Genomic DNA, 131,106 nt, shown 5'->3' with positions numbered 1-131,106 from the left:
ATGATGTATTATTGATAATGTAGGTTTACAGTACTGTTTCAGGGCCTCCAAGAGGAAAGGTAGGCAAGCTTGTAGATGGATCGTTGTTTAAGTGTATTGTTAATGATAAAAGTTGAAAAGTGTTGACATCCCTCTATTTACAGAGTCTCGGTTGTCAACAGTGTTTGAGAGACTTAAGCCTGTTGATGAGTCATGCTGTATTTGGTGTTTTTTATTTATTTACTTCACTAACTTTTCAGGACCATGTGTCAACGTCAGCAATCTGACGAATGATCAGAGAGGAAATAAACACACATCTTCCTCTATATTCGCATTCCCCTTGGGCATCATAGCATGTGCGCCCTTAGCTATTGCCATTTGAAATGCATCTCCTAGTTTTTGGTTGTTCAGTGTGACTAAAACATTCAATGCGCAATCCCCCTCCCTCTCCTCAGACCCACGGTACAATGGGATAATAGCCAAAACAGCATTAGCGAGATCTAACGCACAGGCATAAATAGATGAGTCAGAGTTCCTCCATTTGCGCATTGATGAGATCCTGAGATGAGCCTCTATTTGCATCCATTGGTTAGAGTAGTTGGGGCATATTTACGTGAGTCACACTTTCTTTTGCCCCGTAATGGGACAATTATTGCATTAAATTCTCAAAGCTTCCTGTTTTATGAAGCGTGAAGGTTTCATTTGCTGATTATATCAACTGACGGATAAGAACGGAGCTGTTCATTCACACCTCCTTCAGTCAAGCTCAAAATAATCAATATTACAGTGTGGACAGTGTAATAATGGCACATGACTGCTAGGGGGAGCCATTTATTCACGCTCTGTGCGTCAAAATAATTTATTTTGTGACCCCAGGTCTGACAGTTCTGCCTTTAAACAAGCTATCAGCTATAGAATACTTGTCAGTTAAACCTCTTTAGATTTATACTGTCTTTCAATCCTTCCACTACCATTAGCCTAAAATATTTTTACATTGTCTTCTCAGGCCTTCAGCTGAGTGTGGCTCACAATGCCAGTGGGTAAAGTCTTGTGTTTGTTATCCCTGACAGCGTTTTTTCCATCTGTCATAAGCACTTGTTACCTCAGTGAGTCGGGTTGGTGATGTAATCGCTGATACAGTGACGTTCAAGGGCGAACATCTCCCACCACCACAGGCTGATATGCATCCCATGGGAGCTTGAGTTGCTGATCAACAAGCGCACGTAAAGCGTTCACCCTTTAGCAATGCAACCATCAAATCCAATCCGCCATCGTCTTTTCCCCCTCTCTGTACAGATTCTTTCTTTCCTACTTCCTCCCCCTCCTGTAGCCTTTGGAGCTTGCTCATAATCGACAGTGTAACCTCCAGACACCACTCTCGCGCACTCGATTCTAGGGCCGAGGCCCCGGTGCCACTCACCCCAAAACCCAACCTCCCTCAGCCAGCGCTGGTCTGTGTGGAGATTATGTAAGCCTGCCTCTATAAATAGTGGCACCCGGGATCTTTTGTCTTTACCTGCTCGCTCTTAGCCCAACAGTTTTATTTCTGGAGAGCTTGTGGAAGCAGTGCCATGCAGTGCGCCTGTTACCATAGTTACTTATGTTAGCGAGGAAAGAGAGAGAGAGACGCCACATTCTTATTTTGTTTCCTCATAGCAGCAGCAGTGCAATCTGTTTGAATAGACTCATCCCTTTTCAGTCTGTAGTTGTCCCTCAGAAAAGGTGATGAATTCTTTTATAGGCTTTTATTGAATCACCTTGATGGGGGTCAGTCGTTATGAAGCCTGCCTGTTGAAGAAATACGCCGTGCTAACTGCTCGAATTACACAGTAGGGAGAGAACTGCCATGCGAGTGCATGAGGAGTTTGTTGATTTCTCCAAATGGTTTAGGTTGCAGCTTGGGAGTTGAGGAAAAAGTAATGGGCCTCATCCCCAAAACAAGCAAGAGTGCTAAAACATTGAGCACCCTGCTGCGTAACATGAAGTGAGCCCTGTTGCTGTGGTGCTACGCTAATTTATCCTCATTTATTGTGATTAGATAACTCCAGGTAGCTGGAGGAGAGCCAGATTGGCCTGCTGGTGTGCTTCTGGAGCTGCAGCTCAGAGTAGAGAAGAGGTTGCTGTGAATGTGGGGGAGTCAGTCAGAGCGGGCGGGGAACTGCTGGAACCCTCCGCAGTCACGATCAGGAAGAAAGCCGAAGCTCCGGCCCCTCCCAGCCTGAAAGGCGAGGATGGATGTCCGGGGACAAGGGTGGGCGAGCACAAGGGTGTATTTCTGGAACTGCAAGGGAAACCTGCAGTTCGCTGAGTGGGGTTTTGGTTGTGCAATCGGGCTTCCCTAACCCCACTCCCACACTCCGTAGACGGAGGAGAGCGATAAGTCGCTGGTTGAAAGGAGCCATGCTTTCTGAAAGGGGTTCAAGCGCTAAAGCGTAGTCATGCATGGGATTGCGAGTGAAAAGGGAAAAATAAAGCAAAATGATTTGGCAGAGTGATGCAAGCTTGCATTGAGTCGTGTTTCCGGTCGTGGAATCTCTGATGTTGGCGCTCTCAATCCTTTTTTTCGGTTTCTCATTGTTGCTATGGTTTGAGGAAGATGAGCCTTCATCCGGTGCCGTTGGGGGTTTGTAATATGGGACATATACTGCAGAAATATGATGTGGAGGGCGTATGATTCCTCTGCCTCTTGAAACCCTACCAGACGTTCTTGAAAGTACTCCAAAGCCTCTCTTTTCAATACGTACTTCATGCATGGCAAGCCTATAAGCTATATCTCTTTTCAATTGGTAAATCAGTTATCTTATCATAATATGTTAGATGAATCCTTCTTGTTTCTTTATAGATGCATAAACTTTCTTTTTACAGTGCTGCTTCTTCCCTCAGTTCAATCATTGCCTTGGGAATTTGTCAAATTATGTGTGGATACGATTATACCATTTGTTAATGGTGTTGTTGAGCGTTCTACAGAAATGCTGCTATGAACAGATGGATCACAAGCAGAAAAGAAAATGAGTGAAGACTTAGTAGAGATGCAGCATTCATTTTATTTTCACACGCTTTGCACTGTCTGGAGCTTGGTTTGACCAACCAATATGATCTATAGACATCATATATTTTACAATTTGTTGTTGTTTAAAGCTCTCAAATCAATGACTGAATGGACTCGAGATATCTGTAGATATTGCAGTGCCAGCTCAGATCATCCGATCTGAAAATACCGACACATCGATGGTCTCATTACACTTTTACCTTCATTGCATTTCTTTGGTGTAATAATCTTGGTAAGTGCAGGAATTACATAAATCCATTACTGAGCTCCGTGGCATTTTGCAGAGGCGAGAGGTGAGCGCTACTCGGCAGTTATCACAACAGCGTCTCAGTGTTATGAACTCTTTAAGAGAAGAGCTTTTTAATAGGTTTAGGTCAACTGGGAGAGACCACTGGAGAGGGGGATATTAAGGCCTCGAATAGGGGAAAGTAGCGTGATGCGAACAGTTACCTCCAGAAAATGTCAAACTCGTTGTTAAGTACGATTTTGTATCCTCATAATAAGAGGGATATTTCGTGCACCGCCAAACCCAGTTCCATCATGCATGTGGATGCTTCTTTGTCATCGTGCATGTATTTATGGAAACCTATTGTACTCCTAAATGGGTTACATCTACATGGCCAATCTATTTACTCAGGCCTGTTCCAAAATAAATGAAAAATACTGCAACTGCCGATACTTAATGCACATGCTGATAAATACAAAAAAATAAGCCGTAAAAAAAATTCATAAATAGATTTGGTTGAGCTAAGGATACTTGAGTAGGCTTGTGCTAAATGAGTGCCTCGCTTTTTGCAGCCCACTGCTCAATATATTCTTCCTCATATCTTTTTTTCTTTCATTGGTGCTCCAGTGGCCTGTGCAAAGTAATAGTGTACAAGAGTGGCAATCACAGCTGGATAGGGCAAACTAGAGTTCTCTGCTGATTTTGAAGGCACCTGAACCTTGCATAAAGTTTCCGCCTAACTGCTACAGGACAAGTGGACATCACCGTACCCCTTCTGTGGTTCCTTAACAGGGGTTTTGCACACCATGCCATAAAATACTGCTTGAGCTGGTAGCTGTGTTTTGGAACATGATAGCTGGTCATTAGCGACTTCAAGCTGGTAGACCATCTTGAACCAGCAGTTCAAGCTGTTTTTTGAACATAGTGTCTGGTCAACCAGCTTCCATATTCAATAACACAGCTTCTAGGTTAAACTGGATTTTTGCAACAGGGAATTGTAGTTGTAGAGAGTAAAGCCACCATAGTAGGAGTTCCCTGCATGTCCAACTGTAATCCAGGTAAAAAAATACAATTTGGCTAAGAAGCTTCAAAACATAAATGAGATTTTTTACATTTTATTATTCTAAAATCTAGGCTACATTTTTGTTGAAATGCCTTCTTAGAAAAACTAAATTTTTCATTAATGTTTATTTATTTTGCAATATTGCTTTAATTTCTTGCATGAAGAGGCAAAATTCTAGAGAAATTAGCCTGATTCAACACCTTTGGATATGACAGCAGTACATGGGCTGATGATAAATTAGGATGTCCAAAGTGGAAAAAACAACAATTCCACAATTTTCTAAAACCAAAAAAAAACAACAACAACGTTTTAATAACTTTAATTAAACACTTTCCTTGCAGCTTTTAAATGTACAATTTTAAATATTGCTTTTCTATTTTAATATAGTTTAAATAATAATTTATGTGATGCAAAGCTGAATTTCATCAGCCATTACTCCAGTCTGTAGTTTCACATGATCCTTCAGAAATCATTCTAATATGCTGATTTATTATCAGTGTTGGAAACATGGAAACAGTTGTGCTGCTTATTTGTTTTTATAACCTGTGATACTTTTTTTTTTTTGATGAATAAAACAAAAGTTTAAAAAAGAACAGCATTTATTTAAAATAGAAATATTTTGTAACAATATTAATATACTATATATACATGCTTTTGAATATACCCGTTCAAAAGTTTGGGATTAGTAATTATTTTCTTTCTTTTTTTTTTTTGAAAGAGCAAGGATGTGTTAAATTGATAAAAAAGTGATACAGATTTATATTGATTTATAACTTTTATTCATCAATGAATCCTGAAAAAAATTATCACAGGTTCCAAAAAAATTAAAAAATAATATATATATATATATATATATATATTAAGCAGCACAGCTGTTTCCAACATTGATAAGTATCAAATCAGCATTAGAATGATTTCTGAAGGATCATGTGTCACTGGAGTAATGATGCTGAAAATGTATTCAGAAATAAATTACATTTTAAATGTATTCAATTAAAAATATATATTTTAAATTGTAATAATATTTCATAATATTGCTTTTCCCCCCTGTATTTTTTATCAAATAAATGCAGGCATTGAGACTTCTTTCAGAGACATCTTTCAAAAACATTTTTTTAAATCTTACCAACCCCACGTTTGCTTAGAAGTGTCTAGTCATAACATATTTAGTCAAACCTGTTTTAGGTATTAGAGTTGTTGTTGCTGCCCTTGTTGTTCCAGGTGCCGCTGTAGACCATAAAGTTGAAGTGGAATCTGGTGCTGCAGTTCTCAGTGTTCTTTCAGCACTTGTACCTACTGCAATTGTAGTTTAAGCTTTCAAAACTAACTCCTGTTCATGATGTAGCTGGCAGATTTGCAGATGAAATGGCAGTTCCTGTTACCGGTACTTCTGGAGCATTTGAGCCGTCCATTACAGTTGTTGTGCACTTTTTGTACAGTAGTACCCATGATGCTGCAGTTTCCTCTGGTGTCTATTTTAACGTCATTCCCAATATGTCTTGTGTTTACGACTATGTTGTTTGTTAGCTGTATTGAGGTAGTATGGTTGATGTAGTGATTGTTTCTGGAAATACTACATATATATAATATATATAATATTAGTACTTTGCAAAAGTCTTAGGCACGTCAGTATTTCACTCCAAAAAATGTTTTTAAGCCAGTTATTTTTCCTATCTTTTGCTGTAGTGTCAGTAGGAAATATCAGTTTACATTTTTACAAACATTCCAGGAGAACTGCGGCAACATCTCCAAAATGCTTGAATAAACCTGCCAGCGAAACTACCTGAAAAACTAGCCTATGTGCAAGAATATATAAAAGCTGTGTAATATGCAAAGGGTGGTCACACCAAATATTGATTTGATTACATTAATTGATAGATATCTATTTATGACATTATTTTTGAAAGCATCCTCACTTTACAGCATTTTTACACAAGTGCCTAAAAATGTTCACAGTACTGTAGCTTTGCAGGCAGGTTTCCTCAAGCGTCTTGGAGACGTTGCCTCAGACTAAATCCAGAAGAACTATCTAAATAAAATTCTGTTTCTTCTTGTAATCTCAGAAAGACTCGATGATGGTGAGATCAGATCTCCATGTGGTTCATACCGGCTGTTGTCAGACTCCTTGTGCATACTAGATTATTACATTTAATGGCAAAGTAACTAATATTTTCTACTGACACACTACAGCAAATAATACAGATAACTGCCTTAAAACAATTTTTGTGGGTGAAAATATCAATGTGCCTAAGACTTTTGCAAATTAGTGTATATATATATATATATATATATATATATATATATATATATATATATATATATATATATATATATATGGTGTGGTGTGGTGTGTATTATATGCTATAATTATATATACTACTTTAAATTATATCTTTATTTCTTAATTTTTTAAGATATTGATTATTAGGCCAACTTGCATTTCTTAATTTTTTATAAGACTTTATTTACAATTGTCTACCCTTAAACAGAAGACATTTTTGACTGTTGCCTAAAACATCAGACTTTTCATTCAGAAATTGAAACCATGTTAATCACAGAATAGGTAGGTCTATTTCTAAGTATATTCGTGTGCATTTCTTTTACATTTTGATTAAGGGAAAAATATAGGTAAGGGAAAAAAGAGACCGTTTTCCGTTCGACTGTTATATTAAACCCATAGCAAGAATGTCACCACTATGGCTTCGTACACAGACTGCAGGCCGTGAACTATAATTGTAGAATGGAGTAGCCTGCTATTTCAAGTGGCGCTCTCCATGGTGCTGGACAACAGTGCACTTTTCTTACCGCCAGCTCTGCGCGACGGATGCCAGAGCGTCTCCACAACCTATTGTTTGGGGTAGACTAAATATTCACCTTCGACTCGGGGCCATTTTACTTAATTTTGTACACTATTAGTTTTCGTTTCGGTTCATTTTATTATGATCCAGCAAGTGTAGGCCTTTTCTGTATCAAATTATATAGTCTACAAGCAGATATAGACAATGTATCCAGCTCGAGTTCGGGAAAACAGGAATTTTAGAACTGCGGTGCTGACAGCTTGCTCAAAGGAATGACAAAGCATTAGCAAGTTAATAATGTGATAGGCCAACTATTTTGCTTATAAGAGGGCGGATATGAATGAGTTCTGTCCACTCTTTATGCTACATATTGTATCACCATTCACCGCAAATGCCTTTTTACCTCATAATTCATTTGCATGACAAACTGAATGATACATATACGTTAACAGTCCGCGCTGACGGTAATTTTTCGTAATGCTTGAAAGTTTGTGAAATGTCTAGTAGTAAATTAGTTTTACAAGACGTTATAAAACGAAATCAAAGGAAACGGACTGAAATTCGAAGTCGATTTTTTTTTTGCTTTGTTTGACAGACTGAAAATTACATTTGCATATGCATTCTGTGACTTTATTAAACACCATGCGTTTATTTTCTTCATGAACGCGTGCAGATGTTGGCTATTTAAAAACGCAAACTAATGCATTGGGCTTAATTTTGAATTAGCAAAGAAACATGCATAGCTGAAGCCATGGCTCTCCCTCGTTCCCTTACACTTAACGAAAGACTTGTTGAAGCGTCAGAACCGTAACTCTCCTTTTTTGGGGAAGCCCGTCATATCCTCTGTCCATATATGGTCACGAAGATGACACGCAGCGGGGAATCCTCTCACTGGAGACAATGAATGGGGAGGAGGGCTGATCGGTGAGACGGAGTGTATAAAAGCCGAGCGAAGGGAAGCCGTTGGTGTGAGAATCAACAGATCTACACATCTACAGATAGCTGGAGAGCTATATTACCTTGACGCAGATCTCAAAAAGGGGGAATTCCAAAGTATTTACATTTCTTTTTTGGACGAACGCCTTCACGGACTTAACTATCGGATCCGTGTTTTGCTCTTTCTTGTGTTTGCAATAACCCCTTATCAATAACCTGTTCGGACTGACAGCCATTGGAAAGCCATTTACGGAAAGATGCTTAACAACATGGATTTGAACTCTCAAGATTCTTTCTACTCGCAGTTTGAGAACTGTAACAGTTCTGCGATAGGGATGGAAACTCACGGCTCCAAAGACAGCCAGGATGTTTTCATGGATTCTGGAAGGACAGCACCTGCCCAGTTTGCACACGGTGAGTTTCTGGCAGATTAAAAAAAATTCTAGCTCTGTTAATTATAGACCAGATTTCAGTACTGCTGCATGAAATATACTGTATAGTGCAAGTTAATTCAAGGCACTCACGAAACTGTATAGCTATAAAACTGATTGCACATTTCACTGAAGGCACTGACGCATGCCTGCTTTTTTTCTTTCCATATCAGGTGCGCCTATTACCCCCAAAACGGAGCCCACGAGTACAGATCAGTATAACTCTTGTCAGGGGCCGAAAGAAAGCTACGCAACCTCCTTAGCTTACTCGGGCAGCTTCTATGTGGAAACATCTCAAGGAACACCTTGCAGCACAGAAACACTGCTTAACATGATCACCGAAATCGTTGGCATCTCAACAACCCCTGTGTCGGATGCGCAACAGTGTGCTGACGGTACGATGAACGCAAGCCGTAGCAGTTTTGGCGACGAGGGGGTCCAAACGCAGGCCTCCACGTGCACCACCCCGCCGCTGTATTCCCCAGGACAGACAAGCCACAGTTACCCGGACTCCCAGACCGCCACGCAGGCCCAAGACTCCGCTGCATCGCATTTAAACTTTCGCTCCTCTGCGCAAGACGCAGAGCCGCTGTCCGAGAGCGCGACGTTCCCGGTGGTCATCAAAAATGAATTCGAGAGCAGTTGTTACGAGTGGGGGACCTTCAATAAGTCGTACTTGGATGCTGGCTTCCAGTCAGAGGCATTCTCCATGTCGAATAGTTTTCAAACTGATCAACAGGTGGACGTGAAAGAACTTTTAGACTCTTATTCTCCCATTTGCTCAAACCCCGAGACTGAATTCAAAGTGGAGAGCACTTTAAAACAGGAGCAGTGCTTTGGAGATTCTTGCACACAGGGCTTCAACGCTCCCATGTTTAATTACTCCACCCCAGTTATGGATATCCCACCCACCAGTCTATTAAAACCGTCCATTTATCCAAATATTGAACTCCAGTCCAGTTGCGACACAACCTACTCGACTTCCACAATAGACTCGGTTCTGTATTCATCTTTATTGCCCGAGTCTTTCAGTCAAACTTACACACGGGCTCAGAAACCTAATCGCGTAAGAAAGAGCCCTGCCTCTTCTACCGGGCCGGCCAAGGAGAAACCCTTCACGTGTCCGATGGAAACCTGCGACCGGCGCTTCTCTCGGTCGGATGAGCTCAACAGGCACATCCGCATCCACACGGGACACAAACCTTTCCAGTGCCGCATCTGTTTGCGGAGCTTCAGCAGAAGCGACCATCTCACCACACACACCCGCACTCACACCGGTGAGAAACCCTTTTCTTGTGATGTGTGCGGCAAACGCTTTGCCAGGAGCGACGAAAGGAAACGGCACGGCCGGGTGCATCTTAAACAGAAAGAAAAGATGGAGCTAAAGCCACAAGTAGTTAACGCGTGGCCGTTTACTTTGCCCGAGGCCATTTAAGCGACAATTGTGATAATGAGCGCTCGTTGTGCGCGATGTCAAATCTTACCGTCTTGGAAGATTCAAGCTTACTAAAACAGTTGCTTAGGCTACTACAGAATACAACTCCAAAGCTCAAGTGAACGTCGTGGCAACTGAATCAAGCGACCCGCATGAGTGTAAAGGTCCACTGAGGTGACGGATCCCCTTTTCGTGAAATAGGGGATCGAATTTTAAAACTGGACCTCCCACAATGAACCTTGCGTGCAGCTTGAGGTGTGTGCAGCAAGTGCATAAACCTAAATCAAGTGTTTTTATTTTTATTTATATTACTCCTCGACCATCATATTTCTTAATCGAGGAGCGTGTTTTGCAGAACACGTGAACTGCAGTTCAGCACTTTTACTATGGAACAGCTCCAACCTCGACCTTGCATTGTAATGCTGCAGTAAAACGCACAGCTGGAATGTATTGCACTTAACTCCACTTTCGAACTTAAAATTGTTTTAATTCGTGCTTTTTGGTCTTTTCTATTTTAACGCTGTCACCTGTTTAAGAATTCTTTAAAAAATGCATGTATATGTTTACGTGATATTAATAATCACCGATAGATGCTTCACAGCACAAGTCAGATTTACCTCGTTTTACAACATGGTGGCATTATTGATTCATTCGTGCCAGGGTTTTTACAGCGTATTTTCCCCTTTATATAAATATATAAATATATATATGTTTCATTTTGTTGCTATGCTAGCGAATAGTAATTGTGTTGTACAATTAAAGAATCCAGTTCTAATGTTGTCAAATTTACACAGCGAATGGGAAGAAATAAATACATTTATATGCCAATGATCATTTGTATTTTTCTAACAAGTGCTACTTTTTACATTTTATTTTGAACTGAAAGACTATTTATATCCTTATTTTTGATGTGTCAATTGTGTTATGGAAAGCACAAGCTCCACAATACATGTCTTGAATTTCTTCAGTCCATAATTAAAATAGAATATTTGAATGTATTAAGCCAGTTTTAATACCATTGTCTACCCTAGGTATCTTTAATTCAATAACAGTTTTTTTTAAACCAGATACTTTTGTGTTATTGTGTGACCTTGTGACCCTAATTCATGAATTATGAATTATCCAGTTCACATGGCTCCTATATTTTGTGATGTGAAAAAAAAATTAGAATAGCACAGGTTTCGACACTGCTGTTGAGTGATTAGAAAAGCATACGTTGCTACGGTTTTCAGTAGTTCTTTCACATGATACTAGAACAGTTTCGACATGCCTTTCAGTCTGAAAGCTTTTTGTATTGTACTAGCTGAATTAATTAATAGAGGTAATGGGGGAAAATGTAGAAAATGTGAACTTGCCTTAAGTTATAATAATCATACTGGAGAAATGATTTTGTACATATCAAGAACGTTTATACGCAATACTTTGGATGAACGTTGATGTTTGTTATTTTTATGACAAATATTTATGAATAAAACAATTTCTTGAGGTGTTTAACGAGAAAGCTTTTCACTGAGAATGGTCATTCAAATGATACGGGTATAAGGAACATTTGCTATAAATGTTATTTTGTCTACACTCCTCCCATCTGTCCAGTCCGTCTCATGCAGACATCTACACTGGCTCTGAGATCTTGCAATCTGTCGCCAAAGTGCTAAGCAGCAGCGATAGGGACTCCTCAGCATGTAGGCTGCCCTGTACACATGACGCGTCCCGCTGGCAGTACATCACTGGCTCCCACTCCAATGCGTAAGAGCCTGTGCTGCTTCCCTGACACTCATCTACTGTCAGAGATCAGCATGTGATGGACTGCACAGCGTTTACATTACGCCATAATGTATTTGATCAAACTGTGGCATAGATCTCAATGAAAGTAGCGTTTGATGCCATCACTGTCCTCTTTGGGACTGGGTGTGTCTTGGATGATAAGTGTTTAAGTGCTGCTTTTGTACTGTACTGGGTATAGTTATAGTGCAGCACTTCATCTATGAATGACATTCCCATTTTCAACAAGGAGGAGAAACGATGGAAGCCTATTTTCAAACCAGAAACCACACATACACTTTTAAACATGTAGGTTCCAAAAATAGGGGAGTTTCAATGCCATAGAATAACCATTCAATGAGTATTACAAATCTAAAGAACCCTATTATTCTATAAAGATCCTTTTGTGGAATAGAAACATGCATGCATGTTAATGGTTCTTAATGGTTACCAATAAAGAACCTTGTTCTAAGAGTGTTATATTTTACAAATAGAACCAAGTCTCACTATAGTGTCAATTATCCACATCTGAGAATAGGAGTTAAGCTAAAAATCAAAATGAAACCCTCGTTCCATTAGCTCAACTCATACTCCCTTCACTGAGTAAAAAAAAAAAAAAAAAAAAAACCTATTAAACCTCAAACTTTGCTGAAAGTTTTTCTTTGGGTTGATGTGGCTCCATGTTACTAAAAAAGCAACAGCCTACGTTAGGCAGCCATATGTCTTATACAGATATCAACAGCCACGTAATTGGTGTCTCAGAATAATTCAGAGTCTTCATTGTAATAGAGTGCTGCAGGGATAACGTATTTTTGTAGGCCAAAAACTAGAAATGTGTTAGAATTTCAGCAGTTCCGGTTCCATCGTCGCGAATCAATGGGTTTTTGGTTAAATTCTTGAAATAATGTCTGTGATCAACACGAGCTCAAGGTATTTTCACGTTTTATTCTGTGACATTCCCCTTCGGTTGTTTTTGGTTATACTTTATTTTAAGGTGATGTCAAATGAGCAATGAGTAAAATGAATAGAGTTACGGCTGAGGTATGGTTTGGTGTTAGTTACTTGTAATTATGCATAATTAACTGGTATCACTATTAAGTACATGTAGTAACACGTCACTTTAAAATTAAGTGTTACCATTTTTTTAATTGATTTACTTGGCTTGAAAAAGTCAGTTGCTAAGAAGTGTATAAATGGGACTAAAGAGGTTGTCAGGGACAATAAATGTCATCACACCAAGCAGGAAAACTCATCCACTCAATAGTCCGCTTTCACAGCCAATGCGTGTGTTTTTATAACCACGCGGTAACACTTTCTATGAAGCTTGTATTTATAATGCATTATAATACATGCATAATGCCTTACAAACAACCTTATAATGTGTATCATCTGATAAATCATAATAACAACAGTTACAATACATTATAATACTTACCTATTTGTGGTTATAACTTTTATAAGTACAATGCATTATAACACCAGATAAAGCATACATTTATAATACATCATGGGGGTATTCTTAGTGCATTATAATACATGCATAATGCCTTGTAAATAACCTTATAATGTGTTGCATTATCTCATGAATAACCGTAACAACACCTACTTATTTGTGGTTATAACTATTAAGAGTATAGATGGTAATTTTATCCACTTAAGTTATATATATATATATATTACATATTTCATATATTTTACTTTTCCAAGTCTCATATCTTGATATTGTTTACTTAAGATCTGCATAGTATCATACATCTTATGAGTGGTATTTTACTAAAAGTAAAGTGACAAAAACAAAGTTTTCTTTTAAATATCTAAAAAGCTAAATCAAAGTTGTGAAAAGTACAAATGAACAATACATTCACAATGCAAATCATGTTTTATTCATAAAAACTGTAAAATTATAAGGCTTTACCAAATCTAATAGATAACCGTCTTATTATGGTTCTTACGATTATTCATGAGATAATACAACACATTATAAGGTTGTTTATAAGGCATTGTGCGTGCATTAAAATGCATTAAGAATACCATTGTGATGCATTATAAATGCAGGCTTTATCTGGTGTTATAAAGTTGTTTATAAGGCATTATGAATACCATTATAAATAAAAGCTTCATACGTTTTTAAATAAAGACTGAAAAAGCTTAGTGATGGCGACATTACAGTGACAATTAAGTTTATAGACAATTTATAGACAATTTTATGTGTAGCTTTTTACTTCTGGCGTTTGTATTTAGGCTTCAAAATTCATAAAAGTTGTGATCATTTGTGAAGATTATCATAGTGAACAAAATATAATCGCAAACGTTTGTTGGTCACAGAGCTTATTTTCTATTGGGTTTTTGTCAAGGGAACCAGTCTGATGAAGTACATCATCATATGCATATATGTAGCCTATACCTACATTGCTAGCTGGTTGTAAATTAGAAGTAATGTGGGCCATTACATTGTAGGAGCAAAATTACTTGTTATTTTTTTAGCATGTAGGCTACATTTTCCTTTGTTTAGAGCAAAACAAAATGTCAGTGAAGTGGTCTCATGTACTTAAATTCAGTCCATGAATGGCTTATTAGCCTACATGTATTCTGTTCCAAGTCAATCGAACTCCTCCAGTGCACTGCCAGTGAAATCCTCCATGTCCGTCAAATTAAGTGTTTGTTTTATGACGCGTAAAGGCCCGACTTTTAAAAGCCGGAGGTCTCGTTGAGTGTTACTAGCTATATAGGTCTCAAGTACACCTTATTAATCATAGTTGCACTTCAGACTAAGCTAAAAGACGATGAGGCCGCTAGATTGATCCGTCCCAGTGCAATCATTGCGTGATTTTATATCCACCTTGACGAAGTGTAGCCGGCGTAGCATGGTCCTCGGGTGGGCTTCGTAATCAGGGTGCATAATCATAAGCTACTGATGGCAATCAGCCTTAGCGGATTAATTCGTCGGATGGCTCCCCGGCCCGACGGTCCTGTCTCTGATCCTGAAGAAGGGTGTGGGTGTTTTGGAGAGTGCCAATGATTAAGATGGAGAAGTGGCGAGGTAAAAGAGCTCGTTATGCAAACATTTAAGTGTTTGATTCTCACCATTGTTCCGAAAGCGAATTTCTTCATTAGTATTACTGGTCAGGGTAGACACTAGTGGATGGATTTCGAGAACTTGCCGAGGTGTTTTTATCCCGCACTAAATGGCAAGTTAATCCAAGGGGTCAAGGAGTCTTGTCCGGGCTACCGCTGTTATCCACGGTGAAACATCACTATGGCAACAAGGGTTAAGCGTCACGGTGCGCCAAAACGGAATGGAGAGGTGAACATTTTGAGTGAGATGAATTGCCTGAAAGCAATTCAATCACATGGTAGAACAGTCCAGAGCTGTCCTTGATGGTGCGGTGGAGGCAAAGAGCCTTTAGACCCCAGAACAGTTCATTTAAAACTGTTTGGAGTTAATGCAATGCTGTCCGTATAATAATGTGAGCTTTGAAGCAGGAAAATGGTGCTTGCAAACAAATAAAGCACGTCTTTTTGTCAGTGTGTGAGTTTTGTGTTCGTTTTGATAGTGTGTCGAGCAGAACTTTGTTGATTTTTGATGTTTTGGAAGGCCACAGCTTAGATTCTTTCTTTACATGATAAATGACAACTATTATAAAGACTCCATCTTTTATATAACTGGAATGTGTAACAGTAAAGATAGGAAAATAAATATAAGCCATGCTCGATTAATTGTGCACAACTATGTTTATTTACGTAACACATAGCGTCAAGTAGAAATAACTGTTTTGTGCAGAAGACTGAAAAAATCGATAGATATAGCATAATAGATGTCAACAAAGTAAAAATCTTGTATGTGTAATGTACATGTAAGCCACCATGATTACAGCCAGCAAATACAATACTTAGGAATATAAAAAGTACTTTTGAAATCTGCAATCCACCTGAATTTGAGGTAGGACTTTGCTTTCTTTATCTAGAACGATAGCTTTCCAATATAGTGAACTAAACCAAATTTCAGCCTTAATTTTGGACCTACAGTATCTGATGTGAGGACAAATGGCTTCCATGGATTCAATTCGATTTAGAGTGATCTGTTATCAGAGGTGAATGTGTCCGATACACGGATTTCAGAAATGTGCATATACAAATTACACAGTTAGCTAACTCTAACAATGAGCTCATTTGAAGTATTTATAACAATATATAGAAAACTTAGCATTGGGGTATGTAGATTCAGAGTTTGCGTCATCTGAAGTCCTCGCAGGAGTTGGAGAGTCATCTCCTCACATTGTTACATTAGGGGCTTTCACTATGGGTAGTTATAGGAACTCTCTCATAGGAACTAGCACCAGGATGGTTCCCTAAGAACTAAATGCTCCCCTATAGGGCAATTTTCCTGGTTGCAGGAACTCTAAAGTGATGTAAGCCGACCAACAGCGACGTCATTTAAGTGCGGCATTCACAACAACATCAACAACTCTGCTGCTGAAGGTTGAGAATTACCTGGATTTCAGCGTGGGTCCATCTATGTTTGTGGAGTAAGTATGTCAAATGTGTATTTACACGGCATTATAAAAATGGCGGTTGCCTGTGTTGTGTATGGCATGTGTCAGCCAATAAACGTACACTTGCGTCACTGGTAGTTCCTATATTGTGCTAATTTAGTCCCACCAAAAGGCGTTCCTGAAATTGTTTCCAGTTCCTGAGGGGCGAACAAATAAAAAATCAGTTTTTCCGCCAATAGTTATAGGAACTAGTACATTCCTCCTATAATGACAGACATGTGATCCATATTAATTCTAAATTTAATTTCAAAAGAAGTTCAGATTAAGCATAAATGTGTGAGAGGGAAACCTCTGCAATCAACATTTTAGTCCAAATCCAAATAGGCTGCGTCAATTTACTGACATTTGCTCCAGTTTGTTGTGATCTGCTATGAAACCCAATATTAAGATAATCATCCAGGTTACTCAACACATTAAGCCAAAATGCAAAAATACCCATCCATTCATTGCACAAATTCTGTAGTCAAAAAAAGCCTTGAGTAGAGGCCGTTACCCTGTCCTCAGCGGGACAGTGATTGTGGTGTGGCTGACATTTGTGCCGCGGTAATGAGGCTTGGCCAGCAACGGCTATGTCACTTTAGGCCACCCATGTCAGCGTGTGTCAGAAAGAGAGAAAGAGGTAAAGAAAGAGAAAGAGAGGATGAAATTGGCTAAGATAAAAAGAAAGAAACAGCATGACATGTATTTGGGATATGGAGAGATATTGAGATTGTTAAGCGAGAGAGAGAAAACAATGTGGTCAGTCACAGTCACACCGCTGCCAATGGTTTCACATGCCATGTCAGACGATTGAGTCCCACAGTGAGGCAACAGTTACATCAAATGAAGTTTACCACATCTGGCATACTATCAGAACCAGACTCTAGTGTTGCGCCATTTTAATCATTTCCAAAATATTTGGTATTTTTTAACCTATCATTTCAGCCTCTGTGTTTTGAGTTAATATATTTTTTTGCGTGTTTTTGCTTAATATCGTTTGTAGATTAGATTTCTATATGGCAATATATTCCTGCATGTTTATCCATCTATTTTTTTATACCACCCCCCAACCCCCACCACCCCCACACTATCAGAATGTAATAGTTGAAATCCTGTTCCAAAAGGGCATTAGCAAATGAGTGGGTTGGCTGTGCTTAACTCACACTGTCAGGTCTCAGCAGGAGTAGTCTATACGTACACTTGCTGTACTATACCTCAACACTGCCTGTGAATCATGGTGCCATTATATGTGCATGCACATATATCATTTGTGTCTGAACAGACATGCTTTTTATGTTGACATTTTCACACAGGTATGCTTGAGAATTGACAAGTTAGTGGTAAAAACGTGGTAAGAGCCTAGTGGTAAAACAAAGTGACTTGCACATAAAATACCACAATACAAAGATATAAGAATGTAGGACAGTGTGCTCTTAACAGGTTATTTAATGGTTATGTTATGGTCAGGTAGAACCTTATCAGAGAGTGTTAGTGACAGTAAAGTGCAGTAAATGTATAATGTTACAAAAGATTTCTATTTCAAATAAGAAAATATGAAAAAAATACACAGCTGTTTTCAACACTGAATGATTTCTGAAGGATCATGTGACACTGAAGTAATGATGCTGAAAAATCCTTTATCCATTACATTTCATTTGAAAATATATTAAAATAGAAAACGGTTATTTTAAATGGTGAACATAAAATACATAAAATACAAAATACAAAATATTATCAATCCCAAACTTTTGAACGGTATGTGTGTTCATATGGTTGCAATCTCTAAAACAGTTTGGGCAATCTAAAAAAAATAACTGATAGTTTTAGTTTTACTACTGTGTTAGTCATTGGTGTGTTTGACTTGAAAAAAAAATGTGTTGATAGTCTGTTTATCTGGCAATGTCTACTGTGTAAAACAAGAAGCTATAATACCATTCACTGACAAGTCACATTATAAAAATGACACCTGTCTGCTGTTCAGTCCACAGCTTTGCTCTTAATAGTGTCAATTTGCTTTTCTTTGTTCAGTTTGATTTAGTTGACTTTCCTTTACTTGATTTCTAATTATTGTGAAAATATATTCAGAAAAAAGGACCTGTTTTCAACGAACCTCATTCCTTCATTCATAAGCCAAATTAACTCTTCTAATTGCTTTTGCATAGTAACTCTACACGCAAATCATCAATAGCCATATACATGCCAAACTACATGTGAAAAAGTAATACACGACTATTTTGTATCTTTCGCTTGTTTGGTATGCAGTGGAGTGCACAGGAGTTTGCCATAATACTCACACATATGCAGAATTGATTACCTTTTCAGTTATTGAACTGAACCGAATCAACACTGAACTGACTTGAGCTGTAATGACACTATTGGCTTGTTACAGAATAATTTGAATGTGTTACTACTATTGTGAAGCTGCTTTAAATCAGTTTGTATTGCATAAAGCACTGTAGAGTTACTTGACTTGTATGCATGTTCAGTATTTTTACAAAATAAACAGAAAGAGAAATGCAAGGGTGAAAAATGCATTTAATTCTCAAAACATTGAGAAACATCTCTAAGTGATCAAATTAGATATATTTACACTTTAACCGTCTGGGGTCGGCATGACCAATTTGCTTTTTGTCTTATTTTCTTCAGAAATGCAAGGGGGTCAATATTTTGATTTCTAAGTGAACAAATGAAGGGTTTTCACTCATGATCATTGGGTGTAGGTATTTGGCAAATGAGTGTGGCATTTGGATGGCAGTGTTTTCCAAATGAAACACAAGAGCTGTTCGTTTTGAATGTCTAATCAAATGCATAAAATGACAACTGGTCAAAATAACAAAAAGATACCACGGTTTCAGACCTTGAATAATGCAAAACAATAAAATAACGTTTATATTAATTTTGAAACGATATGCTAATGTTTTAACATAGGAAGAGCTCAGAAATCAACATTTGGTGGAATAACCCTGATTTCCAATCGGCTTTCATGTGTCTTGACATGCTCTCTTTCAGTCGGTTGCATTGCTCTTGGGTGACTTTATGCCACTCCTGGCACAAAAATTAAAGCGGCTTGGCTTTGTGTGACAGCTTGTGACCTTGTGTCCTTCCTCTTGATCACATTCCAAACGTTTTCAATGGGGTCTTGTCTTCCATCCACACCTTTATTGGCCTGGCTGTGTAGCATGGAGCATTGTCCTGTTGAAGTTTTCTTCCAGGATAACCTTGTACGTGGCATGAGTCATGCATCCTTCACAAAGGTTCTCTGATGAGTCCAGCACACCTGGTCCAGACCTGGAGAGATCCTCGAACCCACTATGAAATCTGGTGAAGGATTGATGATGATCTGGGGATGATGAGGCTGGAATACGGCAGATCCGTCTTTGTGAAGGTAATCTGTAAATAAGTGTGGCATTTAAATGGCAGTGTTTTCCAAATGAAACACAAGAGCTGTTAGTTTTGAATGATGTGTCTAATGCAGAGAAGTGTGTTTAGTGTTTTGCAAACTGAATGTAAAGCCGATAGTGCAGATAATTTAGAGTGCATGGTTTCACTGAGTCGGCCTCAAGTACCACTTTTAGTGTGTAAGCAATTAAAAAAACCTGTAAAATCTTTCAAAAGTAATATTATCTGTGTTACACATTATATGGGAGATTTTTAAGCATTATAACCTCATTAACTGTCTCTGGTGCACACTGAGGACCTAGAATATTAAATTCTTTGTTTAATCTGTTTCATTTTCGGCTTGTTTTCAAGCTGTGTTGTTTGTTATTGGTCTTTAGGGAATATATACAGGGCATTGTGAAACAAACTAAGATTTTTTTTTTCTTCTGTTTGAGCAGAAACTGTAAAAGCCTTGTCATCTCCCCACCCCCTCTCCTTCACATTGTGGTACACTCCCTCCCACTGTGGCTTTTTACTGAAAATGGATTGTCACTGAGAGTGAAATGGGACCATGAAATGTGGGAGGTGGTCTGTCTTTTTGGGGACCTTGCTGTGAAAACACAGTAGCTCTTTAAGGACTTTACTTGATCATTATAGGCAAGACCATGGAGGAAGATGAAACTGACCTCCACTAGTATCCTACAGTGCTTGAGCACTTAGAAAAACCCTTCAATTATACCCTTAATTACCAGGCCATTAGACATTGTGTAATTATTTGACTTCATCAAAAGCATGTTGATTACTGAGATGAGGGTTGGATGTTTGGTGTATGTGCAAATTAAATAGGACATTACCTTTTTAAAGCAGAGCATGAAACAATAGTTGCTCTGCTTTTTTTCATTTTAAAAACCTAGTTTTCTTATCCTCGCGAGGCCACGTAAGGTGAGATGCCTGTGAACCACTGGGAAGACACATGTAGTCTTTTCTCTACAGTAATTATCAGCATTTACTACTGAGAGGAAGTGTGTCCGATAGAGATTTAGCTTTTTCATTCTCTGTATAAAATTACATTAGGATATATATATACCCAGCTAAGACAATGTCACTCCCTGGACACAACACAATCTTCACCTAGGTAAATGTGATATGTTCTCACAGTAAGGATACTCATGGTATTTTTTCACGACTTTGATTTGAATCTAGTTCGTTTTGCTGACAAATCAAAGAGTTTTGGACGTTATTTATATTCTTGAAATATTCCAAGGGTGCCATACATCAACCAGCAGGAGCACCTTTGATCTATTGATGTTCGCTGCTTGTTTAGAGACCGTTTACATCCTCTGAGAGTTGACTGGCCATTCAGATCTTTTAGAAGTCAGTGGGAGACAGATCTCAATCCTGTTTCTCTCGTCCTTCTCTAAGTGAGCTCTGACAGCGGATTAGATTGATGGCTCAATGCATTCATGAAGTGTCAGCCTACTGTCATTGGCGATCACTTGAGTGAGGGAAACAGTCTTAAGAGGGAACCCCATTCCTTCACTGGCCTGATCTACTCTGTTTGCTTCTTTGTGCCTAACAGGCTGGTGGCAGGATGTACAGGTTAAATATTAACCAAATACGTATTAGGATGCCTAGTAAAACTTTTGGGCATCCTGTTGGCTAACAATTGACCGCGTCAAAGATCTCCATAGGCATGATGTCTGTCGTCCTTCTTTATTTCTACAGTGATAGATATCTGCATTTCTGCCTGTGATGGATCTACATACTCCATCATACTATATTGTCTGAGCTTTGATATATATAATGCTGGAAACATCCCATCAAATAAAATAAAAATATCCCATTAAACTTACAGCTATGGTTCCCAGAAAACTATCATAAAAACGTATGGGGACAATGCATATTGGTGCCTGCACACTGTAAAACATTATATGATCAATAAGTTAAGACAACATATGTTTTTACATTGCTTTAACTCATCAAATTAAGTTAAGCAATTTTCAACAAGATTCAACTAGTTTTTTAAAGTCAGTTTAATGTAATTTAAGTTGAAATGACTTAAACATCCACGTTGATTGTACTTACAAATTTAATGCAATTTTTTTTACAATGTAGATATGAAATAATAAAAAAACGTAAGTAATTTTTATATAATATAACAGCATAACATAACACAAAAATCCAATGGCAAAAATAAGCAGCAAAATGATTTATACAAAAAAATCATACAATATGTAATGTGACAAGCAGGGGCTTCTGTTGGTATTTCACTGTATGATAATTTGTTGTTTTACAAAAAACATAAAATGTACAGTATTTTACAGTCAACTTGTACATAATGTGATGTTAAACCATTTAAGATAACTTACAGTTACTTAACAGGTAACTTATTGTTTATACTGTAGAATTATCTGTAAAAATTACAAAAAACGTTTCACAGTGAATGTTTACACACTGCTTGTGACATTAAAGGACAGTTTTGCCATCTTAACTCAGGCTTCAAACCTGTAGGACTTTCTTTTTTCTGTAAAACACAAAAGATAAAATATATTTTAAAGAATGCCCTTATGCGTTTTTGACACCTACAAAAAAAGTAAATTCTTCAATGTTGTATTGGACCCCAATAACATTTTAAGCACAAAAGCATTTAATTTCTTTTGAGAATCCAACTATTCCTTTAAGATTCCATTCATGTCTCTGAAAGTGTTAAATTAATACCGAGTTATGCAATCCACCATATGAAAAGATACAAATGTGTGTGTTTTTTTTTAACCTGCTGTTGCTTTTCCTCTAAATGCAATACAACATATGTAACTACATCCGTTAGTTTATACAAATCAGATCTCCATTAAAATGGACCCAAATCTTCTGTTCAGGCCACCAGGGCTCCTGCAGCGTTCCAGCATAGGCCAGATGTACTTTTATGTGTTCAGAGCAGCACACCTCATTATGTACTCTCGCATCAAACACCCTCATTATATTTGACAATGGGATGTGCGCCAGGCGATTCCCTGAGCTGAGCGGGGGCTATAAAGTGTAACAGGTTCAAACAATTTAGTCTTTATGGACATGCAAGGGCCACCCATCTTGTTTTATGCAGAGATTGTTGAATTAAGGGGTAAGAAGGGGAAATTCGTGAACGTTGCCTCACAGCTCACAGCGTATAGCTTGAGCGTCAAAGCCATGGATTGGAACAGTTTCAGCTGTCAATCATCCCTGCCTGGGACTGTCAGTTCCCTCAGGATGCAAACAGGCACTTTATTTTAATCATTAAGAAACCGGATGTGTATGAGGTGTAAAAAATTGGTAAAGTACCGGCTCAATGTAATACCATTTGCAACCATATCCACCCTAATGTTGAAATTGTCATTGATTCGCTCCCATCTGAAGCAACTATTTTTAGTTTACAAGTAGGCTATCTTATACTATTTACATAAAAGCCCATATTGATCCTAACTCAGGCTATATAACTTCAATGGGTGTGAACCCTTGCTAGAGGTTAAACAAACACACCATAGCTGATAAATCTATTAACATGCAAATCAGTGTAACAACTCAACAGCCTGTTGTCATACCTACACTGAAAGCCCAAATAAGTTCCAGAAAAACACACACACACACACACACACACACACACACACACACACACACACACACACACACACACACACACACACACACACACACACACACACACACACACACACACACACACACACACACACACACACAAGAGCCATACTTGATAAGATATACTCTGTTACTATGGCAACATCTGTGGCTCAAGCTAAGAATGCAGAGGTCTGTACTATTGTCATTGCTGAACGTGATTTTCACACATTTATCTGCACAGTGTCATTAACAGATAAAGATTATTAGACTTTTTTTTGTGCACAAGCTTGCCTGTGAAATTCAGCCTGTGAAATTGCAAAGTCTTCAGTGAGCCAACAATCTTCGAAATCTGGTTTTGTGCATTTAGTGCCTAATCTAGGTTGATGTGCATATTGTATGCCGGTTAAAATCATGCCCTTCTCTTAAGTCTTGCTTGTTCATTTTATCCTCTCATTATGCTCAATGGCCACTTGAGTTGTATTATTAGCACACTTGCCTTTTCATTGTTTGGATCACAATTTTTTTTTACAGAGAAAACAAACTTTAAGTGTTTGCTGTGTTTTCAATGCAGCTTCTTAAGTGAATTCAGAACACATATGATTGTCATATATATACTGTAGTAGAATGAGAGCATAATAATAGGATTATGTGTGTGTATATGACATTATAACAGTCGAAGAATGATTAGTGTCAAATCCATTAATCTAACATAAAATCTAACACACACACACACATTTGTTAGATGCAATTAATCTTGATTATACTATGGTCTGGGTGAATACTCGATTCTGATTGGCTGCAGGGTGTCCATTAAAAAGTAATGTAGGACAGTTCTAAAACCGTTAGATTTCGATTGTAAAACTAATTAAAATATAAACTAATGTTTTTTAAATGTGTTATTTGGCAAGTGAACATGGTATAAGCGGGTTAATGCCCGACGAGGTGTCCATTGTCAGGTATTAATGGACGACGGCGAGGCGTGAACCGTCTCGGTAAAAAATTTTTTTTTAATGTTTTATTTTATTTTATGTGTGTCAGTCTGAATCTATGACAAATATTGATGTGATATTGCAGTGATTGTGATATATCCTGTTCTTTTCAGTAATATTTTCAGAATAAAATAGACATTACACTTTGCATTTATATTTAATTGTATTTACTGGGTATTAAAAAAAGTGATTTCCTGCAATAAATATAATGGTAATGACAATGAATACTATACCATTATGTTGATTATATAAACTAGCACACAATTATAGTTGTACTGTGTGTAGATTCATATTTCTTTTTGCCATGATCTCATTAACTTATCATGCACCAGCTGTTTTGTGGTTGTGGAACATGCAGTTGTTTGCCCCCCTTTGAGAAGCTCTATCTTTTGCTGTCCCCTGTTGATAGTACCCTTGTAATACAGGATGTGAGAAATGCATATTGTTTGCAGCAGGTGCATTGATTTCCAATTGGCTTTTAAAGCAATGCACATTTTATTATCATGCAGAACATGCCATTTTATACACAGTCATGTTCAGTTTATGCTAGATTTCATTCTAATTTCTTGCTTCGCTCCAATCCTGCATGTCTCTAATGTCTCAGTGTTTAAATTACAGCGAAAAAACCGACACATTTCAGACACATGCTATCGTTGCTAAGCAAACAGTAGCTAATAATATCCGCAGTAAGCATTTATTGCTAAAAAGCTATAGGAAAAGCACAGCACATCATGAATGGAATCCATCAAAATACAAAGGTAGATGACAGGCTAGTAATTAGCCCATAGTGTGGTTGTCACTTTTTGAAATGTCTGAATTAAAAAGAGTGTGTGTGTGTGTGTGTGTGTGTGTGTGTGTGTGTGTGTGTGTGTGTGTGTGTGTGTGTGTGTGTGTGTGTGTGTGGAAGGTTAGGGGGAGAACACTTCCTTTAATTGAGCAGTGCTGAAGATGACAGTGTTTCATCTGCAGCAGGTGTTTAGGAATTACTGGTCTCATTAAAAAGGCTATTCAAGGACACCGGAACGCATCAACCATGTAATATTCCCTTGCAGATAACAAGATAGAACATTGTTATCTGCAAGGAATGGATGAGGTTAAAGGAACTGATGAAGGTCTGATGAAATGTTACTGTAGGTCATGCCTTTACAGTGCTCATGGGACCAAACTGTAGTAGCTTTGGTTGAAGTAGCCTAGTGCAGATAGATAGATAGATAGATAGATAGATAGATAGATAGATAGATAGATAGATAGATAGATAGATAGATAGATAGATAGATAGATAGATAGATAGATAGATAGATAGATAGATAGATAGATAGATAGATAGTGCCTCGTGCGTATTTAGAATGCAACCACAAGATGGCGCTAATGTCTTACTGTAGTGATGTCCTCCATGTCTCTTGTTTCAGGGTTCAGAGTGTAAGGTTGCTTCTCAGTCTGAGCCTGTTACATATTCGATCAGCTGTTTATTATTGTCACACTACAAACCTCTGGACTCTGTTAGGGAGACAACAGGCAAAAGATTAGAACACCAAAGATTAAACATGTTTGAAACATGATTTTATATTCAGCTGGACAAAACAACAGTTGTTAAAGGGTTAGTACACCCAAAAATGAAAATTCTGTCATAATTTACTCACCCTCATGTCTTTTCAAACCATCAAGACTTTCGTTCATCTTTGGAACACAAATTAAGATAATTTAATGAAATCAGAGAGATTTTTGTCCCTCTATTGACAGTCTAAGCAAATACCACTTTGTTTGACGCTTCAAAAAGTTCATAAAGGGATCATAAAAATAACCCATATGAATTGAGCGGTTTAGTCCAAATTTTCTCAAGAGACACAATCACTGTATACACTGAACAGATTGAATATAGGCTTTTAATAACATTCTTTACATTGATCAGCGAACATAAGCAACCTGCTTGACACGTGAGAACAAACCTCATTGGTTCTTGCAGAAGCTCAAACGTGCTGCGTAACACGAGAATGAACCTCATTGGTTCTTGCAGAAGCTCAAACGTGCTGCGTAACACGAGAATGAACCTCATTGGTTCTTGCAGAAGCTCAAACGTGCTGCGTAACACGAGAATGAACCTCATTGGTTCTTGCAGAAGCTCAAACGTGCTGCGTAACACGAGAATGAACCTCATTGGTTCTTGCAGAAGCTCAAACGTGCTGCGTAACACGAGAATGAACCTCATTGGTTCTTGCAGAAGCTCAAACGTGCTGCTTAACACGAGAATGAACCTCATTGGTTCTCACACATCAAACGGACATGCTTAAGCTTCCGTTTACCACGACTGATGTGTGCATTGATGAAAGTTTAAATGTGAATAAAAGTTTAAATTTAATCTGTTCAGTGTATAAAGTAATATTGTCTCTTCAGAAATTTTAGATTAAACCCCTCAATTATGGATTCGTTTTACAATCTCAAAGAGTCAACGTGGTAGTTGCTTAGCTGTTAATGGAGGGACAGAAATCTCTCAGATTTCATTAAATTATCTTAATTTGTGTTGTGAAGATGAATGATAGTCTTACAGGTTTGGAACGACATGAGGGTGATGTATGTATGATGTACTGTATGATGAGGATAATTGATGTCAGAATTTTAATTTTTGGGTGAACTATCCCTTTAAGCCTATAGGTTCTGAATCTGAACAATGTTAAAGCGGTTGTTGATTATGATTTCACTATTTTAACTTTAGTTAGTGTGTAATGTTGCTGTTTGAGCATAAACAACATCTGCAAAGTTACAACGCTCAAAGTTCAAAGCAAAGGGAGATATTTTCTTTTACATAAATCCCTTTTTAAAGGACAAGTTCGGTATTTTACACTTAAAGCCCTGTTTCAGATCGTTTCTGATAAAATAGAACGGTTACTTGAGATGAAAATTTGGACACATGCTGTTGTCCCGAGAATTTTCGGCTGGTAGACTACAATGAGCTTATTCACTGATGTGACATCAAAATGTACATAAACCCCGCCCCCCGGGAAAGCGATTTATAGATTATCATGACAGAATATTCTAATCAATGACTTGAAGATAACGTAACTCCACATCAGCTAGCTACATAAATCCATCAACTAACCATTCAGAAATGTCGTGTTGCATTCTACATGTTGTCACTTCTTCTTGAGTCTCTCCATCTTTGTCTGACTCCGGTTTGAACATAAAAGGCTAAAAGTTTTTTAAGTTTTCAGTTCGTGTCTGTGTGAGGTAATCGAAGATGCTAACGGCTAACACACACAAGCACTTGAAGCTCCGCCCTTTTTGCCGGAAGCAGCAGCTATTTTGCATTTAAAGGGACACACAAAACCCGGCACATTTTTGCTCACCCTCAAAAGGTAACAATTTTGACAAAATTGAGCTAAAGCTTCACATACACACTCTGGGGACATCATCAACTTATTTTACATCTTGTGAAAAGGGCAATATAGGAACCCTTTAACTTAGTATTGCTTTACATTAGATCTCTCCTCTCCTTTTGACTTAATTTCAGGAGAATCTTTCCTTTATCCTTTCCCTTATGTCTAGGGCGAGAAAGAAAGCTTGAAATTTACCGCAATGTCTTCTTGTCTACTACACATATGGTTACATTTGTCCATAGCGCCCTTATAGCTACTGTGCATCTGAGGTTAGCATCACTTTTTATTTTAATCTGCATGTCTGTTCCCTATTTTTCTCGGGAAACTAATCCTTGCATTTGCTAGTGCCATGCTGTACCAGTTGTGGATTGTAATGCTATTGTTTGTAAAAAATAAAAATAAAAAATAAATAAAAAACTCCAATAAATTTAAACTGAATTGAACATGCATATAGGGATGTTTATAGCCTACATACAGGCCTAACATTACTGTTGTGTGTAAAAAAAAGAAAAAAAGATACACTGACAACTTAATACTAGGTAAATAAAATAATATTTAAATAAGATAATACTGCCCTGAAAATATTTTTTATCATCTGCTTTGGCTTTAATGACAATATAAAATCCCATATTTAATTTTTGTCTTCATAATATCAGTGTAGTTTTGCGCGTAAAGACCTATTTATAGCTACTTACACAGTAGCTATAAATAGGTCTTTACGCACAAAACTACACTGCCCACCCAAAATAAAAAAATAGGCAAATGCTTAATAGTCTGATTGGATCATTATTAGAGTGATTATTATGTTTACAGCATGTTATTAACTAATTAATGTTATTAATACATGAATAACTTTTTTACAACAAAAATGAACCATCACTGAACTTACTTAAGCTGCATGGACTATGACGCTGTTTTCTTCTAGAAACAAACTTTGTTACATTATTTTCCTGTTATTACTGTAAAGCTACTTTGAAACAATCTGTATTGTAAAAAGTGCTATAAATAAAGACTTGACATATGTTTGGCAACTATTCTTCTAATCCTAATTGATGGAGTATGTATAGCTTTTCATTTAGTTTTTTAAGTATTTTATTAGCTAAAATCAATGTCTTTATTCATAAATATGTGGTGTAGAATTACCTCTGCCAATGAAGCGAAGAATTTCTTATCTTTATTTACATGGGACAGGTAAGTCCCATAGACAGTATAAACTGGACACAGCGACCCCACAGGTTTCAACGGAGAAAAGTGAAGTCAATTAGAAGCACTCACTTCCTGATGGCTGGGCGAACTGCGCAGGCTCAAACTGAGCTTGACGACATAGATGTGACGTGAGCAACCTGTAGGTCTTCTAGTAGCTGTGCCGAGAGAAATCTGAATCATTCCCTTCCGAATCTCGCAAAGACGGAGAGCGTGAGTATTAGCTGTCCATGAGCTAGCAGCAGGATCAACTTTATCACTCTCTATGGGCTTCTCTCTTGACTTTATGCCTCCACGTCCCCCCGATTGCTTGCGAGCTTCTCTGCCTGTCCATACGGTAATTTCTCGACTTGTGCGACAGAGTCGCGCGGTTATGACGCAATTATTAGCCTATTTTTACAAAAACTGCTTCTACGGGGCCATAACGTAAGATACAAGGTAATGGAGCCTTTTATACATTTTCGTGTTTCTTTAGAAATAAACAATGGACAAATGGAGTCTTTAAACGCCTCAGATGTAAAGTTATTCGCTGTCAAAGTGACGCCAAAATGAAAGTGAGTCAATGGAATGCTAACAGCAGGTGGGGGTCCGCTAGCCAATGGCGGCGCCCGCCCGGGGAAGCTTCAATGTCTTCCGGAACACTGCCCCCCTGGTAAGAGGCTTCCATGTCGTTCCGCCATCTTGAAAAACTATAATAGCAGAGAGGGACAAAAAGCACTAGGCTACCTCAACGCGTTTCCACAACACGTTTTCGTTCAGAGCCAGCGTAACGTGACTGAAACGGACAAGGAGATCAGTGAGAGGTCACTGCCCCGGCAAATTTGAAAGGCTGCACTGCACGGTACTTCATACTTATGGCGAGCCACAGGAGAAGGAATCCTCTTCACCAAAAAAGCAAAAAAAAATTTTTAAAGGAAACGTGACCGGCGAATTTAAAACACGAGGGTATGGGGATAGCTTTTCCCAGATGGAAAGAGCTAATGAAGGAGAAAGACTTTGAAAGGGACGCTGAAGTTGCCTGCTTTCTTCTCGACAGATAAGTCAATGTTACGGTCTAAATTACAAGCTTTTTTTCATTGCTTGGTTGTGTAATTCATTATATATGCAGCATAACAGTAGAACATGTATAGTTAAACTCGATGAAGTGCTATTGGAAGACGTTGTCGTAGCTTCTTGGTACATAATGGGTACCGTAGTTGCAACACGCATTTGAAAAAGCGAGGCACTATAGAGCACTATTCGTTTGAATGCAAAATACAATTTCACCGCTAGATAGGAGAAATTCTACACATTGTACCTTTAAACAACTATGTGGGAAAACACATCATGACCAGATTCCAGGAAGACAATGTCAAGATCTTGACCAAAAATGAATGCCCCTCTTGATGGAAATAACATTACAACATTTATTTCCATCAAGAGGTGCATCAATTTGTGATCAAGAAAGATATTGTATTGACAATGCAAGAGTCCAGCACTCTGTAAAGTCTCCTCCAGGACAACCCAAATACTTTCAATGAATTTAAGGTCTGGACTCAGAGGTGGCAGTTCATGTGCAGTGAAAATGATTCGTCCCAACCATTATTTCACAATTTGAGCCTGATGAATCTTGTCTTCCTGGAATATGGCCATGATGTGTTTTCCTACATGGTTGTTTAAGAAACACTCCATAAATTAGGGTTATAAAATTGTTGCCAAACATACAACAATCTAGAAACATAATAATCACTGCAATAATGATCCAATCATAGACCCTTAAGTTTTTGCATATTTAAATCCAAACAGAGATTTTTTTTTTTTTTTTTTTTTTGGCTGGGTAGTGTAGCTATAACTAGGCCTATTTATTTAGTTATTCGGGAGTCTTTGCTATGAAAAAGTTCAAAACATCTCATCCAGGATGACGACTGAATGTAATTAACATAAAAATGTAGCAACACTGTGTGGTGCACCTTCATCAACAGCCTGATAAAACAATCCACAATGACGGCTTTTCATCTTCAATACACATACAACAAAAAGCTGAATCACAGTCGCCTAAAACCCCGACTCCAGGCAGGACAAGTAGGGCATGCGTTCTGCTCTTTGCGGTGAGCGACGCGTCACACACGCCCCTTTTGATGATTTCCCTGCGCTACGCGACGCGTGTTCGCGCTCGTCTTCTGTTCTGCTGCAGAGAGTGGCGCTCGTGACGTCATCCTGCTGGAGCCGCGGCTGCTGGGCACGGGCGGAAAATGGGCACAGATCTACGAGGTGAGAGGCACACTTTCTGACACATGTAACATGTTTTGGATGGTGACAATGGGAGCGGCGTGTTTCTAGGCATCGGTATTGTTGATATTAGCAAGCGGCGGTCATGTAAGGGGCGCGGGGAGACGGATTTTGACCGCGACTCGCCTACGTTATTGGAGAAAAATGGTGAAAATCTGTTGAACCGTTGGGCACGAATTTGCAGCGGGGTAACATACCTCCAAATATATGCCCATGATCGGTGTGCATTAATTGCGTTATTATTATTTGTCTCATAAAATGTGGCATCTCCACGGTTAATGTGAAAAGAGGTTGAGCCGCATGCGGTATCATTTCTCATATCTACGTACCCGAGAGAATGAGAACATGAGCTCCATTTCTGATTATTTAGTGCCTCCACCCTTATCTTACATGACATGTTTGCCCACGACTGCATCAGCTGTCAATGACACGGAGCGCAATCCTGATTATTTAGGGAGAGATCCCCTGTGAAATGATGGGTTGTGTTTCAAAACCGAGTGAGCTGCCTAACTAGGCAGCATTTTCAGCTGCCTATAACCATGGCCATCATATTTCCTTTTCCTTTTCTGGAGGATTCCAGATATTGTGGATATAGTTCATAGGTAATAACAACACTTTTTGCAGTTTTACTTCCAATCCGTTGAATCATGATCATTGCTTTTTACGATTAGCCTACCTTAGGCCTACTTCTGTTTTGATAAAATACATTTCCCCTAAATACACTGACTAGGCTGCTGCCTGCTGTTTCAATATTTCGTTATATGGTTGAAAATAGCCACAAGTAAGATGAAATTATATATAAAAAAAGTTGTGTTTTTAAGTTTTCAAAGGCATACTAAAGTTATTATGATTATATTTGATTAATTACTATTACTAAGTATTTGCTACATTAAAACATAATTAGCAACACTTCATGCAAATTTATTTCTGTTTGTTTTATAGTCTTAGAAATGCATGGTTGAAAAAAGTTTATTAATTAAGTAAACACAAATATAAACAGACACTCAACCTGTAAATACTAATTTCCTGTTAGATGGCGTAAGATAATTCTCAGGAAATGATCGGTTATTGGTTATAAAGAACCGATAACCAAATAGAAAAGTATTTTTTTAAATCTTGGTCTAAATGATTATCTGTCTGATTGTTAGTTAAACTGCAGTTAAATTATACTTATTTAATGACCGATAAACAAACATTGAGTTAGACTGTGAGAGCCAGTGAGATATAATTTCCCTTATTGTAAAGAAGTCCATGCTTGTCAATGCCTCTCTTTTAGCACTGCATGATACTAATAAGAGTTCATTAAAAATGACAATGAGACATAGTATTGTTTGCTGCTTCAGACATTGGTGATCCCCTGTGTCTGATCTGCTATTGATCTCAAGCATACCCAATACTGGTTTGTTTACTTCCTGTATGAAGTCACATTTTCTCAGATTTCATGTGTTCTGTCGGGGGAAATGTGTGACAAGTTGCTTTTTAAAATTAACAAAACAAATCTAAAAATATTTGCATTAATAATACATTGTAAGGATATTGAATTCTGTCATTTTTGGTTTGTAGGAAGTAGTTTTGACTGGGTTTCTGGGAGCTATTCATTTAAATATTGCTGTGCTTGTGTGTAAAAAATGTGTTTAATCCGGCAACATACAGAAAAAGACACATTTTAATATCACATACTATTAAATATTTGGTTATATACGTTGCATTTGCTGATTTGACAGACTTATCTAAAGTGAATTTGAGTGCTCTTAAATTACACATTTATCAGTATGCCGGCCCTATAAAAAGTTAAAAACCATTTCTGGTGAGGAATGGGATGCATTAACTGTTACACTAAATGCCATGTGGGTCACAAGCATTGCAATCAGTGATCAGATCACAAAACTTTTCAGACTCTGGTTACACTGCATTTAATGCACACCACATATTCAGATCATTGTAAATGAATATTAGTAATCAGTGTCATAAAAGTATTTTATTTCTGCCCCTTTAGCTAGATGATTAGGAAGTCTGACAAACTCAATTAAATCAATTCGGTTGGCGAGAACATTATGGGATAATTATTGTTTTTTTTAAGCAGAGCAGCACTAAGTGTTATTCCAGCTTTGTGTGTCACAAATTTGCATAACAGTTAAAATCGACCAAATCTACACTGTAAAAATGTTCTTTCTGAAGTTTTTTGAAGATTATTGGAGTGTGTTTTACAAGAAAATACTATTCCATTCAGTCTAATATTTGATGTTTAATTCAATGTCTTTCAATTCTTCTAAGTTATTAGGTGAAATTTACTGATTGAAAATCGTTCTTGAAGTAAATCCCACACTATTCTTTTCAATGCGCTTCAGAGAGCAGTGTACATGTGTTTAAAGTGCACAGAGGATTGACCACAGGCTATACTGATGGTGATTAAACTCAAATATCTAAACGGAAAACACAGAGGCGAGATAATGCAGCAGTTATGTTTGTTAATTGCATCTGTTAACACAATAATAATGTGTTATTTTAGTCTGCGTCCTTACAACTGAACCACAGCAAACAATGCACTCAGTGGATGTGAATGTTTGCTAACCTGTATGGAAAATAACATTGGGAAATCGATTGGTCTGCATCAGCTAGTGATACAGAAATGCAAGTGTGAGAGGGCCTTTAGTGCTTTATTGGGATGTCTTCCCACTTCCCAGACTAGTGGCATGTGATGAGCTGTGGGTAATGAGGGATAATTGGCTCAGTGAAATCCCATGGATCGATAGGAGCCAGACGAATCTTTCGCCTGTGGGGCTTCAACTTTTGGAATTGGCCATCCTGACCAGCCTTGGCCTCCACTGTCTTCAGTTTTGTTGAGGCAGCTACTAGAATTTTGTTTGCATGCTTCATCCGAGCATTAGCTCGTCCTTGATTCTGCTACTATGCCATCTGCCTCTTCTGGCTGCTCCTTCATGTTATATTCCTACAGTGACCTCAAGCCTATACTTAAAATGTCATTGACACCCGTTTTACTTCTGATTGAGTCCATTTCAAATGGTTCAGTGGAAGTCAAATGAGCTCAGGAGGTCATTTTTGTTCTAAGAAACTTGGACCATCCTGAACTAAGATATTGAGGTTTCCATAAATGCCTGTATAAAACAAAGACTTATGGTTAAACCAAGATTAATAAAATAAAAAACTGGTGGCTTTGCAATACCAATATGTAGAGGTAATCACTCCCAAAAAATTAGGAAAATTAAAAATGGCTACACAGCCAACTAAACACATTTTTGGACCGCTTGAGATCCACTCACCCTTCTGTAATGCATTTCTGGGTACTTGATTTTATTAATTGAGAATTGATTTAATTGAATTGAAAAATAAGACAGATTGACACTATCAGAAAAATAATTTCAGAGGCAGAACAAGTTGTTTGTTTTAGATTAAATTAATTGTGTATTGTACGATCATGAATATGCATGTTTGATGAATTATGCAAATTGAGTTTTCAGGTAGGCCTATACAATTTGTGTGCCCTAATTTTGCATACTGAGCTTTACATTTCCCTAATAAACCCCATGAAAATGCTTGCCGAGTAGTTTTCTTTTTTTATACCTTATTTGTACTATAAGTTTGGAGGGGAGCAGTAATTCTGTAGATTTTTTTCCCCCATACAAAACATAATTCCTTAAAGGTACACTGTAGTTTTTTAAATGTATTTTATTTGCTAAAATCAATCTTAAACCCTTAAACAATTTAAACCTTTAGTTCTCGCTATCTCTGAAAAACCTATATGTTGATTCTTGTTTTATTACAAGCTCTGTGCTGTTCTCTTTTTTTGTCAGCAGACTCTCCTCTGTTCAGCGTTTTTTTTTTTTAAACAGATGATTCTCTGGAGGTTCAAGATTTATTTTGCTCCATGACAACCTTTCTCGTTTGTTGTGAACTAACCTATACAACTCCCACACCATATACGCGTCAAAGTAGCTGAAGCAAATTTTCTCTTTTTACGTCTATGAGACACGCACGGGCAAGTGACGGGCAATTACGAATAATGATGTATTGACTCGAAAGTTACATAGTGTACCTTTAGTGATAAGAAAAAGAAAACGTAGGCATACAGTATGTTTATTGAATGTTAATATGCTAGTGGAATTGTGTTGCAGTAGCTTGGTGCTCTTTATTTCCAATAGAGTCAGAGTTATTTGCTTGTTGTCACTCTTTTCCTGGAACTGGATTTGTGACTGTAAGGGCTGAGCTATTTTGGCTACTACTTTTAAGTCACAGGGGCATTGTGTGTGATCATGGTTTTCTGGGATTTACTCACTGAGGAGAAACCAGCAGATCCAGAGACGAGAATGTGATTATCAATCGTTGTAGCAGTTAAGAGACCTCACTTCATAAATTAAAGTGAAATGTTAAGATTATGCATTATATATTTAGGTAACAAGGATTATATAAAAAAAAAAAATGTTTGGCTGAATAATATGTAGGCTTACAATAATATGACTGTTCAGTTTACGTTCCTAGGTATAAAAAGCAAATAAATAAATGTCATTGTGTTGGCTCAACGGATGAAATGACAGCATTCAGCTTGTGCAAAGCCTCTTTCTATTCCATGAATAGAATTCAGAGATGTCATCCTGAAAATGATGTAATGGACTGATGTGGCATAAAAATACAGAGAACATTGCTCAACATAACCTGATATAATAATGCCCAATGACGTGGACATGTGATTTGCATATGAACCTTTTTAGTTAAATGCTAAAACTATGTCCCAACCAGTCACGATGCAACAAGCTATTTTTTCCATTCACAAATTAAGTTTTGAACGTAACCGTAGCCAATCAGAACACTAAAATAAGGCCTCGGTATTTGAATGTAATTTTTTTTATGTCCATGATGCGTTAGATGCCATACTTTTTATGGTTTTCCTTCAATCACTTCCAGTCCATGTGCTTTGTTCATTAAACATGAGAAAGAGATCCAATGAGATTTAGATTTGGAATGGGCGTGGCTTTTCATTTGTTGAAAGACAAAGGCTGTGTCCAAAATTTCCCCTATACCCTCATTCTTTATTCCCTAAATTACTCCACTAATACAGTTCACTTGAAGAAGTGAATTTAAACGAGTGAGTGAATTCGGACACTGAGTGCGCCGGAAGGGCTGCAGCTTTTGCATGGGTTGTGCTTGCTGGTTAATAATCATTTGATACTTCACAAACTGGCAGCTCCAGTAGTAATGAAAAGATTTATCTTGAACTCTGTCATGGAAACTATCTACAAACCAATTAAATTAAAATTAAAAATGAATTTATACCTGTATGATATTACGCTGTAGCCACATTGAACAAGCGGTTTGGAAAATGGATGGATGGAGGATTCAGCAACGGGCGTCATCTTCTGGCGAGACACGGGAATTGACCCTTCGCAGGGAGCTTGATTGATCTGACCAATCGTACTTTGCCATCCGCCATTTTGTCCGACAAAGCAGTCAGGAGAGTTAGTAGATTAACATTAACATAGTTAGTGGATTTGAACTTGAATAACGGAGTGTACTGACGCCTTTCCACGGTTAAAACAACATTCCTTCTGTTCATTCATGTTTATTTGATGCTATAAATTAACTAGAAGAAAGAGATGATCGGCTCACGAGCAGCTTTAACTGAGGCTCTACAGCCGTCTGTCATGCACACATTAAAGAGCCACAAAACGATATTTATTGTTTGAATTTCCTTTAAAAAAAGACAAAATTTGAAAGGTGAGACTTTGTTTAATATGTTTAATATCAAAAGTAACCTGGTCTGTCCTGTCTGTCAGCGCGTTGTCAGTGTCCTCTCTGCTCCGCAATGTATTTTTCCACTGCGTGAGAACATGGTGTGGCGTGAGAGCGGCGTAGCTTGCCCGACATAGGCATACTAGCAGCTAGCAACTAGCTGCCGAGCATACATCGGTTGTACACTCGTTAATGCGGTGCATTGTGGGATTGAATGAGTGCACTCCACTACAAATGGCTGTCCCCTCAAATAGTGTCCTATATAAGGGTAAAAGGGGGCGATTTCGGACACAGCCAAAGTGTAACATTAAGCAGGAACATGAACAAACAACAACGAGCGCATTTGGCCCAACACACAGCGTTGTTTCGGAAGTTCAGTAAGTTCCGTAGCAAAATATACATCATAAAAGCATTTATTTTATGTTTTTTGTTTAAATCTTTATGTTCAGTTTTAGAATGACAAATTGAATGCTAATTAAACCAGGACTAAATGTACCCTTTTGTTTTGAACATACCCTTGAGCATTAGCGACGGTAAATGCAATCTAAATATGAAAATAAAGAATTAAATGTAAAATAATAATAAAAAATCAGCCAATAACCAATATGGTAACAATATATCCCTATTGCAAATATATATGTCATAATATGTATTCACAATATTCTCATTAGTTCAATGATTGGAACATAATCTCTTGGAGTTCTCTGCATCCGCCCATCTCCACAAAAACTAATCCGCTGTCATTTACTCTCTTCTCAGTCCATTCCAGCATTCGTCCTGCATTCTTTGACTTATCCACCCCATCCTTCTTTCCCTGTTACCTCTTTCTGAGGTTTCATCATTACCGGCTGGCTTGTTTGTATCCATTTATTACTGTGCTTCACATTCTGAGCTTGTATCCGTGGCAACAATGGACTTCCATCTTGAAAGCAGCAGTTTGTCTGCAAGATTCAAACGGCTCTCTGTCATCAAGGTCAGAGCTGATTGCAAGAATGTTGACCGTGATATAGCCTCTCATTCACAGCACCGGGCTATATCTCAGTCTTAAATAGCTTCTGTTAAAAGAGCCCTTTAATGGTTTTAGTTATGTTTTTGCTGCTAATGCTTGCTAAGAAGGCCTTAATCAAAAGTCTTTTGTTATCCCGTTACACATCTGAGACGAGAGAGTCTTCAAGCCCCCTTAGCAATGAAAAGGTTTTCTTTGTCTCCTCAGCTAAAGGAGGAAGGAGGTTATAGAGAGAGACAAACCCATACAGAGATCATTTGTGGCACAATAGGGACAGACCAAGAATGATACCAAGTACCTATAATGATGTGCACTCCTGACAGAATGACATATGAAGACGTCCACATAATGAATCTGATTGCCCAGATTGAGGATTCTCGTGTATTTCTGCACTTTAAAATGTGTGTCACAATAGATGCTATAATGATGATGCCCTTAAATCAGCAAGCACCCTCAGGGCAAGAGCCCAGGTTTTGTACCCCGTGGGATAGGAACACCACTAAGGTAACCGAACGTGATTTGATGAGCCAAGGACAGCAGATGTGGTCTAGGTTTACTTTCGACATGATTGTTTAAGCATGTTGTCAGATTTGTTTTCCTCCTCTCACGTTTTCTACAATGAGATATAGTCCAGTCAACCCAGCTCAATGTCACTCCTTATAAAATCACACTCCATTTATTACCTCAGACTAAATTCCTGGAGTATGCACTTGTCACTTAAATAGTTGTAAACCGGGCTAAGGTGACTTACTGGTCTTACCTGGTTTTAGCAGGTTTAGGATGTTTCCCACACTGACTATATGGCAAGTCTAAAACCATCATAACAGACCATCCTGTGCAATGGAAACCAGGTTAGTCGTTTAAAATCATTTGTCAGTAGGGTGTTGTTTGATGTAAATTATTTTTTTATTTAACACTTCTGATCTCTATACAGTCCATCTGCTCATCCATGTGTTGACAAAACTGAACATTCAGCATCATTACTTTCACATGATCCCTCAGAAATAATTCTAATATGCTGATTTGATACTCGAGAAACATTTAGTAATATCAATGTTGACAACGTGTTTTGCATAATATTTTTTGTAACAATGTTAAAGTCTTTACTGTCACTTAATGCATCCTTGCATATTAAAACTATTAATTTCTTTGAAAAAAAATCTTCCATCTGAAAAATCTGCCATACTCATCAAAATTATAACAAATAAAGGCTTGAAATATCTCACTTTGCATGTAATGAGTCTATACAATATATTAGCTTCACCTTTTAAGTTGAATTACTAAAATAAATGAAATTTTGCACGATATTCAAATGTTTCGAGTTTCACCTCGAGATCATCGAGTTTTTTTTTTTTTTTTTTTACATTTAATCAAATATATTTTCTAATCCATCTCTCAGTTGATTGGTTGAGTTCTAGGCTTAAAATGAATGAAGAATTTGTATTAAGAACACAAATGAGAAATAAACTTCCAGAGCCAAGATTTCTGGACAATTTAGCAGTTTCCGTTGTACTCCATTATATTACTTGTTAAATGCACTGCTCATGACATGCCATAGCAGATTATTTGATTCAGTATCTTGGATTAATTTAGTGGAATTGTGCTCGTATAATCCCTATGAATGAATATAAGACTCTCTCATTCACTGGAGCCTTGGCTGAAATTCATTTCAGGATCATTTGTGTAGAATAAATACTCATCATTTACATTTCATTCCGATTCTTGTCTGTTTTGTTCACAATATCATGGGAATGAAAAGGGAACAGCTATAGAAGACTGGGGAACACTAATGGGGATTCATTACACATTTAGACTTGTCTTATGTTGATGAAGTGTCTCTTTGGGAATAGTTAGATGAACTATCATGGCACGTAAACTACTACAACTAATTTCACACAATAGGTGCCTCCTTGTCCGTTTAAGTGTTGTTAAGAGACTGTCCCTTGATCTATTGCCAAACAATACATTGAGTAATGACCGTGTAGTTTGTCATATTGGAATATATACTTTCTTGATTGAGGCCCGGACAAAGTATGTTGATTTCCATTTGTGCATAAATGCATATTCAGCTCTATGTGAGTCAATTCTCAGTTCCTTAGAGGCTGAAACCTCAATAAGAATATATCCAGTTTTATCTGCATGCAAACATAATTAGGATTGTCACTACACAAAATTGCTATAAATTAAACAAAGACTTACAGATTTAATTCCTTTCAGACCTCCATAATGAATGAATGACTTGTAATTGCTATAAATACACTCTTAAAAATAAAGGTTCTTTATTGGCATTGATGGCTCCATGTCACAGTGAGGAAATTTTCACACGAGTAAATAAACTAGCAACAACACCTGTATTACTGGTCCTCTACTGGTACTCACGATCACACATACTCTGCGTATAGGCCTATAATTTGCGGAAAATCAGGTAGCCTAACTGCTATCAATATGTGGGTATTGAAATAGCTTTTGAATGCGAGGTCACTTTCGCTTTCGTATTCACGATCACATGTACTCTGTGAGCTGCACCACACATTTTACAGACACAGTAAGATATTTGTCAATGACACCCAGGCTCTGTTGCGCACCAAATCTTCCGTCATCGTCTTGTCAGTCACCTCATCTCTCCTTACTTTCTTCACGTGATAAGTCAAATCTGACTCCTGCTGCGACTGCATTTTATGCTGTATGGAGCTTTCAGTTTATAATTGTACTGTCCATTGTCCAACTGAACTAAATGGTATAAAAAGATCAAACATCAGTGTGGCGGTGGGCAAGTAATGTAATCTGTGTACGGACGAACACAGTGCAACATCAGTAACACTTCATTAAGAACATTTAACATCATTAACATAATGCATTTCTGTAAAGCTGATTTAAAGACGTGTTGTGAAAAGCGCTATACAGTAAATTTAAATTGACAAAATGTAGACATGATATCTGCCTGCATATCTGCTTACAAATATAATTACAATGTATTGCTTTATATGCCAAAATACTTATTGTATGCATACCTAGTTAATATTTGTTCATTTTTTTGTGTTGTTCCTTTTTCCTCTTTTACTAGGACAAAAGGTTTTGACGCTGAGGAAGACCGATTAAGTGCCAGAAAGAGGCCTAACAGCAGTCAAGACCTTACTGAAGAACTAATTGAAGAACTTGTGACTCAGAAGGAGCATGTGTGATGACCCCCTGTTCCTCGCTCAGCCTGTAGCAATCCCAGCGGATCTGAGATGAGTGGTCCTCTGTGGTGCCCGGCCGCTGTCCCTGCTTGCTCTTGGCAGCGCTTGGTGGCGTGAGCATATTGCTCCATCGTGGCAGCCACGGGAGCGTGGAATGGCCTCTTTGGACCTGCCGTACCGTTGTCCTCGCTGTGGGGAACACAAGCGCTTTCGAAGTCTGTCCTCTCTACGCGCCCATCTGGAGTACAACCACACCTATGAGACCCTATATGTGCTGTCGAAGTCCAACAGCGTATGCGACGCTGCTGCGCTGCTCCCCCTAGTGGCCGACGGAGCCCTCGCCGCCGAATCTCGTTTTCCATACCGCGAGTTGCCCTGCTCTGGCGAAGAGCTTGGTCTTGCCCCCACGTCTACTGCTTGCTACCTGCCCAATGTGGAGTTTCCCCTGGGCGAGATCCTGGTGAAGACAGCCATGAGCTCAGGCGACCACTTGTCCTCCACTGGCAACAATGCTGTGGCGGTGGCCGCTAACGTGGCGGCTAGTGCGGTGGAGGCGGCTTATGAGGAGGGCTTGGCTCGGTTGAAAGCTAGAGCATTTGAGAGGCTCGAGCTGGACGAGAGGCTCGAGAAGTTGTCGGAGGAGGTGGAGCAAAAGATCTCGGCGCGTGTTGGCCGTCTGCAGGCGGAACTGGAGAGGAAAAGCTCGGAGCTGGAAAAGGCAAAGCTGGAGAGTGAGAAGCTCTGTCAGGAGAAACAAGACTTGGAGGACAAGGCAACAGAGCTTTCGCGGCAAGTGGACGTGTCAGTGGAGATGCTGGCCAGCCTTAAGCAAGATTTGGTTAGCAAGGACCAAGAGCTCTCACACAAACAACAGTAAGTTACGGCCGTCCCGTCTTGTTTCATGATTCTTTAAAGAAAAAAATTAGAAATGTGCGTGACTGCTAGGACCTCGTTTCACTCAAGGGTTCTCAAACAGAAGTTGCTTTGTGGAGCAAGCTGGACTTTCACAAAAGAAGAAATTCTAGATTTTGTTTTTTGACAGCTCCACAGGTTAGCCTCATTTAGACAAGGCAATTGAGCAAGACAATTAATAAACCAGCAACTGTAGCATCACTGTAGTATGTCTCCAGTCAGATTTAATCTGCTTTCTGGCAGACTTTTCATGTTCATGGCTGTTTCAGTTTAATGTGTTTTATTGGCAAAACAAATACTTGTTCATTTGTATAGCTTAGCTGGATACAAACATAACAATGCAGAAAACTACTCTACCGTTTAAAAGTTTGTATTGTACCGTTTAAAAGTCTTTAAAATAAATCTTATCCTCAGCAAGGTAGCATTTATTTTATCAATGTTTGCTCCTTCATTCAATTCAGCAGTATTTGCATTTCTTTCCTCTCTATCTTGTGTTTCGCAATGGTTTGCATTATTTTGCGGGTGTTCCAGGCATCACTTGTCAAATGTTGTGAATTGCAATCAGTATTGAATTTTTATTAGTCCAGACTCCAAATGAAATATCAGCATATGGCCAATTTAATGCTGTTTTCTGAAGGCGTGCGCTCCTGTGGTCTGCAGATGTTTTTATTGCCTCTGTCTAAGAGCTGATACAAACCGAACTCCACCCTATGGGCCATTGCCTCTAATTGCCAGTGTCTTTCACCAGTCTGCTGTTATAATGGCACTGTCACCAACTTGCCATCTCTATTTCTCTGTAGCAGCTCGATCTGAAACTCACAAATACAGTACATGTTCATGTTACCATGGTAAAATGTCACTGCCATAAAGGAGGTACACAAAGAGAAACTGATAAAGTCCATCAGATAAATATTTAATTCAGTCATGAAATTCTAGAGAGCGCATGGTGATAGGTCCTGTACATGCAATCGCATCATTACCACAGGGCACAAGCTGATTGGTCTCTGCTGATCCTGCAGCAAATGAGACTGCTTGTTCAACATTTAAATAGTCTGTTTCATGGTTCGTTGTATTCTAGTCCTGCAGTGCATTATCAAAGTTCCTCTGAACCCCTCCACCTCCCCCAGCTCCACCTGCCTAGATCTGCTATGTGATTTATGTATGTCTATTAATGGAGCAGCAGCAGCATATCTTACATGCTCACAGCAGGATGTCTGTGTATATATTAGCAGTAGCAAGCCCATACTTGCTCTGCAGCAGCAGTAGAATTAATCAACAGCAGCAGATTTACTCCGCCAAGACCAAATACATTCATTAAATGTGCCATATTCAATAACATGCCCAGAGTTGTCATGATTGAACTTAGTGTATTTCATTGCATGATATGGGCTCATGAACCGTTATAATTGCTAAGCAGTATGAAGCCATCAAATTAAATATTTTGGGCAGGTTGCATATCACTAATAGCCTGGCTCCGCCCTCCTACGTGCTTCCGCTCAATTTTCACTTTCCTTCAGTACTACGTCTGGGCTTGTGGTAAATGCTTGGGTTTTCTCCGATCATTTTTTTACCGGTCCAATCAGCGAACAGAGGGAGTGGTTGAGAACGATGACGTTGAGGTCGTGTGCTAGTTTGAGTTGACATACGTCACGAGACTCACGACCAAACGTTAGCGATTGGTTATGGCAGATCCAGAGCGGCTCTGGGCAGATCCAATAGTTTTAAACTTCAACAGAGTACCCGTCTTCAAGGAAGTTAACGCTTGTCAATGGAGAGTGGCCAGACTCTCTGTATGAATGAAATGTACGAGAGTCTGGTAGGACCAGGCTATATCACTAAGCCTTTTTAATTTCATTTGATGGTTACATTTCATAATATCTGATTTTCTTTTTCACACAAAAACAAACATAAAATGACATACACTGACAGATGCTGTTGCTATGATAGTTTTCAGGTATCAGAGTAGCATTACATAATAACAATATTAACTTTAAATGCTTTTTAATGGTATCTTGGTTGTAAAGAACAAAATTTAAAATGAAAGCCCCAGGTTAAAGGCATAAGTGGTCACAAAGGGTCTTAACTTGCTACCCCTCTCCCCCATTCAAATAAAATATCACTTCTCCCAAAATGATTTTTGTTTAATATACTGAATATAGACGTCCAAAAGAGAGGGCCAATTGAGCTTTTGGAGTGGTCTGAGTTTAGAGACTCGTGTGGAGTGGGATATTCTCAGCAGGACTTCATCTGAAATATACACCCGCTGTGATTGATTTGTAGCTGCCTGTGGATTAGAGCTTTCTTGAGAAACTGGTCACGCACTGCTGGCAGGTAGAAAGAAAGAGGCCTCATTTCTCTTTTCTCTCTCTCTCACCTCTCTATTTTTTGACCCCCAATACCCTTCTTCCATTCTCTCTTTTTTTCCCTCTCACTGTCACCTTGATCTTGTTAGCACCCTCTGATCTCTGTTTCTTCTTCTGCGGACTGGCTTCTTCTCTCACTTGCTGATTTTTTCTTTATTTGCTTATCGTGTGTATGTCCTCTGGAGATTTCAAGCTAAACACAGACCTTCAGACTATTTTGACTTAGTGTGCTATATGATAACTGGGCTTTCGTGCTTTGTTGGCATTAGCTACTTTGTTGTGTGACATAGCAATGTTTGCATGCTTCATATTTAAGAGATCATCATTGAATTCATTGGATGCTCATTTGTGTCACAATGTCCTTTTCAGCTGTTTTAAATGTGAATATTCATAGAACCAATGTCCATGGCAGCCTTTATTATGCAAACGTAGGTTTGTGGATCATGATTAATTCATCTGTCTCGCAATCAGAGGCCCTCTGTGATGCCATAGTATAGGGCCGCACAATGAATCGAAATAAAAACATTTATGCGAATGACATTAATCAAATATATGCGTTGTTTGTTTCAGAAGGAATCACTGCAAAAAGCACTGCACTTATAACATGCATTTGGAAAAGCAACATGCAAAATGTATAATTTTTAATCGTAAAAAAAAATCGTAATTTTAAGTTGAATCGTAAAAAAAATAATCATTGAATTTTTTTTTCTGAACTATCTTTTTCAAAATCGTAAAAAAAAAAAATCTTAAATTGTTTTTATTTTGCAGTGAAATATTACAATAATATTTATTATTTAGTTTTATATTATTTTCTAATAATAATAATAAATATTTGTATTAGTATTTCATCACAAAGTTTTGGCCAAATTATGCTTCCCTGGCTATTAACAGCATACCTGAAGCTTAATTTTGTTTTTTGAAAAAATCACATTTTATATCACATTTGCAATTATTTTCAGAAATGTTCCCTTCAAATCTTGCAGCCCCTTATACCATGGTATCCATCTTAAAGAGGGCAGTGTGAATGACGGATCGATATACTCTGTGTGTGTGTGTGTGTTTGTGTGTGTTTAGTATTCTGTTCATAAGGGGGCTCATATAATCTCCTCTCTGCATACAAATCTCTGCTAATGTTCTCTTTCTGCCGTCTGTCTTTCTCTGTGACCTATCCTGTCTTACCGATCTCAAAATTACAGGACAGGCACAATTTGAGGAACGTGAGCTTGTTGGCATCATCTAGACATCTCTTGTCTATTTTGTAGCATGTACAAATAAACCTGCCACTTTTACGAGGGTCAGCCGAGTGACTCTATAGCATGTACATCTCTACTGCGATCTAAACCAATTTAGTCAAGCTAATAATCTTATACTTCCAAGCATTCCAAGAGCCTGTGTTTACCCTCCTCTAATTTCATCTCATTAACCACTCTTGTTTCGTCTGTTTCTTGTATCTAATTATCATTCATATTGTCTGGGGACCGTGTGTTGCTTACAGCCTTACATAATCATTTACTATTCTGAATACCGTGAGCTGTTGATCAGCCCTTCACTGCTATTTTTAAGTGCGCTTGAAATAATTGTCACTGCATTTAGTGTGGAGGAATGTTAAATGTCAGATGTATGGCTCCTATTTCCAGTCCACATCATCTGTTTGATTCTGATGCCCTGCCTGCATCCATCAGCTTTTGTTGGCTTATTGCAAACGTAAATAGAAAATGCGGATGGTTTCAAATTGCTCTTTGTAAGTTGTAGTAGAGAATTTACTTCAGTTCTGAAAATTCATGTTCATGCAGTCAATTAGTAGTCCTGTTTTAGCTCATTTGTGTGCCTTATACATTTAAAATGTTGTTGCCCAACAACTGACTTGTTAAATAGTTCGGATGTCTACTTCTGCTTCAACGGTGTTTTTATTATTAGTAGTAGCAGTATTAAAATACATTATGTATTTTTGCACATCCTACAAGTGTAGTTCACAAATATGTTGCATACTGTGCACTATATCATATACTTTTTTAAAATAGCATGCAATATAGAAAAAATATTTCTTTCATATTCACTCATTGCGTCTGTACTCATTTCATTTCATTCTGTATTATGCAACCAATATTCCATAATACATTGCATTAGTCATCTCACCTCCTGTGAATATAATCTGAATGAAATTTGTACAAGTAAAAAATGTTCTTTAAAACTCCCGGAGCACTATTCATCCATTCTTTGTTGTAGCAATAAAAAAACATTATTGTCTAAAGACCTATCTGACAGCCGACCAATAGTTGTTCCCATGGAAACTAGTCCAGAAACCAGTCTGTATTCATTGAAAGATCAAGGTTTCTTTTGAATATTTTTTCTCCTTTTTTAGAATTCTTTTGAATACAACCCAGTATGCCAGCAGCACCGGTGTCTTGCAAGGTTGAGCAGCACCACCATAGAATCTGGTCCCTCAGACCCCAAAGTGCAACAGTTTGGTTTTGGAAGTAAAAGTCCCGGGCATTTTCTCCATAGGGGAATTGATATTGAATGAAACGACTTACTCTGAGCAATACAAACATCACCTGCTGTCTGATAACCACTGCTACAAATGCATAATTGGATTTTTTTATTTATTAGATACATCATGAGAACAGCATATGCTTTTGATCAGGCATTAGAAACGGCTACCCCTTTGGAGTCCAAGCAAAACTGTTTTCTGGGAGGACTGTATCTTGCACAACACACAACATCATATCAGAGCGGTTTTAATCCGTTGCTTTTAGATAAGGGCTGTGTGTCAGTAACCCGGCACAGAGGTTATCACACACTCCGTCAGTTTCACTCAGACTGAGTTCTGTCTTACATTTCAGTTTAAACCATGAGGATGACCTCGAGTTGAGATATTATTCGATTGTTATTTGTTCTTGGTTATAGAGGTTTGTGCACATTTGGAGAAATATTAGTTCATTAGCAGACGCAAACTAGAGCACTTTCTAACAGCCGAACTTAGAATTTCCACAGTGTGAATCGGAAAGCCTTTCTCAGCGTGCTTTGCTGGTAGCATATTGGAATTTAGATATCAGCTTATTGGGCTGGTGATTTAATTTGTATTCATGTTCCCCTGTGAAGATGGTTCAGTCAGCTCCAAAGACTGTAAGCTACACTAGGAGAGTTTTGATTAAGGCAGACTGCGGGAGAAATACTCAAATATGTCATGTTGCTTTGGTTATTTAATTGGGCTTGCTTGATTCTGACGCTTGTATATTCTCTTTAAAGCTATACATATTTCAAATCGACCAGGCCAATCAATCATTGACATTTGGCCTTTTTTTTTTTTTTGTAAAATGGCGCTTTTCCACTGCATGGTACGGCTCGGTGCAGCTCGTTACGGTTTGGCTCGGCGCGGCACGGTTCGGCTCGCTTCACTTTTACAATGTGTGGTACGACTCGGCTCGGCACGGCTCGGTTCGTTTTAGCTTGGTTTGCTTTAGCTCGGTTTGCTTTTCCACTGCAGTTAGTACCGCTCCAAAGTGGGTGGGATTATAGACTGATCGTTTGAGTTGCGCCACGACATCATCGTAAACGCGCCACATTTTAAACACACAACACAGGAACAATGGAGCCTATCGAGGGGAAATTTTTTATTAATTAATTTTATCATGGTGAATAAGCAGAGGGTAACTGCTGCTTCCAATTTAACATTTAAAATCGAAATTAAAAAAATAAAATTCCTAGTATACTACTTTGGGCTTAGCGGTCAAGGTTTACCTAGTTAGCATTGAGAAAGACTACTATTCTATTAAAATGCATACTTTTATTTTTTTCTTAATAAATAGTATATTCTCAGATATATACATGGACTAAAATCATAAAACGGACATTTTGATTCCATGGGGTCTTTAATACTTTCCCTTGAGAGGCCAAACACATTATGGGTAGATAAACAGATTTATCAAAAGTCACTACTGGAGTTGAATATACAATACATTGTGGGTTAGAGGCAGACATCATGTATACAGATGTGTGTGTGGTATAGCATACAAGGAACACACACTGCTTTGCTCAGCCTCCACATTACTGGGCCTGTAATTAGTCTCCTTTACACTGTGTTGATTGACTGTTATGTTATGTACAGTACTCTGTTTGTCTCTGTTCCTACAAACATTATTGACCTACAGTAATACTGCAGGCGAATGAATAGATAGCAGTCGATTAAGAAGTTTTGAATTGGAACAGTAAAGCCAAAAACATGAAAATGTATTCACCCCTAGGTCATTTTAAACTGATGTGACTTCTGTGTAACACAAAAGGAGATTTTTTTAAAATAATATACTGGTTGCTTTTTTGTTCTTTTTCCATGAAGTAACAATAAATGGGGACTGAAGCCTTCATGCTTCAAAAAGGACACAAAGGCACTATAAAAATTATCCACATGACTTGACATCTATTCCAAGTAGTGATTTTACCCACATACCTACAGAGGACTGCTATTATAGTATTTATTAATAATTAAAAATATATTTCAGCTCTCTTTTTTCTTTTTAGTTTAATTTTTAGCCATTTCATGTGCTTTTTCTCATTTTAATACCTTTAAATTATTTTTATTTCAGTTTTTGTATTTTTAGTACAACTCAAACATATTTTTTATTTAATTTTTATTTTAATTACCGAAAATTAATTTTAGTAGTTTTTTAGTTTTAATTAGCATAATAACACTGATTTCAACTCAATTTAGTTATCTTGTTCGAAGCATTAGATCATCTATTAAAGGTGCAGTGAACTATTTCTGAGAAACAGTGTTGATATTTGAAATCACCAAAACTTACACGCCCATATATACCCAAAACAAGGATCAAACCCTTATCTTCATAGTTCCGGCCCTAAATTCACAAACACAAACAGACACCTCCCCTCTAATGAGTGTATACGCCCCTTACTTCTGATTGGCTACTGGTATGTTTTGGTGCTTTGGTCAGATTAACTTTCAGCAGCGTTTCTCAGAAACCGCTTACTACATCTTTAATAAATCTTTACAACCTTGTAAATGTTTAAAACAATAAGAAGGACAGAACATATTTTAAGTCTGCACTTTTTTTTCTTTCACTGTGCCTTTTTGTCCTTGATTTTTTCACTACTGATCATGACATGAGTCTTGATTTGCTGATGATTAAATGTTGCACTAGAGAAACATACTGGAAACAATAGTACTAATGTGATGTACACCAGATCCATGAATTATAAAAAGGCTGCACTGCAGACTACAGTCTGTCTGACATGATAATTTAATAGAGCCTGATCTTTATCGTTGTTATTTACTTAAAAGATCATTTGAGATTACACAATTACATAAATGGCAGCGAGATCACATTTACGCACATTCATTTTCCTGCTTTATAAAATGCCGCTTTTAATTTTTGTGGATAATTAAAGCTTCTTTCTTGAGCGCAGGAACTACTGCATATTCACGTTGTCCTGTGACGTAAGTTGTTTGCAACCTATGTTGGTGAAATACTCAAGATGTCATTATCTCAAAATATGATTTTGTTGGCGTATGAATATGAAAAGTCCAACTGTGTGAGAATCTGCTAAGAGTGTGAGGGAAGCTTAGAATAACCGAGGTGATGGTGTCGACAGAGGTGCAAGCCAGTGTTTGTGTACAGAGACATTTCCTACACAGAGATAACAGTTGTCGTGCTTTCATTGGCTGTACGCACACTCCAGGGATTTGCAGAATTCTGGAGGAGATAAACAAGTCTGAGAAAAGGGACAAATGAGAGGGAGAAGGTGGTATCAGATGCCCCTTTCCCATTTGCCAAGGTGTGACCGCTTTACATTTAGATGGTCTGTAGTCCTTTAAAGAGGACCTGTTATGCATTTTTTTGCAACTTTCTTTAGTGTATTGTTGCTGTTTGGGCATTAAGAAGGTCTGCAAAGTTACAAAGCACAAAGTCAACTCCAAAGGGAGTTATTCTCTCCTTATCAGTAAGCACTGTTTCTGAACTTCCTAAAAAACGCCTCGATTGTAGTCTTGAGTTTTCTTCTGGAAACGTACACGTCACCATATCCCTCATTTAAGTTATTATCACCCAAGACATACGCAAAAAAACGGGGTGAAGCCTGTTTGAGTTGGGTTAATATTTGTTGAAACCTGCAGTTATGGTAAGGGCCGTGACATTTCCGAAACTAAATCGAAGTGATTGACCAATCATAACACACTGGTCCAGCAGACCAATCAGAGCACATTGCGCTTTTCAGAAGGAGGGGCTTCATGCATTACTGAAACCGACTGGAAAGAGAGGGGCTGCAACAATGTAAAATATGTCAAAAAATTAGTTTTTTGAACATTCAAGCAAGAAAACCTATTCTAGTAGACTCTAAAACCAAAATTAAGAAAATTAAAAGAGCATAATATGAATGTACAGTATAAAGGAAACGCTGTTGGTAGGGATGCGTAAGGTCATACATACGCCACACTAAACCGCCATGTATTTAGAATTTCTTTATCCTTTCCATTCGTTTTCTCCCCACTCAGAGAGGTGTCCCAGATCGATCAGTTCCTGCAGGAAACAGCTGCGCGTGAAGCCAATGCTAAACTGCGTCTTCAGCAGTTCATCGAGGAGCTGTTGGACCGGGCCGACCGTGCTGAGAAACAGCTCCAGATTATCAGCAGCTGTGCCACCACCCCCAACGGCAGCCTGGGACACTGCAGTCTGCAAGGATCCAAACATAATGGACGACAGGTACGCTAACTGAGAGAAAGAGACAAAAGAAAACTTGGCATTGGAACGATCAGAGATTTAGAGATTACATATGTATTTGTAGTCATCTATGCATATTTTGATGTGACTGGGCTTTTTATCAATGGAAAATCCATAATTTTGAATCACTAGCTGTTTCGATATCTACATAGAATAACCATTCAATTTGATCCTAAAAAACTGTTACAAACTCAAATCAATATATTGATTGCAAAGTGTGGATTTCGTGGTCATGAATGTCAGTGTGATGCAACTATAGGAACTACATTTGAAAAGGTATGAATTATTTTTCTTAAACCTAGTAAGCTGCCTATGGAGGCACCGTTTTAAGACATCATAGGTGAAAAAAGCAAAGGCTTTATAAGTTTATATGTGCCCAAGGTCCGATCTTGAAGAGTAATACAGTCATTGGGTTTTCACATTTACCCTCACATTTGATGACGAATTACATGTGAATTAAAAATGTGAATTATTTAATTATTGTACAAATACAAAGCTTTTTTTAATAAAGCACTTTTATTTATGAAGTACTTTTAAGACACATTAAGTTGATCGAAAGTAACAGTAAAGACGTCTACAATTTTCACCAAAAAGTCTGTTCTAATTAAGTTTCTATTCATCAAGGAATACTGGGAAAATATGTATCATGGTTTCCACAAAATTATTAAACATAACTGTTTTTCAACATTGATAATAAGAAGAAATATTTCTTGAGCACCAAATCATATTAAAATGATTTCTGAAGGATAGTGTGACTGAAGGCTAGAGTAATTCAGCCTCAGCCATCGCAGGAATAAATTAAATTTTTGCAATATATTAAAATAGAAAAGTGTCATTTAAATTTTACTGAATTTTTTTTATCAAATAAATTCAGCCTTGTGATAAAAGAGACTAATTTAAAAAAACATTAAAAAGTACAGACACCAAACTTCTGAATGGTGGTGTATATGTGTAGAAAGATTAGCAAGAGTCAAATAAATAGTTATGTAATCAGCCAGTTGCAGTTCTGTCTACAATTTTCTGTGAGAAAAATAAATCTTAATGCAACACTCACGAAATGTCTCTTAGTAAATACTCATCAATGCTTACCTTTGGTTTGTGAAGCTCCAGAGAACCTTTTACAGTGTTGAAAAATTGTATATATGTCAGTGTTGTGCAAAATTCAGTGTGTGTACAGTATGTGTGCACGCCACAGTTACTCACACACACACCGCCATTTTTAGGCTTGTTATTGACTGCGGAACACCCTAACATCTCGCCCTGCTCTGACATCATTGGGGACCCCTTCGTCACCATGGAAACAGCAATCTACATTTGTCATTCACTCATATTGTATTGCATATACAGCACTGTTGACTCAGCTTGAGTTCACACACAGCCTGTGTTCCCAAATGCCAGCCACAGCCTTCCAGTCTCCTCCTAGCTGGAGAGGAAGTACTCTCAGTGATGTCAGAAGAAGGGAACAGTGTTTCAGGAGCATGCATGCTGTGATTCAGGACATTTGGCCTAAATTAGAGCATAGACGTGCACTGTGCAGAAGGAAAGCAAGCTAGAAAGAAAAAGATGCAGATTTCTTGGTCTCGTCTCAAGCATTTCCCACAATCCCGGCCTGCCTTTTTTGCTGTGCATTACTCGTGAAATCAATAGTGCTGCTTTTCCCTTCTGCCCCATTTCTGCGGGCACTGCGCCCAGTGTGTGTTTGTGTGGCCTGTCAGCACTATGGCACCTTGCTTGGCCCATATTTCCTCTGGTGTATCACCTAACCAGCTAGAACAGTTATTTAAAGGCACAGTTTTCCTATTTCCTGCGCGAGATTGGTGAGTCTAATACCTACGTCTGATGAATAAAAGTCATTAGTAGGTGATCGATATGGGTTTTTAGAGCAGAAGGCGTTTTTCTAAAACACCTGAAGTACTATTTTCTGAATTTTACAGGGAAATCAATGTAGGCCAGGCTGTTTTCACTCACAGCAGCATAAAAACAAGAAAAATAACCATATTTCACTGCTTTTTGAGATCCTACAAATGTGAATAAGCACTAGGAATGAACAATACTTCAGCATTTATTAATCTTAGTTAATATTAATTTCAACATTTACGTATGTTATTAAAATCAGAGGATCTATTTGTTAACATTAGTTAATGCACTGTGAACTAACATGAACAAACAATGAAGAGCTGTATTTTTATTAACTAACATGAACAAAGATGAATAAATACTGTAACAAATGTTTTGCTCATCGGTAGTTCACGTTAGTTAGTCAATGCATTAACTAATGCTAACTAATGAACCTTTTTGTAAAGTGTCACCAAAATGTTTAAATTACATAGAATGGCTGAAATGAAATAAACAAGATTTTAGACTATATTTTTTCTAAAAAAATTAGAAAGCAAGAAATGTGCATTACCCTGTGACAAGCCTTTCATTGGATTTGTTAAACTGACACATTCGATCAGGTGAGCGTGATTGTCAGGAAACGGTTTGGTGTAATTTCACCAATTATTTGGCCTGGTTGAGTCTTTCAGCAAGACACAAACCCGCAGGTTGCACCAGGGGGATTGCCCGTGTAATTAGTGTACGGCAAGCCAATTAGCATAAAAGTAGCTAAATGACAAATGAGTAATTAGCAAAATGAGTAATCAGTGATGCAAAGCAACCTGCTGTTATTTGTACTCAGAGAGTTTTGAAATATATTATCAGTGTTGACCCAGACTAAACCTAGTCCTCATAAAGCATGAATAGTGACGCTAAAGCATGTTAGTGGTAAGCTCGTCAATAAAGTTCTGACGTAAATATGACATGTTTTTCCCCATGTACTGTATCTCTCTGAGGCAGCTCTTAGTTTTCTCCCCTATACCTCTCTATCTGCTTTGATTCTGTTTATATTTACCTGCTGATGTTGAGCTGCAGTATCTCATATGTGTTCAGTGAAACTTTGGAGCATTTTTTATTGTCAACATACACACACTCTCAATTGATTTCTCACTCTTTCTCTCATAGAGAAATTCCAGTATCTCAGGGCCATCCAGGGGAATGTACCAAGTGTCCGATCGACGTTCCTCCCCCAGCACTGCGTAAGTCTCGGGACTGCAGAATTCTGCTTGCATGACTTCACAAATATATTAATGTTTTCTCATCAGCCAAATTTTCTTACTGTTATTATGCATTTTTATACTTGTATATTAACGTGTTTATAATTTAATAATATCACTAACTTTAAAATGTATGTATTAATGTATTATGTATTAATGTATTATGTAGTGGTGTTTTATTCCTGAATTAATTCGTGTTTTTCAACAAATCGGTTGAACGACTGATTCAGTGACTTATACTTGCTTTGGTTTTATTTACCTTATTTGTAACTTGAAACTTGTCGAGGCTTCCGATCTCATCCACTCCTAGTTATTTTAGCTGTACAAAAATGGTCCTTTATGCTGCTTTGCATTCTTTTCTTGTATTGTCATGTGTTGTATTCATATCTTGTATTCAAATCTCTATTTTTGGCTTCAAATTTGAGATATTTACCTATAGCGACTAATGAAACAGATTTTACGCACATTCACAGAAAATAACTTATTCTGTGTTGAAAAATAAGGTGCTAAACTCGATAGAAGTGTGGTTTTACTTCAAACTTTGAAGTATTAGATCTAAGATTTGGCACCAGCCATTTTGCAGATATATCTTAAATTCGGCAGAGCAGCAAGTTTATGTCTTTTATCTGCTGTGAGCCATGGGTATGTTGGAGTCAGCCTGGTTTGGGATGTGTCTAGGGAAAATCACTAGATTGTTGCATTTGCCTCAGGGTTAAACCAGTCTGTAATCTCTCAGCCATGCAGAAGAAATGTGAAAAGAGCTGTGTGTGGAAAACTAAAGTGCCTTAAAGGACAAGGCCGAAAACAACCAGTACCCAAGGCTCTAGAAGGATAGCGGTGAAAACATTAGTTTAAACTCTGCTTCATTGGATAGTCTTGTTTTTTGTGTTGTAATGAAAGCATGTAAGTGTCAGGTCAGGTTTCGCCTACAGAGTGGAGACCAAATGTCCCCGCAATAGTGAAACCTAGAACTTTAAGGGATAGATCACCAAAAAAAATGACATGAAAATAGTTAAATAAAATAATTCAATTTTTTTTTATAAATGAAATCATGTTTTAATGGAAATTTATGAATGTCATTTTTTGTTGTTGTGAGGGTTAGTTTTTAGGCATATTAACTTCTCAAGAAACACGGAGAGAGCAACCACTAAAATAGACAATAGCGGACAAAGAACAACTGAAAGTGAGGACTATATAAACACACAGAAACACTAGGGACTAAACAAGATAGTTAACATGACACAGGTGAGACACATGAGGGCAGCTCAAAAACCATGGCAACAGAAGAGCATGAACAAACAAAACACTGGAAACTGAACTGAGAACATTGCTCAAAGTGTGTTCATTTTGAACTGTAACAAACCTTCACATGCTTGTAGAACTTGTAGTTACAACGTGTAAACTAAATAAGGTGTGTTCGACTGGAAGCGGCGCTGTGCAGACCGATCAGTGTATGGCATCAAAGTGCTGCAAACGCATTTTGAAAGCATACAGAACTTTATTTATGGTAATTAGGACATGGCGTTTACGCAGCATAGAACACATGCAAAACAGTTTTATAAAAACTGTTGTTTAATAAGACTTTAGCATTTTGTGAACCATTGTTTTTAAGATTTAATATTAATCTAGTGAGATTGTCTCAAATAGTCACTAAGCATAACTAATTACAAACATATTACTCTCGTTTTTATTTTTAGGTCATCGTCCGTTTATGTGATTCCCATTAAAATACCATACCTAACCTTTGTGCGGCTGCTCGTTTAACTGGTTTCTGATCTGCGAGTGAGACAGCAACGTCCATCTGTTGTGTGCGTGCATTTGAATCATTTGGTGCTCTGAGGGAAGGAAGGAGCGTGGGTTTGCCCGGAGTCTGCTGTCCCTAAATTGACATCACAGACTCCACAGGTCTTCCTACTGAATCAGACCGGAGCGGATTGAAATGATCACTGCTGTTCCTTCATTATGGCATAACCACCATCATCCATCTGAGTCACTTATAAAGACATTAAATAAACAAGTGGCATATAAATTAAAAAGTGTGGGAACTGTTAGAAATTAATACTTTTATTCGACAAGGATGCATTACATTGAAAGTGACAGTAAAGACTTTTATATTGTTACAAAATATTTTATTTCAAATAAATTATGTCCTTTTTGTTATTCAAAGAATCCTGAATCCTGTCACGGTTTCCTCCAAAAATATTTCAGCACAGCTGTTTTCAACATTGATAATAAGAAGACATTTTTCTTGAAAACCAAATCAGCGTATAAGACTGATCTCTAATTCGGATGCTGAAAATTCAGCTATGCATCACATGAATAAATTACATTTAAAAATATATTCAAATAAAACCCCTTTATTTCTGATCAAATAAATCCAGTCTTTATGAGATTAAGAAGACTTCTTTCAAAAAAATTAAAAAACCCAAACTTTTGAACAGTTGTGTATATACTCTTCATATACATATTCTTATTAGGTTCCTATTATTTTTGGATCAAATTCATTTAATAATATGCTAATTCATAAAGAGAAAATCATCTAACATAGAGATAATTTTGAGGCAGATGAGTAAATCACTATACATTACAAAATGTTTTTTTTTAAAGTCATATAAATTGTTTGTTTTATTTTTTCGTTTTCGTTTCGTTTAAATTTAAATTTAAAAGGGATAGTTTGCCCCAAAATGTAATATTTGTCATCATTTACTCCTGTTGTTCCAAACCTGTATGAGTTTCTTTTTTCTGCTGAACACAAACAAAGATATTTTGAATAATGTCGGTAACCAGACAGTTGACGGAACCCATTGAATTCCATAGTATTTTTTCCCCATACTATGGAATTCAATTGGTGCCGTCAACTGTCTGGTTACCAACATTATTCAAAATATCTTCCTTTGTGTTTATCAGAACAAAGAAACTCATACAGGTTTGGAACAAGTTAAGGGTGAGTAAGTAAAGACAACATTTTTATTTTTGGGTCAACTATTCCTTTAAGCCTATCCGTGCCCTATGGTCCATTTTGCAAATAGAGTTTGTCAATCTGCTTAAGGTTGACTTCAGAGGCAGACGTCTTTAGCCATCGCATCCCTCTGTTTTTTCAGCATCTCTATTTTTGGCTTCAAATAAAAGGCACAAATATGCATTTGAAGTAAGGGGTGCTGAAACATTACGAAAACAATATAATACAATACAGACACGCTATGCCTTAAAGTTCTTCCTAATTTCATTTTTTTTTATGTCAGAAACTTTACATATACATTCTTTTTAGCCTTTGGTTTTGAACAAATGGATGGCTTTTGATATCTCTGCCATAGCCAGTCATGCATTACACATTCCTACTGTGTAAGCGGTTTTAATGTGTCCCAGCTTGATTTCTAGTGGGATGTTTGCTCTTCAGCCCACTGTAAAATAGAAAAGTAAGCCTGTCATTGTAGTCAGTTGCCTACAGCGGAGCCTACAGTCACTATTGACTGCAGTAGCACAGTATCTCTTTAAGTCTCAGTGTTAGCTTTTGAATTGTAACATCTGGAGAGTGACTAAATGTCTGGCTGGAATCCCCAGTGGAAATTCTGTCCCTGCTAAGCCTTGGAGGAGAACATTCCTTATCCTTACCCACAATCCCATGCATATGCCCTAACTGTTCCCTGAGTTTAGTGATTTCTCTTGTAATGGTTAAGGAGAGGTCTTGTGCAGTGGATGTGTTCAAAAGTGTCATACTCAATTAAACTGGAATTAAGTTGCAAATGTCTTGAAGGACAAAAGGAATCAGGAATAATGCATTGACATTGGCATTGACTAAATTTAGTCGGCCAATTGAGTCACAGCTTCTTCAGATAATTTGCTTTCAACTATCAAACTTAAAATGTCACAGCGGCTCTTTTCTATACAGTATAAAGGTCTGATAATTAGCTCTTATAAGAGCTATAAGAGCTACTGAGAAGTTAAAATGCTTTTTTTCTTTTGGTCATGTCTGTACCAGGATTGATACTGGTGGCTAATCAAAAAAAAGAAAAGGAAAAAGGAGAGGAAGAAGTGCATGACACCCCTAAAAGTGTTGATTTAGTGTTGTGTACCCAGCACTTGGTGTTGAAAAGAATCCTCTGAGGAGTGTTTTGATAGAAAACAACTGAGAGTCACTATTGTATGTGCAATTATGGAAATAACCCATTACTCATTCAGGCTTAAAAATAATAGAGTTCGCAGAGTCTCTTATTTCTAAATTAGGGGGTTTGTGTGTATTATAGGAAGTCTGTCTAGACAGATCTGATCATATTTCCTGGTTAACTCTTCACTGTTCTTTTTACACACTCTGAACACCATACCCTGTATCCTAAAGCAGTGGTTTTCAACTGGTGGATCTCGATTCTCGACACATACAATGGATGCAAAACGTGCAATAAACCAATCAGAGTCTCATCTCCCATTCCCTTTAAAAGCCAGTTGCGCTCACGCCATGGCGGATTCGCTATTTACATGATGGAATTTGCAAGTGGAAACACTGAACTCTTCTCCAGAGAGGAAATGGATTTGTGCGCGAGGTTAAAGCCCGCAAGCAGACCATCTATGGCACAAGCTGGATTCCACCATATCTTTATGTACACAATAATAATCTTTTACATTGTAATCCTTTTATTTTTTAATATTTGGCATATTTTTGTGCTGCTGCGCGTCCCTGTGTGTGTAATAAGAAGAGTGTGCGCGCGTTGTGCACTCGCCCATTGGCGCATATTACTAAAGCGCCCTTTAAATAACAAAAAAATATTGCGCCTTTGACTTTAGACCAGGTTTCAGTTGGTCAATGGCGCAGTCTTTTTCAGTTGCCTCAAAATAGCAACACGACAACAATGCGCCTGAACAAACCTCGTTTCAGACCATGGGCGCACAAATGCATTTTCTATTTAAACAACGTGGCGTGGAACGTAAAATGTATACCTTTGTCGGGATGAAACTAGCTACATACACTTGCGTCGCGCCTGGCACCGCATTGCGCCTGGTGTATGGTAGGATCTTATGTATTATAACAAATGCCTGCAGAGGGCGCCTACAGAATGGTGAATGTTTTTACACTTTACAGCATGAATCTAATCCTTGTTTAATATTTGCCAAACAACACTAAATTTAAAAGTCCATTTGATATTTGATCACATCTTTATGATAGAAATGCTACGGCCACAGACATGTGGACATCAAAACATGCAAACTCAGATTTTTTTATTTTGGGGGTTATATTTTATTTATTTACTTTTATTTTGGAATGATTCTATTTTTGGTCACCACTAGATCTCCAGTAATTCCTCTCATGAATGCCTGCAAATTAACCACAACATTGTGCCTGACTATTTTGCTCCATGCTTCCCTTTTGCGGTTTTGTTAAACAGTGCATCAGGACGAGGAAAGTCTGTGTCCCAGGGTTCAGGAGGTTACGACAGTGACAGTGTGGACCTCCATGCTCTGGAGGACTGCCCTGATGCTCAATACTACCACGTCCAGTGCCGACTTGGGGAGGGAGGCGGAGGAGGAGCATACGAAAAGACAGGTGCTTCCCGGAGCTGGGGTCTCCGCAAACAGGCCATCCAGAACTGGCAGCGTCGGCCATACCGGAACAGCACGGAGGGAGAGGAGGGCGACGTGTCTGACGTAGGATCCCGCACCACAGAGTCTGAGGCCGAAATGTGGGAGCAAGACAGGAGAGCGGAGCACGGGGGTAACCGTGGAGGATACAGACTAGCTACAGGTGCGTCATTGACCTGCGTGGACAGGACGAGCGTATATAAACTTGTCCTGGGGCTTATTATTTTGTATTTGTAAATGTTGGTGGAAGAGCATGGTTCATTTCTCAGGGGAACCCAATTCCAAATGCATAAATGTGAATGTAATATTCTGCTTGTCAATCATTTAAAACATAATTTGGGGCAGAAACTGGCTAGCTCTGTAGCAAATACTGCTATGGTTGCAAATGTCCTTTAACAGTATGTGGCCACAGTACCCACTCTCCAAATAATGGTCAGGTATAGTCAGGTCAGAGGACCAGGCTGAGAGAAATGAGGTCATATGGACAAACTGCCGTCAGGAACACACGCCAGAGAGCAGTAGAGAGCGTGTGTCATGGAGTAATGAGCACAGTTTTCCACCTACTGACTCCAGGTCATTGTGGGAAGATCGAAATGAGTAACCAACAGTCTATATGCTCCCATACATAATCACACCACATTCAGAGTGTGGCTTAAGACCATGACACATTGATTCAGGCTCATTTGTGCTGCTCAGGGGTGCGCTTCCCAAAAGCATCGTTAGCCAACTATGTTCGCAAGTTCCGTTGTTTTCAGCATAATGCAAAGAGTCTTTGTTTCCCGAAACCATAGGTCCGACGGACATTCGCAAACAGCATCGCAGACTACAGCTCTCGAGCTGTGGTTAGAAGCATAGTTTCTTGTTTTTATGTGGGCTCTATAAATCTTGAGCAAAATAAGCAAGCTGACATTTAGTACAATCTATATATCTGTTATCACTATTTGATACAAATGTAATTTACGTCTCTTAGTTTGTCAAGAGATTTAAAGCACCGTTTTGAGTACGTGCTCTAGTTACGTAAGAATGAGCTTAAGATTGATTCTGGAAATAAAGCTAAATAACTAAGACAAATTTGAATTAGTCCTCAGATGCCATGTCTGTAATTTAAAGCAAAAAAAAAATCTAACATTAATTGAATCTCAAAAAGATTCATTGAAAGAAGTTATTACTCCACCACCTGTGTGACGTGGTTGGATGACTCATTTGTGACTGGAAAACAGTCGTGACTAGCTAGAGGATTTCTTCAAAGATGTACTATGTACTATGGTTATAAAGCAGCATGTCGATTGTGTCACCTCTACTTTGCTCAGCTGTGGCAGAAAATGTAATTATCTATCTGTAGGGGGCACCAGTAGGCCTGCTCACATCATATTGATCATTTTTAAGGGAGTTCATTATAATTATATGCAAGTATATATGCAAGAATTCTTTATTCTATCATGACTGAAGCCAACATGAAATCCATACATGCCAAACAATGTCAGCCTGAAAAAGTATTTGGAAGTTCAAGGGATGTATTCTGTGAATTTGTTTAAGTGCAGGCTTGTTTTGTGTTTAAATGAGGAAATGAATGTAATTAATACATTTCTTTTTACATTATTTTATATAATTAGTATTATTTTAATATTTTATACAATATTTTTACACATTTGGATGTCAGTTTAGTACATATTTTTTATTTACGAATAGTTATTATTGTACCATTTAAAAAAAAAAATTTATTAATAAGAACAGTTAATAAACTAAATAAAAAATGTTATAATTTCTGATTTTTTTTCTCTGGAGCAAACGATGTGGGATAACGGTGCCTGCATCAATTGATAAACAATCATTTTTTCCCATTCCAATATTTTAAAAGAATAATTCACCCAAAAATTAAAATTCTGTCATCATTTACTCACCCTCATGTTGTTCCAAACTTGTATGAGTTTCTTTCTTCTGGTGAACACAAAATAAGTTATTTTGAAGAATATGGGTTAGCAAACAGACATACAGTATTTACGACATATTAAAAAAAAAAAAAAAAAAGGTTCAGCAGAGGAAAGAAAACTCATACAGGTTTGGAGTAAATGATGACAGAATTTTCATTTTTGGGTGAACTATCCCTTTAAGTGCAGACTCGTTTAGAGTTTAAATGCAGATATTAATGTATTTGAAAATAATATATTTTATATTAATTTATATATTTTTCATTATTTGATGGATCATTTTATATAATATTTTTACACAAATTAATGTTTAATAGTAGTATAATTGTATACTTTGTATTCCGCAATTATGCTGTGTTCTTATTTAAAAAAAAAATATTGTTGCATTTGTATATGGATTGGGAAGAAGTTGCCTGCATCCCCTGATAAAGTCATAATTTCCCATCCCGTCATTTAAGAGCAGACTTGTTTAGAGATTAAATGCAATTTAAAAACACCTGTTTGTTAATTATTATTTTATATTTGTATTATTGAATCGATTTTTTCTTTTTTAACACATTTAGATGAACACATTTTTAATACTAATATAATGTAGTACACTTTATTCCACTAATTCTTTAAAAATATTTTGGGTATTTGTTATTAATTTTGTTATTTAAAATTTTTAAATTGTGTAATAATTTCAGAAATCAAGACATTTTTCTCTGCAGCAAACAATGCGGGATGAACTTGCCTGCATCCACTGATCCCGAGTCATCTTTTCCCATCTTACTGCTAGTTGATGTTTGGTTTTGGACCAGCAGCCATGGTTAGTTTATCCCAAGAGAATCCTCCATTGCTAGCATTTGTATTTAACTGTATGCATTCAGTACACATCAAACCCATGCCATGGCCAGGAGAAGGTCAAGCTCCATTCTGTTAGCACCATTAGATTTGAGAGCCTGTTTGAGTCACAACTTTTGGCAGATTTTTGCTCGATAGATTCCGAGTGTCTTAAAACGTGTAGGCGAATGCTGCCAACACCCGTCTCAATCTCGTTAGATGTTCAACAAATTGTGGATGACTCAGGAGACCCGAGCCGTCGAACTGGAGCTGTGAGATAGAAATGGCCTGCTTGATGGTATGATTTTGGAAGATGTTCAGAACCTGTGGGAGGCACTGAGACAAGTGAACAGAGGCTCAGAACTGTCCTTTTTATTTGACTGTGGCGCCACCATATGGACATACATGGAGCCAGTTAAATTCGCCCCAAAATGTATTCAAATATTTTTCCTATTCTCATGTGTTATGAAAACCATGTGATTTTCTAATTGGTAAATGTCTGCTCTTTATATGCAGGGGAGCTGAATGGTGAAGCAAGCAAGTCTTCCTTGATCTCTTATTCTTCCTGTCACCAGGTGGATACAAGCATTGCCGCCATGAGAAAAGCCCCTCTAAGTTCAACGAGGTGATCAGTCCCGAGGTGCTGAAGATGCGTGCTGCTCTCTTCTGTATCTTTACCTACCTGGATACGAAGACACTCCTGCGGGCGGCCGAGGTGTGCCGGGATTGGAAGTTTGTGGCTCGTCACCCAGCGGTTTGGACCAGAGTTCTGCTGGAGAACGCTCGCATCTCCTCAAAGGTTTGTTAACACCATTCACACTAACATGCTTACAGTAGTGCTCCTGTTACATTTGGGCACTGACCGACCACTTTTATTTTAGGAGCCTGCCTTACAGAATATAATTACTTATTTATTTTCTGTGTGGCCATTTTGGAAAATTCTTCAATAAAGATATCTAAGCCTTGAGCCAAACCAATCAGCTCTGACAACATCACGAATGACAACATTACAGCATTATAATTGAATTGGGTTCAAATTGACCAACTGCTAATGAATAAATGAACTAATAATTAATTTTCACTGTGAATTCTGAAATTAAATCAGTCTGGATTTCCCTTTTTCAATGTTTTGTTTCTTCTTCTGTATATTATGCTCTAACACTATAACATGGCATTAAAACATGCATTTAATTCCTAAACTTCTAGTGAGAAATGTATGTTATATTACTTATAATAACCTTGGAGCTCTGTCTTGAATGTTTAAGACAATATTGTTAAAATAACTTCTATTTTGCTGAAATGCTTTTGGATTAAGCCATCAGTAGACTAACAATTTCAAAGTAAAAGGGTCCTTCCTAAAATACAGCAGTACATTTTGAACTATAATTGTTAACTAAATAATAATGGCAACACTTTACAATATGGTTCATTTATTAAACATTAGTTAATGTATTACTAACAATGAGCAATACAGTTGTTACAGTATTTATTAATCTTTGTTAATGTTAGTTAATATAAATAAAGCTGTCAATTGTTTGTTCATGTTAGTTCACAGTGCATTAACTAATGTTAACAAGATTTTAATAAAGTATTAGTAAATGTTGAAATTAACATAGTGCAGTTCATTATTAGTTAATGTTAACTAATGTTAACTAATGAACCTTATTGTAAAGTGTTACCATAATAATAATAATATGGTTGTGCTGTATTTTAGTTAAAAAAGTAAAGCTATAAAGGAAGAAAAAAACTATAGATGGCCATTGCTCAGTAAAGGATTGAGAGTTAGCTGACACAAGTTTTTTTTTACACATTTAGCTGAATATTTGAATCTTTATATATATAAATTAATTAATAAATTGTCATGTTAAGTTAGTACATATCATATATATATATATATATATATATATATATATATATATATATATATATATATACATTTTAATCTTTATTATATATATATATATATATACATTTTAATCTTTATTATATATATATATATATATATATATATATACACACACATATATATAAACGTAATAAATTGTCATGTTAAGTTAGTACATTGCAACAGTAAATGTGGTGAAAGCATCAAACCAATATTGTAAAATTATAATATTGTAATACGATATTGTAAAAATAATAATTGTAAAACTATTCAAATATGTGATGTTGTAGTAAAAGTAAACAACTTAATATGATTTTCATTTTCCATCTTTAAAAATTGGCATTGTAATATTTTATTAAATATATATATATATATAGGGTGATGAAAATGTACTGCATTGTAGGAATAACCCAAAAGACATTTAACAGATCTGAATGTGATATATAACAGAGTAGCATATATGATTTGCTGCCCACGTATTTTGTGACTGCTGAAAGTCCTGACAAAGGCCAAGCTCTCTAACTCTGTCTCTCACTATGTTTGTTTAGTTCTTGTGCACTGTGTCTCAGTGGTGCACACAGACACATTCCCTCATCCTCCAGAACCTCAAACCCCGGCAGAGGGGGAAAAAGGAAACAAAGGAGGAATATCTGAAGAGCACACGGTAACACGGTCTCCCTCTGCGCCCATACTGACCCTGCTGTTTGTGTGGCTACTGCCTTCCCACAGCTCCACACACCTCCTCTTTATTACCTTCTGCACTCTTCCCTGATCCTCTCATCACTCTTTCACACCAAACAGATACACACTCACTCGCTCACACAGTCTGACACTTGTGAAGTGCTTGTTCAGAGATCCAGCGTGAGAAGGGAACAGAATGAGCTGCCTGTTAATTGCTTTGCTAAAGCACCTCAACCAGAGTGCCAGTCGAAAACCTCATGAAAGAAAATCGGCCGAATTTGAATATTTGGTGGATTGACAGGGTTAGTTCACCCAAAAATAGAAATTCTGTTATTATTTAATCACCCTCATGTCCTTTCAAACCCGTATTTCGCAACCCGTAACCTGATTTTCGTTCATCTTCGGAACACAAATTAAGATATTTTAATGAAATCTGAGAGATTACTGTCCCTCCATCGACAGCTACTCAACTGACACTTTGATACTTTAAAAGTTCATAAAGAGATCGTAAAACTAATCCATATGAATTGAGTGGTTTAGTTAGATTTTTCTGAAAAAACACAAACTCAATATGTTCAATATGAACATATTGAATTTAGTCTTTTATTCACATTAATCAGCTCACACATCAGTCGTGGTAAACGGAAGCTCAAGCATGTTCGCTTGACTTGTGAGAACCAATGAGGTTAATTCTCGTGTTACGCAGCACGTTAGAGCTTCTGCAAGAACCAATCAGGTTCATTCTCGTGTTACGCAGCACGTTTGAGCTTCTGCAAGAACCAATGAGGTTAATTCTCGTGTTACGCAGCACGTTAGAGCTTCTGCAAGAACCAATCAGGTTCATTCTCGTGTTACGCAGCACGTTTGAGCTTCTGCAAGAACCAATGAGGTTCATTCTCGCAGGTCAAAGCAGGTACGGTTGACCTTCTGTTTATATTCGCTGAGCAATGTAAATATGTGAATAAAAGCTTAAAATGAAATTTTGACTAAACCCCTCAATTTATACGGATTAGTTTTACGATCTCTTTATGAACTTTTTGAAGCGTCAAAGTGGTAGTTGTGCAGACTGGCAATGAAGGGACAGAAATCTCTTTGAATTAATTCAAATATCTTCATTTGTGTTCTGAAGATGAACAAAGGTTTTGAGGGTTTGTAGTGACATGAGGGGCATTTTGGATGTAAAGCAGGGAGACTGTTTTAATATCCTATACGAGACAAACCATTCATAAAACATTTGTTAACAGCCGTCAAATGAAAGATAATAGTAATTATTGCAACTCTAATTATTGCGAATGTAATTATGGCACCCCAGGATAATAAAATCAGGAGTGTCTTAACTTTATTAGGATGTCTGGTGACTGTAGTCGTGAACTGAATTATTAATAGATTCTCTTTCTTTTTTTGTTTAGTGGCTGTCTTGAGGAGGGTTTGGAGGCTTTGTTGAAAGCTACCGGCAGTAATCTGCTCATCCTGAAGGTGTCTCATTGTCCAAATCTGTTGACTGACCGCTCTCTGTGGTTGGCGAGCTGTTATTGCAGGGCACTACAGGCTGTCACATACAGGTTGGTCCACAAGGGAGCACTGTTTAGTATACCACATATGCTTTTAGCGTACAATTTTGATTCTGATTGGTTAATTGCTAAATTTCGCAGTCAGATATTGTTTGTATTATGACCCTTAAAACTGTAAATAACCACTGTACATAGGAGACACATTTACTACATATGCCTAACTGTAATGAAAAATTTAAATATTGATTTTGTTATTCAGTAGTCCTTTTATTTTGCAATGACCTGTAGACTTCACTTGCAGATAATTTAGCTTAACTAAGGGCATAAGGTCACAACAATGAGTTTTCTCTTATAAGATACTAATTTGGGGTATGGGGATTTTAAAAAAAATAGATGGGGGGTAAAAAATATATTTCAATTATTTTGTGTTCTTGAACTAAGCAACCAAATACATTAATTAACATGTTTATTTCTACTCTGACCTACACAGGAAAAATGGTATTTCAATTTCGCAAAAGTATTGCGTTCCTCCAAGAAACTTTGCATTTGCTCACACAAAAAGTTGTGTTCGCTTGCAAAACATTTGCATTCTCTCACTTGCAGATGCACTGAAATATAGTTTTTCCTCCTAGTTTTGTTTCTCGAGAAACACCGTAGTTTTGTAAGAGCAAACATAAATGCATTGAAATAAAAAATTCAGTGCATCTCATATATTTTTCTCCCCGTACTTTTTGTGGTTTTGACTTTGAGCTAATAAAATTCATACATATATTAGCCAGAAAGATTTTATAATTATCTCCAAAGGGAAGTGCAGGCCAGAGTAGAAATAAACATGTTAATTCATGTATTTGGTTGCTTAGTTCCTGTTGGCAGGTCAAAACAGGCTTTGCATAGGAAGAGAAAAAAACCTCAGATATTGATGATGTTTTAGGAGTGCGACAGACCCTGTTGGACAGGAGGTTATCTGGGCATTGGGAGCTGGTTGCAGAGACATCATCTCACTACAGGTGGCGCCTTTGCATCCATGGTAAGATCGAAATGTACCCTAATTTGTTTCAAAGACATTTTTGATACAAGAAGTTGTTTTACATGGCATGATAACTTGAATTTGATATAAATTTAAATGCAACATTTACTTTCATTTTTTGAGCATGTCATTTAAGTATTTGACATTAGAATACCTTTTTTAAAGTTTAATGTTAATCATTTCAAATGTAAATTGTCTTTGTGCAGTCAGCAGCCAGCACGCTTCAGTAACAGATGCTTGCAGACCATTGGCAGATGCTGGCCACACCTGCGAGCTTTGGGTGTGGGCGGGGCTGGCTGTGGCATACAGGGATTGGCTTCTTTGGGTGAGCGAGAATACATTAGTGTTGCCATATTTTTGTTGTTGTGTGAAATTAATACTTTTATTCAGCAAGGACACATTACATTTGTTAAAGGTGCACTAAAGTGCAGTCAATAACATAGATAACCTTTAGAATTTGGTAAAACATTCTATTCATTAAGAATCATGAAAAAAAATATCACAGTTTCCACGAAACATTAATATCAATAAAAAAAAATGTTTAGCATATTATAATGATTTCTGAAAGATCTTGTGACACTGAAGACTGGAGTATGATGCGGAAAATGTAGCTTTGCCATCACAGGAATAAATGTAAAAATATATGAAAATAGAAGACAGTTATACACAATGATACTTTTTTTAATTGTATTTTTGATAAAATAAATGTGTGTATATATATATATATATATTTGCACACTGCATGTATATATATATACTGTATATATAGTCATTTTAAACGGATATCTTTGTAAAATACTTATGCTTTGGACTTAGGGCTCTGATTTAGTACCATCATCCCTAAAAAAAATATTATTATTCTAACCATACAGATCAGCATTACAGATCAGATCAGCATTACGAGGCAACATCACTCAACCCTATTATCTATCTAGCATAGACAATAACTTGTTATTCACATTGAAAATTGGGACAAAGAGACACCGGGAATGATACTTTTAACATGCTTCTGGAGGCATATTGTACTATAAATAAATGTTTTGAAGAAGTAAAGAGACATTTTCTGTTATGCTTTCTGTTCTGTAACCTACTTTACATACATTTCATTTACATATAATGGTTCTGACCTTTCTAAATCACAAGGTTTCATCTGAGCTTTACATAGAGCACTCAGAAGACTGAATCAGGAAGAAAAACAGAATGGTTTTTGAATTTGTAATTTTACTTGTTTTTCTCAATCCATCTTAGTTATTTTGTTATCCAGTCCAGGTCAAAATGACAAAGCACTATAAACACATCATGCAATTTGTTCATATTGCATGTGCACTATATTAGGCATGTTTTTCTCTTCCTGTGCCCACCTAAATATAGTTCTTATGTAGCATGTAGCCTTTTTTTTAAGGATGAATAGAATATCCATTATTTTGGGTGCTATTTGGGTGAAACTATTCCTTTAACATCATCAGTAATGCAGCTGTCTACCAGTGTGGCAATAGACATTCTATGTTGCGTTCTCCACAAAGACTGTAGTGACCATCTTTGAGTGTGTATATCTTCAGCAAGGAACTGCATGCGGCTGCAGGTGCTTGAGTTGGACCACGTCAGTGAGATAAATCAGGAAGTGGCTGCTGAGATGTGCCGAGAGGGACTGAAGGGTCTGGAGATGCTGGTGCTCACCTCCACTCCTGTTACTCCTAAAGCCCTGCTTCACTTCAATAGTGAGTCCACACTCACTGATTCAGATTCTGATTTATTATTATTGTTTAGTATTTTAGTGAACAATAGTTCTATTTGTGCATGGTTACATCTGAATTACAAAATAATGTTTTATTAAAATAAATTATTTACATTTTTAATAATAAGCATTTAAAGGGCCCCTATTATTAAGGTTCCTAATTTGGATTTGGAGGTCTACTACAACAAGGTTCACATGCATCCAAGGTCAAAAAACACTTTATTTTTCTCATAATACACATTGCAGATTCACCAAATTTTTAATTTTGGGTAAAATATGGACAAACCCAGCCGTTGGGATACATTTTTAACCCAACGTTTGGGTTTGTTCATATTTTACCCAAAATTGGGTTGAAACAACCCAGCATTTTTTAGAGTGTACTCTGCTCTGATTGGTCAGATGGCCCAGTCTGTTGTGATTGGTCAATTATCAGAAATGAAACGCAGCTCCGGAGCTTCTTCAGTGCTTGATACACAGTGATATGAACGTTGGCCTCGGTTTCTCCATATCAATTCCTGCGCGAGTCCTCATCCTTTGGAAGTGGATCCGCAGCGCTGAAAATAGCATCTTCCCAACATGTCGACAACACTAACCAAACTCTTCCAGGCCTACATCTACAGTGTTTGAAGGCGGGTCAAAGTAGACGTCGTTCGCACTTCAATCTTTAAAACTTTGCAGACCTTTTACATTCACAAACCGCTATATTACACTCCACTTGAAAAGTAATATTTGAAAAAGCATAATAGGGGCACTTAAATAAAATCAAGATACTAATTAATATTCTCCTGTATTTTAAATGAACTTCAAATGAGACTTATAAAGTGTCCATACAGTTGTTGGAAAACTGCATGATCGTAAATTCAGATTTGCTAGTATCTTTAGATTTGGAGCTATGAATGAGATGCAATACTCCCACACTTCCTGTAAAATGGCCCTCTGCCCTCGCTCCCTTACTCATCGCCTGCTTCGCCCTCTTCACAGGTGTGTGTCGTAACCTGAAGTCTATTGTAGTCCAGATCGGTATAGAAGATTACTTTGAAGACCCCAACAGCCCTGAGGCCAGAAAACTCTTTGACGAAATGGTGAACAAGCTGCAGGTATGGAATCATCGAATCATATATAAGTCTTTGAGACATCTGAGTCCATCAAAAAATTTGACCCATCCATCTGCCAGACTAAAATTACCAGCAAAAGCTGTTCAGTAGTAATTCAGTCTTAGGCCATGGGGTTTCCTGTGTCTGAGACAGCGTTTAAGATGAGTAAGTGAAAGCAGAAGAACCTCTCGCAGCTGCTGTGTTGAAGAACCATGAGTCAAATGCAAGTGATTCATCTCATCCATTTGCCTGCTTTGAGGATGCAGGAAGCTGCCTCTTCTCTGTTCTGACTCTAGATAAGCTGGGAGAGGAAGTGGAAGTGGGGTTACACCCACCCACATTAAAACTCCTGTTTTAAGTAACTTGCAGGATATCTTACACAAGCCGTGCCGAAATGGGCTGCTGTAGATGACAGAGGGCATTGCTCATCGTATATCATTTCCATAAGAGGCTCAAAAATATTTTGTACTTGTTCCGATTCTGCCCACGGTTTATTTCCACCTCAGTGTGGAAGCAGATTTATAGTGTCCATAGATGTTCAGATCTGTATCATCTCAGTGATTTGGCTCCTCCATGTGGTTTGTTCATTTTTAAAAAAAGCACACACAAAAAAGTGAAATACCTTTTAATAACATCTAATGATCAGTTGAACCCATCAAAATACAAGCTCAGGTTATAAACATACAGAGATATTTTAAAATATCAAATTATGTCACTTTAAAGCTCCAGTCCGTAACTGTTTTGGGGTCAAAATACATTTTTGAGCAAGTACATAACAAGCCAGTGTTTAAAACTATCTGCTTGCCTTAGCTCGATTCAAAACGGTAAGCTTGTAATAATGTTTTTAATTCCAGTGGTACTGGTAGATTTCCGCGGGAAATTTGAGCATGTCTTTGCGTCATTACGTCACATCTGAACACATAAAGAAGGTGTCCCGGCTAGCAGGCTATATTGCGTGTGAGGATGTTGGAGGTGGAGATGTATAGCCTTTTCTCACAGCACTTAATATAATTATAATTAAACGTATTAATAGATGGCGGATCCAGAAAGGTTCAAACGACAATCACCAGTGACAAGATTCACCCGTTGTAAAATGCAAAAGACTTTGTTCGGACTTCGGAGTGGCTACAGAAAAAAAGAGACCGCAACCGTGCCCATGCGAAAACAAGGATAAATATCAGAAGGGTATTAAATGTAGTCACGCAATGCTGATGTTGTTAACATTACAATTTGAGAACAAAGTATAATTTGCGCGGTTGTACGTGATAGGATTAGCGACCGTTAGATTTAATGCAATGCTTTTTTCCCTTAGTTGGTCAGAACAAAAGTGGATGTTACTTACTTGTTCAGATGACATTATCTGGTGAAAACTCTTATGTTGGTCATACTTCCAAAAAGTATAATCTGTGATTCTGAATGACAGTATCCACACCGGCGCGGTGACAGAGAGACACACATTCTCCTCAAAACATAATGTTCATCCGCGCTGTGCTGTGTTGAGGCACAACTCATTAACACAAGTTGATAATTCCGCGAATGACTGCAATTGCAGATTTCAAACAGAGATGGCGATAAAGAGGAAAAGCTACGGACTGCAGCTTTAATGCTTCATTGCCATGCATGTTACCTCTTTTTATCCAAAGATACTTACAAATAACACTGAACAATGTGAAAGTAACTTACAATTTTATTTTTCAACCACAGCTGGCTATAGAGAGGCCAACGTTCCATAGTGCATTGCTAAATTCAGAAACAAAGCAAGCCGTTTATTACAATCGTCAACGAAATTAAAATAGAAGAGTACATTTACAAGCCGCTTTCGTCATCCGTTTTCTAATGTCTTCGATTCCAGTTGAAATTCCAGCTCAGTTTGATTTGTATTGATGTTGCAGCAGAATGTGGAATTGTAATTTGAATTTAACAATGCACTATGGAACTTTGGCCTCTCTATCGCCACCTGTGGTTGAAACTTAAAATTGCAAGTTACCTTTGCATTGTTCAGTGTTATTTTTGGTGTTGTTTGTATACTATTATAGTATTTAATAATATTTTGAATGAGCTTTTATCTTTGTATTTTCTGTTTTTATTTAATAATTTTGTTATTTTGATTTTTCAAGTTGAAGTATTTTATCTAATATTTGTATTTTATTTTATTTCAGCATCATTTCCATTTACAAATTATTTACATTTACAAGTTTTTCAGGTTATTTCAATTACTGAAATACATTTTTAGTAGCTTTAGTTTTATTAACAATAATAACACTGCCTTTGTTGTTGTTGTTTTTTATCTTAGTTGACATCCTGAAATGTCCCGCAAAATCAATCCGACTATTACTCTTTGTGATTTTGTTCGATTTTCCAATCTTCTAGTGCACTTTTGAATTATAATGATATTCTATAAGTGCAGTTGTCTTTCAAGGGAACACCCCCAGTGTGACCGGTGCCTGAAGCACGTGTACAAACATGTCAATTTAATTGGCCAAAGTAGAGGATGACGTCACTTGGTGCACTGGTATGTGCTATAAAAGGAGCACCCATACAATATATCATCAGCTTTTGCTGTCTTCAGTAAGACCGTTTGTCTGTTGTGCTTGAATACCAAGATGTACTACGAGTTGCTGCATCTCCCTGCCATACTTCAGGCATACCTACTGCGTCTTACTTCAGACAACCTGAAGCTGATGATGTTTTTTATGGCCGCTCATCCTCTACCGTGGCCAATTTAAATTTCCATGTTTGCAAACATGCTTCAGGCACTGGTCACGCTGGGGGCGTTCCCAAAGTGTCATGACATCATGACCCAGCATCTCATTCCCTCACAAGGAACCAGGGTTACGTTCATAGCCCGAGACGCTTTCAATCCATTACAATTTACGACATTCATATTTCCAGAAATATAACACCTGTTCATTCATATCCTTTCTGCCTTCTTCTCTCAGGCACTCAAGAAAAGACCTGGTTTCTCCAAAATCCTCCACGTGAAAGCAGATGGCTTATGCTAACTCTGCTGTGTCGAGGCCAGAGCCACATGAAGGTTCACCGAATATTTCAACCTGATCGAGTCATTCTCTCCTTGATGAAACGAGGAAGAATCAAACACTTCCGCTTCAGTTTGAACTGTAAACACCAGTCTACCACACCAAGACGGGCGCCATCTGTTAGCTTTGACACGACGCAACTAAATAGTGGAGATTCTAAAGATAATACGTAACAAACTCTACGAGAAGGCATGATTACTTGCCTTGGATCCCGTTCCAACAGTCAGACCCAATTCAAAACCAGTTACGATTACAGACTAAGGATTTTTCTCCTACTTGCCAAACGCACTAAACTTTAATGAGGTCTCAGAGAACATGACGTCTCTCTTCAGAGCACAGAGCTGCAGGAGGGAACAGTCTCATATTCCAGATTGACCTGAAACATACAATCAATGTGAAATCCAAACAGCACAAATTTAAAATGCACATGGGTAAGTTCTTAATGGGGGAGTGTGTGTTTGTGTGATCAGCTCGATTGCTTCCCCGACGTTCAGCAAAGAGACGCATTAGTTCATTAGTCATCTGGATGCTTCGGCCAGCCATGTTTCTTGGACAGTTTCAACATAACATGATCACCAGCTTCAAACTTGGCTTACCGAGACCCTTCTTTAGAGGATGCCGTGTCTCCATAGAAACTACTATTACTTGCAGCTATCTTGTGTCCATAAGTACGAGTTCAGACCAAACGAAGAAGCCATTCAAGCCAATAAACGCAAGCTCCGCTGCCTCATTCGTGTCCGACCCTCCAGTCCTCTAGCCGTATTTCCATGACCAGGGTCTCTCTGGCGAAAAATTATTTTTCATCATTGGATCTGTTGTTCCAGACTGATTTCCAATGCCTTCTCCATAATGTGCCATTCGACATTTTGTTTTCGAGGTTGAATTTTGGTCATTCCCAATGTGCCATTAGTGAATCAGTGGAGCCTAAAAGGTCTTAAGTCATACCCTACAAGGTGTGCACTTATCTAAAGGGAATTGAAGAGCAAATTCATGTAGTTAGGGATAGAGACATGCTCATGGTGCTGTCGCCCCAATCTACGCCTACTGTTTCACCTCAGATGTCAACGTCTCCATCTCTTAGCGTTCAAACTTCTGATGATTCTATGGACCTCAGGCTGGTGGGGCTGAATAGATCACTTCCCCATCTACTCTGTTGATTTCAGACGGTACTGTCCATGTTCTAAAGGTAGACGCCACTGAATGGAGAATTTGGATTCTGAGTTCTGAATGTACACACTGCACAATTGTATAGAAGGGGTGAAAACAAATATATACAGGTGTCACTTTAGGTTCTTCAAAGAATCTATAAGAACTGCACTTCGGAAGTGTGTGGGTTAGCTTTTGGCTTTTGTTCCTTAGACCTTTTAAAATGTAAAAGTACGTTAACAATAGCCATATAAGGCTGGTGCAGTCAGACTAGAAAATGTTAAATGATTCTGCACAGCTGAGATTGAATTCAATATTCATAGCCGTGTTTTGTCAAGGCCAGCATTGAGAAGTTAACATTTTAGTCTGTTTTCAAAGAGAAAAGGTTTATTTCCGGTTATGTTTTTGGTGCACTTTTGAGTAGATCGCATGACATGTCAGGTTTTGCTTTCTGTTGGAATATTACTCCATGGTTAGGAAAGTCTGGAAATGAATGTTAGAGCACTTAAATGGTTTTAGCTAGAAGTCAATCATACAAAGAAACTAGAATATGCCATTCTCATCAAGTTTATTTAAAAACAAAAAAAAACATGCTGATGCAATAATACTGATGCAAGTAATGGTCTCGACCGCTCTCGGTGCTGTACCACTTACCCATCAGGCATTTCTGCTCCCCTTGGCCAGCCTCCGATCTGAAATCACACGGTCTAAACGGTCTACTCTAAGTGCTTTAGTCAAGGCGAGCACTTCTACGGTGCAGCGTTCTACTTCCTGTCTTAAAACACATTACAGGGCTTGAATTAGCATGAGAGGAGTATTCACATTAACAGCCTGAGGTTACTTCAGGATGTCTGTTCAAAAAGAGGCAATGGGAACTGCAAGACCATCTTCAAGAAAGAAGTTGCAGAGGTGGAATCGGGCAACTTACCCACAACCCCACACAATGACTTTTCGAGTGTGCTGTCACTCTTGTCTTCTAAAGACTTAAATAAATTAAAAAAGTGTGTATATGTTGTTTCTATAGGAACTGAATTACGAAACGGTGTAAATATTTGAAATATAACCAAGAAAGAGATAACGTGAAGCGTTTGACGGGTATCCGCCTGCAAATGTGTTCCCGCGTGGTGACTTCCAGAGTTCAAAGGTATCGAATTTGCAGTATGCTGTGTATGATAGATGCTTTATATTGAATGTGTATCAGAGTCCTATAGAGATGGAAATATAATTTAAACACAGAGTACAGTTTATTTCAACTATTTATTTCTATAAAAAGAGATGTCTATAATGATGGCATGTTTGTGCTAAAGCATTATATATCATGTTGCCTTTTCAACTGTTCTGCTGTAGATGTTATTAGATTATTAGATCCGAGTGCTCTGGATTACTGCTTGCTGCCTTTCATTTTTAGACTGAGCAACCGTTGCACCATTATTATGATAAAAAAAAAGTAACCGCTAATGTTTAGTATAAAGCCGTTGATGTTCTATTTTGTTTAACGTCAAGCCTTTTTAAAGAATCTGACATATGTAATGCACTTTTTTTTATCAGAGCACTTCCAGTGCTTTGTGTTGGTTGGTTTCGTATTAATCATGTGCAATTCCTCTTTTCCTAAGCTTTGCACTGGAAGACTATCAGCTTTCCATTCATCATGTGATCGGTCAGTTCAATAGTTTAGTGACTTTTTATGAAACCCTTGCAGTGGTCTTATTTAATGCATAGCATTAACCTGCAATATACAGTAAAAATAAATATTAATATATATATATATATAAATATAATTGCTTGGTCATGTAAAAACATTCAATCATGGTTTTATTTCTAATTGATTTGCTCTGATTTGAGTAAGTGGTGAAAGTGATGACGTGCCGGGTTAATAGTGCGAGCACTTTGAATTTGACATTTTATTTGATTAAAATATTCTAAACCATGTGACCAACCCTAAACTGGAACTCATACTAAAAGATTTAGAAAATGATTGTTTACTTGGAGGGAAGAAAATGGGATCGATCACAGAATGCCACTTTATCAGAAAATAAAGCAGCCAGAAAGATTAATATAACTTTTATGTAAGCATAACCATTGTTTTTGTACCCCTGGACAGACAGTACTTGAAAGAATCAGTTATAGTGGTGTTAGCTATTGTGAGGTTCCAGATGTTGTGACAATTCACGTGTAGCTGTAACTGTAACCATCAAATCAATGACCTATTCAAAGTTTGTCAAAAAAGGACGAATAAACAAACTGATCATTTATTAATAGAGGAGTATTATCAGCATTTTTGTTCCATTGCGTTTTGCGGAATTGTCTGCAGTAAAATAGCGACATGGTGTAAGACAAAAACGGCATTCACAGTCTAAATAGTCATATTCAAACTCCACAGTCCTGGAATGAATATATAACATTTTATATACATCTTAATGCCTATTTTATTTCATTTCTGCTTCTCTATCAATTAATGTGGCATTCATTCCTTGATTTGGTGATACTGATATATGGCTTCTTCGATGTTCAGCTTTGTGCCGTCGTGTTCTTTAGTCACTGTCATTGCCTCTTAGGCTCTCGTTTGAATGATTGTATTTTATGCCCATCTGTCTGAACTGCTTTCATGCATTACCTCAAACATCTTCTGGCAACATTAATTGAATTGAATTATGTTGCTTTTTTTTACAGATTGCATTGATGTTATTTAATGAATACCCTGCACATTCTCTGCTGTTGCACAAAAAGGCAATTCATCGCCCAAAGCTGAATATTTATTGGAAAATGGTCATGTTTAACTCTTTTCTTGCCTGTGGGAACAACTGACTGCAGACCTTTTTTGTTATTATTTTTTATTTTTTTCATTTGTTGTATTGTTGTGGCCTGCTTAATAACATTGTCTTTTCGACCGGTTTTCCCAGTTTGCGAAAAGCTGATTATAAGAGTGTGATGGAATTGTTTACATTCCAAATTTCATGCCATTTTGTTCCAGGCATATTATATAAGTTATAATAAAAACCTGATACATATACTCATATTGTGTGAAGAGGTCTTTGTATTACTAGGCACTGCATAGGAACACCCCACATGACTTGCTGTTTTGGAGATGATCTGACCCCGTCAAAGTCCCGCCGATCTTTTCGCTTGCCCAGTTCAAGAACTGTTCACTTGACCCACCCTTTGACAGGTGCTATTGTAACGATATAATCAATGACATTCACTTCACCTGTCAGTTTAATGTTGTGTGTATATATACAACAAACTCATTGAGGGTTCCTCCACAGCGCCTAACATAGTTCCCCAGATCTGCCCCAGACACCAACATCGTGTTGGCCCAGATCCGGTCCACATCTGGTATACGTGTGGAATCCACACAGCAGCTGGAACTTTAGGGTCCCCATTTACCGGTATTAACAGGCCAACCTCTAATGGAAGGAGTGAGGGATGATCAGGCCAGAAGATCATTTTTATGATTGTTAAACGGAGGCGCTTTCCCAAATAAGGGTTTATTCCAGTCTTGGACACATTGTTTACATGTTGTAAATGTGAAAAAAAAAAAAAACATTTGTCACAACTGCGTTTAAACATGTCAAGTGCACTAAGTGGACACTAAGAGGAATAGAAGTGGACAGAGTGAGATTAAACAATTGTATGTAAAATAAGGATAGGATACCTCAAGGCAATCCTCCGAGCGTGTCCCTGGCCTTCACAGACTGAGCCGGATCCTCCCTGGCCAAGTATTGTGCTGAACTGACACCGGCTCTCAAGAGTTGCAGATGGCTGGACCTCAAGGACACTTGAATGAGGCTCCTGAAGTTTATGTTCCACTACATTTTGATCTAAAAAAGGAAATATTAACCAAAAACATGATCATCAAGTAATAATTAAATGCTACATACTCACATTATGATGATTCTTCAGTTAGGGGCACCAACTACACCAACAACAGGGTTAATTGAGCCTCCGTTAATTGATGCTCATATTTAGCTGAAAGATTTGATAAAGTTTTTGATGTACAGAGCAAAAACAAAAAAAAACAGTTACACAATTTCATAACAAGGTCATTTTTCTTATGGTGGTTAATGACCCCTAGTTATAATGGATGCGCTCAAATATTTTTGATGAACCGAGCTCTAGTAAACACAACAGGTAACACATTCTCATTGCCTTCTGGAAAGCGTCCACACACCATTGTGAATAGGAGAATTCCCAGTTACCACAGTTGCAGATTTCCCATGGTCCTGCCCTCAGTTATGAACTCAGGGGGGTTGTGATCTTCTGTGCCTTATAGAAACGCATTTTGTCTGATGAGTTAGCTTGAAATACTACTGCATGGTTTCAATGCTCCATTAGCATTCACAAAAGTGTTTTGTGTTATTTGATTCACAACAATTGGACTTTAATTTAGAACTCAGTGTTGACATTTCCAAACCAGGTATGATGCCACAGGTTTTTATTAATAACGAATCAGTCTGTGAGGGCCTCCCAGACAGCAATTATTATTATTAAATGTATTGATAATATTATTAATTATTAATTCATATTAAAATTATTAAATATTATTCAATTATAAAACACAACGATATCTACTGGAAGGGGTGTGGGATGACCAGGCTAGAAGAAAGATCTTTTTTTTAAGGTGCTTTTTTCCATATCCAAATTGTTTAGCCTACATGTTTTAGGTTGAACATGTTTTAAGTTTAACAATGTGTAACATTTGTTACAATAGGCTATATGAATCATGGTGAACGTTAGTTAATCAAAATTTAACAGTTTATTGTTTGTTCATGTTAGCTCAGATCCATTTAATAATGTTAACAGATATAACTTTTGATTTTAATTCTAGGCCTATATTAGTACATTTTGAAATGAGAATTAACTTTATAATAAGTGCTTTAGTTTGTGTTATTTAAAGTAGCTAGTTAGTGTTAACAAATGAAACCTTGAAGTGTTACCAATACCAATTTTTTATTGATTTTGTTTATCTACTTACTTTTGGCGCCAATTTTCGGTCGATATAAGTGCAGACTTTGTAAATTCACTATCAACATACAAAACATACATTGTACAAATACATATTTTTCATTCAGTGTTAAAGTATGAATGTAAATAAAATGCAACAAGAGGTTAAGTACTTTTGTTGACAATGAGCTGGTCCAAATATAATAAATGTTTCACATTTTGTCGTGTTCTGAGCATCGTGTATTGTCCTGTTTTTATTTGTTTAAATCTAGCCAGCCACATGTGGAGTGTCCACCAGGGGTCAGTAGTGCACAGTTTAGACAAGCAGAAAATAACGTGGTCTGTAGACTGCAGTGTCACTTCGAATTGGTTTAGTAAATTATTCAGGGTTATTAGTTACACCTAGCGTAATAAAGCTACATAACTGTTTACATATAAACCTTGTTTTTTCACTCACATCAGGGTTGAGTTAAGTGACTGTGGAAGTTTTTGTGTGTGATACAAATACAAGTTCAAAGGAGGAATTTCCACTTAGAAAAGAAACTGATAAGGCATGTATTTATTTGTGTACAGTAGCCTACAGACAAGCTCTTGTTCTCCTGTCGGCTTATCTGAGGGAATTGTGTTTGAGGAGCACGTGCTAAACACCCTGAAAGTGAAGTTAGTGGGTCAGTATGGCTGGAGTGCAGAATAAACAAACCAAGTTATTGGCCTTTTGGACAAAGAGTTTACTCAATTTAGTTACTTACATTTTCAGAATAAAATGTGAGAGGCCAGTGCAAGTTGCAACCACACAGCAAGGGGTCTTTTTGTAACAATATATATATATAGGCTATTGGGCTGAGGAATAGGCCTACAATTTAATTATTTTCTAACCCCCCTATTAAAGAGAATGATCAAGGTAGGCTACTGCACATAAAGCTTCAGAACGCAGAATAGGACCAGATGTTTCTTGCCTATCCTGAAGTGTGTGCATGTGTGAACGTGTGCGTCCCAGAGATATATATAGTGCTGAGTAGATTACTAACAAATTGGAGTCGGTTACTGATTCCAAATTACATGACACAAATTGTAGTTAGTAACTTTTAGTAAAAAATGTGTACATTGTTTGAAAGACAAAAGCCTTCCAAAAGACAGTAATGACTCACTGAGTGATAATTCATATAATGAATGTGTTTGTCGGGAGCTGATTAGATATGCAATGTAAAAAAAAAAAACGCTTCTTAAAAGGAAAATTTAAAAAATAAAGTAGTAATAGGGAGAATCATAAATTCTGAGAATTATGAATAATGTACTGCCATTGTGAGAATAACATGTAATCAATACAAAAAGTAACTGTAATCTGATTACGAGTATTTTAAAACGTAATATAATTGAATTACAAGTACCTAATTTTTGTAATCCGATTACTTCCCAGAGCTATATATATATATATATATATATATATATATATATATATATATATATATATATATATATATATATATATATATATATCCTGTTGGTTAGACTTCAGAGAGAAGGGTGCATTGAAATAAATTGGTAAGAATAAATTTACCAATAAATAAAATTGGTAAAAAGGTGGCACAGCTTACCCCACTATCCCCCAATCTACATGTAATTGTAATGCTACAGTGCAGATCTTGAAGACATCCGTTTTTTCAAACTTAAAGACAACAAATATTCTTTATTTCAAAAACTTGGCAACTTTATTTACAATTCAAGTCAGTCACATGCAACATATTTTAATGAATATAACACAAAATTAGCACACAAAAAAAGCATCTTTGCATTTTTTTAATTTTCTTCAAAATGTTGATTAAATATACAAAAATATAGTTTACAAATACTATACAGAAAATATTCTGCTGCAGAATTCTTACTTATACAAACATGTTTGTGAGATTCACAAACATTAGCAGTGTTAAAACAAGACTGTGTTGGGAAGGGGCTTATATGTTTACATCTGTGAGGTCACAATGGTGAGGGGTGGGGCCATATTAGGTCATCTCAGAATGAAGCAAACAAGCGGTGTGGGGAAGGAGGACGTTTCATGGTGGTTCACAATGACTTTGGAACAGTTGATAAATTGGCAGTTTAGTTTTGATAGTAATCGTGTATCAAAAACATAATTTAATACATTGTTTGAATTACATTATGTGCCTTAGTAACTCTTGGCCACATTCTATGAAATAACTGCTACTTTGCAACAGAGATACTGCCAATCTCTTTCCAACAATCTTTTCTCACAATAAAATGTCATCTTCTAGTCTAAAAAGCCTGCCGGGAACAAACACAAGTTGTAAAGTTGCAACTGAAATCCTATGTGTCTTTTCAAAATACAATTGGTCAACCAGATATGGCACTCTCAGAAATGATCAGTAAGAAAACAAACAAACATTAGTTTGAATATGCTGAGCAAAAATGTAACCCATCACTTAACATTCCCAATCTGCTTGAGGACTACCTCCTGAATATATGTGCAAATTTGACTTTCTCTATACGTTTTCAGAGCAATTTTGAAATACAATGTCAACAAAGCCTTTCTTTGCCTAATCTGCATTATCACTAAATTAGAGTTGTTAGAACATACTATTGAACTGTTATGGGTTTTAAACCTTAGCACACAATAAATACTTTTGCCCCATTTAAGTTCTGCCTCAATGGAGAGGCACCAATACCACCAAAATGGAAGAATATGAAAAGTGCAGCGACGCAAATCGACTTTTAGACACAATCAACTACTTTCACATTATAATGACACAGTTGAACCACAGCTCTCTATATGTATACATTCGTGATCAGAGTGACACTTTAAGACCTGCCGTGTTACAAACGCCAAAAGAGATGAAGGAGAGATCCTAATTTAGGACTCACAATTTAACGCTATTTGTCCATGATAAAGGAATTACAAATCTAAAGGAAATCCTCAGTGTTTTACACTTAGTTAAGACAAAGTACCAGAGCAAACCAAAAGAAGTAAAAAAAAAAAAAGCCTTTTTTTTTTTTGTTATATTTTTTTCTTTTTTGATAATATGCACAAGAAATTATTCACACACTCAGCAAATGCAGGAAAAAAATGAAAGAAATAAATACAAAATAAAATGTCATTAAATAAACAACTTAATTCACAGTCTGAATCTAGCCTTTCAACAACACAAATACACACCGCAGAACATGTTGGGCACAATGGACAGTTTGCTTGGCAATGAATTACAACATTCAATCCATGACCAGACAGCACTTTAAATAAAACCAATGCAGATTTAGTTTGGGTTTATCTAAAGCATCGAGTCATAATTCTACTCGGCAACACAATGTTTCTACATTTGGCATCATTTCTAGAGTTGTGGGCCAGTCCGTATGTAATATTATACATATTTTTCTAGACTGCCTTAACATGGAGGGCACAGAGACCCAGCCTGACCCTAGGAGGTTAGTGGGATGAAAAAGAAGAAGAAGAAAGGTACTAAAGAGCAAGAAAGAGCCAGAGCTTCCATTCTATTATGGAGAATAAAGAACGCCCCATCCTGCTGACTGCATGGACCCTGCTACACATTGATCTTAATGGCTAAGGGTTCTGTGTTAGAAAGTGTTGGACTGATTCACTGACATGCTGAAAGATGCTGGAATGATACTAAACTAGACTGTGTATATCAGCTGGGTCTGTGCGGAGGACATTCTCCAATTTCAGTGACTTCTGGTCAGATCTAAGTTTGTTTCCGTAGCGTGTCTAGTTTGATTTGCCTCACTCGAGCGGCATTACGTTTATTAATATTGGTTGGAGACAGATCTAGGGCTTGAAGCCAAGTATATTTTCAGGAAGCTGTGTTGCACAATATGAGAGCAAGTACACACACACACACACACACACGCACACACACGCACGCACACACACACACCTGTGTACCTGGGGCATAAAACCTGGGTAATTTAAGCAATAATAATTCATGAAAGACAAAACACAACCTTTGTAGACATTTTGTTGAGTTTAAATTTGGTTTGGTTTTAATTTGCATCTATTTCTATTAACTATAACACATCTGCAGAACTCTGCAGCAGAAAAAAGACCTGTGTGGATGGGGAAACTGAAGCCAGAAACTGACTAATGCTTCAAATATGAACAGTTTCTATGAACAGGAGAGGGTTCATGGCAGCAGTTCCCAAAGTTTGGGCCGACGTCATACATATTGCAGGGGGTCTGCAAGTTCCTTACAAAAACTGACTGTATATAATTGTCATGTTATTTAGACTGGGTGGGAAAATCTGAATTATTTCGAATATCTGATAACGTTTAAGGGTGTTCGCTTGGTTTGTTTGGTCCGGACCAACATTACCAACACTAACCATTTAGTCCTGGTCCGCTTGGCATTCACATTGGTATTTAAACACCAAACCTAAAGGCATAGCGATACATTCACAACCTAATTAGTAGGCTCTTATTGTGTATATTTCACGATGGAACTTCTCGAACATCCAAAACAATGCTGTTTGCTGGGATAAACTCACTCGTTGTATGTGTGTATCCTGCATATGATGGTATTTTGATCAGCTGAGAACTCGTGAAGGACAACGGCAGGAATCACACACATAAAGGAATATCAGCTGCGAGGAGAAGCGGTTCTGATGCCTGTACCGAACTGGGATTGGCAACATCGCGACTATGACGAGAAAAAACAGGTATGCTTAAGCATTTATCTTGTGACATCATGTCCCGGTTTTGGTTCGTTTACATGTCTTTGATCCGTGTCGCGTTCATATTTCATTCGAACCGCACCCGAGTTCATTTGGAAGCAGACCGAGACCCATCTTTTCAGCGGTTTCGGTCCGCTTGTTTGGTGCGCACCAGGGTCCGGATTAGCCAGATTCTACCAGACTCTCGTACATTTAATTTGTACAGAGAGTCGGGCCACTCTCCATTGACAAGCGTTAACTTCCTTGAAGGCGGGTACTCTGTTAAAGTTTAAAACTATTGGATCTGCCCAGAGCCGCTCTGGATCTGCCATAACCAATCGCTAACGTTGACGACTCAAACTAGCGCTCAACGTCATCGTTCTCAGCCACTCCCTCTGTTCGCTGATTGGACCAGTAAAAAATTAACTGGAGAAAACCCAAGAATATACTGCAATCCTAGACTGTAGTTCTGAAGGAAAATGAAAATTGAGCGGAAGTAGGTAGGAGGGCGGAGCCAGGCTAGGTCCGGATGGCTGCATTCACGCTTATTCAAATGAGCCGCAGTAACAGAACAATCGGACCAGGGTTCATTTTAATCGAAACAAACATGCCAAGTGTGAACACACCCTAAGACAGTATTGACAGTAGTGGGTTTTTGTTTTTGCCCTTAGCCTTTTTGGTTACTTGGAAATTCTCATCAAATACAGCCTTGAACCCAAAGCTACAGACGTGTGTGTGTGTGTGTGTGTGTGTGTGTGTGTGTGTGTGTGTGTGTGTGTGTGTGTGTGTGTGTGTGTGTTTAACACAGCATGTTTAAAAGCATGTCAAATATAAAGGCGTCCACAGAACACAGATCAAATACCGCTAGGTCACATCCTGACCTTAATAACACAAACTCTGCATTCACATTTGTTTTGGGCACCAGCTAAAGGTCTCAGCGAACCGTATCTACCAATACAGCCATTCTACTGACCGTCACAACACAAACAAACATATACATATTGGAGAGCTGCTGTCCCTTTAATATACAGTATAAACATAACCCTCTCTAATGAAAATAATACCAATGGTTTGCTCTGTGGCTCTGTGTACATCAACTAAAAAAGTTTTTAAATCATAAAATATAAAACAAGATCTTGCTACTACCACAAGCAACTAAGTTTGAGTTTTGTGTAAAGTGCTTGTTAAAAAAAAAAAAAACTGTTAAAAAAGTAGTTTTTTGTTTTTAATGTTATTTTTTTTTTAGTCCTTGTATTTTTTGCCTCTCACTGGTGTCCTCGGAAAAAGTGCTTTGGTGTGGAACTGTTACTTTAAACATGGCTTGGCCATGTAAACTTAATTCTTCTTCATTATCCCACAGGAAAAAAAAAGCTAAGCCCAAATAAGACTGATGGAGTAAATCATCTATTATTGTAATTGGGAAAAAAATCCGTTATAAAGCCACCAAGGCAGGAACATATGCAGGTCACAGGTCACCGTGGCTCCGGGCACAAATCCTGCGGTCTGTCCTTGGATATGAGCGTGTACCTGTACAGGAGGGAGTGTGAAGGTAGTGGTGGTCATATTTTTAGGAGAAAGAGGAGGGGCTACACCAGGTTCTCCACCCCGGGCAGAGGCTGCTGTGTTGGGGGCACCGGCTCGGACATGCTCTGCTGCTGCGCCAGCTGTAAGACGGGCATGTTGCACAGCGGGCAAACCTTCCTCACCTCCAGCCATTTGATAAGGCACCTGAGAGAGACACAGAGACAATGCGGAAGATGAAGGGCAAACTAGACAACATCATGCTTAAAATTTCCCAGATCACAGCAGAGTATGTGAAACTGCCCACTACAAACAGGCTCCACTAACCCGAACTAATACTGGTAGCGAGTCAAAAGTGATCTCATTTGATATCTCATGGCTGGCTGTGTTGGCGAAGCTGGGCGTCTCCTTGCAGGAAGCCCATGTGGAATGTGAGACTGAATCTCGGGTTAGTCTGAGTGAGATGTTGGCATATCTCTGATGAATTATTCACTGTAAGCACAGTTCTATTTTAGGCCGTGTTGGTCCCATCAGGTACACAAACAGATCTATGATACAGAAGTCTACATTTAACCACTGATAGCCTGGATGTAGGGATTTTTTTGTGATTTGATTGAGGTTTAACATAAGAGTAAGTTTTATATAGCATGTCACTGTAGGCCTATGTTTGGCAACTTTTCGTCTAACCCTAATTGATGGAGTGTGTAGCACTTTTCATTTCTGAAACAACCATGTAGGAAAACGCATCATGGCCATATTACAGGATGACAATGTCAAGATTCATCAGGCTCAAATTGTGAAAGAACGGTTGGGATGGAGCATGAAGAATCACTTTCATACATGAACTCCCACCTCTTGAGTCCAGACCTTAAATTCATTGAAAGTCTTTGGGTTGTGCTGGAGGAGACTTTGCAGAGTGCTGGACTTTTTGCATTATCAATACAAGATCTTTATCAAAAATGTATGCACCTCTTGATGGAAAAAAAATGTTGGAATGTTATTTCCATTAAGAGATGCATCAATTTTATATAAATATATACATGTATGCATTTCATATTCGACTTTCAACCATTTATGCTCTACAATTTGGCTTGGTTCCTAGAGAGGCAAACTAAAATGTTGAAATGTTTAAAAGGAACAAAGAGCTCCCAACCCCTCTGATAAGTGTCCAAGCATTACTCTGACATTTACTTTGGCATTTACTGACATACAGCCCAGTGCAAATGTTTCACAAAGGGGCGAATGAGAAGATGGGTGAGTCAGACACATTTCAACTAGATCAATTTCAGACCACAGTTATCCAGCACTCCTGAAACCATGGCATGTAACATTGCAAATTTGTATTTAGGTTAATGTTTTAAGGGCGTAATTGATGTCATCTATGCCACTAGCAGAATCAGAATGGCTTTTTCAAGTGTCCAACACGACCTGTCTGCCACTGTTCGTCAAACAGGCAATCCAACCTCGAATTATAATGTTATTAGAATAGAATCAGACTGCAAAACGTTGTTTGGAGCTGGTAGTGGTGCAGACATTTTCCGATTTTAGAAAGCAACATATGCCAGGGCACTTACTTTCTGTGAAAGGCATGTTTACACGGGCAGATTCCCAACTCATCTTTCTGCTTGAATTCCTCCAAACACACCGCACAAATCTGGAGAGAGAAAACAATAAATTCCAATGAACACAGATACAAATGTTTAAATATAAACATTTTGTCTTCAAAGAAGACAACACTTCCATTAAATACACTTGTCTCAACGTGCCACGTTACAAGTAATGGGTGTTATCACCTTCAAAGATCAGCGAGACAGGAATACATGTTGTAATGCTGTATTCATTCAGGAAACGGTCTACACTCAAGAAGTTTCCTTTGTAATCTAGCAGTGAAGTTTACCAGGTCGGGGTTCAGATATGGCATTTCATCTAGGAAAAAATAAATAAAATCTATGGTTCTGTAAAAGCCAAGCTAAACACTTTGATAAACGACCTGTCTCACATCAGACAGTGGAATTCTGTGAACATTTGGACGTAATTCAATGGTGATGTAATCTAGAGGTAGGCAAAAGATATAAGGCTGAGGGCTACTAGCTAGTTTGATAAAGTAGTCATTAAAATTCAGATGAATGTATAAGAAAATGACAAAGTGAAATAAGGTAAACCCGAAAAGGCGGGACGGTGTTTCAGGGTAAACAGATTAAACCAGTGCTTAACTGATGCAAACAATGCTGGAAATGTGCATGAAATTATGTTATGGATTCCAAAAAAAGCATAATTTTTCCCCCCACAACATTTTACAGCATTGCGTTGCAGTCAGGTAACATAGCAGTATATTTAATAAAATGATTTAGAAACCAATAATATAGCCTAACAATAAAACAATATAACGTTTTTTTAAGTATTCTCAAAATGGTGTGGCATTTTACTAAAATACAAACATTAGTTAACTGTGAACATGAACAAACAGCTGTGTTTTTATTAACTAACATTAACAAAGATGAATAAATACTGTAACAAATGTATTGCTCATTGTTAGTTCATGTTAGTTAATACATTAACTAATGAACCTTAAAGTGTTACCAATAAAATAAAATCCTGACTACAGGGTTGAGACACTTCAAGTAACAAATCATATCAAAAAAAATAAATTAACATCCGATATAATTTACAATTGAAATGTGTTTATAATACCTTGCTGGAATAATTCATAATGCAAGTGAAAGTTAAAACAGACAGCTCATATTATCTAGGACATCTTTCCAGAACTCTGCACATATTAAATATTTCATTAACCTTGCTGACAGCAAATAAGGGAGCAGGGAAATGCACAACTGGTAATTGTATGAGAACAAAAGAGGTTTCGGACAAATGTGCCTGGGCACATGGGTGTCTGTCGCACTCGCAACAGATATTTACTGTTCTGTGTGTGTATCATAAAACAAGATACAGTCCTAGTGCTTTAGGTGTCATTGACCCTGGCCAGGGGGTGGTCAGCGAATTATCGAGACACAATGGTTCTGTGTTTGAGATGAGCGAGACTGCGAGAATAAGAAATTGTCTGTTGAATACACATTACACACTGTTGGGTTTTGTCAGGAAAGAATGCCATTAACGGGGCCAACAAGGGACAGAATACGCCCATGTGTGAATGTCTCTTCATAACACAAAACATGTAGCTGCATCCAACAAAAAACAAAACAGACACTGCCTTTACTTCCATACTGTTTTATACTCCAAGCAAGGCCAATCTGTTTATAATTAATCATCCCACCAGGCCAGTGCCCTTCCTCTCACAATAGTGCATAACAGTGATAGTATGCCATTGAACCATAATGAATTTATATTTTATTAACATCCTGGCCCTCTATTTGCTTCCCTCTGCTAGGCTTCTGAATTGAAAGGACCACCTCTGCAGTTCAAACGTGACTCCCCAGCGTCTTTTTTAACAAACAGAAATAAACCTTCATAAGCATTGCTCAGTCCGTTTCACGCTGCCGCTCTCGTCTGTTTGATCTCTCACCTAGAGAGCTGCCGCTACGCGCAAGCATTATAAAACACAAACCGTGCAGTTTTATTTAAGACTGTTTCACTGCGGTGGTATTACGCACAATATATCTTTCTCATTGACGCTGTGATATTTATGTCCATGCTGTTCTCACTGGTTGCCATCTGAGGATCCATATCTTGGCAACTGTCTGACACATATGCTAGTTTTCCGCACCAGCGTGTTTGCATATCAATCATCCGCGCACAAGCTCTACCGTACAATGTGTATGTCTGTAGATTATCAGGGTACTTAATGTTTCGAGAGCTGAGATTATATTCACTCGTCTTACGCTGAAGGCCCCTGTATCTTATGTAAGATCAAGGACAGTTGATAGAGCGGTGTGATGCTGTATAATTCTGCTCATGAAGTCAGACAGATCACCTTTCGAACTCATGGGGGCTTGAACTTTAAAGCTGAGGCCACATGCTGTGGTCGGACAATCCTTAATTCAATGTTGGATCTAGTGAAGTGAATCTAGTTAAAAGGATTGTTCACCCCAAAATTTGAATTCTGCCATCATGTGCTCATCGTCAAGAAGATTTGTCAGTGGGGGAAAAAAATATTGGACCCTATTGACTTTCTTTGTAAAGACATATTTGACTTTTTTTATTTTGGGTCATGCTTTATACTAGGTGACCTTAAAGGGGTTGTTCACCCAAAAAATAATAATTCTGTCATTAATTACTCACCCTCATGTTGTTCCAAACCCGTAAGACCTCATGGCGTTCATCTTCGGAACACAAATTAATATATTTTTTATGAAATCCGAGAGCTTTCTGATTTGCAATTGCAACTTTCAATGCCCAGAAAGGTAGTAAAGACATTGTTTAAATCGTCCGTGTGACTCCAGTGGTTCAAATGTAATGTTATGAAGCAAAAAAAAAAAGACTTTATTCAACAAATTTGCTATTACTAGCGAATTCACTATTCATATAGTAAACACAGTACAGCGCTTCCTGGTTGTACGCCAGAATGCCGGCTAATTATTGGCCGGCGCTTTTCACGTGAGCACCGCGACACATGCTTGTGATGCTGATGCCAGAGCAAGCCAATAATGACCTGGCATTCTGATGTAGAACCCATAAGCGCTGTACTGTTTTACTACGCGAATAGCGTAGGAAATCTGACACAGAAGAGAAGAAATTGTTGAATAAAGTAGTTATTTTTTGGGGGGGAAGTATCCCCGTCGCTTCAAAACATTACATTTAAACCACTGTAGTCACATGGACTAACTTGATGTCTTTACTACCTACTACCTGGGCCTTGAAAGTTGCAACCACGTTGCTGTCTATGGAGGGATCAGAAAGCATTTTGATTTCATCAAAAATATCTACATTTGGTTTCAGAAGATGAACGAAGGTCTTAAAGGTTTGGAACAACATGAGGGTGAGTTATTAATTACATAATTGTCATTTTTGGGTGAACTAAGCCTTTAACTACTATGTACTGTCCTTAACCATTTTATACAATAAACGGATACACTTTATTTTAAGGTGTCATTGTTACAGTGTAATTATACATTTAAGTACTGAGTAATATTAATTAACAACATGTACTTATTATAGGGTAGGGTTAGGATAGGATTAGGATTTGGTTGAGGGTTAATTGCATGTAATTACGCATAATTTACTGTTATTACTATGGTAAATACATGTAAAATATGAAACAAGGACACTGTAAAATAAAGTGTTACCCAATATACGTATTATATACATGTTGGTGAATTGTAAAGACATTTAAAATTCATTGTATTAGTTTTTAACATTCAATTAAATCCCAAACCCTTACCCCAGAACCTAACTCTAACCCCTATGATCCTTACACTTATTCCTAAACCTAACCATACCTCAAACTCATTAGCAGTAAATGTGGGAGTTTTCCAGAACAACATGTAGTTAGTTACACAGTAAATCCATAGTCTTGTATGTATTTAATTTTAGTACATAGTAGTTAAACCACCTTAAAAAAAGTATGGCTTTACAGGTTTAGAACAACTCGAGGGTGATCAAATAAAGGCAGAATTCTAATTTTTGTCTTTAAACACAATAATATGACAGTTTATGATATATCAGAACTGATTATTTTATGTTGCTCAGGGGTAAACACTAGCTGTGCATGGCTGCACTAAACGTTTGTAAGCTCTAACTATGCTAGTGAAAAACTCCCATGCCTGTGGCATACAATCATAACATTGTTTTTGTGTGCACAGAATGAAGAGACCAATCAGCTTGTAGCTCGGCCCCACCCACTCCTTCTTGTCTGAGCACATATGCAAGTGCAATCCCGAATGTTATAGAAATACATTTTTTGTTTGTTTCACAAATGCCCTATGAAACATTGCAAGATTTGTTGAAAAAAAATGAAAGTGTTTCCCAAAGGCTATTTGTGAAAAAAGTCAATATCAACTATAAAACCTTGAGTCTGACAAATGAGTGTCATGACTGCTGGCACAGAAAGTAAAAAAAACAACAACATGTAGAATAACATTAAAAAACTGTGCTTACAAGGGCGGATGACATTTGCTTGGCACTTCTTGGGCAGTGCTAACCATTTTCAGGAAATGTTTCAAAAGAAATTACTAATATTAAATCACCGACAGCGCTGTTAATATTAATGACATTTCTAGCACTTCTAGTGTTGGATACAAATACGGTGACTGAGAGAACTTTGTGTTCTTTACCCAGATAAAATGTTGAACAGAAATGCTGTTGAACAAACTTGCACCATGCATAAAACTTGCAAACTGTGCTGTTGTATCAAATGCAAATGGGAAAAAAAAGGGAAGAAAAAAAAAGAAGCCAGACGTGACACGAGGATGAGCTTTCCAACAAAACAGAACTTCATCACAACACAATGATGTCATTGTTTTGCTTAATGATTACATGGTATACATGCACATCCACAACCAGAAGAGAAATATTACTGTTTGGTTAAAATAGCCGCTTGAATATCCAGCTGTAGCCAGGATGCTAAAAATATAACTAGTAGAAACTATTCCTTGACAATGAGCTCTTATTAGAAACCGAAAGGGGGAGAGAAGGGCTTCAGGAAATGCCAGGAGAGTTTGAGCCTCACACCTCAATATTGTTGTTACCATTTCATTAGCACTCACATACAGTATGAAGTCAGTCTGGCCTATTAGCACTAGCAAAATTATAGTGGTCATGTACGAACTGGTGAAGGTTAAACGTCATACGCTCATGCTATTATTAAACATGAAGAGAGTGAAACTCAAAGATGTCCTTTAAATCTCATATACCACGTATCAGCACATATTTAACCTCTTGCCTGAAACATCAAGTAAATCAATAAATCATAGGATGAAAGGGGGAACTCCTACCTCATGCAAGTTTAATTCTTTGACTTTTTCCTTTTGAATAACCTGTAAACGAAAAATAACTTAATTAGTAATTCATATATTAATCACAATTTGGAGACTCAAAACACAGACACAGAATGTTTGAAAGTGCATGAAAAAGTAACAGAAACCCTCACGTTCACACCCAATTTGAAATGATGCAGTAAATAATGTACATTTATACAATACAGTAAAGTGTTTGAATAGCCGCTTACCTGCTTGTATGCATAGAGCTCTTTGTGTGCCTGGTGCCGTAACCTAGGCAAAATAAATCTTGGTTTTAGTTCAGAGGGTGACACAATTTTCAAAAACCTGTGTTGGAGAGACAATCATGATACCAAACTAAATAAAAACAAAGGTCAAAAATCATTGAGTTAAACCATGATACTAAACACAGACCATTTTAAATTCCAATGGGTTTTGTTGGGTGTGAAAAATGCATTGTGCTTCTGGACCTCTGTTCATATATCCCAGCTGTATATGGTCAACCCATGCCTGGATCTTATTTTTCAGTCACAATTTGACAAATTGTAGCCTTCAGTCCCCATAAGGCATAGCTTCAGCTGTGCTGATCATTTAAAAAGCTTTGAATTAAACAAATATTTTCCACCACATATTTCATATAAAGTGTATTTTGACTTGTTGCTAAGTTAAATTTTTCACTGGATGCCACCAAAGTATACATTTTATCCACTAAATTTGAGCTTAATCACAAAAACAAACCTGCTAAACACATTGCCATCCACTTTCAAATGACTTTGTCTCGTTTTTATTAAAAAATAACTTCCTCTCCTTTGAAAGAGAATAGAAAGTTGATACAGGGAAGTCGTAAGAAGATTGAAAGAGAAAAGGAAGTTGATAGATGGCAAGTCGTAAGAAGATTGAAAGAGAATAGAAAGTTGATAGATGGTAAGAAGATTGAAAGTCGAAAGAAGATTGAAAGAGAATAGAAAGTTGATAGATGGTAAGAAGATTGAAAGAGAAAAGAAAGTTGATGCATGTAAGTAAGAAGATCCTTTTAAAAGAAAGATCTATAATAGCTACCAGTCGATATAAAATACGTCCGACTGTTTGCACTGTATTTTATTTTATTTTTATTTTTTTTCCAAACTGTGATTCAGGAAGATTTTATTAATTTTTAGGGCTGTCTGATTGGAAGAGATTTTGAAGGGGAACGGGAGAGCTTCACTCCGACGAGGCGAGTGAAGATTAGCTATACTATGGAGAGTATAGAGGTTCGCTGTTTGTTTAAAACAGCAAAAGTGAAACGTGCTCTGTGGGGGCCCAGTGGGGCAATACTGGTGTGGTACACCACCCCAGCAGAGGACGTCCCTGGATTAGGTCCAGTGGCACCGCAAACCTGCTCAATCGCTTCCATCTCAGATAGGGGTGATTATTAATTATCAGGGCTGTCTGATTGGAAGAGATTTTGAAGGGGAACGGGAGAGCTTCACTCCGACGAGGCGAGTGAAGATTATCTATACTACGGAGAGTATAGAGGTTCGCTGTTTGTTTAAAACAGCAAAAGTGAAACGTGCTCTGTGGGGGCCCAGTGGGGCAATACTGGTGTGGTACACCACCCCAGCAGAGGACGTCCCTGGATTGTAGGTCCAGTGGCACCGCAAACCTGCTCAATCACTTCCATCTCAGACACGGTTTTAATTATTCTTATTTCCTTTGATTATTTTAATTTCTTCTATGTAAAGCACTTTGAATTACCACTGCTTAGCTTTGCATTTACTGAATGAGCACTGTGCCACTGTTCGTCCGACTGTTTGCACCGTATTTTATTTTCTAAACTGTTTTAATTATTCTTATTTCTTTTATTATCTATGTAATTATTTTTATTTTTATTTCTTCTATGTAAAGCACTTTGAATTACCACTGTGTATGAAATGTGCTATATAAATAAACTTGCCTTGCCTTGCCTTGCCTTTGACATTGGCAGCGTCCAGTTCTACAGTGCTTTGAGCTGCCTTGGTATGTTTAAACTGTCTTTAGAGAGTCTTTCAGGGTGATTTATGTCTTGTATTGTCTCATTAAGCTTGACCAGACTTTAACAGCCTGTCTGAACCAAACTGGCCAGGCATTACCCACTCACACCACTGCAATGCTTTACCGAGTGTGACTGTCAGACCAGTGCCAGACCGTTTAAAATAACTATATACAGATACTCTTGGCGTGAACTCAAGAAATGGAGGCAGCCAAGCAATGGACAGTCTACATTTAACACTATTTTGATCGAGAGAGAGAGAGAGAGAGAGAGAGAGAGAGAGAGAGAGAGAGAGAGAGAGAGAGAGAGAGAGAGAGAGAGAGAGAGAGAGAGAGAGAGAGAGAGAGAGAGAGAGAGAGAGAGAGAGAGAGAGAGAGAGAGAGAGAGAGAGAGAGAGAGAGAGAGAGAGAGAGAGAGAGAGAGAGAGAGAGAGAAACCTTGATGGAAAATAACTGGAATGTGTCAGGCATGATGGAAGAGTGCAAACGCTATACACTATGTTTAGCCTCAAGTTTATTTTATGTCCGTAGAGTTGTTAGAACATTAGAAATAGTCCAGTAATAGAAGCTTTAGACGAGATTCATCTTGGCCTTTATGATTGTTTGTTTTTCTGAAACCCTTTATATTTAAATGATATGGAAGCTATGACATTTAATTCAAGGACAAACAATATACAACAATATTTCTGACCTGACCAATATTACTTCCTGTACAAAGGAAAGGCACAAGTGAACACAACATACAGTACTGCAGTGTCTTACAATCACATCCAGAAATGAATATAGTTCATTAAAGATATACAATTTATTCAGAAAAGTCTCAAGGGAAAAGAGAGTTGGATAGATGTGAAAAAAATGGACACGTGTTGTAAAATGTACCTCCATTACAAGTAAGCTTAACCTCTCGCAGCAGAGTGAGAGGGACCTGTCAAACAGGCAGCACAGTCTAGGAGAGAAACTGACATTCTGAAAGAGACCAGCAGGTTAAGGAGCAGATTCTCCCTTTGGAGGAATTTAGAGGTGAAGAAGAGTGATTTATGGGTACTTCAGGGCATTTTTGTGGTACTCATCAATATGCAAAAATAAACCACTAAAGTTGATGTCTAAAAGGCCATTATCACAGAACAGCTTTTGCGATTAAAAGGTCTAAAGAGACTTTTTTTTTTAAAGTTGAATTTTTAACTTTAAAGCTGCAGTCCGGCACTTTTTTGGGTTTAAAAATATCAAAAAAGACATTTAAAAAAAAAAACGTAACCAGCCAGTGTTCAAAACGATCTGCTTGCCTTACCTCGATTCAAAACGGTAAGCATGTAATAATGATTTTAATTCCAGTGGTACTGGTGGATTTCCGCGGGAATTTCGAGCATGTCTTTGCGTCATTACGTCACTTCTGTACACATAGAGAAGGAGTCCCCGGCTAGCGTGTGTGGATGATGGAGGTGGAGATTTAGCTTAGCACTTGGTATGGCGGATCCCGAAAGTTTAAAGCGACAATCACCAGTGACAACTGGAGATTCACCAGTTGTAAAACCCAAAGACTTCGGACTTCAGAGTGGCTACAGAAAAAATATATTTTTCACGTTTTGACGTGATATAAGCAATCGTTAGAATTAATCAGAATGATATAGCTACTGCAATGCTTCCCCCCACCCCCCGAATTTGGTCAGAACAAAAGTGAATGTTACTTACTTGTTCAGATGACATTTTCCGATGAAAATTCTAATGTTGACACTTTCAAAAAGTATACTCTGAGATTGCTGATGACAGTAACGTTACAGTATCCACAGCGACGCGGCAGCCTCAATACATTGTGTTCATCCGCGCTGTTTCATGCCGATTTACTACCCACGCACAGTTAATAATTCCGCGAATAACTGCAATTGCAGATTTCTAACAGAGATGGCGACAAAGAGGAAAAACGACGGACTGCAGCTTTAAGGCACACTATGCAATGTTTTGTAGCTTAACAGTTTCGAAGTTATTTCGATGGTAAACAAACTTGTAGTAAGGCGAATCACCCCGATATCAAAGGGGGGGGGGGATGGGGCGCTGGCAAATCAGGTTTGAGAGGTGGCGCCCCGCCAAATCTCGCGAGAATCACGACTTGCTTTACGGCACGACGTCACATACATCAACAACATATGAAGCAGACTCTGTGGAAGACACTAGCACGCATTTCAGACGTGAATCATGGCAGAGTCGACGAAGAAAACGCGGGCGCAAAAGTATGATCACAACGGGAAGGGATTGCGAAATATCAAGATATTTATGTTGCTAAATCTTTCAGTCTAGTTCCTGACCTGGGGTGGGCTAGGTCACGGTGAACTGTTGTTTGACAAACTACAGGCAGTCATGATTTCTAACGCAGTATTAGTCAGGCGTTACAATTCATCAGGTTGAAAACCACCTTGTGACCATTTCCCTGCATTGTAATATAACTGGTACAGCTATTAACGTCACACTGAGTGCTCAATCTCAGACGTGTGTGTGAATTTTGATTTTCTTCCCATGAGGATGACTGTGCCAGACAAACACCCACCCAGCCCTTTTCTTCTCTAAGTGTGTGTTCGCCAGTCACAGGGGCATTTCACATTTGTGTGTCGGAGCTGGTGCATGGCTGCTACGTGCGACTACGCGTGTTTGCTCAGAATCACGACGTCCTTCACAGGTCCACTTGAGCTCAAGACTCCCTCATCTTTCACATTGAAAATCCACACAGTCGCACGACTCTACAATCATGGCATTGGCGGTCCTTGATTCAAGTCTTTGATGTTCATGATAAAATAGCGGTTTAAATCGACAACTGAAGAGGTTAAGAGACCACCCGCACAGATCTCAATCATTTCATCACGATTTTAAAATGCAAGCATGTTTTACACTAAAGTTCCTGCTGGGAAGACCAACTTCGTGCTTGTATAGCTGGTGGACTGGTGTAGCCAAAACTAGTTGGTTAAAGGACAAGTTCGGTATTTTACACTTAAAGCCCTGTTTACAGATCGTATCTGATGAAATAGAAGATTTAAGATTAAGATTAAAATTTGGACACATGCTCCTGTCCCGAGAATTGTAGGTTTATTTTGCTTTCCCCCCCCCCACCTCCACAATGGTTGTCTATGTGCATTGGAACATTCCTTCCTAAAACACATTAAACTTTCGTTTACAAAGACGTGAAACTCACCGAGTGGTCAGGGGTGTTCACTGGTATGCTCACTCAAAAATCGCTGAAAAAGATGCATTCCAACAGATGTTTTACCATTAGTTGTAAAACTGTGGACCTATTTTTCCAAACGCGTCACACCCGTGATTCTTCCGTTGAGAGCTTGAATAATAGACACTCCAGCCCAGTTGGTGGCGATAATGCACCTTTACCAATTGCAAGCAAACCACGGGCATATACACAGAAGAAGCAGAAGATCGCTGTTTAGATAGCTTAGCCTACGATACCGCGTCTGCGACTGCATAAGACTACAAAAAAAGCATACAAACAACCCCATTTCCGTTTCCCGCGGCGGAGTAATACCGTAACTCACACAGCGAATCCAATACAACTCAATGGAGTTGGACAAAAACTACGATAAAACCTGTTGGAATGCATCTTTTTCAGCGATTTTTGAGTGAGCATACCAGTGAACACCCCTGACCACTCGGTGAGTTTCACGTCTTTGTAAACGAAAGTTTAATGTGTTTTAGGAAGGAATGTTCCAGTGCACATAGACAACCATTGTGGGGGTGGGGGGAAAGCGAAATAAACCTAAAATTCTTGGGACAGGAGCATGTGTCCAAATTTTAATCTTAACCGTTCTATTTCATCAGATACGATCTGTAAACAGGGCTTTAAGTGTAAAATACCGAACTTGTCCTTTAAGTTAGCGGAAGGAATAGCACCCACAAAGGAAAATTCTGTCATTATCCTCTCCATTATAATTTCATAACCCATACAACTTACTTTTTTCCCCACATGGAACACAAGGAAAAGTTTTTGAATAATGTGCTGGTCGTCTTTTTCAATGCATGCATTTAAAATTACATGGGACTGGAGCGTTCGAGCTTTCAAACTGTAAAAGTATGATAACATTTAACAATAATGTTTAATTTGTAAATGTATTAACAAATTTGAACTAACAATGAGCAATACGGTATATTATTACAGCATTTATTAACCTTTGTTAATGTTAGTTATTAAAAATGTTCATGTTTATGTTAGTTCACACTTCACAGTGCATTAACTAATGTTAACAAATGGAACCTTATGGTAAAGTGTTCCCAAAAGTATCTTACTTGTGGTCCATACAATTATATTCCAAATCTATTGATGGCTGTTTGGTGTAGAAAAGGCTGAAATGTAAGTCTATATAGTCAGCCAGGTCAGAGTCAGACTGACCCGATCAGCCTGAGTATTTGTCATTTGGATGTTATTTTGTTAGCAAGAGTTTGAATAAATGACAGAATTTTCATTTCCTTTTTTGGCTGAACTAGTCCAGTAAGAAGCCTGTTGCAGACACAAGCTCACAGATATCCAACCAGCATTCAAACACAGCATATATTGGTCTTCTCAGTAGGGACGTCTACATTCTGTCAAAAGCAATTGTTAAATGCAAAAAGCTGAGAATAAGCACTCCAGCCGCTTGCCCATTGTTTCAATGATGCTGAAGGTATATGTCGAGATGAAAAATAGCTTGCTAAAAATATAATGAAAAATGCAGCTAGGTAGAATGGTAGCCTACTATTTCGGTACTTGCTGAAATTGCAAATGTTGTCATTTCCATTCTCGTCTGCTGGTTTTCAGATGTACAGTGGCCCTACTGTACCTAACAAACATATTTTTGTGAAAAACGTGCGTGTGCAGTCATCTAAAACGAATGCAAGTAACCGTATTTTGACGTTTTTGTTATTTAAGTTATTGAGCAGCTCCTGAAAAGTTCACTCAAACCATAAGGGAAGTTTGTGACACAATGTAAGGTAGTTTCCTCAATGTCAAAAATGCATTGATTCGTGATTGTGCAGCTAAGCAGCTTTAGATTCAGTTAATATGCAAATAAAAAGCTTTACATCCATTTACATGGAAACTACCAGCCAAATCCAAACAGGGGGAGCTTTTATTTTCAATTCAGATTATCAAGTCAGTAGCTCTCTTAGCTTCTCCAAACTGTGCTGTGTGACCTTCACGCTCGTCATGAAAAGCTTTGTTAGTGCATCGAACACGCACATAAACACCATATCAGGCAATCATGTAATCAGGATCTTTCCTCAAAAGTCCATATACAGTTGCCTTGTTGTCCTGATTATTGTTTTTTTAAGGAATGCTGCATTGCAGTGGAGCTGTTCATGCACGTCATAAAGACATGGTTTGCAGACCAACCTTGAAGGCTAATTTGCCATGGGCTCCCAATGGAATTTATAGTTTAAACAAATTTCCATTACGGTATGACTGTGTGTAATTTATGTAGTACATCAAATCAGGAAAGTCTCTTCAAGTAAATGTTAACCTCAGACCTTATTTTACTCATAAATCCTAAACTAAATCCAAATTTCCTGAGGGAACCCATGGCTTAACGAGGCTAATTCTAAGACTAAAATTGAACATCCCTATTATATATTGAGGAATTCAATGAAGTTGCTCATTTATCCCTACCTCTTTATTGGGCAGCCACGAATAATTAAAGCATGGCTCTGAAATTCAGAGTTGGTTGAGCCTTCAAAGTGAGCATGATAAAAGCTGCCCCACATGGGATGGACACGGTGTGAGGATGAAAGGGAACATCTCTGTTCCACCACCATCTGTCAGCTCTCCTCTATCCTCTCATAGAAGTCTTTTAAACTCCCGTTTTACCTTTGGGCATTGGTGCATTCAACAGTTGTCTAGATAAACATCAGTGCACCATGGTTCCAACAACACCCACTTGCACATACTGGGTTGATTGCATTTTCCAAGTATTTTCTAACAAATCACGATGTAAATTACACTTAATTGTGGTAGGTGTTTAATTACACCCGTTCCGTTTTGTAGCCTGAATGTTTAGGGATTAGATCAAGACGTTCAAACCCTGTAACCGACTGAAGAGGGTAAATAAGCAAATGTATGGCATTCTGGAGGCATGTTCAAACACATTCTGCTGCCGCACATATAAGAAGAGCCAGGTGGTCTTACCGAATCAGGTAGCAGCAGAAGAGTAGACTGAGGATGAAGACGAAAATGGCTGTCCCAAAGACAACAATGTAGATATTGAGGGGAAGGTTCTGAAACCCTATATTCGGCATCCTGAAAGTGTAATGCTGTAAATCTGAGGTCATGGATAACCTGGTCAGAGAACGAAAGGGAAGAGAGACAAAGAAACATCAGATAGTGGCTCATTGATCACAACACTAAATGCTAGTCTAAATGCTAGCAGACCACATGCCCATTAGTCCATCTCAAAGGAAAATAATCACCCTTTCTGCCGATGCACGTATAAGCGTATGTTCTCATCAATATGATTGTGATTTGATATGTGGCTTGGTTTGATTTCTAGACTGTTTCCACAACAACTGTGAATTATACCCAACAACAAACCAATGAATAAACTCATTAATGCCTAAAATTGTGCATTGGGCAGTGCATGTAATATTCCAGTGGAGAGAGCTTGAGAACATTGGTCCTGCAGGAGCCATTAAGCAATACCCACACTCTCTATCTGTGGGAAATTAGTGTTAACTAATCTACTGAGAGTCAGCTCAGCTTTGATTTGGTCTGTTACGAGCATGTTTTTTATATTTAATATATTCAGTTTTTGACTGGAAAAATAACTCAAAATAAACCATTAAAATTGCTAACAGAAAGATGAAAAACTTTTATTGTCAAAACTTAAATTCAGGAATGGTACAGTCATGCTAGAAAGTATTTTGGACACTTAGAATTTTAATTGCAATGTATTTAAAAAACTAAATGTCAAACAAAATGACATTACATTAAAAGAAAGTAAAACAAAACAGAAGGCCACTGCTTTTTTCCAACATTGTGAAGACCAAATGTTTTTAAAAAAAAAGTTAATTCACCTTAATTATTTTTTCAAATTGTATTATTTTTTTTATTATTCCTGGCTGTTAACAGTAGTTTCATATTTATGGAGTGATAAAAAGAGCTATTAATTCCCCTCAGTAAAATATTACAATTGAAAAATAAATAAATAATAATAATCAAGAATTTTTAGCTTGCATTTTTCATTTCTGTTCTGAAAATGTATGCAAATTAGTGCATGTATATAATTAGATAATGACTAATTATCTAATTAAATTTCCGACAAATTGCAATACAAAACGTTTGTTTTAATGTACTATGATTGATCAACTTGGGAAAGTGTTCCAGTAATATTATTGTAAGTATTGGTAATAAGTAGGCTATTAGTTAAGTATTGAGTATTACTGTACTATTAGTTTTTTTAGTATTAGTACACTGCCTTCCCTTAAAAATTAAAAAATGCCAAACGTTTTTTTGTGAGCTATAAAATATCATAAACTCGGTATAAAACAACAAGTAGCCTATGGCCTACAAGTAAAAAGAAAGTTCCCACCTTAATAGAATTGAAAGTAGCAAACCGCTCAAAGTATGGGAACTAAATAATGGATAATAGATAATAGGATACTACTTACTAAATAAAATTTTGATTTAAGAACAACTAGGCTCAATAGCAGATCACCACCACTATTTAAGAACAAAAATGTGTGTATGTGTGTGTGCATGGGTCTTTGTTAATGTGTTTGAGAGTAAGAGATTTCACTGGGCATTCAGGATGTTTCTCCTCCCAATACGGGCATGTCTGGGCTTGCCATTAGGATAAAACTCAAGTAACACATGTCAGACTGTGTGTGTAAACAAAGGGGGAGGTAGAGAACCACTGTGTGACGTAACAACACAACACAGCTGGGTGTAATCCATCATACTTTGTTCTCACAGACATACTTGAAGCTTTACTCTCCCTATAAACATTTGATGTCCTGGACCTGTCTGAATGTGAGGGCCTTTGACACATTCAGAAGCGCTCACACTTTCACCCAGATTCTTGCTGACCACAAACAGATTGTTTACTTTCCTTCTCCGTCTCTGCTTGTCTTCATCAGTCTGTGTCCACTACAGCATGCAAAGCTTTTTGACAGATGAGGGTAAATATCCTAACAGAAAATCAATGATCAGCTGGCTTACACAAACTCTGTTATTTCAATAACAACATCCCTCACTCTTACCAATACAGTAAGAAGGCCTACTAGTAAATATAACAGTTTTATTGGCTAGGTTGGAGGTTTGAATCTGTCGAGTCCATGATGCTATTTTGCCTCTGTGGCAAAATATGATTCATTGCTCTTCCCATGCTATTATCTTGCTTTACAAGCATTAATCGTCTGAGCTATAGTGGCCCGGTAATGTCACATGACCCAAACATACAGGCTTATTGACATTTTAATGCCCTCAAACACAATGATACATGTCATTTGGAAAACTTCACAAGTTCAGGACATGAAAAATAATCTGGAAGGACATATTAAAAGAATGAGGGGGTTGGGTTCAAGACTGGGAGAGGCTCCGCTGGCTGCAGGCAATTACTTTTCCTTCTTTTAAGTGTCATTTGGCACTAAGTGTCATTTGGGAAAAGAAGGAATTTATTCCTTTTTTAATGTTGCTGAATGATTACTTGGTAACACAAATGTTCACTTTTTTTAAACAAACAAAAAGAATATAACTTTTAACCAGCTCTGCCAATAAAATAAAAAAATTAAAATTAAAATAACCCAAAACAGCAGCCTCTAACATATTCAACAAAACACTGCAGTCATTATGCGGCCCATGCGACAAAACTGGGCAAAGTATCTACTAGAACCATGAAAAAAAGTATACACTACTGTTCAAATGTTGGAGGTCTCCAGGCTATTTCTGTTAAAATACCTTACAGAAATGTAGTGAATATTTGCACCAACGTATCTGTTTTGACTGGTGAAACATTAACCTGAACAAACAAATAGAGCTAAAAATGAAGATTCTCAGTATCAGCCAAGGTATTCATTGCTGATAATAAGTGAGCAAAAACGGTTTCAACTACTTCTAATTGGTTTGCCTCCAATTTAAAGAAGGGTCAAAGTCGGGCTACAGTGAGCTGCTCAGAGACAAGGAGACCAAGTATGCATTTGTTAAAACATCAATTTCACCCCAGTTAACAACCACAGCATTCCAAGTTAAATTTGTGTTTATCAACCCTAATGAGGGCAAACTGAGTACACAAATAGTTGTAGATACGTAAAAAAAAAATCCACCACAATCATGTATGAACTGATGATGAAATTCTGGGACAATTTCAATAATAACCAATAATCAACAGCTCGTTGTGACCGATACAATAGCCGATACTTTTACTTTACTTGATGAAATATGATCATAATAATCAAATGGGAATTGGTAAAAGCATCATACAGATAAGACAATCGTGTCATGTATTGTTGTAAAGGTCTCATCACTGAGACACTGAAAAGCAAAATAACCAATATATGAGTTCAAATACTGTGCTGTAATTCTATTTTTGTTATCAGTACAAATAAATATGATTTATCCAGTAATTGCAAATATCTGCTGCTGTTTCAAACACAATTACTTTTTACGTTGCAAACTGAGGTAATAAAACAATTTAATGAATGTAGTTACAGTATTGTTTTCATCCGACAGGGTTTCAAACTAATTTCTGCACGTATTGTCTGCGCTGATTGCCTTCCTTGTCCAATTTTGCTTTGGTATGAGTTTGTTCCAGCAAGAAAAAGCCATTCAAAACAAAACTGGTTCTCGCAGCTTTTCACCAACTGTGATCTTGTGATTCAAAGAACATGTTTCTTAAATGAGCAGTAGACATCTTTCCTTCCTGTCTCATTCTCGATGGCCAAAGTAAGAACGTTTTGTAACTTTTCTGAACCCTTGTCTGCAAAGGGAATCTCCAATAGTGAGCCGGTCAGATGGTCTAAAAGCATGTCAACTTCTCAAAAGTGAGAAGAGGGAAAGCTTGCAGAGGTCACAACAGGGACACCGTGAAGGAAACCTCCTTGTATACCGGAGTGACAGTTTCACTCACACACCAACTTCTGCTGGGCAAGAGAGTCTCAGACACCAAATGTTATCCCGGAGCCACTGTCCTGCTGTGGAAAACAACCCAAAATTCAAAGGGTTTTTTGAAGTGTCTGTCAGGCCATTGCTACCATCCAAAAAAAAGGGAAGTAAAACTTAACAGCTTCTTTTTTTGATCTTCTATACCACAGGGTACAATATCAAGTCCCTTTTCACCCCTACTTCCCATTATGTCACCGAACTGACCAGACAAGGTCATTCTGCAATGCTCAGCTTGCCGTTACAACACTGCCAAATGGTATTTTTACCTCCACTGAGGAGGAAAAGCATTTCAATAGCGCATTGAGTCACTCTCAGAGCTGAGAGGAAGTGCAGAGTAAAACTGGAGTGGCCCTTACTTATTCGAAATTTGTTGTGTTTTATAATCCTTAATATACCGAGATGGGTTATAAAAAGAAAGCTCTTAAGCTTAAAAGTGGGTTCTGACTATACACAATGATTCACTTACAGTGAACCATGTGCACTTAAGCAGTAAAGCACTTTTTGGTTTTAATAAAACAAAGCAACAAAACCTACTCTATAGGGCCCTATTCGCCATCTACTTTATTTCCTTTCAGCCTATTTCCTTTTTGCTTTATCAAAAAAGGCTCAATAGCCCAACTGGTGCACTTGAACTATAACAAAGTACTTAAAGGACCCTTGTTAAAGAAAGAAAAAATATTCCCACAAGATGACTTTCTCACAACACTTGTAAATATCTATGATTGCTACTCGAAAACAATATTGGAGGGTAATGCAGTGAGATCCAGTTAGACGGAGAAGTGATGAATAAAAATGATTTTATTTATAAGTAAAAAATAAAATGAATAATACAAATAATAGAACAGTGAATATTTAGATAAATTTGTAAGTAATAATCAGCATTTAATAGTAAACAACGAACAAGTCTTTAACCAAATATCTCTGAGTAAAATAATATTGCCAGAAGAGTAAAGGAGCAGAAGAAGGGCTTCTCTTCTGCCAAGTGAAGAGCAAGAGTGAGCTAGAGAAGTAGGAAATCTGCAAACATTTACACATAGGTCCAAGTCAAAATATAATTTCTAAGGTTCAGCTCTGATCTCTTGGCATTACATAATGCAAACATGGTTGAACATCTACATCTAGGCCTATACCTTAATTCCAAGTAAGATAACCAATTAATGCGAAATTTGATATTAGACAAGATACCACACTTTGCAGAAGACAGAAATAAAATAGCATGTCTCTGCTTTTGGAGAAGTATCAACAAGATTTTCTTGTCTCTTGTTCTACATCTTCCCTCTCTTCATATATCCACTTTACGTTAATACATAAGATAGGGCAAATTGTCACATTCCAATTTATGCGCGTTAGCTAAGCTCAAATCGTAATTCCAAACCTACTGTGTGCCCCGATGTGAACATTATGCCACCAGCGAGCACAACCCACCAGCAGAGTGGGAAAAAATGCGTTCAAAGTGCGTTCATCGCATACACTGAATTCTCCCAGTTGAAGTCAAAGCAGGCCTTGTGTCAAAGTAGTCAAAGTATCTGCCTGGTCATCATTCACATCTGTAGGTCACAACTGGTATTTATCCAATGCTAAATCGACATAGTGACACTTTCAGTGCACACATCTGTCTGGAGAAAATGTAAGGTTTACTCAAGGCGGCAGTGGTTTTAAATAATCTAGCGTTAAGATAGAATTTTGTTTCAGATTTCTGTAAAAAGAGGCTTCTAACTTTAAATGTAATACAGGGTTTAGAATTTGATGGGCCTGAATACTAGAAAACATCAGTATTTACTGGGTCAATTACCGGTAGTTAACTTCAAATGTCTGTGCCTTTTAACTGAATGATATTATTCAAGTATACCTAGCCAACCTGAATAATAGCTATTCAGCTAGCTAACATTTATTCAACGTTTGAGTTCACATAATTGGATAGATTATGTTTCCAATTACATTTCACAATTACATGACAATTACACAATTGTCATTTAGCAGATTATTTATCTGTTCAGGTTCAAAACCTACAAACTTTTTGGTTACCAGTCCAGATCTTTGACCACCAGGCCACACCAACCACCATGGTTTAGAGAAGAGCTGTCATTTATGATCAATTCCATTAAAGATAGAAAGAAAAATAAAAAAACAGTTTGACCACAATCATATAACTCTCCATTTTCTGGAAAAGTCTTCACATGCACAAGGTCATCCTAAATATAAAAGCTGGACATTTTATAAACCCAAGTAAATGTCCATGTTTGTTACTAGTAAGAGCAACAAAAAACTAAACAAAAAAAAAACATCAGGGTATTTTGGGAATAGAATATAAGATACTTTCTCTTTCTCTGACTTTAAGCTACCAAGACAATTCTCCATACACTCAACTTTCTGACATTTAACTTTACTTTCAAATGTGCTCATGAGTCATGTATCACTTTGACGCTCAACACAGACGCAAAAGGAAGCATTTATTGCTGTAAAGATAACTATAATTACACACTCTAGCACAACCCTGATTGCTAAAGTGTTTGCATAGCCAGTGATGCAGTGAAACCTAGTGAGGCAGACCATCAGTACACACCTTTATAATGACCTCTCTTACGTTGTCTGGCAGCTAAGGACCCAGTGGCATAATTTAATGCAGATATTTCACACATCCATTGAGTGGCCCAAACGTATTTTATATAAATTACATTCAAATGTCAACATTTGAACCTAAGGCAGCATCCTGACTGCCTTGCAGGATCAAAATAAGTGCTTTTCATGTCACACCAATAGCGCTCTTCACATGTTATTCACAGGAAACACTCAGTTCACTATTGATTCCAATAGAGTTTGACATCAGCATGCCACTAAGCTAATAGTGCAATACTCATATAGTTCAAGACAAATATTGGACATACTGGATATATAGCCTACTTGAAGAGAAATCCGAGAAAGAACTGATGTGACGTAATTTCGAACCAAATCAGACCAAAATGAAGTTAGTTTGGAGTAAATTTTGGGGGATTTCGAAAAAGCCTGCCAAAGCGAACTTTCTAGAAAAGTTTCCCTTTCAAAGTGCATTTTGGTATTGCCTTCTATTTAGGATACTTGTGATTCTTAGATTTGGGAAAAAATCAGTATACTGTGGTCATATAGTGGTTTCCGCTACGTAAACAGTTTAAGACCATAAAATCCATTCAATAAAACAAGACAAATATAACTCTACTACTCATAATGACACCACCCTTCGACAACATGACACACGTGTAACTCCCATACAAATCGATATTTCACACTCATGAATACTTGCTTTTATAACCCACCAATGCTTATAGCTAAAACTCATATTTCCTCATGGGAACACGCTCAAGCAGAAATACGACTCCTCACAGAGTACTTCTGGTAATCTTCCATCATAGGGAGGGTAGTTGTTACCCCCCACCATCAAAGGAGGAGCTCAATATCTCAAGGCTTCAGAACTGTAAAACAGTGTTTTTTTTCCTGTCAACATGCCCCTACTGAGCATAATTGGGTAATCATTCCATTTTAACAAACACCTGGACTCCAAACATGATTAATAGGGCTATATTAGGAATATAAGCTTGGATAATTAGAATCCCTGATGACTGTCAGTAAAAAGGGGCGTTGGAAAGCAAAATTATTATGCAATGCACATGATTCTGCGTAAAAAAAAAAAAAAAAAAAAGTATAGCCTACTGACCGTTAAGGGCTGGGAAAGTTGAATTGCTCAATATCCTTTTATTCACTGAAGACCTTTGAAACAGGAACATGCTTTGCCATAAGTTGAGACCGATTTTTGGATTGTTTTCTTTTTTATCATCATTTGTCTATTTTTCGTGTCTGGAAAAAGCTCTGTTTGCACTCTTTCACAACAAAGTCCCAAGCCAATTTCCAGCAGCTTGTGGCAATCCCCTGCACCAGAACAAAGGCTGCTGTCTGAATCTGAAGTGGAAATTTCCACTGAGCCTTGAGCCCTGGCTTTCCCAGTTGCACATTTGAAACTTAATATTACAACAAAACTAGAGGGCCTCCAGCTTCGTAAGGGGAGTGGTGTGGGTCCTGACAGTGTCTATGCCAGGTTAGTGAGAATATGTGGTCATGAGTTTAGTATCTCTTCTTACATATAGTACCTAACAAGATTTGATGGCCTCAACAGTAGCAGTCAAAATCAAAATTATGCCAAAAAACAACAACTTGAAATTACAAAGTTTGCTTTCAAAAGGCTTCAACTCAGCTCAAGAGAATTATAGATAGTCAGACAGAGATTTCTAACATCAGCACAAACACATTTCTTACAGTGATCTTAACATAATCTTATCAGTGTAATGAATAAATCTACTCAAAGTGGTCGAAAGTGGACAATCTGAAAACATGATGTTTTGTTAACAAAGTTCGAGAGGAGCACGGTCAGATAATTAAACCTAATTAAACACACGTGGAGCACATTCAGATAATCAAAGCTAATTAAACACGAGTGGAGCACATTTAGTTAATCAACCCAATCAACGAGTTAATAGGTATATTTACACCAGACTTACCTCCGTTCATTGAGAGTTTAGCAGCATCCCTCAACCACCCCATCTCCTCACTTCTAGTCCTAACTATTCTTACAACAACCGGGGGCAGTACTCTGGGATCGGGCAAAAATTCAGAGGTCGGAGCCCTCCCCCGGATAGCACGCATAATCTTTACTCTGTTTAATTTAATGTAAGTGTGAACTCGGGAAGTTTTAGACCCCGTTTATCGACCAAAACACATCTTAATACAAGGTGTAAACAGGGCTTTTGAGCAACTCTAACTTACAGAGTTGAAAACTCACAAAGCTTGAGATTAATCAAGAGATACCTTGCAATTTTTTACTAATAAAAATTGACCAAACAACACAGATAATTGATGTACATGTCATCCTATTAATGTGGACATTGTTTGTAAAAGAAGACTTTGCCACAAAGTTACACGATATACTACCATTCAATATTTTGGTATAAGAGAGATTTTAAGGGATTAATACTTTTATTTTTATATTTTACTTTCAAGGACACAGGAATCAAAAGTGGCAGTCCTTTTAAACTTTTTATTCATCAAATCCTGAAGAAATGAATCATGGTTTTCACAAAAACAAATATTAAGCAGTGTTTGTGGACAGTGAGATTACTTTCACACTGGCAGTCTAGTTCAAAACGGGGCACGGTTCGCATGAAAAATTGGTAATGTGTAAGCTGTCATGCGGACCTGGGAGCGCACCGTGGTATCGAACCCAAGAGTAGGAAGTGGTATGAGCTCGGATGCACTGGAACTGTGGTGGGATTTGCGTGAATGCTGTGAAAGCAATGGGACTCCGGTGCACACTTGTTCAGGAAGTAAAGTAACCTGCTTGTAAGTTTTAGACAATGGCGACATCATTACTTCAACAAAATGCATTTCACGAGTTCACACTTACATATAATTAGATTTTAGTAAAGGTTATGTGTATTTGGCGTGCTGTCCGGGAGGAGGGCTCCGAGCTCGGAATTTGGCCCGAACCCTAAGTACTCACCCCGGTTGTGATAGGAATAGTTAGAACTAAGTGAGGAGATGGGGTGGTGGAGGGATGCTGGTAAACTGTCAAAGAACAGAGCTAAGTCTGCTGTATAGCGTTAATTGAGTTGATTAACTGAATGCGCTCCTCTCGTGTTAGTTAGATTAATTATTAGGTTAAGCTCCTCACAAACTTAGCTAATAAAACATCACTTAGAGGATGACAGTGGTGATGGATTTATCTTGGATACGAGAGTGAGTGAGTGAGCTTGCAGTGTATTCACGCAGAGTGAGCGCAATCAGAATGGCAAATGAATGGCTCGAATTCGCTGACTCCTAATTAGAGTCCGTTTGCAATCCAATCACCCACATACAGTAACGCAAGTGTCATTCACTCTGCTGTGCATAATAGGACCAAATGAATAACAAAAAACTATTTATTGACTCGTGTTCTGTTTTCTATCATGCGCCATGCACTTTTGTGATGACGTAGGATGAACGCAAATGCACCAGGGTTCAATAGAATCAAGTGAGCGTGAAACCAGACCAACGCTGCGGGGGCTTCGTGTTGTGCCGAATTCTAACTAGGCTACCTGCCAAATGTTTGCTACCTGGTTGCCTAATCCATACCCTAGCCAGCCCCACACCTAATCCTAAACCAACCTATAGGGACTGAGGAGCTGTTTACATGACACCGTTTTTAACTGAAAAGGAAAACTTTTTATGCATTTTGGCTGTTCATTTAAACAACAATGGCGTTTTGGGGGCCTGAAAACACAAGCTTTTGAAAACTGGTTTTAAAGTGCAAGTACTTGAAAACGATACTGTTATCGGCTCCATATAATCTAAAAAAAACGTGATATTGTGAAAACAGTGACGTCATGCGAATGCGTATTCATGCGAATGCGTATGTTCAGCTTCAGTCCATAGACCTCATTCACAGCTGAGCCATCTTTGATTTTTAACGGGAATGAAAGCGAGGCTACGAGAGATAGGCATACAGTACATCTCTTCAGTGGGTCTCTTTAATGTGTTTTTGGGTTGTTCTGCTGACAACTGACACTGCAAACATATCTTTCAGTAGACAAAAAGTAGAAAATTAAAAGTGATCTAGTTTTATACAGCTTTTTCAGTGGATGCCCTTGAAAACACGGTAAGTCTATCCCTCACAGCCTCGCTTTCATACATGTCATGGCGCTGCTTTGAATAAGGTCTATAGGCGTGTCAATTTTTCTTTGTGAAAAAGCAATACTTTTACGTTTTTAGTACATTGTTGTCGTGTAAACGTACCCTCAGTCAGGGGGGTTATGACCTGGTGGTGGTTAGAATTCAGTACAACACCAGGAACAATCACATTTGGACCCGTGTGAAAGCCCCCTAATACGCTGTTTAATCCAGGGCAATGGTGTTAGTCCAATAGCTAATTAATCCACTATAGGCAGAAGCAGAGCTGCAGGTGAGGGATTAGACAGGACAGAGAAGAAAAACCAAACCCATATGACTTTATGTCAACCAGGACAAAAGGAAAAACAATGTCCTTATCTGCTCCACAGATGAAATGTCATATGGGTGTGGAACAACATGAGGGTGAGTAAACGATGACCGAATCTTCATTTCAGGGTGAAAGTTAATATCCATTGCCGAGTTGACGAAGTACTGGAAGAGAGAAGATTTATGTGTCCAGAATGAATACTGTACATGCAAACAAATAGCTTATCTTGCAATAATTCTCTCTAATTCTCTGCTGTGCTGTAAGTGCAATCTGGCTTGTTCTACTGACTTGAGAACAGATCTGCGTTTGCTTTTATGAGGGATCTAATGATCCTAAATGAACTAAGAGGGCAAGTGTCCTGTCTTGTGAGCTTAAACGGTAACATGAGATGGTACAAACAAGTTGTAGAAGTGACACCAGCAGCTGTTGCCCCTAATTTACCCTCTCAGACGACATTCCCCACAGGGCTTTCTCATAAACAACTTTGTATTTTGTTTTGCCCTAGTCTTTCTTTTGGTCTTATTTCTCATCTTCTGTTCATCATGTGGCCATGCATACACAAATAAGCACACTGGTACAGTGTTACTATGACACAAGTATCTTTTCCTACAAAATCAGCATTTCTAAAACAGCACAGAGTGATTTTCTTTCAAAGAGTCTATAAAAACATACCAGAAATACTGGAGCAACTGTTCATTAAAAAGACTTACAGGCTTTTGATACAAGACATTATGTAGGCGAGTGATCATTCATACGAGAGACAGTTTTATTTCCTTTAGAATCAATTAGATGACCAGACAACTCAGCTATCAAATATGTTGTAAAGCATTATGTTAACACTTACACTGGCAGATATATCATCTTTGTGGATTTTAGGCAGGATTCAGAATTCAGGAGCCTGTAAAACATGATGACTAATTCACATCTGTGTCTTTGAAAGTTATGTAATCTGTTTGTTTTTTTACATAAAAGAGTATTGAGGGGAACAAACATGCAAATCCAGCTGACGACGAATCGCTTCATTATGATGCGTTTACTTTCCACACTTTACCTGAATAAAACAATTTCCAGACTTATCATTAGAAAGCAATTGGAATTAACTACACTTCCCACAAATGACCCATGAGTCATGTCTGGCATGTGTAAAACTATTCATAAGATTCATGTACGACTCGAAGACAGGCTAATATCAGTTCAGCAGCTCATTTGCATGTTAAGTAACCTCAAAGTTATATTAGCAAAGCTGAATATGTGTTAGTCATAGCATACAGTAACATAAGCATTTTGTACATGAATACAAAGCAAAAACATCAGAAATTACCAATTTGGTTTTAAACATCAGCATGTTGAAATATTAATAAACTTGCATGTATCTGAACGCAGAGTGAAAACAGATGGATTCGGGTCAATTGCCAAACTGCTTTCAACAGTGAGATGTGAGCAAATATTTATAGTTTTGGAGTACTGCTCCACATTAGGCCACACTGTTGACCTCTTCACCATAGGGGGCTGTTATTTTCATTGTCTAGTACCCAGCAGTCAGGGTGGCATACAGCAAATTGACATCTCTGGACATTGTGCACAAAAACAATTTCCTGATTAGTTCTTATTACATGCCGTACATTTCGTTCAGCCAGCTAGACTGAAAAACAGCAAGCAAAGCTCAGTGTATTACACCAGAGACCAGACCTGCCTGCTTGATGATGTGAGAAATGCAAGTCAAAAAAAAAAATTTCTCACCAAGACCAATTCTGTTCTTTGGAGCTCTTAGGTTCAGAGGCAATGCTACAGTTTAAAAATAAGTTGTAAATCAGTGGTTCACAATTCAAAACAAACCCAAAATTGTGGAGGTCCACAACCCAAAATGGGTTGCAGGTCTGTTCTGATAGGCTATGTTCTGTTCTGTTCTGTCATGGACGTTTGAAGTGAAACAATGTTAAATACATAAATATTAAAAAATAAATATTTGTCCTGTGCATAACTATAGGACAAATATAAGATGGACATCCCTAAAAAAAAAAACGACTAAAACTACATTTTACCCCAGAAAGAAAGTAAACCCCAAAATACAGGTTTAACGTCGGATAGACGTATGGATTTTATTTTATTTTAATCTTGGCCTATTTGTCATGTAAAATATCTCGAGGCAAAATAAAATAAAGTGTCAATGCAGCATAACTAAACATTCTCCAGCGCTGGAGTTCATAATGAAGTGCACCGATTACTATTGTGTTTACATTGTGTAACAGGAGCACGTGGACAACAAACAGCTGGGGTCAGGCCAGCACGCGCCTAGAACGTTCTGCTCACGCCACGCGCTTTCTTTATTATCATTATGACGTCGAGAAGTTTGACAACACAAATGAATGAACGAGCATTCAGCAAAAAAGCGCTTGTCGCAGTGTCCGACTAACACACAGCCGATAAAGGGTCTCAAGAAAGTGCTGCTGAAAATCAGAGACAGAGTGGTTTTGAATTGCATTCGATTAGTTAAACCATTTCAGGTTGTATTTCTCCGCTTAGCCTACTTATTCGTCTGATAGTAGGCGATGTCTCCGCCATCTGAGACTATACAGAGAGAAATGAAAGTAGAAGCGAAACCACATATGTCTAGGCTAAATGTTATGAACATAAACATTATTCGTCTATAACCGCCGTTAAACACTTAAAAAAAACTTACATTAGCTCACAAGCCATTCTGCTCTCTGCAACATTAATGGGAAGTCCAAATCATTTCTGCGAATCGATTCGTTCAAACAGAATCAGTTAAAGGGGATTCAGCGTTCTTTACGTTATGACGTAGTCAGTCACCCCGTGGTCCCTGACATGTTCCAGTAAAGTATTGTGTAATATTACTGTTTATTACGTTGTTACATTTTATAAATAGCCAAATAATAAAACTAGTATTGTAATTTAGTACGCCATAGAGTTTCACAGTAGGCCTGATTAGCCAACTGTGATAACATACATTTCATGTTGAATTTAAATGCAATAGGCTAAGCATTTTCATTAAACTACTAATTTTAATTTCTTTTAATCTCTTAACTGAAAGGTTTATTCGTTCTTAGATTAAGTGCTTTTTATTCAAGTCGACTCTTGTTGCTTGGTTAAATATATCCAGTACAATTCATAATATTTAACTTTAAAGTAACGAATTCCATATTCCATATTACGAATCTGACATGTTCGAAAGAGGCGCTGCAATGAGTCGGCGGGTGAGCCGCACGGACAGAATCAGACCAATTGTGAAACGGCTCAACAGAATCATTATAAGGATCCGACTCAAAAGAACAATTCGTTAATAAGGATCCGGACATCGCTAACCAGCAGGCTAAAGGCATCAGTTTATGTATTTCAACCATCAATTTAGGTCTCACGCTTTAATCAGTGTACTTGAGGAATAAATAATGCCAAAGAAGAATGTCTGTTTACGATAGTGCATAACATGTTGTTCATGTGGTGTGTAGTGGGCTATTAGACTTACCAGCCGTTTCTCCGCCACTCCTCCCTCCTGCTCGATCACAAACCCAAACAGATGAGAAAAGAGCTCAAACTCAGCGCTTCCCCAATGTAATTCAGCTCCAACCTTTCTCTAGCAACCGACCATAAATAAACCAACCACGTCTTTTAATCTGCAGCAATTCGAGCGCGATGGTAACAAATCAGAAATCATGTAAACACAAGCATAGTATGCTGTAAATTCACAGATGCTTGTAAAACAAAAATCTACAAAAACTCAAATATCTTCCCAGGTGGCTTGAGGCTGTAGTGAAGTGTGTGCGCTCCTGATATGCGTCTGCATGGGGTGGTAGATTGAGATTTTTGGTGGTGGATGTGAACTCAGCAGCACGTAGCTCACGACACGAGCAGGTCCCTCCTCCTCCTTCATCACAGAGAGAGGGGAGTCAGTCCAGTGTGTGTGTGTGTGTGTGTGTGAGGAGCGATGCGGATGCTTTCAGAGAGGGAGGGGCAGATATACGTAGCTCCTGCTGAACCTCCTTAGACTGTATGGACATTATATCCTCCTGAGATCCAGCTATTCCTTTTTGTCAAGTTTTTATACTGCTTGCTTATAATATAATATAATATAATATAATATAATATAATATAATATAATATAATATAATATAATATAATATAACATAACATAACATAACATAACATAATATAATATAATATAGCCTACAACTACATTCATTCGACAAGCATTTTGGAGAATGGATAATATCATAATATAATATACAATATAATATATAATATAATTAATATAATATGATAAAATAGAGCATATTTAATTTATTAATAACCTAATAAACTCAAAGTCAAAACAAGTCAAAAACCCAATTCTCGAAGTTTGGAGAATGTAATATAATATAATATAATATAATAATCAATTTTCTCTGTATTTATAATGTATATACACACACACACACAACCCCAGCAGTTTGGATAATATAATATAATATAATATAATATAATATAATATAATATAATATAATGTAATATAATAATACATTTTCTCTGGATTTCTAATGTATATACACACACACAACCCCAGCAGTTTGGATAATATAATATAATATAATATAATATAATATAATATAATATAATATAATATAATATAATATAATATAATATAATATAATATAATATATTTCCTTTTTCCGCTGTATTTATAATTAACATGAAAACATTTCATATATTAAATTTGCCATTTATATACAGTATGAAAGTATCGATCATATTTGATGAATCTAGGGCAGTCTTAGAGAGTTCGAATCAGTGCCCAGTGCAAACCGTTTTGGATTCAACCGTCTCTGGAAAGCACAGTGAGTGGGCACACTTGGTTGAGACAGCCTATACGTGAGTGCCAGTGCATGCCAATGAGGTGCCACTGACAGACACATATTGTACCAGAGCCAACTGAGCGGAATCATGGGAACCCATGAATAGCTGCCTGGGGGTGGGTCGAGAGACCAGGGTGGCAGCGCTTACAAAGCCCTATTGAGGACGACACACCGGGCGCTAGACTGGAACTGAATCAAGTGACATGTGGGGTATAAAGGGTGCAAGGAGGCAGGAAGCATTATCCAATCAAGTAGAATGAAGTAGGCTATTACACTACAGGGCCTAGAGACCTCTGGAATGACGGTTAAAGTGATTTTAACCTTTGACAACTACCACAGGCATGCAAACAAACCAATCTTTAATGCCGCATATTCCTTACTCTAAACAGCTATCATCTCAGAGAAAATGTAAGGCTTTTATCATCTTAAGTGTTTTCGTGATCCTATTCATTGTCCAAAACATTCTGATGTCACAATACTTAAGCATGTTGTAAAAGTATTGGTATGATGTCCCCTTAACACACAGTGCTAAAAATCCATTTGCTTGTCTTTTAATATTTAAAAAGAGGTGTAAATATGAGGCTTTGTTGAATGTTTATCTGTCCATTGAGATTAAGATGTTTTGAATCTTCCCAATAGTCAAAAATGCACATTTATTTCCTTATTTGATCTGGTAATTAACATCTCAATTCAGTGTGTAGAGATTAATTGCATAAAGGCACAATGTCTTGTGCTTTTACACATAAGTGCTGATTTCACAATGCGATTAAAATTACAAAATGTCCAAGCACTTATAACAGTGGCGTTATTTTTCATAGCTTCATAGCTTTCTTTCATTTGCAACATAGCAAACACAATAGAGATGTCAGTCAAAGACTGCTGATGAAGTTTACAGAAAAAGGATCCATTGACCCGATCGGAATTCTAGGAATCCTTTGAAAAACAGGTCTGCAATACACATTTGTGAAGCTGAATTGTGTAAAGAAGCCACTGCATGATAAACGCGTCGTCTGATTTTGTTTTATAAAGGATGTGTATAGTTCTATGAATTATTTTTTGGGCAAATGAACAGAGAACAGGACATTATTGTGAGACAACAGGGAGCTTTATCTATATTTCCATGGTCACCAGTCACCACAGAAGAAGCTGTAATCAAAAGTTCAGATCTTTCTGCAGAGCAGAACTACAGATTTGTATGTGAACGCCCTCTCGTGTTTGCAAGTTGCTAATACACTCTGAGTGCAAAAGTTCTCACTTGGGCAATTTCCATGTTGGTAGTCTAATATGTACACTTTAGGAAGGTGTATACACCCTTACACCTAAAAAGGCGTGCATTAGGTATATGCACTCTAATATACACCCTTTCAGAGTAAATAAGGTACAAAACGTGTACCTTTGAAAATGGTACAGTGGAGAGAACAAGTATTTGATATACACTGCCGATTTTGCTAATAATAAACTTATTTTTTATCATAGGTACTATTCAACTGTAAGACGGAATCTAAAACAAAAATCCAGAAAATCACATTGTATGATTTTTTAAAATAATTAATTTGCATTTTATTGCATGACATAAGTAGGCTATATGATCACCTACCAACCAGTAAGAATTCCGGCTCTCACAGACCTGTTAGTTTTTCTTTAAGAAGCCCTCCTGTTCTCCACTCATTACCTGTATTAACTTCACCTGTTTGAACTTGTTACCTGTATAAAAGACACCTGTCCACACACTCAATCAAACAAACAGACTCCAACCTCTCCACAATGGCCAAGACCAGAGAGCTGTGTAAGGACATCAGGGATAAAATTGTAGACCATTTCAGGTTGTATTTCTCCGCTTAGCCTACTTATTCGTCTGATAGTAGGCGGTGTCTCCGCCATCTGAGACTATACAGAGAGAAATGAAAGTAGAAGCGAAACCACATATGTCTAGGCTAAATGTTTTGAACATAAACATTATTCGTCTATAACCGCCGTTAAACACTTAAAAAAACTTACATTAGCTCACAAGCCATTCTGCTATCTGCAACATTAATGGGAAGTCCAAATCATTTCTGCGAATCGATTCGTTCAAACAGAATCAGTTAAAGGGGATTCAGCGTTCTTTACGTTATGACGTAGTCAGTCACCCCGTGGTCCCTGACATGTTCCAGTAAAGTATTGTGTAATATATTACTGTTTATTACGTTGTTAAATTTTATAAATAGCCAAATAATAAAACTAGTATTGTAATTTAGTACGCCATAGAGTTACAGGTTACAGAGGTACAGTGGAAATTTGCCAAGTATAGCTTTATAAATAAATATATACCAGTGCTGTTGTCTACGAATTTTAAGTGATGTCCAACCAACTAAATCATAAAGAATGCAGTGATGGGTAAGGGACTTTGAATTTGTTATGAATCGTAGTGATGTATGGTAAACTGAATCAACATGACACAGAATGGAAAATGCAGCATGCATGTACAATGTATCACCATAATCAATTACAGGCAGAAAAGTAGCTTCCACAAGATTCTTCTTAGCACTAAAAGTAAAGCAAGATTTGTTTCTGTAATAGAAGCCGAGCTTGACTTTAAGTTTCTTAACTAAAGCAGTAACATGTTCATTGAAGGAAAGCTTATCATCTATCCATATCCCCAAGTACTTGTATGAAGACACTCTCTCAATTGATTTCCCATCTAATGACAAAATGCCACAATGGTCGGGTAGCTGTGCTCGAGCTTTTGAGAAGACCATAAACTTTGTTTTCTGTGTATTTAAAGCCATTTTTAAAATTAATAATGTATATTGCAATGCCTGAAATGCAGTCTGAAGTTCCTGCACTGCTACTGATATGGTGGAAGCCTGGGTGTAAACCACTGTATCATCAGCGTATAAATGTAATTTGGCTTGAACATCTCTATCCAAATCATTTATAAAAATTGAAAACAGAATGGGTCCTAAGATTGATCCCTGAGGGACACCTTTAGTTATCTCAAGAAAATCAGATTTATAACCTTCAGCATAAACACATTGAGTACGACCTACAAAATAATTCTGGAACCATGCAACAGCCTTCTCACTTAAACCAACTGAACGTAGTTTGGTCAATAACAATCCATGATCAACTGAATCAAATGCCTTAGAAAGATCAACAAATAATGCAGCAGAATGTTGCTTCTTATCTAAGGCCCCAATAATATCATTTGTCACTAATGTAGCAGCAGTGATAGTGATATGGCCACTTCTGAACCCTGACTGAAAATTATTTAAAATGTTTTTTATCAGTCAAATACTGTTTTAACTGTACATTCATAAATGATTCCATGATTCAAATGCAGAAAACCATCAATAACACACTACGCCGTCATGGATTAAAATCCTGCAGCGCACGCACAGTCCCCCTGCTCAAGCCAGCGCATGTCCAGGCCCGTCTGAAGTTTGCCAATGACCATCTGGATGATCCAGAGAAGGAATGGGAGAAGGTCATGTGGTCTGATGAGACAAAAATAGAGCTTTTTGGTCTAAACTCCACTCGCCGTGTTTGGAGGAAGAAGGATGAGTACAACCCCAAGAACACCATCCCAACCGTGAAGCATGGAGGTGGAAACATCATTCTTTGGCGATGCTTTTCTGATGTATCAAATATTTATGTCATGCAATAAAATGCAAATGAATTACTACATTAATTACTATTACTATTAATTCATACAATGTGATTTTCTGGATTTTTGTTTTAGATTCCGTCACTCACAGTTGAAAAGCACCTATGTTTACAGACTTCTACATGCTTTGTAAGTAGGAAACCCTGCAAACTCTGCAGTTTATTAAATGCTTGTTCTCCCCACTGTATACTTCAGTGACAACTTGATTTTGCACCTAACAGGTTTGTCAAAGTTTATTCCAACATTTTTTTATTTTTTTGTTGGATTACATAGTATCTGCCACAACTATTAGTGTAGCCTTCAGATTAAGAATTAATGAATTAATGTCCATTCTATTTTACGCATATCAAATAATCTTTAAAGAAAAAAAAAAACATATTATCTCAATCATAATTTGTATAGGTTTTTTACTATACCATTCAAATGTTTGGGGTTGGAATTATTTTTTGATGTTTTTGAAAAAAAAAATCTTCTGCTTACCAAGGCTGCATTTATTTGATCAAAACAAAGTACAACCATAATATTGTGAAATATTACAATAAAAAATAAAAAAACTGTTTTCTACTTTAATATATATTTAGGAGTAATTGATTCCCACAATGACATAGTTTAATTTTTAGCAGCTATTACTAGTCTTCCTTGTCATAAGATCCTTTAAAAATCATTGATTTGGTGCTCAAGAAATATTTCTTATTATTATCAATGTAGAAGAGTTGTGCTGCTTCATATTTTTGTGGAAACCATGATACAGTTTTTTCAAAATTCTTTGATAAATAGAAAGTTCAAAAGAACAGATTTTTTTCCCAGAAATCTTTTTTAGCATTTAACGTCTTTACTGTCAGTTTTGTATTTTTGCTGAATAAAAGTATTAATTTCTCAGAAAAATAAAACCTTTTTGAACAATAGTGTAACCACCAGATTGTGTCAAACTAAAGTTGCCATACTTAAATCATCTTCAAGAAAAATACACTGAACAGCATAAAATGTTAAATGAAAGGTGCCATTCAAATTAAGGAATCTCTGGAAAAAATCTTGGCATCAATGGGTTAAAGTTCTAGTGTTTATTTGCTAAATATGTTTATCTAAAGATTGACACAACAAACACACCCCGGGCAGTGTAATTTTTGTTTGTTGCTTTGTATTTTGCTTGGAGCATCAGCTGTTCTAACAGTTATTGGGAATGTGATTTACTACACACCTGAAGGCAATAACTGACCTTTAACCAAGATGAGACTTGACAGAGGTCATGGCTGAGAAGAAATGGAGCTCAGTCAATTCAAAATGTAGCTTGAGGAAGATACAATTTTATTTGTCAGAGAGGCACTCAGAAATTCTAATAGCAGTGTTGTTAGAATCTTAAGAAAATGGTTAATGGAGTTATCTGTTGCAGACGGAGAACAATAGCGGTCCAAACACTGATCCCTGTGGAACACCAGTGCTGCAGGGTGAGGACAGAGATCATTTGCCAATTCCATTTGAAAGGGTAATTTACTCACCCTCATGTCATTCCAAAATGTCTTTCTTTTGTGGAACACAAATTTTTTAAAGAATGGTGGTAACCAAACCATTTTGGTTACCATTGACTTCCGTTGTAAAAAAACCTCCCCAAAAAACAACAACCTTAAGAGTGAGTAAATGATGACAGAATTGTTATTTTTGGCTGAATCTCTAAATCTGTCTCTCGTATCACTCTGCAGTCTCTTTCTTGTTACACAGACTAATATGTAATTTCACACCTTTTCATAGATTTATTTGGTAAGTAAAAGTCTTAAAATAAGTTGATTAATGTGGTACAATAAATGCCTTCATTGTGATAAAAGACCTGTATCCTATACAGTACTTCATCTCTTAATTAAATATTTTTAGACTAAAGTCAACGGTTTGTTAATATGAATATATATATAGATCACCAATAAAGAACTGTCTCCATAACACGCTTTCTCTTTTCTGTTCTACATCTATGTATCCTCCAGGTGGCAGCAAAATACACTTCATGGCTATGAATTCTACGGGATCCCCATCATATTTGATATGGGTAGTGTTTTGCCTATAATAGTAATGTCTTGACAGACATAACACACACATTGTCCATTTTCTGCACTGATGGTAATGATCCACCCGAGAAAGTCTGAATTTCTCTTTCAGGAGCTAGAGATGTTTCCATGGTTTCTGTAGAAAGTGAAAAAGCTCCTACAAGCAATCACAGGCAGCAGATGTCTTCATAACTGCAATGACTAGAGGAGATTTACTCTTTTAACAGTTTCAAGGATGCTTTCTACATGCTCAACCATCTATTCATTGGAGAGAGAAAAATATTCTAAGCACTTTTCATAGAACACCATGGTGATATATGTATAAGAAACTTATATTTGTACTAATTCTTAAATGTAATAGTATTAGGTTAAACCACTATTTATTTATTTTTACCCCATTTGAAAATCATAAAAGCCAAAATTATACTCCAGGTGCCTCATACTTTATTTCATTGTTTCTCTCTAGATTTTTTTTCTAGATCTTTACTTGAAAAATCTGTGTTGGTGTTGCAAAAAAAGTATGGCTGAAAAATGAAACTACTATAACGGATAGTCATTGTGGTTAAACAAGTGCAAAGCCAACTGTCATTTTCACTTCGCTAAGTCACAGATATTCCAGGCAATGCTAAAGCAGTCTGTGGAATGCATGCAAAGACGGGGTCCTTTTCCACCATTAAAAGAAGATGCCATTTTAATAACCCTCAAGTAATCGGTTGTTTGCTAGCCGTTCGAGGACACTTCACTCCAGACTTTTCACAGTCGAGCCCGTGGCATTACTTACAGCTAGAGAACAGTTGCATAACACATCATCATGGCCTCTTTTGCAGAGTTGTGAACACTGAGCTCTTTGACTTTCCTACAGTGTTAACTGTGTTAACTGTGTTAACTGCGGTCAATCTATACAATTTGCAGAGTTTGCATTCATATGCATGTGCATTGCATTATTACAGTCAGGCAGAGGTGGACAGTAACAAAGTAGGCTTACTTGAGTACTGTAATATTTTGAGTATATCTACTTTACTGGAGTATAATTTTTTTCTGGAAACGTTTTACTTTAACTTCACTACATTTGAAAGACAAATATCGTACTTTTTACTTCACTATTTCTGTCAAAGTCCTTGAATAGAAGTAGTAACGCGTCAGGAGACGTGAGCGCATTTTAGTTGGAAATGAAAGTCTAATTGACGTCAGAACCCGACTGATGTTGGTTTCTGACGTCAACCTGATTTTAATTTTCTACCACAATACAACGTCTGTCTAATGTTGGAGATTGACGTCAATCTGATTTCGTTTTTTTACATCAACCTGATTTTCATTGTCAACGTTGGGGTTGGTCTTCTAAATGCTGTTGTTGTTTTGGAGCACACTAGCTTATAGATAACAGCAAGGCTAACATATTCATACTAAAATCCAAAAGACCTTTCATAAAGACTTTAAATAGGGCACTATTTGAGGGAACAGCCATTTGGGTGTCCAAAACCATTGTGGACGTTATTGAGTGCACTTATCCAATTTCACATTCAATCCCATTACTGGAACTATTTTCAAGAAATAAATTTGATATTGATATGAGGGTATAGGGGCGATTTCGGACACAACCAATATCTGATGATTTTTTTTTTAACTTGTAGGAAGTTACAACTTCTGACTCTGTAAGTCAGGTAAATTAGTAGCTGTGGATTTGCAAGAGCTGCTTCTGAACAATTAAAAGGAGACACTTCACATAGCAGCATGTATTTTAGTCACATAGGCTGCAGTGCTTGGTTGATTACTTACAAATAGTGGTCTATTACAGATTGTACAGTAGTTAGTAACGTAATACATTACATGTTTTAGGAATGTATTTGGACTATTTGGTTACTTTTAAATTACTTTTTAGATTACCTAAACTTATTTATCATATTGAGTTGAATATGACAATCTTATTGAAACACTGTAAAAAATTGCGCTGTAAAATAACAGTAATCTACTGGCAGCTGTGGTTGCCAGCAAAGTACTGTTAATTTACAGGCCTCTACCGTTATTATACAGCTCTCCTTTTTTACAGCATGTCACTGTAAAAATACAATGGAAGGTAACTTGTATCATTTGGGAAACCGATTGCTTCAAACAGTTCAAGTTTAAAAACGAGTATTTAAACTGATAGTATTGTGAACTTCATTTGAGTCCACTGAAAATGAATATCTCTTAATATAATACTGCAAACATCTAATGTGTAATCGTGAATGAATTAAAAACATGACATTAACTAAAATCTTTGCAGTTAGCGAACAGTAGCACACATGTATGTGCTAAAGTATTTAGCAACGAGATTGTCACTGCATCAGCAACTACACACTTCCTGCGTTTAAATAAAGCAACGGGCAGCATAACATCAGTGTTACTCTGTTCATCTTTGACTGAAGCACAGGCTCTACTCTCCAGCACAATGGTGACCCACAAAACTAATTATTTAAACTAACAGATCTCTCCTGTATCATCTTGTGCAAAACACATAAAACACTTCAGTTTAATATTTACTCTCTTTATCAGTTATTGACTTCGCAAAACTTTTTTCTATGAACTTTTACTAATATTTCAGTGAAATTAACTTATTTTGTTTAGTAAACCTGACTGTTAAATTTTACAGAATATTGCTGTTTTTCCTTGATTTTACGGTAATCTACTGGCAGCTGTGGTTGCCAGTAAAATGCTGTTTTTCTACAGTTTTATGCCGTAAATTAATTTACAGTTGATTACCGTTAAATTACACTTCACTCTGTTTTTTATTTATTTGACACATTTAACCCTTTAAACCCCACTGCAAAATCTTCAGTTTTAAATGAACACTTGTATGTCCACACTACAGGGTGTTGGAGTTACACTGAAGCAGTGTTGAAGTTAATTATATAATTCAGTGATTAATTAACTGATGATTGAGCATTAGTGATGAACACCTGACAAGGACAGAGAAACAACAAGAAGATAAAAAAAGTGAAACACAAGAACTACAACTTACTTCAGCCACAGAAGAAATGAAATCTCTGAAGATCTCAGCAGAGAAGGATTAAACAACTATAAAAAATAGCATTACCAGCTTCACTTATTATTAACCAGATTGACTTAATTCATTTTTTCGTCTACTGAAATTCCTATTGAGAATTAACAGAGGTTTAGATGTTGTTTTGTTTCATTTGACATTACCATTATGGAGATCAGTGTTTGCTTTAGTTGGGATCCTGATCCTTGACTTTAACATTAGTTATTATTTGGCTACTTTAACTGTGTATGTATAAAACACATTTGTTGTGGCAGAAGCAAAGCCAACAAAACTGAGATCAGGTGTTGCTGGTTATGTTTTGAATATTACGTCATCACATAATGTTTGTCTCTCTGATCAATCAGTTTCTAATTACTTATCAAAAATGTGTTTTTTAACACAGTTTAATTTAATATTACTACACTGTGAAACTAACGCAAAAGACCAAGCAGTGCTATGCAATCGGTTGTGAAGGATTTTTAAACTCATAATTCATAAAAAAATGTTGAACTATGTTTTCAGTTAGACAAACACAGACATCAAGAATCAGCCAATGAATCTCAACAATGGTGACAATCAACAAAAAAGATAACATAAAATCTGAACATCACAGAATACGCTACTAAAAGTCAATACAAAACCAACAGCAAAAATAAAAGCAAAAAGTACAAATTAAAGAAAATAACCAGACAATTCAGCTGCATAATTTATTCATGCTGCAATGCATGCTGGGAGTGGTGGCTGATTTTTTTGTACTATGCTGGTACCCAACATGCATTGCAGCATAACACTTCTGATTGTCACCATTGTTGAGATTCATACTCCGATTCTTGATGTCTGTGTGTGTGTCTAGCTGATCTGAAAATTCAAAATGTTCTTAGTATAAACTTTTTAAAATCCGTCATATTTTCTAAATGCCAAATTTCAGAAAAATATCATTCTGTAAAATCACAATAACACCAAAATCAAAAATATAAAACGTCAATAATATAATTAGACAACAAATGAGATCAGCGAATTGGGCCACTATATGATGATTGAGACCATTATCAAACAGCCATAATCATATGATACCTCTCCTCTTTCAGCTTTTTCGCCATAGCAAATTTATTTTTTAAGACACAGCTACCGCAGCCAAAGAAAAACTAATGTTCAAAGGTCAAGAGCCCAACTAAAGCAAACACTGATCACCATCATGGTAACATCAAATGAAAATAAAATGACATTAAATCTCTGCCACCTTTCAATAAGTCCTTCTGTATGGCGTTATTTTCCTGTCAAATGTCGAGAACGCATTATTGTAGCGCGAAAGTACATTAATATAATGCGCGAGCGCGAATCTCTCTGCTCGCGCACGAAATATGATGCGCGAGCGCGAATCTCTCTGCTCGCGCGCGGAATATAATGTACCGAGCGCGAATCCCGCGCGCGCGCTCTCAGATACACGCTGCTCTTGTAAGAATTTTCTCTGGGCTCGCTCAGAGAATATGCCTGCACTTAAAACCTGTTCAGTGGCATCGCGAATCTCTCCTCTTCGCTTAAAGTAAGCGTGTATGTGCTTAGACTGTGACCCGTGCGTTCGCGCATGCCTAAGTACTCTTCTCTTCCATTTCTTTCTCTTTGCTCTTGGCATAAACGCTGTCAAAACGGCAACAACCAATCATAAATAGGCTTCAACGGCTGACCAATGAAAACGCGACATCGTACATGGAATCTTATTGGTTGATATTGAACCGCACATGGAATAAGTTCAATCAAGACAAGCCGAGATGGATCCGCCGAATCGACGAGTTTTATTTGTTTTGATGTTAAATATGTCAAATGTATCTTAGAAATGTCTGGGAAGAGGGCGATTGGATTGTTTTACATATAAATGACCTAGACTGTCAACCACATTGTTCACACTACAGGTGCCATGCCCATTGAAAGTGAGATTTTTGAGCCAAATAGATTTGAAAGCCGATTCCAAAAGGCAAAAATAATATTTTACGTCTGATAATTAACACATTGTCTCGTGCAATCACACCATTTATTAACCATTAAGTACGTAGCGAGATCAACTGCTAAATTCAAATCTGAACAAATATTTGGGGGGAATCTAAGATAAGACTCTAAAGGTAGGCTATTTGAAGATACCTTTTCTAGACGTGTTCCCCGAACTATACCTTATTGTTGCTTAAAGGGAAAAATTAAAATTAAACCCAAAATTAAAATGATTAAAGTCATAATTTACTCCCACTCAAGTAGTTTCAAACCAGTATAAATTTCTTTGATCTGTTGAACACAAAGGAATATATTTATACATATACATATAAGAATGTAAGTAACTAACGTAAGTACCCCACCACCACGTAGCTACTACTAGTAGCCTAGAATAGAAAAAAATATGTGTATGAAATATGACAAGAGTTGAGCGCATTTGTCTCTGGTTCAGTGCAAAAGCACATTTGAATTTAGCAGTGAATCTTTGCATAATTTATTCTTTGCCATAATCCTAATTGAACACTGGGTGTGTTAGCCTACAGCTTCAGAATTATATTCGTATGTAGCCTATCACAGTGATAAGGTATCCTATAGCTAAGAGTGGTCCAGACCAACCTTACTAACGAATGTTAGTAAAATGTTATAAAGTTATACTTAAATAAGAACGTTTCGGGAAACACGTATTAACGTTAGATATAGCTTTAGTTTAAGGTATAATAATTTAAAGAAGGTTTCGGGAAATCCAGCCCTGTAACATTTCCTTTCAGATAACTTTAGAGTCTGGAGTACCAATTTTTACAAAACATATTGTGCAGATAGACAGTCTAGGTCATTCATTTATATGTAAAATAATCCAATCGCCCTCTTCCCAGACATTTCTAAGATACATTTGACATATTTAACATCAAAACAAATAAAACTCGTCGATTCGGCGGATCCATCTCGGCTTGTCTTGATTGAACTTATTCCATGTGCGGTTCAATATCAACCAATAAGATTCCATGTACGATGTCGCGTTTTCATTGGTCAGCCGTTGAAGCCTATTTATGATTGGTTGTTGCCGTTTTGACAGCGTTTATGCCAAGAGCAAAGAGAAAGAAATGGAAGAGAAGAGTACTTAGGCATGCGCGAACGCACGGGTCACAGTCTAAGCACATACACGCTTACTTTAAGCGAAGAGGAGAGATTCGCGATGCCACTGAACAGGTTTTAAGTGCAGGCATATTCTCTGAGCGAGCCCAGAGAAAATTCTTACAAGAGCAGCGTGTATCTGAGAGCGCGCGCGCGGGATTCGCGCTCGGTACATTATATTCCGCGCGCGAGCAGAGAGATTCGCGCTCGCGCATCATATTTCGTGCGCGAGCAGAGAGATTCGCGCTCGCGCATTATATTAATGTACTTTCGCGCTACAATAATGCGCTCTCGACATTTGACAGGAAAATAACGCCATACTTCTGTAGATGTAAATAAAGTCAGGTTAGTAATAAGTGAATCTGGTAATGCTTTTTGTGGAGTTGTTTAATCCTCCTCTGCTAAGATCTTTTGCTAAGATTTTTCTGTTCCTCTTGTTCTGATAGAGGAGTGATTCTGATAGTTAACAGCAGGTGTTCCTCAGTGTCTCAATTAACTTCGAAAATTAACTGAATTAACTATGAAATTATTCACTCAGTCAAGTAGACTGTATTAGTGAACTAGGCAATAGTGAATGAGGGTATAGGGTGTGATTTTGGAACACAGCCTCTTAGTGTCGACTTTGAGCGCTGTTAATTCACAGTATATTCCTGTAGGCTAGTTTCTCGAAAATGACAAATATCACCCAGAAGGCATTTTTTTACGGTATATTACTGTTTTAATGAAAAACAGTATGTTACTGTAAAATTTGGCCGTTTTTTTACAGATTTTTTTTACAGTGTACAAAGAGAAAAATAAAATATATTCCACAATATGAAGGGCATTAACATTACATTACATCAGGGATCCCCAAACTGTGGCTTGTGAAGGAACTGCAGGGGGTTATTGAGCTCATGAAAAGATAAAGATGAATTAAATAATGAAAATGTCAAATTAAAATAAATCAAATCAAATCAACACATACTAAAAATTAAAAAAAATAAAAATTAAAGTTTTTTACCTGCATGTCATTGCCATTAATTAACATCAGAGAATCGATTTGTGAATATGCAATGCTGTTAAATTATTAACTTAATTATTAAATATATAAGGTCAAAAGAGGTTCAACTGACTAAATAGTTTAGGAATAACTGCATTACATGTAAAAATGACATGGGTTTGTGCATTTAATGTGTTTGAAAGACAAAAGCCTCCCAAAGACATAATTATAAATGGTTAAACGACTCATTTAGTGATAATTCTAATAATAATTCAAATGTGTTCATCAGGATATATGCAATATCAAAAATACATTCCTTAAAAGTGAAACGATTACTGTAAATTGAGAGGTCAAGTGCTGTTGCCTCTCAATTTTCCATGAAATTATATTGCCACTTGACAAGTAGGTTTGACTATAGGCTATTTTTTTTAAAGGAAAATTGAAAAGATAACAAAAGAGTTGGGGATCATCAATGAATATGTAATCATGTAAACAATTAAAATGTAATTAGGATAATTGTAAAACATAATACAATCTACAAGTGCTTATAAGTATCGCATTACTTATTACTCTCTAAATCCCATATCAGCCTCAACCAGTTGAACAATACAAGACATGAAACTTCTCTTTTAATTCTTTCAAATAAATATACAATTGCATAAATTATTCTTAAACTGACCAAAGTATTTAAAGTGAGAATGTTACATTAAAAACATTAATTTTAACATTAGACAATCGACTGTTTTTCTATATTGTTCTATATTTGATAAAGTAGCCTGAAATTACATCATCACTTACAATTGTTTATTTTGGTTTAAAATTGCCATACAACTATATGATATTAAATATGACTTCACAATATAGGCTAAGCTGAATATTTAACATACAAGCTAAAATGCATAAATCTTAAAGTTCAGGGAAGGAGGAGGCCGGACCCAGTGAACGTTCAACGTAACTTTAATCCACAAAAAAAAAACCACATAAAACAAAATGAAAGTAGAGGGGCAGCCCCTCACGGATGACATAAACAAAACACACGGTAAAATCCAGGCCAGGGGCCTCATTTATAAAGCTTTTATAAAGCATTTATAAAGCATTTATAAGTTTGACATATTTCAATATTTACAATATTTACAAGTTGCTCATAGGTCCCGGTTACAACAAAAAATACAAACTAGAAACTACAAACTTGTTGAGACAAACTTTAAGTTGGCTTGAGAAAGCCGGACCAGAGAGTTTGAAGAAGTTTAAAGTAGTTTGATGTTTAAAGTAGGTTAAAGTTTGATAGATAGATAGATAGATTTAGAATGGTAGTTTAATTGAGTCTAGGGCTTCAGGGAGTTTATATTTGAGTTTTTGGCTTGTACACTAATGGCCCACCGTAGTCTTGGCTCAATTTGAGCACTCTGCAATGTAAGTCTATGGGATTTTTATGATTTTTAATATTAATTTTTAAGAAAACTGAAAGTCAAATCAGTTTGAAAAGATATGGCACACCAAGTCAGAACAGTCTGAAAGTCTGACCCGAGTTTGGAGTTTGTAGAATTAAAGCTCTAGGAGGAGTTAGAATTGTACATTTTTAGTAAGAAGAATAATAATAAAAAGTTTAAATTCAGTAAGTTGGCTTTTCCAAGCCAACTTAATAAGTTTACATAGGATTTGAGTAAGTTGGCTTTATCAAGCCAACTTAATAACATTAAATCACCATTATGGGTCCTAAAGATAGATACATCCATGTTTAGTTTAAAGACATAAAAGGAACTATATGCTGAAAGTACGTAAATTTAATTTCTTTCATTTCCATTCTTAAATGGATGTAGGCCT

General features: G+C 37.4%; 3 protein-coding genes across 8 annotated transcripts; 2 read left to right on the top strand and 1 right to left on the bottom strand.

Moving 5' to 3' along the window:
- Positions 1 to 8,308: 8,308 nt before the first annotated feature.
- Positions 8,309 to 10,715, top strand: LOC307000694 (uncharacterized protein; the record flags this gene model as incomplete). The annotated part of the gene is made up of 2 exons (XM_079616476.1): positions 8,309 to 8,465; positions 8,656 to 10,715. The coding sequence occupies 2 exons, from the start codon at positions 8,309 to 8,311 to the stop codon at positions 9,915 to 9,917; spliced, it is 1,419 nt and encodes a 472-aa protein (XP_079472602.1). The 3' UTR covers positions 9,918 to 10,715.
- A 20,174-nt stretch (positions 10,716 to 30,889) lies between these two features.
- Positions 30,890 to 77,561, top strand: fbxo41 (F-box protein 41). Of its 2 annotated transcripts, XM_079616749.1 has the most exons (14): positions 30,890 to 31,013; positions 40,847 to 41,834; positions 50,742 to 50,949; positions 53,968 to 54,041; positions 59,438 to 59,793; positions 62,956 to 63,179; positions 64,814 to 64,929; positions 66,356 to 66,508; positions 67,389 to 67,484; positions 67,691 to 67,809; positions 69,044 to 69,202; positions 70,201 to 70,316; positions 76,111 to 76,154; positions 77,168 to 77,293. In XM_079616749.1, the coding sequence occupies exons 2-14, from the start codon at positions 41,116 to 41,118 to the stop codon at positions 77,175 to 77,177; spliced, it is 2,394 nt and encodes a 797-aa protein (XP_079472875.1). In that variant the 5' UTR covers positions 30,890 to 31,013; positions 40,847 to 41,115; the 3' UTR covers positions 77,178 to 77,293. The 2 variants fall into 2 exon arrangements, with proteins under 2 accessions (XP_079472875.1, XP_079472874.1); XM_079616748.1 differs by having other exon boundaries at positions 73,253 to 77,561.
- Positions 77,562 to 82,467: 4,906 nt separating this feature from the next.
- On the bottom strand, positions 82,468 to 115,591 carry rnf24 (ring finger protein 24). Of its 5 annotated transcripts, none has more exons than XM_079614755.1 (7): positions 115,129 to 115,468; positions 112,489 to 112,542; positions 100,679 to 100,828; positions 92,754 to 92,796; positions 92,521 to 92,562; positions 87,208 to 87,287; positions 82,468 to 85,840 (listed from the first exon to the last, which is right to left on the bottom strand). In XM_079614755.1, the coding sequence occupies exons 2-7, from the start codon at positions 112,503 to 112,505 to the stop codon at positions 85,699 to 85,701; spliced, it is 474 nt and encodes a 157-aa protein (XP_079470881.1). In that variant the 5' UTR covers positions 112,506 to 112,542; positions 115,129 to 115,468; the 3' UTR covers positions 82,468 to 85,698. The 5 variants fall into 5 exon arrangements, with proteins under 5 accessions (XP_079470881.1, XP_079470880.1, XP_079470883.1 ...); XM_079614754.1 differs by lacking the exon at positions 115,129 to 115,468 and adding an exon at positions 114,325 to 114,388; XM_079614757.1 differs by lacking the exon at positions 112,489 to 112,542 and having other exon boundaries at positions 115,129 to 115,591.
- Between the last annotated feature and the right edge of the window lie 15,515 nt (positions 115,592 to 131,106).

The sequence above is a fragment of the Phoxinus phoxinus genome (genome assembly GCF_949152265.1).
Source record: "Phoxinus phoxinus genome assembly, chromosome: 6".
In the NCBI taxonomy this organism is placed as follows: domain Eukaryota; kingdom Metazoa; phylum Chordata; class Actinopteri; order Cypriniformes; family Leuciscidae; genus Phoxinus; species Phoxinus phoxinus.
This window is presented reverse-complemented; position numbering and strand designations above follow the sequence as displayed.

What these genes read in the sequence shown, in the direction of transcription:
- rnf24 (XM_079614754.1), bottom strand. An exon ending in AAGATGATATATCTGCCAGT is followed by an intron (nt 100,829 to 112,488) that starts GTAAGTGTTAAC and finishes TTCTCTGACCAG; the next exon opens with GTTATCCATGACCTCAGATT. An exon ending in AGCTCTATGCATACAAGCAG is followed by an intron (nt 92,563 to 92,753) that starts GTAAGCGGCTAT and finishes TTTCGTTTACAG; the next exon opens with GTTATTCAAAAGGAAAAAGT.
- fbxo41 (XM_079616748.1), top strand. Translation starts at nt 41,116, where the DNA reads ATGGCCTCTTTGGACCTGCCGTACCGTTGTCCTCGCTGTGGGGAACAC. An exon ending in ACGCTCGCATCTCCTCAAAG is followed by an intron (nt 63,180 to 64,813) that starts GTTTGTTAACAC and finishes ATGTTTGTTTAG; the next exon opens with TTCTTGTGCACTGTGTCTCA. An exon ending in AGCCCTGCTTCACTTCAATA is followed by an intron (nt 69,203 to 70,200) that starts GTGAGTCCACAC and finishes CCCTCTTCACAG; the next exon opens with GTGTGTGTCGTAACCTGAAG.